General features: G+C 44.0%; 4 protein-coding genes and 1 pseudogene across 10 annotated transcripts in view; 3 read left to right on the top strand and 2 right to left on the bottom strand.

The window, feature by feature from the left end:
* SERINC2 (serine incorporator 2) overlaps positions 1–1,940 on the bottom strand; it is a 17,113-nt gene extending 15,173 nt beyond the window's left edge. The window contains exon 1 of the mRNA XM_067725216.1: positions 1,815–1,940. Coding sequence (XP_067581317.1) covers positions 1,815–1,853 — 39 coding nt within the window. The 5' untranslated portion in view covers positions 1,854–1,940. The remainder of the gene's footprint in view (positions 1–1,814) is intronic.
* Positions 1,941–10,497: 8,557 nt separating this feature from the next.
* Positions 10,498–11,615, top strand: LOC137212387 (methylosome protein WDR77 pseudogene; annotated as a pseudogene).
* A 22,692-nt stretch (positions 11,616–34,307) lies between these two features.
* Positions 34,308–41,831, top strand: FABP3 (fatty acid binding protein 3). Of its 2 annotated transcripts, none has more exons than XM_067725214.1 (4): positions 34,308–34,464; positions 37,778–37,950; positions 39,886–39,987; positions 41,514–41,831. In XM_067725214.1, exons 1-4 carry the CDS (start codon positions 34,392–34,394, stop codon positions 41,565–41,567), a joined length of 402 nt encoding a protein of 133 aa, XP_067581315.1. In that variant the 5' UTR covers positions 34,308–34,391; the 3' UTR covers positions 41,568–41,831. The 2 variants fall into 2 exon arrangements, with proteins under 2 accessions (XP_067581315.1, XP_067581316.1); XM_067725215.1 differs by lacking the exon at positions 41,514–41,831 and adding an exon at positions 38,796–38,926 and having other exon boundaries at positions 39,886–39,949.
* Positions 41,832–42,517: 686 nt separating this feature from the next.
* On the bottom strand, positions 42,518–98,043 carry ZCCHC17 (zinc finger CCHC-type containing 17). 4 transcript variants are annotated; one of them, XM_067725209.1, is made up of 8 exons: positions 97,921–98,043; positions 89,221–89,341; positions 82,502–82,559; positions 70,857–70,957; positions 69,101–69,192; positions 62,625–62,725; positions 60,680–60,825; positions 42,518–43,421 (listed from the first exon to the last, which is right to left on the bottom strand). In XM_067725209.1, the coding sequence occupies exons 2-8, from the start codon at positions 89,284–89,286 to the stop codon at positions 43,260–43,262; spliced, it is 726 nt and encodes a 241-aa protein (XP_067581310.1). In that variant the 5' UTR covers positions 89,287–89,341; positions 97,921–98,043; the 3' UTR covers positions 42,518–43,259. The 4 variants fall into 4 exon arrangements, with proteins under 4 accessions (XP_067581310.1, XP_067581312.1, XP_067581311.1 ...); XM_067725210.1 differs by lacking the exon at positions 42,518–43,421 and adding an exon at positions 59,957–60,349; XM_067725212.1 differs by lacking the exon at positions 42,518–43,421 and adding an exon at positions 59,957–60,303.
* A 141-nt stretch (positions 98,044–98,184) lies between these two features.
* Positions 98,185–135,661, top strand: SNRNP40 (small nuclear ribonucleoprotein U5 subunit 40). Of its 3 annotated transcripts, XM_067725206.1 has the most exons (10): positions 98,188–98,384; positions 101,140–101,269; positions 102,511–102,604; positions 104,241–104,406; positions 116,418–116,540; positions 125,322–125,442; positions 129,166–129,248; positions 130,297–130,358; positions 134,101–134,204; positions 135,139–135,661. In XM_067725206.1, the coding sequence occupies exons 1-10, from the start codon at positions 98,241–98,243 to the stop codon at positions 135,186–135,188; spliced, it is 1,077 nt and encodes a 358-aa protein (XP_067581307.1). In that variant the 5' UTR covers positions 98,188–98,240; the 3' UTR covers positions 135,189–135,661. The 3 variants fall into 3 exon arrangements, with proteins under 3 accessions (XP_067581308.1, XP_067581309.1, XP_067581307.1); XM_067725207.1 differs by lacking the exon at positions 134,101–134,204 and having other exon boundaries at positions 98,185–98,384; XM_067725208.1 differs by lacking the exon at positions 135,139–135,661 and having other exon boundaries at positions 98,185–98,384; positions 134,060–134,183.
* Positions 135,662–143,523: the final 7,862 nt, after the last annotated feature.

Below are 143,523 nucleotides of genomic sequence, written 5' to 3'. Positions count from 1 at the left end.
TCAGATTTTAATCCTGACTGTGCAGTTCCTCCTCCTTTCACTGTGCAACCTTAGGCAAGTCAGCTAACCTCTCTGGGCTGCAGCCTCCTCATCGGTAAACTGGGGGTTGGAGCAGGCCTGTCAGGTGCCTTCTGACTCAGCATTGTAGGCGTCTGACTCAGAGACCAGCAACTGGCTCCAGAGGGAAGTCTTCACCCACCTTTTTAAGATGATAATAACAATACCTCCTATTTGGAGCACTTACTCTAACAGGGCGGGGCACTTTTAAATCTTCCCAACAGCATTATGAGGGAGGTAGACAGGGAGACAGACGCACAGAGAAATGGCAGGTCTCCCTTCAACACTCCCCCCATCCCCAGGATAGCCCAGCCTGATGGAATTCTGGTCAACTCCAAGGAAACTCTCCCTCCCCCATCAGGAAGCAAACCCTTTCTGGCCAGAGCCCTAGCCCAAACCTTGGTTTCACTGGGCAGGCAGGGATCTCAGGGACCAGCTCTTGATTCCCCCTCCCGTAGGTGTGCGCGCACACACACACACACACACACACACACACACACACCCCTTCACAGATGGGGAAATAGAGGCCCAGGGAGGACAAGAGTTCAGGAACCCACTATGCAGCCTCTCTGTGCAGATATCTGTCCACTCCTACACCCCCATCCTAACACAGTCGCACAAATCAGGGACAAAGGAAACTGGGATTTCAGCAGCCACCAGACTCCCCCTCCTGCTTCTCTGCTCATCTTTTGTGTGGGGCAGAGGGGGAGGGGGCTGCCTGAATGAACCTCAGATTTCATGAAGGGAAGAGGGAAGGGAGAGGGGGCTGGGAAAGGAGAAAAGAGAAGGGGCCTCCCAGCCGGGGTCTGGCGGACGCTCCTCCCCTCTGCTGGCTGCTCCCCAGGTCCCCGAGCAGACGGCCAGGTAATCCCTCCCCCACACACCCCAACCTCCCTCAGTTCCCGGGTTTTCCCACCCAGAGCTGGGCCGATGGCGGTGGTAACCCGCACCCCTCACTCAAGACCGGCTTAGAAAAGCTAAGGAGGCCTCCTCCCCTCCCCCAACTTCGGCTCTGGGGCCCAGAGGGCAAGCGTCTGGGGTTCATTGGGGAAGTGCCCAGGAATTAGCCTGAGCCAGACTGAACGAAGCAAAGACAAGACACAGAGAGACTGACAGACTGAACGGGCAGACAGACCCCGGCGGACAGACACGGAGCCGTCTAGACAGACAATGACAGATGGAGAGGCTTCAGACGGACAAAGACAGTCGGACAAACGAACGGACAGATATCAGACACATACAAATGGACAAACTGAGGCAGACGGGTAGGGACAGAAAGACCAACTGACAGAATGCCAGAGAAACAGAGAAGGACACACGGCAGAGAGGGACAGGGACCGGCAGGCCACACAAAGAGAGCGTCCGGGAGGGAGACCAGAGGCGCACTGCCAGGACGACTCCAAGCTGAGCCAGCTGGGGCCGCAGCCGCCCCGGGCTCTGGGCCTCAGTCTCCCCAGTTCCCTGGAGGGGCGCCCGCCCAGGACACCCCCTCCCCCGCCCGAGCGCGCCCCACCCCCGCCCCCGCGGTAACCCGATCCCCGGACACCAGCTGTCCCCGGCGCCCGCGGGCCCGGGATGGGGGCGGGGGAAGTCGGTGAGAGGGGCGACCCGAGGGGCGAGGAGGCGGGATGCGGGCCCAGAAAGACAAGTTTGGAGGAAGGCAAAAGAAGAAACTATTTGGAGGAAGAAGACAGGACAAAAGTGCGAGGCCGAAGAAGGGGCAGGCGGCGGGGGCGGGCGCCGGGGGCGGGACTCACGCAGCTGAGCAGGGAGCAGGCGCCCAGACAGGCCCCCATGTCGGCGGCGGCGCGGGGCGCAGGGCGCGGGGCGCGGGCAGAAGGGCGCGGAATCCGGTCGGGCTCCTGGCGTCGCGGGCTGGCCCCGCCCTCAGCCCCGCCCCGGCCCCGCCCCGCCCTACCTGCCGGAACCGCTCGCCGCCTTCCGGCGGCGCTCGGGACCTCCCGGGACTCACCTGGGCCAGGTGCGGCAGGTGGGACCCTAGGGAAAGTGGAGGTACCGGGGATTCCAGCGGCCGCGCGAGCCGTGCAACGGGGCTTGTGTCCGGATCCAAAGTGATGGTTTGGAAACCTGGGTTCGAGTGCCGACGAGGTCGCAATGCGACCTCACAACACTTCCCCCGGACCCCCACCGCAGGGGACAGTAGCCAAGAGATGGTCACCCCTGACTCCTCGGCGCTTGGCACGGAGCCTCTGCCCAATACATAAGCGTTGAATGATGAATGACTGGACAAAGAAATGGGCAAGTCACTTCACCTCTCTGAGCCTCAGTTTCCCCATCTGTAAAGTGAGGGTACCTACCTCAAAGGGCTGGTACAACACATAGGAGATGCTTGCCAAGTGTGAGCTCCCTGTGCCTGTTACTCCTAAGACCCCGCCTCGCACTCTTTCGTCTGTCCTCCCTCTCTTTCATCTGTCCTCCCCTCCATCCACCTGTTCTTTAAGGTCTACTGACTCCTGTCTTGGGCCACATGCTCCCCAGAGCCACCCGGCTCATCGCTCCAGGGATGCCCGAACCTGACCCCCAGCTAAGGAGGTCAGAAGGGGTGGGTGGGTCACATTCCTGCCAGACCGTCCCCTAGAGGTAGGTGGGAGAGACCCAGAAGCAGGGCTCTGTAATCACTCTCGGTTCACCCTCCAGCCCGCTCCTCACTCAGCCGTAGATGGGATAATGTTAGGGAAGGAAATCTGCTTGCCTCAAAGCTGGCCCCGGGGCCAAAGATCCTACCTGACTGCATCCTTGGTGATTCATGGGGCGCCAGGCTTAGCCATTCATTGTACCAGGACTGTTCCGCAAACATACCCTACACTTTCCCTCCTCCACACTTTTGCACACAGGATACCCGACCCCTGGAAAGTCCTTCTCTTTATCCCCCTCTCTACCCTTCAAAGCCTTGCTCACAATCGCATATCTTTTTGGTGAAGAGAAACACCCTTCCCCCAAAACCACTACCTGGCTCCATTAGGAATAAATATCCTCCTGCTTCCCTGTGTTTCTACAACACGAGGCCCCTTTACAGCCCCACAAATAACTAAAGTTACCACACAGCTCAAGCTTATACCAAACTCTTTCACCTACATGGTCCCATTCAAGCCCTATAGTAACCCTGAGAAGTAGACTAACTCCTACTCCATTCCGTTTTACAGATGAGGAAACAGGTTCAAAGAAGTAAAGTGACGTGCTAGACGTAAACTGAGCACTGAATAAACATCAGCTATGACTATTGTGCTTAGTTATTATTGCTGCTCAAAGCCACACAGCTCAGAAGGGCAGAGCTAGAAGACCACCCAATCTGGCCCTGATCTCAGAACCCAAGGCCTGTCCCCGACATCTCACTGCCTCTGTTTGAAAGCAGAGGTGACAATACCCAGTCAGCCTCTTTTTCTGTCCAATGATGTCTTCAGTCCTAGTCAGAGACCCTCAGGAGACTTTGAGCCACCCAAGGACTGTCTGCTTCACCTCTGGCCGGTCCCTCCCTTGCCCTGGGCACAGCACAGGGCCTGGCACACTAAGGCAGTGGATGCTTCCTGAATGAATGAATGCCTGAACATTTACCACAAGGCCAGTGTCCTCAATCTGCCACCTAGCAGTCTGAAGTGAGCCCTTCTCACGGCCACCCACCCCAGGGTCAGTTCCTCTTGACACTGCTGCCCCAAGAGCCGAATTTTCCATCCCTCAACCCGTCCCTTTCCATGAACTGGTCCAGTAGAAAACACCCACGACTTCGCTGAGACTCTTGTTCTGTCACTGCCTCTCACACCCTCTGCCGCTCTGGAGATCAATTCTCTCTTACCCTGAAATGGGAGTGGTTATCTTACTTAACCTCACAGAGCAGTTCCAAGCATCCAGAAAGCGTTCTAAGAAACAGGCAATTATCCGAAAGGAGGGAGGGATTAATATACCTGCAAGTGTAGAGAAACAGCCCCCTCTGATTTTTTAGATTGAAGTTTTCCAGAGCAGGGTGATGTGCTGCCTTGTCCTGGCCTCACCCTGCCCAAGATGGAGGCGAGCTGGGCTCTCACATCCCCACATCGCCCTGCACGGAGGGGCAGACCCCCTGCAGACAACTCACTCTGTAGCCTTCTCCTGGTGCTTCCTCCTCTTCCAGCCTCATGCTTCTCATCTGTAAAATGGAGATAATTGTTTTTGCTCCATTTGTCTCACGGGAGTAGTGAGGAGATGAAATGAGGAAGTGGATAAAGAAGCTTCATTCCCTGGTATCCTGACAAGCCCACCCACTTTTCTCCCAGTCTTGAATCTCTTGCAAGGGACCAGAATCATTCTATCTCTCACACCTCCAAAGGCAAGATTACTGTCAGCAGCTGTGTGATCCTGGCAAGTCACCCATCCTCTTGGAGCCTCAGTGGAGGGTTGCGATTCAGGATCACCACAGCTCTTCCAACCATGTAATGCTGTAAACTACACCCATTGAGAGAAACCTACAGGGGTCAATTGGTCCAACCCTCTGTGCCCATCACCCAGCCCAGACAGATGCTCAACTCTCCAGATCCCAAAGGAAGCAGGACCTGGCTTCTTGGGCCACTCAGCCCAAGGGTTCTCTAATCTGATCTCATTGGGCCTCAGTTTTCAAATCTGTAATATGGGGACAATCCCCTGCTCAAACTCCCCCATGGCCCCCAGTATCCCCCACCCATCCTTGCCCATCCCTCTTACCATCCTCCGTCCGTGAGGACTCACATGCACTCTGGCTTTGAGCCTCCTGTCCCCTGAGCCTCACTCTCTGCCCTGACCTCCACTTCCTTCTTCTGACCCATTTACAGAGCAGGGCTGGAGCTATCCCTTATGAATATGCATGTGGGATAATAAGGGCTTGGGACTGGGGGAGCTTCTGGGGAGAGGCATTCACGAGACACCATCCACCCATACACAGCCCCCCACCAAGGCTGCCCTCCCTCCCAAAGGGTGCATGGGAGTTTGAGGCAAAGGCCTGAAGTAACAACAATAATGATATCCACAGCAACCATTTTTAAGTGCTTACAACATGCCAGGCACCCTGCTAAGAGCATCTCCTGTAAGACGCTTTTAAGATGGGAACTATTTTCCCATTTAACAGATAAGGAAATCCATGCTCCAAGAAGTAGCACTCACGTAAGTCATACGTGAAACATATAAAGTGATTACAAGCAGAGCAAGGATGGAACCCAGGTTTTGTCGGACTCCAGAGCTGGTACTCTTTTTTTTTTTTTGGCCACGCCATGCGGCTTGCGGGATCTTAGTTTCCCGACCAGGGATTGAACCAGGGCCCCGGCAGTGGAAGCGTGGAGTCCTAACCACTGGACCACCAGGGAATTCTCAGAGCTGGTACTCTTTTTTTGGCCTCTCCCGTTGCGGAGCACAGGCTCTGGACGCGCAGGCTCAGCAGCCATGGCTCACGGGCCCAGCCGCTCTGCGGCATGTGGGATCCTCGCGGACCGGGGCACGAACCTGTGTCCCCTGCATCGGCAGGCAGACTCTCAACCACTGCGCCACCAGGGAAGCCCAGAGCTGGTACTCTTAACCTCTGACATGCAGATGCACAGGGCCAAGCTCAGGAGCGCATGGTCATGGGGCCACATCTGGACCTCACACTCCAGCAGATGTGCTCACAGTGGTCTTAGGCGACCAAGGCTTTAGGAAAGGACTCAGGTCCTGGAATTGACTCCATCTGGAGAATATGGAGACAGGCAGACAGGTGTGTGCATGAACGCAGACACACACACGATGTACATGTGAGCACGGATGCATGCAGAATGTGTTGTGTGTGCATGGCGGTGAGCATGTGTGACGCGTATGCCCCTGAGGCTGCCCAGGGGATGCAAAGCTCTGCCGCTTTTGTTCCTTTTTCAACCGACCACAGGGCCTGCTGGGTGCCATGTGCCGGGGATGTGGTGTGAACAAGCCAACACTGTCCCTGCCCTCCTGGAGCGGCAGTCTGGTGGGCTTTGTACCCAGAGGTGGTTAACACTCCAGAAGGAACTTTTGTGGGAGGTTTTCTCTGTGGGATGTGGCTGGGAGGTGAGGGAGAAGACTGTGAGAAAAGTGGAAAAGGTGAGACATGTGGGGCGGGGAGCTGCAGGGGAGCCCCTGACACTTGCCGGAAGCGAAGGCTGGAGGAGTAAACCAGGGCCTGGCATGGGCTACCCGAGGGTCACAGGTCTGAGGATTCTAGGTCTCTGGATGCTCCTTTTACAGATATCAAAAGTCTGCCACAAATGCACATGTGGGCACTCACTGTGTGTGTGTGTGTGTGTCTTTATGTGTGTGTGTGCACAGGTGATTATGTGTGAGGTTTGCATATGTGAATTCATGTCAATATGTGTAAGGAGAGGACATGCATGAATTGGAGAACGTGGGTGGATCATGTGAGGTGTGTGCCGATGAGGGTTTTACATGTGGTTGTGTGTGTGTGTGAGTGTGAGTGTGAGTGCAGCAAGGCCTGTTACTGTCAGGGAGAAGGAGGAGGGAAAAGAGTGTCATTTGACTGAGTCCTCACATTCGTGAACCTCAAAAATGCATCAGAAAACAGCTGAACGGGTGGAGGGATAGAGAGATGAAAGGATGGATTTGGATGGAAGAATGGAAAAAGCGATGGATATGACTTAAAGCAAATATTGCAAGATGTTCCTCATAGATTCCAGATGATAAGGATGTGGGTGTTCAGTGTACAATTGTTTCAACCTTCCTGGATGCTTGACGTTTTTCATAATAAAATGTTAGAAAACAATGTACACTCAAAGGAGGCTGCGTGTCTAGTCCCAGGGAATCACGCGCAAGATGGAAAGAACAGGACGCTCATCATACAATTTTAAACTATATCCCGTCACCAGACCACACAGCACTGTGAACTCATATCATTTATAATTCCTGCAATGATCTTAGGAATCTCTCAATTGCATTGGATTTGTGAGTGTGTGTGGGCGCATGTTAAAGATGTTCATTTATTAAATAAAAGTATGTTAAACACACCACAGTTGTGGCCAGACTGATTCGGCATGTCTTCATTTTTAAATTACTGGGAGCCTCAAAATTAAGAACTGGTTTGGGCCTCTCTTGGCCTGTGAGAGTCCCTGCCGTGTGAGGCGTGCGTGTGGTTTGCACATACACGCACTGTAGGGATGCAAGCACACGTGGCTGGGTGAGGCTGACGCCCATGGGAGTGCCCACCCAGGAACTCAGCCTCCTCTAAGTCCTCATGAGGCCAGCACCGTCCTCAGGGCGAGGATTCAGGCTGAGGAAGGGAAGCCACCGGCCCCATGGCAGCCTTGGGGACCAAGAACTCTCTCATCCAAGGCTTGGACACTCTCAGGCCAAGTGGCATCCCCTAGCCAGCAGTGGAGTGTGGGCTGGGGTGTTTCCCCAGGACAGCAGGGCAAGGCAGGGTGTCCTGCGGCCCCGTGGCTCCTCCCTTTCTCTCCATACACTCCCTTCCTCTCCTCCCTTCCTCTCCTCCTGACTAACCACTCTTCCTCCCCTGCCCAGTGCCTGTTGGTCCAAACTGTCATCAACCCCCATTGTACAGAAGGGGAAACTGAGGCCTGGAGAGAGCAGAGCTACCCAGGCCACACAGCAAGGTAGCAGCAGGATCAGAACTGAGCTCCAGCCTGCATGCTATTCTCTGCACCACTGCCGGCCACCTCTGCATCTCCCTCCTTCTGTAAGGAAGGGTGGGGGTCCAGGCCCAGCAGACCCAGCAGGTGAGGCCCCAGAGTGCCCTCCTGCCTGTGTGGGTCACATACAAGATCTAGCAGGCCACGTGGGCACCAAAAACAGAGCACGGCTGGGAGGCTGGACTCAGGTTCTAGTCCCAGCTCTGCCATAGACCCTGTTGGAGTGAACCTGGACAGTTCCCTGTCCCTCCCAGGGCCTCAGTTTCTCCATCTGTAAAACAAATGAGGTGAACTACAGCAGTGGCTTTCACATGTTTGGAAGCAGAACCCCGAGCAGCTACAAGAGCTGCTGCCCTTTATTGGTGCAGGGAAGGCAAATAGACTCCATCCACTCAGCCCCCTCATCTGCCCTCCACCAAGGAACTCGCCAAAGAAATTTCCACCCAATTGCAGAAGCAGGGGATAAGAGATCAGGCTTCATCACCGAACAAGGCTGGGCTGCTTACCAGCTGTGTAAGGCTCCCCAAGCCTCAGCTTGCTCCTCTGTAAAATGGGGTTAACAGTACCAACCTCCTAGGGCTGTGTGAGATTAAATGAAATAATCCATGTCCAGTGCTCGGTACATGATGAACCTAGTAAAACTTCAGGCAACAGTGGCTGTTATTGCTAGTCACCCCCAGATGAGAACCACTGCATAAGCCTGCTGGCTTCACCATGCGTTGTATCTGTTGTTCTGGCCCCAAAGCTAGTGCATTTCGGCAGCTGCTACCCCAGATTCCTCAGCGGGCCTATCTCTGCAGCTGCTCCAGAGCAGCTGGGCGTGCAGAGGCTGCTTCGAGGCCAGGCGTGGCCCCGAGAAGGGGAAGAATAGGGCTCCCTGTAATCAGGCCGGTCTGGAAGCAGGGGCCCGGGAGCAGGGTCAGTTTCATCTGGATGACAAAGCCTCTGACAGGCCGTCATTAACTCCCCTCCCCTGCCCTGCACCAGGCCCTGACCTGGCTCCTGAAGCTCCAGAGAGAAGGCGGCAGGTATTTAGCCAAAGCCTTTCATCCCCCGGGGCCCTCCCCTGGCTGCCTGGTGACACAAGCAGGAGGGAAAGTCAGCTTGAAGCCAGGGTCCCCAACTCACCAGGCAGCAATCAGCCCCAGGGTGGACAGCCACTTGGAATTGAGAATCCTGCAATGTTGGAGCTGAAGGAAACTCACAACTACCTAACGTATATATATATGTACAGTGGAGTATTATTCAGTCTTAAAAGGGAAGGAGGGACTTCCCTGGTGGTGCAGTGGTTAAGAGTCTGCCTTTCAATGCAGGGGACAGGGGTTTGAGCCCTGGTCCAGGAAGATCCCACATGCCGCATAGCAACTAAGCCCGTGCGCCACAACTACTGAGCCCGTGCTCTAGAGCCCACGAGCCACAACTACTGAGCCCACGTGCCACAACTACTGAGACTGCTTGCCGAAACTACAGAAGCCCGCACGCCTAGAGCTCCGCAACAAGAGAAGCCACAGCAATGAGAAGCCTGCGCACCCCCAACGAAGTGTAGCCCCTGCTCATCGCAACTAAAAAGAAAGCCCGCGTGCAGCAATGAAGACCCAACGGAGCCATAAATAAATAAATAAATAAATAAATCTTTTAAAAACAAGAAACACCTCTAGTGTCTCCTCTTATTTAACAGATGGGGAAACTGAGGCTGAGAGAGGGGAAAGGACTTACACCCATGCACACAATGGATGACTGTTGAGAGATGCTCCCTGACTTTCTGTTCCTTCCCCAGCAAGCTCCGCTCTCACCCCGGGCTGCACAGCTGCTGCATCCAACTCCTAACCTGGACTCCAGATTCCAGCTGGCTCTTTGGCACACCTACCAGTGCAATTTCTTCAATCTTTTAAAAAAATAACGTTACTCCTTTATTCTGGGTTTTGTTTCTCCCAGTTATAAAATATACCTGTTCCATGAGAGCAGGGACTTCATTTGTCTGGTTCACCCCAGGATCCAATCCCCCAGATTTTTGCGTCAGGCAGGGCATTGGGGAAATACAAGAATGCTTTAAAAAAGTAAAAAGAAATCACCCGTGACTTCCCACCTTCAATGTGCTTTAATATATCTTATTCTTTTTTAAAAATTTATTTTATTGAATTATAGTGGATTTACAATGTCGTGTTAATTTCTGCTGTACAGCAGTGCTTCAGTTATACATATATATACATTCTTTTTCATATTCTTTTCCATTATAGTTTATCAAAGGATATTGAATATAGTTCCCTGTGCTGTACAGTAGGACCTTGTTGTGTATCTATTCTATATATAATAGTTTGCATCTGCTAGTCCCAAACTCCCACTCCATCCCTCCCCCACCCCTCTCCCCCTTGGCAACCACAAGTCTGTCCTCTATGTCTGTGAGTCTGTTTCTGTTTCATAGATAGGTTCATTTGTGCCATATTTTAGATTCCACATATAAGTGATAACATATGGTATTTGTCTTTCTCTTTCTGACCTCCTTTGCTTAGTATGATAATCTCTAGTTGAATCCATGTTGCTGCAAATGGCATTATTTCATACTTTTTATGGCTGAGTAGTATTCCATTGTATAGATGTACCACATCTTCTTTATTCATTCATCTGTTGATGGACATTTAGGTTGTTTCCATGTCTTGGCTACTGTGAATAGTGCTGCTATGAACATAAGGGTACCACTTCACCATGAACATTTTCCTGGCCATTAAGATGTTTTCCTGAGGAGGGACCACGTGGGGGTTGGCAGAGCTGAATCTCTGGCGGGCGTCCAGTTTGGGGCCAGGTTGGAGTTGGAACCATGGAGATTTGGAAGGAAACCCCACCCCCAACTTGTGCCCCTGGCAGCGGGGAGTGGAACCATCCCCCAAATGCGCCCACCTGTATGGGGCATCAGTTGGAGGCGGTGTGGTATCGGGGCATTCCTGCTAACGGTTTCCAGCTTGAGTGGCCTCTGCTGGGCTGGCTCCCTCTGGCTTTTTAGGGACCATTGTGCTGTCCGCAAGGAAGATTTCTGCTCCGCTGGAGTCCAGACGGAGGCTGGAGTGGCTGACCTCACTTGGGTAGGGGACAGAGGTATCCTAATGGCTTCCAATTCAGGTGCTGTTGAATTGTGGGAGCTGGATGAGAATGAGACGCTCATTGACAGCAAGTTCTGCAAGTATGAGCACGATGACATCGTGTCTGCAGTGCCCCAAGCTCTGGCGCACAAGCGGTTGGTGGTAGCAAAGACTTCTGCATCAAGGTTTGGGACCTTGCTCAGTAGATGATTCTGAATTCATACCGAGCTCACTCTGGGCAGGTCACCTGTGTTGCTGCCTCTCTACACAAGGACTCCGTGTTTCTTTCATGCACTGAGGACAGTAGAATTTCACTGTGGGATATCCACTGCCCCAAGCCAGCATCACAGATGGGCTGCAGTGCCTCTGACTACCTTCCTACCTCCCAGCCTTGGCATCCTCAGCGGAGTAAAGTCTGTCTTCGGTGATGAGAATGGACTGTCTCCCTTGTGGGCACAAAGAGTGCAAGCTATGCCCTCAGCTCAGCTGTGCACTCCCAGTGTGTCACTGGGCTGGTGTTCTCCCCACACAGCGCTCCCTTCCTGGCCTCTGTCAGTGAAGACGGCTCACTTGCTGTGCTGGACTCAGGCATTGCTGAGGAGTGTGGAAGCTGAGCCCACAGAGACTGTGAGAGATACTACTCTGTCCCTGCGAAACCACTCCCTTCTTACCCCAGTGGGCTGGGACCGTCAGGTCACCCACCATATCGTGCCCACAGAACCTCTCCCAGAGCCTGGTCCTAAGAGTGTTGCCAAGTAGGTTGGATTTCAGACAAAAAGCAAACCCCCCGTGAGTATCCACTCCCTTTGCCCCTGCGCTCTCAGTTTGTGAGACAACACAGGAGCCTTATACAGTACGTTGATACGTCAGACCTGTGCAGTTAATAGGCACTGTCTCTCAGCCTGGGGCAGGCTGGATTCTGGGGTCCCGTAGTCAGGGAAGAAAAACTTCCTTGAACGTGGATATGTATGTGTGTCTGAGTGTGTGTGTAGATACATAGCTGTTGCTGGCAGGGGGAATAAAAAAGCCATCCCACATCTTTCCCTAGACCCAATCCCCACCCCACAATGTTAATAAAAGATTTTTTTCTTTTAAAGAAAAAGGTTTTTTCCTTTTTTTTGAATTTTATTTTTTTAATGCAGCAGATTCTTATTAGTTCTCTATTTTATGCATATTAGTGCATATATGTCAATCCCAGTCTCCCAGTTCATCCCACCACCACTCCACCCCACCCCACCCCACCCCACCCCCGTTTTCCCCCCTTGGTGTCCATACGTTTGTTCTCTACATCTGTGTCTCTATTTCTGCCTTGCAAACTGGTTCAGCTGTACAGAAGATTTTTTTTAAAGCAAGACGTTATTTGAGAGATTTTGTTTTGTTTTGTTTTGGGGGGTTATTTGGCCATGCCCTGCAGCATGTGGGATCTTAGTTCCCCGTCCAGGGGTCAAACCCACGACCCCTGCATTGGAAGTGAGGCGTCTCAACCACTGGACCACCAGGGAAGTCCAACAAAAGGTTTTTATGCTTCCCATGTAGCTGTGCGTGAGGAATTGGCCTTGTCTGGATGAGGTATATGGGATGTGGGCATCCTGGTTTCTTGGAAGCAGCTCATAGACTGCTCATAGAGATAGGAGCAACTTAATTTTTTTATAGAGCTTAATTCACCTTTATCATGTGCTTCTGTTCACATCCAGCCCAGCTCACCTTGAGGAAGAGCCAGCACACTCACCACAGTTTTGCTCATCTCCTTGCTATTAAACTGAAGAAGTCCAGTTTCTGGCTGAATAAGAAGTTTGGCTGGCACCTGTGTAATGCCCACCCCACACCCCCATGGAGTTATGTATATGAGAGATGAGTGTATTTCTGCCACAGACGTCATAGAAAAAAGTTTCAGGATGGAGAGCTTAATGGCATTTCAGTTAAAAACTGACACAGGCTTGCATAGGAATGTCTGCCATTGTCCCACCTGAAAACAGCCTGGGGCCTGAGCTTTTTTGCCTCTGGGCCCCTGTCTCTGGATATAAGAAGACTGAATGCTGTTTTGGGGGACTCTGAAGATTTTAAATGCGGCATCAGATAGAGAATCAGAAGTATCGGTCAGTGAAATAAGAAGTTGATTCATTGTTGGAAAAAAAGATGTTTTCTTAACACCATTGAGAGTGGCTTGTCAGTGGGTGTCCCCCTCCTCAGAAGTCACCTTCTTAGCAAGGCTCCTGGGACCACTCAGCCTAAAGTGATCCACTTGATCACTTTATTCTCTTCATGACATATATCACTATCTGAAATTATCTTATTCCCTCATCTGTTCACTAGTGTCTTGTTTGTCTGCTTATTAAACTAGCCACGAGGCAGTTTAAGCCCTAGGACAGGAGGAACTAATGCACCACTGGCACCTAGCATACAGCTCTCCTCACCAAACATTCATGGACTGTGTGCCAGGCAGAGTCCTAGGCCCTCAGAGTACAGCAGTGAATAAAACAGACAAAAACCCTCGCCCCTGTGGAGCTTACATTCTAGTGGGGAATGAATGAATGAATGAATGAATTTAACTACCTCCTGTTGTTGGACATTTAGGTCATTGCTCCTTAAGCTTTCCCCCTGCTTTACCTCTCATATAACCAGGAAATTTCTTTAAATTCTCACATTTGATCATTCAAATAAATGTAAAGTTTGCATTCTATGCAGAGTGACCAACTTACCCTGTTTTGCCTGGGACTTTTCTGATTTTAGTCTTGGGCAAACTGGGACAGCTGGTCACCCTAATTCTTTGCTCGACTGTTTTCATGATTTCTTCTCAAAAAAAAAAAAAAAACAGCTTTATTGAAATATATTCCACATACCATAAAATCCATTTGTTTTAAAGTGTACATTTCACTGGGTTTTAGAACAATCACAAGGTTGTGTGATCACCACCACTATCTAATTCCAGAACATTTTCAGCACCCCAAAAAGAAATATTGTACCCGTTAAGCAGTCACTTCCCATTCCTCTCTCCCCACAGCCCCTGACAACTACTGATCTAATTTCTGTCTCTATAAATTTATCTGTTCTGGACATTTCAAATAACGGAATTATGTGGCCTTTTGTAACAGTCTTCTTTCACTTAACATAATGTTTTTAAGGTTCATCCGTATCATAGCATGTATCAGCACTTCATTCTCTTTTATTGCCAAATAACATTACATTATACGAATAAAGCATTTTTAAAAGATTCTATTTGTTCATCAGCTGACAGACATTTATATTGCTTCCACTTTGGGGCTATTACGAATAATGCTGCTATGAACATTGATAAACAAGTTTTTGTGTGGACATATGTTTTTATTTCTCTTGAGTACATACCTGGGAGTTGAATTGCTGGGTTATATGGTAACTCTGTTTAGCATTTTGAAAACTGCCAAACTGCCTTCCAAAGTTGCTGCACCCTTTTCCATTCCCATCAGCGATGGGTGAGGGTTCCAACTGCTTCACATCCTTGTCAACACTTGTCATTGTCTACATTTTTTATTGTGGCCATGTGGTGTGATTGTCATGTTTGTTTGAACACAAAAATTAGGTTTGAAATTACTTATCATCAAATAAAGCCGACCCCCTTGGAATGTCTCCCATGTCAATCATGTGCCCCGGAGAACCCCAAGACCTCTCGGGAGCTGTGAGGACAAGAGCACCAGCCTGATCTATGTGGGTTAAAGTCATTTCCAAAGTTTTGATATTGTAAACAACACTTTTTGATAATAAAAAAAAATTACTTTTGGGACTTCCCTGGTGGTCCAGTGGTTAAGACTCTGCACTCCCACTGCAGGGGGCACGGGTTTGATCCCCGGTCGGGGAACTAAGATCCCGCAAGATACACAGCGTGGCAAAAAAAAAAAAAAAAAGTTAAAAACATTACTTTCAATTTGTTTGATTACTAGTGAAGTGGAAATTTTTTCACATTTATTTTTTGTACCATTTATATGTATTATTATTTATATTTTTCATATATTTTTATTTGTATTTCTTATTTGGTCCCAGAATAATCTTTTCAGAAGAAGAATCTGATCACACCCTTGTTCAGAACTTCAGGTGGCTCTGCACTGCCCACAGAATAAAGACCCACTCCCTTACATCGGACCCTGCCTGCTCCTCTGGCCCCTTTTCATGTCCAGACAACATGCAGTTTCCAAAAAGAGTCCTTCCATCTCTCTCCTTCCGCTTTTGGCAATTTGTGGACATCCCCTCCCCCTGGATGACTCCCAGGCTCGCCACCACATGTCTGATGGAATCGTTTGTTCACGGGACCAGCTTCCTGGGGACACGAACTCTGCAGAAGGGCTCCCTAGTTAGGAAGCACCCTTTGATTGGTTTAATGCTCTGCTGTCACCGTTTTGAAATTCTTAATGATTTTTTAACAACGGGTCTCACATTTTTATTCTGCACTGGGACCCGTCCATTATGTATGTAACCTGTCCTGCTTGTTTACCTTCTGCCTCTCACACAGGTTAATACACTCCTTGACCTCAGAATCTGTCCTACCCCCTCTGTGCCCCCAGTGCCTGGTGGAAGCTGAATAAATGAATGCCTAAAATGTATGAATAAAATGAATGAATGAGGGCTTCCCTGGTGGTGCAGCGGTTGAGAATCTGCCTGCTAATGCAGGGGACACAGGTTCGATCCCTCGTCCGGGAAGATCCCACATGCCGCAGAGCAACTAAGCCCACGAGCCACAACTACTGAGCCTGTGTGCTGCAACTACTGAAGCCCGTGCACCTAGAGCCCATGCTCCGCAACAAGAGAAACCGCCGCAGTGAGAAGCCCGCGCACCACAATGAAGAGTAGCCCCCACTCGCCGCAGCTAGAGAAAGCCTGCGTGCAGCAACGAAGATCCATCGCAGCCAAAAATAAATAAATAAAAATAAATTTATTAAAAAAAATAAAATGAATGAATGATGGGAAGGAAGGGAGGGAGGGAGGGAGGAAAAGAGAAAGGAAGGAAGGAAGGAGGGAGGGAGGAAAGGAACACAGGAAGGAAGGAAGGGAGGAAGAAATTTACCTGTTATACCTTGAGGAATAAGGTAGGAGGAATTTTCAGTGTAAACAGAAGTTGAAAGAACATTCCCAGTAGAGGGAACATGGGTGAAAATTCCCCGTGGGCAGGAAGGACCAGGAGGCCCTGGGAAATGTGGTTGCACTGGCCTCAGCTGAACCCCCAGGATGCGGGGGAAAGTGCGTGTGGGGGGCAGAGGCAATGGCTGGTCTCCAAAAGGAGCTCTTTCCCTGACTGGGGGCAGGGAGAAAGCCCTGGAATCCAGAAGAGGGGGTGTCGGTTAGTGCCCCCAGAGGGGTCTCTCGTGTCATTGGGTGGTGGGAGAGGTCAGTCCAGGAAGTCAAGGGGAGCCAATGAGGACAGCTTGGCTCAAGTCCAGGCCATCAAGGCTGAGTGATCTTAATGACTCCAATCAAAATGCCTTTGCCACCATTGGGACAGACCTCAGGTCTCTGACCCAGGGGTCAGCACCTCCTGCCTCCTGCAAATGTCTTCCCTGGGCCCCAGGGCCTCCACCCCAGCCCACCCTTGGCCCCCTTCCCCTTGGCAGCTGGATAGTCCTCAGGGTCCCAGGACCAAAGAGAGGTTAGAATAGGCCCCAGGCATGGGTGCCCCAGCTGCCTCCAGGGGCAGGAGATAATGACCTCTTGGAGCTTATGGGCATAGGGCTTGGCCCTGCCCAGCGCAAGGGAAGCAGCCCAGATGTCTGCAACCTCCCTGCTCCACGGAGTTTAATGTTGCCAATCTGGGTCCGTCTACTTCGCCCCTCACCCCCTGCTACTTTCTCTCCTTTACTCCTGACCTCCCAGCCATAGTGGCTTTCCTTCCAGCCCTTGATAAGTCAAGTTCATTCTCACATCAGAGCCTTTGCACTTCTCTCTGCCTGGAATGTTCAATCCCCAGATCCAGGCATGTCTGCCTCTTATCATCAGGCGGCCCTCAGCTCAAACACCACCTCCTCACTCAGGAACGCTAGAAGTGTCCTCCCCAGCTGGATGCACGGCCAGCCCTTCTCCACCCCATGACCTTCTTTAATTTTCAGACTGCCTGGCTCAGAATCCTACCCCTATTATCTACTAGCTGGTGCAAGTTACTGAACCTCTCTGCCTCTATTTCCTCACCTATAAAATGGGGATAATAGTAACACATGTCATTATGTTGTTGGAAGGAGTAAATGAGATGACACAGGCACATAGTAAGGCTCCATAAAGGGTAGCCATTGTGACCATCACTGTCTGCCCACCCCAGCTCCCCTTGAGAGAAGAAACTGTCTGCTTGCTCATAGCTGCAACCCCAGGGCCTAGAACAGTGCTTGGTACATAAAAGCCACTCCAGAAATATGTACTGATCTGTTTGTTTTCTCCTAATATTTTGCCCTTTTCCTACTCTCCTGCTTCCCATGCAAGAGAAACTGTTAAGCAGACTAAAGCCCTCCCCAGGCTGGAACAGGAGAAAGGATGGAGACAGTGGTGAGAGCAGAGACATCATGGGCCCTGAGAGGGCCCTGCATGTTGCAGCCAGACCCCAAAGGGGGACCTACCAGAATGACCCCCAAACCACAGTGTGACCTCCCAGCTTGTAGGGGCTTATAGGAGGCCCCATAGCATTGAATATATATTCAGGTGTTTTTTTGTTTTTTTTTTTGCAGTACGCGGGCCTCTCACTGTTGTGGCCTCTCCCGTTGCGGAGCACAGGCTCCGGACGCGCAGGCTCAGTGCCCATGGCTCACGGGCCCAGCCGCTCCGCGGCATGTGGGATCTTCCCGGACCGGGGCACGAACCCGTGTCCCCTGCATCAGCAGGCGGACTCTCAACCACTGCGCCACCAGGGAAGCCCTATTCAGGTGTTTTAACTTGACATATTTAGTGAGAAAATCCTCAGTGCCAGATCCTGTACTGGCCACTGGCCGCACAATAGCATACAAGACAGACACAACCCTTGCCCTTGAGGAAAAATTCACAGCCTAGTCAAGGGCACTGATTAGTAAACAAACATTTACACTCTCGTCTGAACAAGTACAATTGGATTATGGACACGTCATAGCCATAGCAATGCTGGAAAATGAAATATCAGAAGGGAGGTGACATGTGAGTAGGGTTTCGAAAGGTGAGAATGAGTAAAACAGGTACTGAATTCTTCTAAAATTAAACAAATTTTCCTGTCACATTGGCTACGCAAAGATAGCGATCTTAGTGAAAGTTCCGCTTTTCCCTGGGAAAGAGGGACAAGCAAGTTGTGATGGAGACTGAAAAATCTCACAAACAAAAAGGGCTTCTCCTCTGGGTGCCTGGGTCGAAAACAGGCATCTACAGACTGTGATAAGTGGGGTGAGTCTCAGACACAGAGTGGGGGGCAGAGAGGGGCTGAGGTCAAGGGTCAAGGATGTCTGTTGAGCACTTAGTAATTAAAAAAAGAGATCTCATGTTTCGATATGAAGGAATCAAAATGGCCCTGCCAAACTGGCTGCGTCGATGTGTCCTTGAATTTGACAGAGTCATTGTTTCAAGTTTCCTCCTCTGCTCCAAGGCACAAACCAGGTCAAACTTTCCCACGGCAAACAGCTTCACCACAGACTCTCCAGTCACGGGGCCTCTTCTGTTGACAATGTCCCATAGGGTGCGTTTGGATGGAGACAAATCCAGCAGTGCGCCAGCGCTGGCTCACACCAGCTTTCAGGAGCCAGTTGCTACAGTTTGGGGAATTTTGCAATTTCAGGTTGTTGAACAGTCATTATTAAAAATTAAATTGTATAAATTTACAATTAAGAGATATTAAATCATGGATAAACAACGAGGTCCTACTGGATAGCATAGGGAACTATATTCAATATCCTGGTATAAATCATCATGGAAAAGAATATGAAAAAGAATGTATATATATGTATAACTGAATCACTTTGCTGTACAGCAGAAATTAACACAACTTTGTAAATCAACTATACTTCAATTAAAAAAGGAAATATTAAAATAAAGATAATACTCAAAACTCACGACTTCCTACTGATTTTACTACATTTTATTATTCTCTATTCTCTCGAGGTTATCTGCATCTATTGTAACTGAATAGGAGAACTTTGGCAATAATGAATGATGTGCTTCCACACACCTCTTCCCACCTCTGCTTTGTGATATCACGTTGGTAACTTGAAGTCGGCCAAGGTTGGAATTGGCAAAAGTCACAAATCGGGCCTTGATTTGCTGTTTTGTTGACTTTCTGGGTTAAAGAAAGTGATGGATGAAATATTAACAGTGTAAACTAAAATGCTGAAGCTGAAAGAGGTTTCTGTTTAATGAATATATTTATGGGAGAGTGAGTAGTGTAACAGTAGATCACATATCAGATTTAATGACAATAAATTTACGGGGAAAAGAGTTAGTACAGCAGACTGGAATGCAACTCCATTTCAAATTTGGATTGAATTGCAGCCATAGGTTGACTAGACATGCAAGAGTTCAGCAAAAATTAACAAAAGCCTTCTGGAGAATCAATTGACTATGTGGAATCTACAATCAAGAGTTCCTACATTGTGCAGTTATTTGTAAATTGTGTTCTACACATCCACTTTATCAGTAAAATTTATAATAAACATATATGTACATATGCATATAGTGTATATTTGCTGGCACACCATTGGACAGCCCAAGTTTGATAAAGTCCTTTGCAAAGCACATTTCTGAAACCAGGCAAAGGGCTCGTGTGCCAGCAGTGCAGAAAGATAAACTCCGACAGCGGGAGTCGGCAGCAAAGTAAGGGTTTATTGCAGGATGTCAAGCAAGGGAGTGGGAGATAAACCTCAGATCCACCCCAACTTGGTCTCTGAGTTACGGGGTTTTTTTTAAAGGGGAAGAACAAAGAGGCTGGGATTAATCATCGCCTAGTGACGGCGCTGTGACATCTCTTCATTAATTATAGTTTCAGAAGTCAGGATGTCTCTGGGTTACGATTATCTGGCCAGGTAGTCCATGGCTGGGGTGTGCGTGGGGTGGGGGTCTGTTAGCTCATCTGGCTAACAACCAGATGTTTCTGGAGAAGCCAGGTGTTTCTGGAGAAACAACCTGAATTTGTACATTGATGATATCTTACAGCAGCAATTTTAGTACATTAATGATGTTACTGACAGCAGCAAGTTTAGTCATCTGACTCTGGTTGATGAGTGTTCAGTTAGCACAGGATTGAGGTCAGAGCGGACAAGAAAGGGAAGAAAATTTCGGATAGAGAGATTAATCATAAACTTGGTAAGGGAACTCGGTGTCATTTCGTCTTGGGGAAGCCCTCTCCACTGTGGGAAGCATTTTCCAAACAAAGAGACAGATGACCTCGTGCTTCCATTGGGGACACTCCCAGGACACAGATAGCTCTGTGGCTTTGGGATCTGTCATTTTCAACAACGACAATAAAACCAACACATTCAGGGGCTTTGTGGTACTTTTCTTTGCCGTTTTCCAGTTTAAACTTAAATAAGGTTATTGGACTGCAAGGAACAGCAATTTCTCAGGCTAACTGACATGACAGCAGGAGTTATCCTAGGGATGCATGCCGGGGAGGAAGAGCAATTGTGGCCATCAGCGGGAGGGCCAGCTCCCCTATCCCCCCACATATCCCTTCGTCACTACTTCATTCGTCCCTTCCCCTGTACACAGCTTCCTTCTTCTTTTCTTTTGTGCAAACAGCAGTGAAGGTGAAGGCAGCTAGTTTACAGTCAACAAGTTTACCTGCTCTTAGGTCAGAGACCAGCCGCAGTGGGTTGACAGGCAGAGCCACCATCCCCAGACAAAAGATCTGATTGGCCGGCTTGGAGCAGGTAGACATTCCTGGACCAATCAGTCATGGCCAGGGGTGTGGAGGAGCGGGACCAAGGATTCAGACCGGGCCTCAAGGATCACATCGAGTGGGGAGGGGCAACTCTGAGAGAAGGAGAGTGGGCATGCGCTGGGCAGACTCTCCCGAAGGTCTAAGATTTTTTTTTTTTAACATTTAAAAAAAATTATTTATTTACTTATGGCTGCATTGGGTCTTCATTGCGGTGCGCGGGCTTCTCATTGCAGAGTCTTCTCTTGTTGTGGAGCACAGGCTCTAGGTGCGTGGGCTTCGGTAGTTGTGGCACACAGGCTCCTAGTTGTGGCATGCGGGCTTCAGTAGTTGTGGCTTGCGGGCTCTAGAGAGCAGGCTCAGTAGTTGTGGCTCACGGGCTTAGTTGCTCCGTGGCATGTGGGATCATCCCGGACCAGGGATCGAACCCATGTCCCCTGCGTTGGCAGGCAGATTCTTAACCACTGCGCCACCAGGGAAGTCTGGTCTATGATATTAAAGGAGGCCAGTTGGATGAACAGGACTTGCTGGCAGGGCAGGTTTCCCTTCATTCCAGTTCGTGAGAAAGTCTTCTAGATAACTGGCCACCATGTGGACTGTCCATGATCCAACCATGTACACAGTTGTCAGTGAAAATGCCTTCATTACATATATGACATTTTTGTTTCTGAAAAGATAAAAAATGAATATGTCTTTAGTTCATATATCTTCTAAATATTAAGACTGTAATAAAGACAATCTTCTGTGTTTCTGCGGCCTGGTGACCATCCTGGGGCTCCCGGGGCTGCCCATGGGTCCCAGTCAAGGTGAAGCTGCATCATAATCACCTTTTTTCTTCATTTCACAAGAGGCCCTGCGAGATCTGGGTCCACAGGGCCTGATACATTCCTGGTCCAGCACCATGGCAACAACCGACAGAGAAGGCTCTCTGGAGCAGACAGCCTGGGTTCAAATCCCAGTTCCCTTACTAGCTGTGTGATCTGACAGGTGACTCAACTTTTCTGTGCCTCAGTTTCCTTATCTGTAAAGTGGCGATAACTTACAATACCTCTCATAAAGTTGTGAGGATTAAATGAGTTAATATTTATAAAGTGTTAGAAGTGCCTAGCACATGGTAAATGTTCAACAAGTGTTAGGTATATTATTATTGGCATTTCACTGTCAGCTGCATCCCTGCAGGCTGGCACACATAATGGGTGGAGGAGTTGGCATCGCCCTCTCCTCTATCATTCACCCCCAAGCCAGCAGGCAGGGTGGTGTGTGTAAGGGGGCAGTTTTGTTGAGTAAGAGGGAGAGATCTCGCACCCCAGATGAGGGGCAGCTGGACCTGCCCAGCTGCGAGGGGCTCTGGCTGGGTGTGAGGCTCCAGGAACCCAGGGGCTGGTGTAGTTAGTTGTGTGTTTCTGGAGGGAAGGGAGCGTGTGCCTCGGTGGTGGTGGGTCTAGGGGTGTGGTCAGCTTCCCTGCACTCACAAGGGCCTCACTCTTGGTTTAATGCTTGCTGTCATCACCTTGAAATTCTTAATAATTTTTAAACAAGGGGCCCACTTTGCACTGGGCCCCACCAATTATGTCACCAGTCAAGGGGCGGGAATATGTGAGTAAGTGTCTGGGTGTGTATGTGAGGTCACATGCGGTTGTGTTACTGACCCAGGTTCCTGGACTGTTTCACCAATAGAAACTGATAAGAGGCCAGAGATAAGAGAAATTCAGGCAAGGCTTTATTGGGACTGAGTCCCAATAAAGCAAGAGGGAGCAAAGGGACATCCCTGGTGGCGTAGTGGTTAAGGATCCACCTGCCAACGCAGGGGACACAGGTTTGAGCCCTGGTCTGGGAAGATCCCACATGCCGCGGAGCAACTAAGCCAATGAGCCACAACTACTGAAGCCTGCGCTCTAGAGCCTGCAAGCCACAACTACTGAAGCCCACGCGCCTAGAGCCCATGCTCCGCAACAAGAGAAGCCACTGCAATGAGAAGCCCGCGCACCACAACAAACACCCAATGCAGCCAAAAATTAATTAATTAATTAATTTTAAAAAAAGCGGGAGAGAAAACAAGTAACAGGTTCCCTTGCTCGCTCCCTGGGGGCGGGGGGTGTGGGGTTGGGGGGGAAGGAGCTGGTCCTTTAAGCTGGGTGAGGGTATGGGGGGGTTCATGGGTCAGACCAGAGTGGGGCTTGAGTGGTCTCCCCACCCCCTTGGTGGCGCTGTGTGCAGGGATCATGCACAGCGCCCTGCTTTTGCTCCTGACACCTCAGAAGTAGCTGTTGAGTTTTTGGTCTTTTGGTGCCTTGCTGTTCATAATTTGCCCCAACTGCAAGCATGTACACTGTTATTTGTTTCTTTGTATTTTGTTGCTGCAGGAGACGTTTGTACAAGTGCAAGCGCTGCAGCAAAGGGTCCCAGGTCCCAGGTCCCAGCATGTGCATGCCTGGGATGTCTCTTCCTCTGGACTTGGGGACTAGAATGCTGGTCTTTGCAGGAATTCCAGAAATTACAAGGCAGTACCTGACCCCACCCCAGACATGGGGAATAGCCTCTGTCTTCAGTTCCTCCCTGCAACCCCCAGCCTAGCCTCACCTCCCCCCTAGTCAGGACCCCTCTGTCTCTGCAAAATCCCAATGCCCCACTGCACCCCTCACCCTGCAGGAAAATAGGAAAGGCCATGGAAACCTCCCAGACCACCAGCCCCAGGGAGAGAGGAGAGGAAGCCGTGCTAGCTGGGCTTAACACTGGGCGCCACAATGTCCACATGTGTCACCTCTGTCCTCCCTGACCCCAGGGATCAGGGAGGAGTCAATCTCCCCCCCTTCCCGGATTGCTCCTGTACCTCACAATCAGGGCTTCTTGTGAGGAGAAGAGGAAACGGGCAGTCAGGAGTCCTGGTTCTGGGCCTGGCTCTGCCCCCAACCCATTCTGGGACCTTGGGCAACTGGCTGCCCTTCTGTTGGGTGTTATGACCCCTAAGTTCCTTTCGGCACTTGCATCCTACCTGACTCTCAGGTTCCCATGGCTGATGACAGCCACTCCCAGCTCTGCAAAATGGAACCCTGGCCCTGGGCCTGCTCCAGACCCCTGTCCCAGTCTGACTCCAGAAAGTCACTGAATCCTGGATCTGGGAGCACCTGGTCCCCTTAGACAGATGGGGAAAGCGTGGCCCTGAGAGGGGACAACACACACACCAACTTAGTGGCAGAGCCCAGGCTCAGAGTCAGTCTTCCTGCCAGCCCACCTCACCCCCTCCATGCCTCCGATGCCACGCCCACCATCACTGCCTCTGAATTCCAAGCAGGATTCCATCTCTCTTGGGAAACTCAGCATGACAGCACAATCTCCAACCCCACCCCCATCTTTCCTCCAGTCACAAGTGACAAAGGGTTTGAAGATATCACTGCATTCATCCCTCATTGTACAGACAGGGAAACTGGGACCCAGAGAGGGGCAGTGGCTGCTCCAGGCCACTTAACCTGCTGGCAGGAGCCTCCTGACACCAAATCTTGCGGTTCCCCTTCATTTCCCCTCTCCTCATCCTCCTACTCAGGACTCCAAACCCTGTTAAGCACCCAGAGGCCCTGGAATCTGAGGGCTCTCTCTGGGGTCCCTCCCTCCAGCCCAGGGACCCCAGAGGGAACTACTGTGGGTGGGCAGGGCCAGTTCCCAGTGATCGAAGGGCAACCCGGGGGAGGGCTCTGCCTGCTCTTCGCCAAAGCTGCTTAGATACACATCTGCCCACCACCAACCCCGCCCCCCCCCCCCCCCAGGCTGCAGAAAGAACAGGCAGGCCTGCCAGGCCCAGAGATCCAAGTGTCCATCCTGGCACTCTTCACACTGGCCTTGCTGGCCCCCTGGAGCACACAAGTAGATTCCAGGCCCCTTCCTGGCTTCAGCAGTGCAGCTCCCTTTTGCTTGTTTCCTCTCCTGGACTTCCGCCTAAGAATTCGTGTGAAGACGGGATTCTCTGGTGTACAATGGCTCTCAAACCACAGTGCCCCCTCGTGCTATTCAGATGGGGAGACTGGCCCAGAGGGCATGTGGTTTGTCCCAGGTCACAGAGCGAGGCAACAAGCGCTCCTTGCCTGGGACCCAGTCTCCTGTCTCCCAGGGCACCTCTTTCCCCCCAGGGCTGCCTTTCAGATCTTCCCCGAAGCAGAGTCTGGTTGGAGGGAAGGGGGCTTCACGACGGCTTCGGGTGGGGCATGAGTCAACCAATGAGCTCTGATAGCTGACCTGTTTTTGGTGGGGGCCTATGCGGTGTCCTGGAAGGGGACAGAAGGATGAATGAGGCACAGTTCCTGCCCTCAGCAAGCTCCACATCTGGGCCTGAATATGGGGAGAACGGGTCCCTCCTAAGCTAACTCTAAACACCTCTCCACTCACGCTAAACTTCTCGTCCCTGCCCACGAGCCCTCAATCTTACCCCTCTTACCCCTTTTTCCTGCAGTTGCTATATCTTCTCCCCACTCCTCCCTCCCACCGCAATCTTTCTAGGCTCTTCTCCTCTCCCTCCCACATCAGCACTTATCTCACCCTGTTTCACAGCCAGTAGCCTGGGAAAGGGAGCACAGGCCAAACGAGGGAGAAGGTCGGTGGCAGAGCAGGACGGAACTGCAATGCTCCGCCTTCCCAGGAGGGGGCGCACTGTCGTCCGCAGCAACCCATCCCTCCAGGTGCTCAGCCTTGCAGGTGCAACCAATTCCAGAGCCAGGACTGACTTCTAATCTTCACAGTCACACGACAGGAAGGTAGGAATAAGTGATCCCCTGCTTCCAAATGGGAAGACCCAGGTCAGGAGAGGGGCAATAATGGCTGGAGGCCTGGGGTCACACAGCAGCTATGAGTCTGATCCCTTGAGCCCTGCTTCAAGGGCCCCTGACTCAAAACTAACCACCTCCTGGTCCTGGGAGATCTGCTCTCCTGAGAGTGGAAGGGGTTCCGGGCTGGGCTGCCTCCGAAGCTCCTGGGTCCAGGGGTATTTTTCCTTGGGCCACGTATTCTCGAATTCCCTCCAAAATTGACCTTTCTTTTCCCAGGACCCCCATGCCCTGCTCCCAGCATTCTCTGCCTCAGCTAAACCATGGGGCTTAAGGGAAGGGGCTAAATAATCCTGGGTGCCCTAGCCATACATAAGCTCCCATGGGTGCCTCAGTTCTGCCAGGGGACTCAGGCAGCACGTGTCCCCAAAACAACCCCTACGCTCAGAAGCCAAAGACAGTTCTGGGCCTCGCTATGTACCAGGCTCCACTCTAACACTTGGTGTGTTAGCTCATTGTACCCTCAGGTGAGGTGAATGAGGCACAGAGAGGGCACGTAACCTGCCCACACGGCTGGTAAGTGGTAAGGCAGGACTTGAACTCAGGAAGTCTGATTTCAGAGAGAGGCTTTTAACCACTGTGTCAGAGACCTCTGGTCCCCTGATATCCATTCTCTCCTTTTTCTACACCAACAGGCAGTCCAGAATAATGACCATGTTTCCCAGACTCGCTTGCATGTGGATGTGTGGCTAATTTCTGGCCGAGAGAGGAGACGTGTGCACCTGCCAGGTCATGCCTTTCATTAGGAGAGGTGTGTCACCTCCCCTTTTCCCCTTCCTGCTGGCTGCAGGCGTGGGTGAGCAGACTGGGACAGCTGCCACAGCCTCCTAACCAGTCTCCGGTCCAGCCTCCACGAGAGCCAGAAAACTCTTCCCTTAATACAAGTCACATCATGGTGCTGCCCTGCCCCAAACCTTCCGTGGCTCCCCATTCCTTCAGAAGAAAGGCCACCTCCTCCGTGATGGACAAGCCTTTTTCGTGTCTGGCCCTAAACTATACTCCCAATCTCATCACTTGCCACTTCTATCCTTTGCCCTCCTCCCAGATGAATCAGCAGGAAAATCTCATCTTTGCTTAACTATCCCCTCTTCCTCTGCCTTCCCAATTCCTCTCCCCACACACAGCAGACTCTGATGTGTTCTTCAAGACTCTGCCCAAAGGGTATCTTCTATGTGAAGCCTTCCCTGACCCTCCTGGCAGAATGAGCAGCTCCCTCCTCTGGTCTCCCACGGTCTGTGTACAGCCCCCTGGGACAGTGATAGCTGTTCTGTATTGTCATCATCTATAGATGCATCCACTTCTCCCATCTCTCAAAAGAGTGAGAGTCAAATGTGAGATATCTGTTGGTTGTCAGTACCCTGCACAGGGCCAGGCACCAAGTCAGTGGCGGTGAGTGAGAGAGAGAAAAGGACACTCTGTGTGTGTGTGTGTGTGTGTGTGTGTGCGCGCGCGTGCGTGTGTGTGTGTGTGTGTGTGTGGGGTCTATGTGGGTGACCTGAGCTGGCTGAAGGCCCAGGCAAAGCAGACAAGGAGAACATCTAGAAATAGCCCTATCTCAGGGCCCAGAGCAGGCCTGGTGCCCAGATAAACTGACCCTGAGTGAGGAGACGGGAGCCCAGGGTGGGTGGGTAGGAACGAAGAGGTGTGGCTCCAGCAGGCTGTGGCCCTGCTACCCTCTAGGCCCTGACCGCCTGTTGTCGGGTGTCCTGGCACTCAGATTTCAGTGACCCCCAGTGACCAGTGGGTATTTCAGGCTGGTGCTAAGCATCACCTGCTCCCTTGGCCCCATAATTGTAGGGCAAAGGGGAGCCTGCCAATCTACCCACTAAGGAGGGGCTGGGTTGGGGCAGAGATGCTGGAAAAATTTGTCCTCTCCTCGCTCTCGCCCCACCTCACCCTCTTCCCCACTTGGAAGTTCCCTTCGAGAACCACCAACTGCCAAAGCTTGAAGGATTAAAGAGCTCATCTGGCCCAACCCCCAACATGGAGTTGGGGACATTGAAGGGAAGAGACTGGCCCAAGGCCGCAGAACAAGACAGGGCGAAGATGGTCACGGGGAAAGGTAATGTAGAATAGTGCTTAAGCCATACAAACTCTAGAGCCAGTCTGCCCGGGTCCGAGTCTGCACTCTCACGTGTAAACGGGTGACGGGGACAGTAGGACCTGCATCACCGGGTTATTGTTAGGATTATAAGAGTTGAAAGACAGAAAACTGTGAAGTCCAGCACTTGGCACTTGGTAAGGGCGGCATCGATCTTAGCAATCATCTTCTGCACCACACTTTATAGCATACAAAGATTCTCAACACCCACAATCTTGTTTGTCCCTTCCAACAACCCCGGAACAGAGATGGACTGGCCAAGTTCACACAGCTGGTATCATCTCTCTCAACTGCCTGCCAGGGGTCTTTCCATATCAAGCCCCCTGCCCCCGACAGCTCATACACTGGTTCATCACATGGAGAAGGTGACATGAAGAGCCAGCCCTTGGTTCCTGATGCCATCCTGGGCTCATCTGACCCCTGCACTGGACAACCCCATTGCGGCGAAGACAACCTTGCTCATCCGACATCCTGCTGATTCTGTCTGATCCCAGCCTTCTAATTCTTGGTCTTGCCACCACTGAAGCCTAGAAGGGGAAATCTCTCACCATGGACTCCAGTCCTGGCTGTCCGCCAGCCAACCCAGTCCTTCCTGCAAATGACTCTCTCCTTTTCCTATCTAGTGTCTCTGTTTACTACAGAGCCTGGGGATGCTACCCCCCACTGACACCCAGCCAACACCAAGATCCCAGGCCCCTAAAAGAGCCCAAGCCAGGCTGACAGCCTTGGCTCTGTGTCTCCTTCCTGGAACACGCCTGGCCCCAGACGCTTCCGACCAACACCAGCTCCCTGCCAGGCCCCCTGCCATGGTTTGCCAGCTCTCCTCACCTAAGGAGACACAAGCGGTCACGTGTCCACACCAACAAGGTTCATTGAGCCTCCGAGTTACCTGAAACTTTCCAGAGTCTTAGGCAAGCTAGTCCTGAATGAAGTGTACTCGAGGGAGTGATCATTGAACCATCTGGTGCCAGATCACAAGGCACATGAACGTGACCCAGAACTCAGGGTGGTATGAGGTGCTGTTTTGTAAGCACAGGTTTACCTTTCCAATTATACCTTACTTAATTCCAATATCATCTGTAATTTTTCAGAGGCAAATTTTTCATTTGATAGAGGAGTGGTTTGGGGAAGGAGCCAGGGGCAGCCCCAAGTCTGGGATCTGGTCTGATTATTTCCTGGGAACCGCCCTGTCCCCAAAGAGACTCAGGCTACACCTACGTGCCCAGAGGGCGATTCTCCCCTGAGAGTACTTGGGTCCCCACTCTACACCGGAAAACGGCCCTCAGGGATGGAATGAGAAAGAGGACAGGAGATGGGATACTTTGGCAGGAAGAAAGTTGAGAGCAGTAGACAAGGGCAGGGGCGGGGGAGGGTACTTTTCAAACAGAGAGAACACTGATGAGGACAAGTGGCTTTCTTTGCTGAGAGAGACTATTTGTCGCCTCTACAAATCCATGCCCAGCCCTGCACCAGGCCCTGTGGGCACAGCGGGGAGCCCTCACAGGATTTCTTGTGTAATAGAAAGACAGACTCTGAAACTAATGGGCCCCATGAAAACAGGACAAGTGTTATGACAGGGAGATTCAGGGCTTCCTGTTGGAAGGGAGAGCTAAGCTTGAAAGCTGAAAAGTGAACAGGAGTTAATTAAAAGAGTAGGGCCGGGGAAGGAAGAATATTCTAGGCAGACAGCAAGCGAGAAACACGGCACCCCTTCAAGGCACAAAAAGGGCAGAGTGGCTGCAGCGTAGAGAGCTTGGAGAGGCAGGTGGGGGCCAGAGCATGGGGGCCGTGAGGCTGTGGTGAAAGGGGAGTGGGTCTTGCACTGAGGGTCAGGGGCAGCCAGGGAAGTAGGCTGAGAAGAGAGACAATTAACCTTTGTGCTGCATTCCCAAACTCACCCTGCTTCTTTATCTTCCCAGAGTCCTTGGGAGGTCGGCTGGGTGGGGACTGTGTTGTGTTTTTCTCAGATGGAGAAATGGAGACCCAGAGAGATCATGATTTGCCTGAGGTCACACAGCTAGAAGGTAAGTAACGGGGGCAGGACTGCAACCCAAGTGAGTCTCACTCCAGAGCCCCTAGAGCTGCGGAGGTATAGATAGATTCACTCACTCACTCACTCATTCATTTGCACATTCAATATGCTCATTCACTCCTTCAATATTCAGTAGTCATTCATTCATGCCTACTGTCTGCCAGGCACTCTTCCTGGAGCAGGATTTCAGTAATAAATTGGTCTAACGAAACAGATGAGACAAGGCTAAAGAGTTTGGGCTTGATTCCGTCAGCAACAGGGCGCACAGCCGGTTTCTGGGAAGGAGGGGTGACTGCCCTTCACTAGGAACTGCCCTCACCCACCCCACACCACACGCCTCCCTGTAAGGAGAGCCACTGTTCTCCTTCCAGGGAGCATTCCGCCACAGGCAGCCGTTTCGCAGAAGCAAACCGGTGTTGAGTAAGCCTCTATCTTTTGCCATCATTTGTTCTCTCAGACCCACAGTATCTAGAACTCTGGGGGAACGAGGAAGCGATTTCCTAGTGACAGAAAGAACACTCCATTTCACCCACTGTGGCTGCAATCCCCGCACACTGTGAGCTCAGGGGGCGCAGGGCTGTGTCTCTCCTGTTCTCTCAGTGGGTCTCCACTGAGCCCAGCACAGTGCTGGGCATAGGAATGCTCAATTTATTTGAAGAGAAAGGGAGAGATGAGGAAACTTCTCTGCAGCATCTGAAGGCACTCAGTGACGTCAGTGAGGAGGAGATATATTTGGATCCTCTTCTATTGGTTCAGGGTCTCAAAGGGCCTTGGCTCATTCTTGGGCACTGCTGGGTCAACTGCCCTGGGGAGGGGACCCAGAAGGGAGAAGGGAGTCACCATTCATTGAGTGTTAGTGTGTGTTAGGCTTTCCATATGTTATCTCTTTCAATCCTCATGACAACTCGGAGAAGTAGATGGCCTACCTCCATTTGGGAGGAAAGGCGACTCAGAAGGGGGAAGGCACTTGCTCTGGGTCTCTAGCTAGTAAGTGGCAGGCTTGGGATTGATTGATTGATTGATTGATTGATTTTTGCCTGTGTCGGGTCTCAGCTGCGGCACACGGGATCTTCGTTGAGGCACGCGGGCTCTTCACCATGGCACATGGACTTCTCTCTAGTTGTGGCGCATGAGCTCCAGAGCGTGCGGGCTCTCTAGTTGCTGGGCATGGGCTTAGTTGCCCCACCGCATGTGGGATCCTAGTTCCCCAACCAGGGATGGAACCTGAGTCCCCTGCATTGGAAGGTGGATTCTTAACCACTGGCCACCAGGGAAGTCCGGCTTGGGATTTAGAACCAGACCTCTTTCCAAAGATACTGCTTCTGAATAGAACATGCACCAAGGGAGGGGGGAGGGTGTGGCGAGAAGGGCTGTCTAAGACTTGATTCCCTGGCAGGCAGAGACAGAGAGCCCCACCCCCATAACTACCCAAAGAGAAAAACTCCCAGTTGCAGGTATTGGGAGTGGGGTGAGGGGGGTCAGCATCCACAGACTTAGCCCCTGAAGGGGTAAAGGGAGGTTTCCAAGTCCCTGGGTCAGTGGACCTCCAAGCTCAGTTTCTTTGGCCTCTATCTCTCATACCTCCCCTGCTCCAGCAGCACATCCCCTAGTGGAGGCGTCCAGATGGCAGGGAGGTCCAGGGAACAGCTGAAGATGCTGAGTAGGCCTCCCTCTCCCTGCCTCCCCATGGCCCCACGGATCATCCGGTGCTGCCAGCCCATCTCATTGGCTCTCTCCTGGTTACTCGTCTCTCCTCTATCTTTCCAGCCTGTGGTTGCCGTGGAAACATAGTACAGTGACATCACTATAGGGTGAGGGCTGGGGCGATACTGCTCTTGGCAGGGACTGGTCTTGCTGCTTGCTAGATGTTAAATCCACATCTGGATCTACCAAGGGCAAGAAAGGGGGGCAGGAAAAGGGACAGGGCTCACATTCCTTCCTCTTGCCCCTCTTTCCCCAAATGTAGTGAGCATAAAAGGGCAGGGAGGGTGCAGGTAATCAGAGGGATAAGGAAAAGGCTGCAAATACCTAGAAGGGATAAGGATAAAAGTCACATGGAAAGGAGATAGGGTGAGGCTAGGCGTCAACTTTGATGAGCCAGGTCTGAGCGCGGTGGGGAGATGGGGTTAGGGCAGCGAGAATAGTGGGTCTGGGGGTTGTCTAGAGTTCCTCAAAGCACCATGCTGCTCAACTTAGGCAGGGCCCAAGAGAGGAAGCAAAAGGACTTTCTGGCAGCGTCCCCCTCAGCCCACCCTGAAGATCTCTATACCACTTCCTCACAGCCACAGCAGTTTCTAATCCTGTCTTAGAAATAAGAAAGCTGATTAGAGAAGCAAAGCAATCTGCCTTGGCTGGCCCAGCAGGTGAGGGGCAGAGCTGATACCAGGTCTTAGGAGCCCTGCACTATCCGTGGAGATAATAACAGCAGCAGCAAGCAAATATTTATTCAATCTACCTTGCCCAGCATTAAAAAATTTTTTTTTAATTTATTTATTGTATTTATTTTTGGCTGCATTGGGTCTTCATTGCTGCGCGCGGGCTTTCTCTAGTTGCGGCGAGCAGGGGCTACTCTCTTTGTCGCGGTGTGAGGCTTCTCATTGCGGTGGCTTCTCTTGTTGCGGAGCACAGGCTCTAGGTGCAGGGGCTTCAATAGTTGTAGCATGCAGACTCAGTAGTTGTGGCTTGCAGGCTCTAGAGCGCAGGCTCAGCAGTTGTGGCGCACAGGCTTAGCTGCCCCGCGGCACGTGGGAATTTCCTGGACCAGGGCTTGAACATTGTGTCCCCTGCATTGGCAGGCGGATTCTTAACCACTGTACAGCATTTTAAATGCATTATCTCATTTGATCTCCCAACACCTCTATACGGTAAATATTGTCATTTCCTCCATTTTCGAGATGAAACTGAGACTCAGAGTGGTTTAAGTGAGCTGCCCACAGCCACGGCTAGTACCCACTGGAATCAGAACTGGAACCCACATCTATCTGCCAGCAGCTGTTAGCCCAGCCCCAGCTCTCCAGCACTGCTTTATAAAGACCATGTAGGGAGAGAGCTCTGGTCCCTGGCTCTCCAGCCACTCAGTGTTTGAAAGAGGAGGAGGCCCTGTGTCTAAAGGTTGTGCCCTTGAGTTAGAAACTATCCCATCCCCCTCCTCCCCCTGTACCTGCTCTGGCAGTGAGGTCACTAGGGCTCTGTGCCCAGCCCTGAGGCCTCTCCTGCAGCTTTGGCAGAAATAAGCCCCCTTGGTCTTCTGGCAAGTGGACCTGTCCAAAAGAACCAAGACCTTGGGAGAGAGAGGGCTCTTCCTCCCTGGCCTTCTTCCCAGAAAGTTAGGGAAAGGGAGCAGATGTTCTCTACTTCCACATGGAGAAACAGAGGTACAGGGAGGCAGCCCACCACTCTGTATTGATACATGTGTGGCAGAGCTGGCGGGCCCCTTCTGGGTCCCTCTGTGAGGACCTCTGCGGGCCCGAGTTCAGCTGGGCACCACTCCATTATGTTTTGTGTCTTCCTTCATGAGCGTGTGTCTTGTTCGTGGCTGTCTTTCCAGAGCCTAGCCCAGGGCCTGGCACAAAGTAAGTGCTTTAATAACTGCTGGATTAAGAAATGAATGGGTTCCTCTAAGCTTCAACTATGCTCATCTGTAAAAAGGATAATAATAACACCTGCTTCAGGGACTTTGTTTTAAAAGTTCAATAAGACAATGCACTGAAAGCCCTCAGCATGCAATAAACAGCAATACAAGGTGGATCTGATTGTTATTAAAAGTGCTTTGGAAACTGTAGTGTCAAACAAGGTAGGTGACTGCCGGTCTCTGAAAGTGCCGGTTGCCTGCCAGTGTGCAGAGGTCAGAGAAGGGCAGCAGGTGGGGGCCGCAGCAGTCAGGCAGAACGGGGAGCTGTCCTTGAGCCTTGAAGAGCTGGCTGGAAGGACAGAATTTCTGAAGGCGGGTGAGGAGGGAACGGCCGACCGGAGCAAACGCTCGGAGCTGTGCGTAGAGGTCAGAAAAGCCTGGCGCACTGGCACGGTGGAGGGGTAGTTGGACCGCAGGAGGGAAAAGCTAGCGCGGGAGACATTCCGTAGGCAGGGGCGAGCACGTGAGGAGCAGGCGCGGCGCGGCGCGACGGGAAGGGTCACGCTTTTGCCCGGAGCAGGCGGAGGGCATTCGCTGCCCGCGGTGACTCTCCCCTCCACCGGGCAGTGGGGAGTGGCGGCAGAGCGCAGGGTCTGGGGCCGGCTAGACCAGGCTCGCCATCTGGGCTCCAATTCACTCCTTATTTCCTGCGACCTTGTCACTCCCCCTCTGAGCCCTGGACACGTCACCTGTAAAATGAAGACCGAGATGCTTGCGCCGCGAAGAGTCGGCCAGAGCTTTCCCGGCGTGGGCATCAGCCCAAAAGTTTCCTTTCTCCTCTAGACTCTCATCTCTGTTCTGACCTCAAGCTCAGGGAGGGACCAGGGGAGGGAAGATGTCCCTGGCGTGCGCCCCAGCTCACGGGCACCGTGCCCCGAACTGTTTTCTTTTTAGATTCTGAAGAGCGCCTTGAGGCCAGGGAAGGGAGTAGATCCTACCAGCCCGGGACAGGGACTCGGACCCCCGGGACCCGCGCTGACGTAGGCGAGCCGGGCGCCACCGGGTGCCCCTTCCCCCTCCCCCCGGCGGGTTGGAGGATGGGCGGTCAGCCCCAGGCTAGCTAGCGCCTGCCTGGGGCTTCCTATTTCGGGAGCGGGGTGTGGGCCACGCCCCGTCACGTGATGCAAGGGCCTTTTAAAGCTGCGGCGCGGGCTGGGAGCCGCAGGTCCCGGAATCCTTGCACGCGTGCTCTATCGTCTCTTTCTCAGCCTAGCCCAGCCTCACCATGGTGGACGCCTTCGTGGGCACCTGGAAGTTAGTGGACAGCAAGAATTTCGATGACTACATGAAGTCAATCGGTGAGGGCGGCTTGGGATGCTGGGCTGGCCGCGTGCCGGGTCGGAGCAGCGCTCCAGCTGTGGCTACCTACCCTGCACGCCTGCTGCATCCCTCCTGGTAAAAGTTGGGGAACCCGGGGATGCGGAGAAGGTGGCAGCCTGCGCTAGGGCATGCGAGGCCTGTTGGGAGGGGTTTCTTCCAGTTCCGCGCTCGCCACGCGGCACGCGGCACGCGGGATCTTGGTTCCCCGACCAGGGATGGAACCCCTGCCGCCTTCAGTGGAAGCGCAGAGTCCTAACCACTGGACCGCCAGGGAATTCCGGGGAGGGGGCTTTCATGTTCTGAACTTGGCAAGAGGGATTCCCAGGCAAGGAGGCTCAAGGAGGCAGCTGTGTCGGTCGATGTGGGGGCAGGGAGGCGCTTTCGGGGAAGAAAGGCTTCTGATCTGGAGGTAGGGGGCGGGTTTGGATAAAACGGGAGGGGAGGGAGGAAAAGAAGAGGAGCATGGGTGGTCTAAGAACTGGAGCCTGAACAGTGAAAGGGGGCAGATTGATGGGAAGTGTCCTATGGCCTAAAGTAGGGGATCCCCAGGAGGAAGAACATGGAAGGGGGGAACAGCCCTGAACAGGATATGAGGAGCTGAGACAGGAGCCTGCACAGTTAGCAACAACCCCTCACCCTCTACGTTGGGTTAGTTAGGGTAAAGGATTGTCGCTGCAGGGTGCCCTCTTTCTCACTAACCAGCCTAGTGGTAGGGTAGGGCAAGAGGCCCCATCACCAGCTGCAACCCAAGGATAACTGCTCACTGGGGAGGTGTCTGGTGGAGGGGTACAGCAAAGGGGCCTGGAGCAAAGCCAAGACCTGGTAAAGCCAGGGAGGGTCTTCGGTCTAGGAGGCTGTGGTGCTGGGATGGGGGAGAATGAAGATTCAAAGAATCTTGCAGAGGAGGACTTTGGAGGTCTCTGTGCCTTGGTTCAACAGTCGAAGAAGCCAAGACCCAGAGAGAGTAGAAACTTGTCAAATCAATTCCACAGCAGAGCTGTTATGAAAGCCTAGATTTCTAGATCGGCAACCCAGAGAAGTTCCCATTATGGACCCCAGGGGTGGGAGTGGTAAGAACTGCTTAACTAAGCGTTGACCTCAGCCCTTCCCCTTCTAATATGGGCTAGGCAAAGAGGGTGATATCCTTTCTCTGGAATCCCCAGCTATGAGATTATCCTGGTCCCCCAGGCTAGGATAGGGAAAACTGGAATGTTATTCATGACTGAGCTAGGTTCCATGCCTTCCTTCCAGGGAAGGGGGGCTGGATAACCCAAAGAAGGGGTGGGGGGTCCACTCCAGGCACCTCCCACCTGTTCCTGACCCCTGAAATAAGGACCGCAACTGTTGGCTTTTAAGGCCAAAGTGCTCAACTGCCCCTACTCTATGCTGAGCATTATGCCCAATGATTCCAGGAAGGTAGTAATTCTTGGAGAAGTAGGGGACCCTGGGCAGCTGTTGGGGAAGGTGGAATGCCCATAGCTAGTTCCTCTCCCAAGTGTCTCCCAGCAGACATTAGGACTGAAGACCTGGGTCCCTGAAGTGAGTCATACCATCCGTACCACCCTTGCTCCCTTATTTTGCCCCAACCTGGGTTAGGGGGCTGAGAATCCAGCTAGCCTGCTGTTGTACAGATGGAAAAAATGAGATACCCATGGGGGAGAAAAGACCTTCCTTAGATGGAAAAAATGAGATACCCATGGGGGAGAAAAGACCTTCCTTAGCTCTCAGTAAATAGCTTCAGCTTCGTTTCTAAGTAGAACCCATCTCTTCGCAAGACTCCAAATGCTGTAACTTTCTCTTAGCTGAGTCTCTCACCCACTCCACAATGCCTTCCTTCCTCAAACGCTCCACACCTCTGGGTAGGTCCTAAGTAAACAGAGCTCCTTGTGCAGTGACAAGGCCCTGCTCTGTGCTGGGGTGTGGGACTGACCTGACTCACTCTGATAACAGGGGGCAAGGCCAAGTCCCTCAGTAGCCAGGCAGGGTGGGCCAGCAGCAGCACAGCTGCCTGTGCCCCTCTTGTTTTAAACCAAGAGTTCTCAGAGGACAAAGAGGCCCAGCCTAGTTAGTACCAGTGATCTCAGGCACACTTGGTGGCCATAGGCCACAGATGAAGTACATGCCGGGAAGCAGGATGGCCCAGGAGGAAAAGTGAACAGTTTTAGAGCCTAAATTCAAATCTAGGTCAACCACTTAACCCTTTGACTTTGGGCAAAAGTCACTTCACTCTCCAAGCCTTATTTGTAAATTGGGGATAATAAAATCCACCATTCAGGGCTGTAATAAACATTAAGTAAAACAACCCATGTAGCCAGGCACATCTGGAGACTTTCCACCCACCCCCTCACCACAGCCTCTGCCCTTGGAGGACAGCTCAGCAGAGGCTGCTCGGAGCAGAGGGGGAGGTTGGAGGCAAAAGGACAGATCTCGGGAAAGCCACAACCTGCAGGGCTCTTTGTTCCACACTCTCTTGCAGCACTCAGGGAAGCCGTGCTTGGGCCAGGAGGGGAGTTCCCACAGAGCCTTAGACCAGGAGACCTGGATTGGAGTCCTGACTGCCACCACTTCAGGCCTCTCCTAAATCTGCACACTGAGACAAACACTCCCTTTTGCCTCCTCCTAGGTCATGGTTAAGAGGCTTGGAAAATATCTTTGTTACCATACATGGGGCACAAGAGCACCAGTGCATCTCAGGGTAAAAACTTTCAAAGGTGGAAAATTCTTGTCCATAGGCTCTGGAAGGCAAAGTCCACATTTACTTCTTTCTCCCTCAGCCTGTGCCTTGAAAGCTGCTCAGGTGCCCTGGAAGGGAGCCTTGCGCTCCAGCCTTTATAGATGAGCAGTACAGTGAGCTCTGCAGTTGAACATTCTGGATTTGAATTCCAGATTTGTGACCCTGGGCTTCAACTCATTCTCAGTTTTTGCATCTGTAAAATAGAGATAATAGCATCAGTCCTTCGGGGAGACTGGAAGGACTGAATGAGATTACACGTGTAGTTTTTACCACACAGAAAGCACTTAATAGTAGCTTATTCTAATCTCAGCTCTGCCACTGACTTGCTGTGAGACATGCCTGTCCATTAAGTTTCTCATCTGTCTAATGGGATCAGTAATGTCTCTTCACCACACAGAGCTAACGGGAAGACTGAATTAACAGCCATGCAAAGTCTTTGAAAGTTCTCACCCTTCTTTTCCCCCTTCCCCACATCCAGGCCTAAGAGTTGGTCACTGAGCTCCTTGTACCCTGCCTCTCGCTCTAGCTCATACTCATACCCTTCCCTCTGCCCTCAGGTGTGGGTTTTGCTACCAGGCAGGTGGCCAACGTGACCAAGCCTACCACAGTCATCGAAGTGAACGGGGACACAATCACCATAAAAACACAAAGCACCTTTAAGAACACGGAGGTCAGCTTCAAGCTGGGAGTGGAGTTCGATGAGACAACAGCAGATGACAGGAAGGTCAAGGTGAGTCAAGGAAGGGTCCATGGGGAGTGGAAGGCCCTGAAGGGGATTACGGTGGCGCCCTATCATTGCACGTTGAGGGGTAGGCTATCATGGGGGATTGAAGTGGCAAATGAGGTCCATAACGCCTGTGCAGTGCTGGGATGTCCCAAGTGCTAAATGCATGTTAGTCCTATCTTGTTCTCCCTCCCATTTGGGAAGCATCTACCTGTTGCCTCTGGGAGTGGGAGTGGGCAGCACAGAGCCTGGATAGTCTGACCTCACTGTCTACGCCAGCTCCAGCTGGGTGACCTTGTGTATGGCATGCAACAGCTCTGGCTTTCTTTCCCCTTCCATAGATGGGGGCTTATGTGGACATGGCTGTGACCTCGGGTGCTTTAGGAACAATGCCCAGAAGTCAAGGTCCTCCACCGAAAGGTCATCCTGGCCTTCAGGAGCCAAGGAGACAGCTGGGGACAAGAGGTTGAGACCTACTCAGATGCTTCCTCTTCTCCAGCCTCCACTTCCAGGGCTTGGCCAGTGACCCTGAGAAACCATTTCCAATGCTGCCAGCCTACAGGCAGGAAAAACTATATTCTGGATAGAGCATTGTCTTTGGTGTGTTTATAGTGTCTTCTCACCAAGCCTTACCCCTCTCCTTCTGGGGAGGGAGAGTACATCTGCCCCCAGTCTTAGGACTTGTCACCCGGTGGTGGCTGTCTTGGCAGCTTGCCTCAGGCCTTCCAGCCACTGAGCCAGGCATGGAAGAGAGAACTAAGGGGTTTTGCCCTCAACAGGGTGTACCTATAGCAGTACCTTTCCACCAGACTGTTCCATTCAGCTCCTCAGCTGTTTCTTCTTCCTCACAGCTGCTCCCAAGGAGAGGAGAGGGTCTAATCTCCTCCCTGTGGAGGAAGCTGGAGCCCAGCCCAGGATCATACAGGAAGCTGGCAGCAGAGATGGGATGGTACCCAAAGATGGCAGCCTACCTTGGAGAGAGGTGCCTGCCCTACCACATGCCTTTGCCTCCTTGAACTAGCCTACCTTCCTGAAGGGCAAGAACCCCAGTTAAACACAACAGTAGTTCTCTGGGATGCCTAGGCTAAACATAACCTGCTCTGAATGGACAAAAAGCTAGGGGAATGAAAATGAGGAGGAAGGTGGTGGTAAGGGTGCACACCCACCGACCCACTGGCCCCAAAGCACATACACACAGCCTTTGCAGACTCTTCTACTGAACGCTGGTCAGTCAGGGTACCCTAGCCTGGCTTAGAGCCCCCAAATTTCTAGAGAAGAGAGACCTGGGAGAGTTGCCAAATGAGAGCCAGCTGATGCAGGCTGGCAGCACCCATCAGATTAAGTGGACATTTGACCAGGGCTGTGGAACACTCCAAGGGCCCGCAGTCCCAGGACCTGGCAGTTGCTGCCCACTCGTCACCTGAAGGGGGTCACTTGATATGGACCAAGAGGAGTAGGAATACAGGGCAGGGTCCAATTTTCCAATACCTCCCGCCCCCAAGGGTCTTTTAGACATTACGTGTGATCACCACTTGGCCGGAGAGTCTCAGGATTACTCCTCCTCACCAGTCTTTCACAGGCATTGGGCTGGTCCCCCCACTCTGTGTCTTAGTGAGACTGGGCTGTGGGCATCACCTAGAGTACGGGATAAGTGCCCATCCTGAAGGCTGGTGGCGCTTCTCAGAGCCAGGCTGTTCCTCTCCACTGTGCTATCTGCCTCTCCCTACTCGCCCAACAGCTGAAGGCCCCTCCCCCGGCCAAGCAGCAGTGGTGAACTAGACATCCTATGGGGCTAGGTTGGAGGTGGGCTGCCTGATCTCTGATCCTAGCATTGTCAATAGGGATAGAGGCTGGGTCCTTTGTGGCCCCAGTGACCAGACCCCTTCCTGCCCCTCAATCCTAGCTCAGATCTCAGCTCAGGCCTCTACCCTCTTTCCACAGTCCATTGTGACGCTGGATGGAGGCAAACTCGTCCACGTGCAGAAGTGGAACGGACAAGAGACAACACTTGTGCGGGAAGTAGTTGCTGGGAAACTCATCCTGGTAAGATGGATAACTCTGGGGCCTCACCCAATTCGTTTCTACTGCCCCTTCAGCCAAGCCTATTGTGAAAAGCCAAGGTCATCAGCGGGACCAATGGAAGCTGGAACAATGGAGGGTGGAGGCAGGCCTGGGTGGTATTAGGTAGGAATTTTCTATGTAGTGGCTTTGGACTTGGTTTAAATCTCAGCTTATAGGGTGCATGACTTTGGACAAGTCACCTTCTCCAAGTCCAACTGTAAAGTGGGTGTTAATAACACTAACCTTGTAGGGCTGCTGGGAAGTCTGAAGGAGGCAGTGGATGCAGAGCACAGAGCATCACTGGTGTGGGACCACAGTAGGCGCACTCCATGGCCTTAGTTTCATGCTCTGCATTGCCGCATTGCCTTGCCCCAGGGAGAGGTAGAAAGCTTGGCCAAATCTGATTCCAGGCCCATAGGAGAGGCTCCCATCTCCCAAGCCTTTGGGCAGGGACAGGCTGGTGATCGGTGGGGCCCCAACTGACAGCACAGTCATTTCTACTTCATTCCAGGCTCACCTCCTCTCAGAGCTTTCCATGCCTGGCCTACTACAAGTACCTAAGGCCTGGGCTGGAAATGACAAACAAGCTGGCAGATCTGTCTGTTTAGGGACAAACTTGGGGACTTCACTTGAAGAATGTAGCCTTGACTGAACACCCCCAGGGGTGGAGACAGCAGCCACCCGTGATCTCTGCCTCCTTATTCTGTAGGGCCTCAGGTTTTCGCCTTAGCATCTTCACTGCAGACCTTCTTGGGTCAGTGTAACCTGGTCACTGCATTCTTGCACTTACACAGGGCAGGGGGCCCTGCAGAGTTAATAATGAGTTACCTAGCTCTGGTGGGAATGTGATATACAGCACCAAATACTCACTGGGCAGTTAAGCTATGGTGAAACCATGGGCCTGGCTCTGTGATGCCAGGCAGGATGCTGGGGGTTCAGGCCTCTGGCCCTGGCACTACCCTAAGTTAGGGAAAGAATGGAGAGTTGGTGGCCTAGTAAAGTCCTTTCCCAAGAGCCTCTGGACATTTTTATTCACCTGTTTGTCTACTATGTGCCAGGCACCATCTTAGGCACTAAAGATGAAGGGAGAGGAGTGGTACAAGGGAAAGAGAAACACTCTGGGATCTTGACCAAGTTACTTCCTCCCTGAAAGCTCATTTCCCCAAATCTCTACAAGAGGAATTACAATGCCTAACTTAAAGACTTAGGGGAACTTCCTGGTGGTCCAGTGGTTAGGACTCGGCGCTGTCACTGCTGTGGCCCGGGTTCAATCCCTGGTTGGGGAACTAAGATCCCGCAAACCACATGACATGGCCAAAAAAAAAAAAAAAGACTTGGTGTAAGCATTAGGAAAAAATACATGTAAAGTACCTGGCACGTAGTAGGTAGGCAGTAAATGAAAATTTTTAGCATGAAGGTAGAGGGCTCTCCCCATCAGAGTGGAGAGTATTCCCAGTACCTTCTATGTGTACACCCCTGCCCTAACCTGACTCTGTGTTTTCTTCCAGACACTCACCCACTGCAATGCAGTTTGCACTCGCACTTACGAGAAAGGGGCATGACCTGCCCACTCCCTCAACAACTCCTCCTCTGCCAGTTGGCTACTCCTGGACTCAGCACCAGATTGACTCATTTTTTTTCCTTTGGCATTTTGTATAAATCCACCTTGATTGGGGAAATTCTCCTGGGGTCAGGTGGCACCAGCCTGGATCCAGTTCTGTTCTCATTGTGTATGTTTGTTTTTTTAACTGCACCCAAAGGGTGCTCTGAGGTCAATAAAGCAGCACCTAGGCCACCCAGTTGCCTTTTTGCTTTTGGTGACATGATTCTGGGAGTCTCAGTTTCTGTGTGTGTCAGAGAGTAGGCATAAACGACTGCCACTCAGGAAGAAGCACTGGATGAGAGACTGCAATGGACAGTCTCAGGGACAGTGATAGCTGATCACCTTACACGTACAAAAAATAAAACGGCTGTACCTACAACTTCCCTTTACACTGCCCCCTCCCTATGGCCAAATGAGCTAGTCCAACCTGGAATAATCACTCAGCGGTGGGGCTTCTGAACTGTCACCTCAGGTCCATCCTGCACTGAATGCCTTTGGGTCTGGACAGTTGCTCTTCTCTGTGGAATGCTGTGGTCTCTCTCTTTCCAGAACACAGGCTTAGGACACAGGATCCAGGCTTGTGCCAGTGGTAGTGGGAGAAAATGCCCACTGGCGAAGATGACTGCTGAGCATCTGCCTATGTGCTAGGCCATTACTCATGGTTCAAATTCTTACTGGTTCTCTAATCAGCCCTGGGGGAGAGGTCATCTGATCATTACAGAAGTGAGGGCTTATAAGTGATCTAAGAAGGCTGTGACTTGCTAGTGCCTCTGGCGCTGTACCTTAGCTGGGCCACTCTCTAAGGTCTAAGGTAACATGTTAAATGTTTTTCTGTCACCTAATGCAGCCTCAGTGACTTTTAAGTCTGTAAGTTACAGGAAGAGGGATTATACCAATAAGGACTCTCAATAAGTTTAAAACCAAGCACACTTCCATTTAGGGCCAGGAATTTAAGCAGAGACCTGAAATGGAACCAACTGATTCACATTGTAGTAAATAAAAGTAAAGCAATGATCTTGGCTTGAGCTGTCTGGTTCAGTGATCGGGCGGAACGTCACACACAAGCTCAGTCACTGCAAACAATGGTTTTCTGGCTGTGACCCCTGGCTGTCATTCTAACATAGTAGAATCATGTTAGGGGGAATGGAAAAAGTGAGCACCACTTCTTACCATGTTCTCCCTAGTACTGCCAGTCTCCCTCTGCCCCTGTGTTGGATGCAGCAGAGATCACCCACCAATCAGCCCAAGGAAGGCCAACAGGGAGGGGCCAATCACTCTGTTCTCCAACTACAGCCAGACTCACCTCCACAGCAGTACCTGTGGCTCTAGCCTGGACTCTGGCTCTGGTAGTGGCAGCTGGAAGAGGGTAATAGGACCTTCTGCTGAATGAAGGAAGTTGGGTGAATGAATGGGTCAGCTGCAGGGGTCACTTGCAAAGGGACTGGAGTGATAAGAAAACAACTCATTCAGGCAGATACTTTTGATATCTCCCAAACCTGCCTGTGGCAGGAGGGGAAGCCATCTCCCATGGGAGAGAAGTCAATGGGGTGGAAGGCCATATTCTCACTACTGAGTCTTTCCAGGAGCCAACGCTTCAAGGCACAAGGCTCCTGGTTCCTTCTCTCCACCACCCCCTCCACTCTTTCCACTCTCACTCCTTGTGCTTCTTCTTGTGCTTCTTCTTCTTTTTCTTCTTCTTTGCTGCCTTGCTGTCTTTTGACGTGTGCCTTGCCCTCTTGCCTGTATCACTCTCAGAGTCTGAGCTGTCAGAGTCAGATGACTTCCTGTCTCTATGTTTCTTTTTCTTCTTTTCCTAAAAAAAATAAATGAATAAAATAAAAACTCAACATTGTATGTATATATTTGCTTTAAAAAATCATGGCCTGTAATCATTAGGAGATAACTTAATAGATTAAAAAACATTAATTAGGGCTTCCCTGGGGGCGCCAGTGGTTGGGAATCCACCTGCCAATGCAGGGGACACGGGTTCAAGCCCTGGTCCGGGAAGATCCCACATGCCGCGGAGCAACGAAGCCTGTGCGCCACAACTACTGAAACCCGCGTGCCTACAGCCCACGAGCCGCAGCTGGAGAAAGCCTGCACGCAGCAACGGGGACACAATGCAGCCAAAAATAAATAATTAAAAAAAACATTAATTAAAAAAACAAATTATATCTTTAAGTACTAACAAGAAAAAGTGCTCAAAATGAGCGAAAAAGGATCAAGTCATAATGCAGTATGTATTCTAGGTTCCAGGGTATGTAACAATATATGTGTGTATGTTTATACACACACACACATATACATGCATACCATATGTATTATATATATTTACATATATAAATTATAATATTTAGTACATTAAATCATAATATAATATGTATATTTAACAGACCTGTATATATTTAAAATACACAGAAAACAATGGAAAGGACACAAACAGTTACAAGTGTTACCTCAGGAATGAACTGCATACAGGGAAGCTGAGGTCTTCCGCTGTCCTTTTTCATTTTTTTTTAAACAAGCATTTATTACTTTCTTTCTCTTTTTTCAGCCGTGCCACGCGGATTGAGGGATCTTAGTTCCCCGACCAGGGACTGAACCCGGGCCGTGGCAGTGAAAGCGTTGAGTCCTAACCACTGGACCACCAGAGAACTCCCTATCACTTTCATTTTTAAAAAGCACAGGATATTAAAGCTGAAAGGAGTCCTTAGAGATCACCTAGTCTGACTAGAGACAGTACTTCACATGCCCAAGAATATGAGAGTAATGGATTCAGGACTCCTGACTCCCAGTCTGGTTTCTATTAGACCCTGCTGCCAGGGAAAATAACCGCCATCAATTAATAAGGCCCCACCTGCTACCCTTGAATATTTACCATCTCTAAGTTTCGCAACCAACCTTACAAGAGTATACTGATAAAGAAAAAAGCTCAGAAAGAACTTTCTCAACACTTCCCACCACACTACGCCACCAAATTAACAGCACAAACGCACACAAAGGCTGAGACCCTGATTCCCAGGCTTCTGTAGGGTACTTGGAGCAGTTTGTAAGCACTGAATAAACCTTTTCATTGAATTGCAAATATGTATATTGCCTTGGTAAGGTTTCTAAGGAGAGACTATGGGGGGCGAAAGTGAGAGTAGAAGAGGGCAAGGCTCCTGCTCCTCCCATTAGGCTTCCATCCAGCATCCGGAGACTGTAAGTCTGCCTGATAGACTAGGTCTTGGGAGCTGGCTGTGAGAAATGGTGGACAAAACACAGAACCAGGTGTTAGACCCAGACATGAGTTCTGGCTCTGCCACTTACTATTACTCTTCCGTAACCCTGGGCAAGTCATTTCACCTCACTGAGGCCTAGTCTCCTCAAATGTAAAACGGAGATAAGAACAGCACCTGTGTCACATGGTGGTGAAGAGATAGTATCTGTGGTTGGAGAAGTTGAAAACCACTCGCCCCAGATCACACAGGCAGGGCTGGGATCTGCATGTAGATCATATGACTGGAAATCTCCTGAGTTTTCCTTGATTGCACATGGCCCCTCTTCCTGTATAGTGATGGGAGGCCTCACGGTATATGGTGGTCAGAACAACAGTTTTGGAATAAGATAGAATTAAGTACAGGGACTTTCCTTGTGGCACAGTGGTTAAGAATCCGCCTGCCAATGCAGGGGACATGGGTTCGATCCCTGGTCCAGGAAGATCCCACATGCTGCGGAGCAGCTAAGCCCATGTGCCGCAACTATTGAGCCTGTGCTCTAGAGCCCACAAGCCACAACTACTGAGCCCATGCGCCACAACTACTGAAGCCCGTGCACCTAGAGCCTGTGCTCTGCAACGAGAAGCCACCCCAGTGAGTAGCCCATGCACCGCAATGAAGAGTAGCCCCCGCTCGCCGCAACTAGAGAAAGCCCACACGCAGCAACAAAGACCCAACGCAGCCAAAAATAAATTTAAAAAATTAAAAAAAAAAAGAATTAAGTTCAAATTCCAACTCTGCCACTTACTAACTATGTGATTTAGAACAAAAGACCTAACTTTTTTTTTTTCTTTTTGGCCCGCGCTGGGTGGCATGTGGGATCTTACTTGTCCAACCAGGGATCAAACCGGCGCCCCCTGCATTGGAAGCACAGAGTCTTAACCACTGGACCACCAGGGAAGTCCCAAGACTTTACTTTTTTGAACCTCAGTTTTCCTTTCAGTAAATTACAAATAATAAATACCTACTTCAAAGGATGCTATGAGGACTAAACATGGTAAGTACTAACTATAGTGCCTGATACATGGTAGGAACTCAGTGGTAGCTAGAAGTATTGTATTATTCTCTTATTTCAGAGAACTCCCAGAATGTTCTGACAATCTGGCCAAGTATCTACAGCAGATGAGTCAAAGTTCTAAGAGAAGATTAAACCAAAATTCTTTCTTGGAGTCTCCAGTGGAGTAGAGAGAGGGGAAGCTTCCCAGGCCCAAGTTATCAAGCTGTAGGAACCATGGCTGGGAGAAGTTGAGAGTCGGCAAATCCATGGTTTGGCTTATGGTGTTGCAAGATAATGGAAGTCAATCACAGGCTACATGGGCTTGGCAGCCTCACCAGTCTCTGCCCCTTAGGTAGGACAGAGTCCTGGGAAAGTAAACAAGCAGATGCAGAGTCTGGCACCAATTCCCCTAAGACTGGCCCAGCCTGGATACATAAATGAGAAAGGAAAGTAATAATACTTCCTTACAAACAAATAGCACTTTAGTTTATCAAACTTTCTGCATCTCGTATCTTGTAATAATAATCTGGTAAGGTCAGAAGTCAGGAATTATTATTGCTATTTTACAGAGGTGAAAACTGCAACTCAAGGAAGTGACCAAAGACAAGACAAGAACGTCACACTTTCTAACTCAGAGTTTGGCATTATTTCCACTTTCTCAATGATACAGGCTCAGAAGGAGGAAAGAGAAAAGCAAATCACTAGAGAACCCTGGCAAGCTAGAACGTTGACTCTAGGTAGCAAGGAGGACTTGGGGAAATGGCTTTCTAGATCTCAATCTTGATGTAAAAGCTCTTTTGCAACCCGAATAAAGAAAATCTAGTTTTCCAGCAGGTGGCATCATTTTCATTTTGTCTCTAACCTTGAGCTAGAGAACAAAAATTACTTCGTATGTTGTAGTTCAAGAGGAAAGTTGGGAGTTGGAGTAGAGGTGAAGTTGGAAAGTCAGAGGTGAAGCTGGCTTCTGGTCCCTTGGCTACATTCTGGGGAAGAGGAGCATAAGGTAAAGGGTAATGACCCAGAAGTGGGAGCTCATGGTAGACAGGCCGGAGGGGCAGGGGAAAGAAGCCATTGCTCAAAACCTCTCTCTGAGAAGCACATATCCTGTGCTACAGCAGCTAGCCCATCCACTTTCTCTATAGTTCTAAAAAAAGGTTAGCAGCAGCCCAGCGTAAACTGAGAAAGGGGAGTAACAGCAGTTAACACTTATTGAGTACCTAATTTTCTAGATGCTGGGTCATACCCCATGACCTTCAAAACAAATCTATTAAGTGGGCATAATAATCTCTATATTTTCAGGAAAGAAAATTATAACTTCAGAGAGGTTTACTGAGATAAAGTAACTTGCCCAAATGGTAGAACCTGGATTTGACTCAGGCTGGGCCCCTCATTAGATGTTCTTTTTAGCTCTGTGTGTTAAAGCCAGCACCTAAGTTAGCATTTTCTAGCCCAAAGGCACTGATCTAGCCAGAAATCAAGCAAGCAAGCAAGCATTTATTCTGTTTTATTTATTCTTAAGAATTATTCTCGAGAAAGCACTGGTTATTTACTCTCTTATTCTTGAGAAATGATTGATTCTCAAACTGATTCTCTAGGGTTAATTCTTATAAAGTAGGATAGAGGGTGGCTCCTGGTTAGAATTTGCTCATAAGCATCAGTTTATCACAGCTTGGAAAGGGTAAGACCAGAGGGAGAAGGCTATTAATCAGCTCACAAGTATTTACTGAACTTTACTACCTATAAAGCATTTGAGAGAGCCATAGTTACATACAGTGTCGCTTAGGAGATAAGAACATATTTTTAATAGAATTCAGACAAATACAGAGTACCTACTAGTGCAAAGCCATAGCTGCATGCAAAGTAAACACATTCAGTAGCTCAGGAGTGGTGACTGGCACCATTCCTCCAAACCTGAGCCAACCTCATCAAACAAGGGAAAGAATAACTCCCAATAACCATACAGTACATTCATGCAACAAATATTTGTTGAGTACCTTCTAAGAGCCAGTAATATCTATTAACTAATTTGTCTCTTATAGTACTTGAATGACATTAGAAATCAGGGAACAGAAGCCTTCAAGGGATACACTAATCAAGGAGAAAGATTAATTAAGATACTAGGCAGTCCACGGAAGTGATGTAAGAAAAGTACAAACAACATGCCATGCACACACAAGGGAAAGAAAGCAATTATGTCTGAGGAATTTGAGGATGGCCTCATGAAGGATATGTAATGTGTTGTGCTTTTGAAGGATGAACATGGCTTTGGCAGGTGGAGTAGTGGTAGTAGTGCTGACGGAAGAAGGGAACTGAGGGCCTTCCAGCCAGATGGAAGACAGAATGAAGCAAATGCCTGAAAGATCCTGTGTGGCATACTTACCTTGTACTGGATCCCATACCTTCTTTCCTACTCAAAGACATAGGTCCAGGAATTGTCCCCTCTCTCCTGCATCAATTTGTCCTTCTTTAATGGCTCATTCCCCAAAATAAACAAATGTGCTATAATAGTTCCCATTTTGAAAAAAAAAACAACCCTCCTAAACAATTGTAACCAGGTTGTCAACCCACCACTCTACTGAAACAGCTCTTGTCAAAGTTACCAATGATCTCCACATGGCCAAATTTATGGTCAGTTCTTAGGCCTCATTTACTTGATCATGTGGATGACTAATACTATCTATTAACTAGCTTGCTACTTCCACTTTTGCCTTCTAACCATCTAATTTCCATACAGTAGCCAGAATAATTCTCTTAAAAGATAAGTCAGATCATGTCATCCCTCTAGTAAAATGCCTAATGACATCCATCTCACTCTAAGTGAAAGCTGAAGTCCTCAGATTCTCCTATAAGGCCCTGGTTTCCTCTAACTCATTCACTTCCTCCAGCTACACTGGCCTCCTTACTGTTCCTTAAACATGCCAAGCTCATTCCCAATCTCTAACTATTGTACTTGTTGAAATGTTCTCTCACCACTTATCTGAGTAGCTTGCTTTCTCACTTCTTTCAAAGATCCACTCTAATGATGCTTTATGAGAAAGGTCTGCCCTTACCATCCTATCTAGAATGGCAAGTCAGCTATCCCTTTACCCCTATTCTAGTACTCCCTAGCTCTCATTACCAAACTGATTTTTCTCCATCGCACTTTTCAGTACTTGAAATATTAGTATTATTTTATATTTATTTACTAGTTCGTTGTCTGTGACTCCCATTAGAAAGTAAGTACCATGAAGACTGGGATTTTCCTGTTTTGTTCCCTACTGTTGCTGCAACGACTAGAACAGAACCTGGCACACAACAGAAATTCTTTTAATGAATGAGGTTGGAGTACAGTGTGTGAGGGAAAGGACTGGTGAGAGATGATGCTGGGATGTTGGACAGATTGTGAAGAGTCTTAAAGGAACTCAGACTTTATTCCATAGAAGGAGAATCCTGAAGGCTTTCGAGCAGAATACACTGGACGACTCTCTGTGCTCCAGCAGAACAGGCCCAGGACTGGCAACCTCTCTCTCAGATAGGCACCAGAAGTTCTCTGGAGAACAGAACAGAGCCAGCACTGCAGCCAAGGGGATGACATTCCTATTCTGTTCTTCTAAATATAGTACAGCAGAGAGTAATTATAGTAGCCATATGAAAGGAAGAAAATTACATTCTGGATCAAATATAGCTAAACTTCATTATAATAAGTTAGCAGCCTGATGCCCAAAGCAGATGCTTCCTCATAATATAGCCTGATTCAGAAAGACCCATGATGGCATATGATAAGTGAAAGAGGCTAGCAAAGCACATACCACAGGTTCATGAAAGATTATCCAGGGCTTCACTACAAAAACCTTTATTCCTATTTTATCAACCTCTTCATAGCCCATTTCCATTTGCAACACAAAGCTTCCTCCTGTTCTAATTATGCCCAACAAAAATGACTTATAATTTTCAGACACTGGGATGAAAACCGTCATGGTACTGAATAGGTATTGCATAGAACTAAACCAATACGTACTAGATTTTTGGACAAGGACATGCATTCAATTCATGTATGTTCGATAAAAAGAAGTGGAGGGCTCAGGGCTAGAAAGATCCCTTACTCCTGCCCCTACTCACCAGCAGCAGCAGGAGTCAGTCCCTATTACTCTCCAAACTGAGGGTAGGCCTCACTGAGGGAAGGAACCTGAGGAGTTACACATGGCACATATGATGGAGTCTATCAATTCAAAGGTGCATGCCAATATGTGCCAGGCACTACTTGAAACAGGTGACACCCTTTCTTTATCCTGGCCATTTCCTGATTTCCCAACATGCCTAGCACCTTCTCCTGTCTTAGAGACTTTACATTAGACATTCTCTTCTACCAGACTGCAGAAAGAAGTGGGACAATGAAGCAGTCTCGTAAAGAAGCAGAGATGAGAACCCAGTAGACTGTTTTTGACTTTCTGGTTCTAATTCTGGATGGCCCAGAGCCAACTAGTGCTGGAACAGGTGTCCAAATCTGCCACTCTCGCACACTCCAAAATATCCATCTCAGGTAGAAGTTTTTACTGATAAGGAAAGCCAACCTCCTGTTGGAATCAAAGATTTAGATGGGGGAAAGAAACAGGAGGCCTGGAAACTTGATTTACGGTTATGAACAGAAACAGATCAATAGAGAGCACATTCCTACAGCACTTCACTTTATCAGCTCGGTGAAATACATTTAAGGAATACAAATTCACGTAAAACAAATAAATGAAACACATTTGAAAAATTAAAAAAAATCAATAGGTGACATCAGATGATTACTAAGGGTAGCGGGTAACAGAGCAAAATCTGGCCCAAAAGTGATCTTATAAGACCTGATAAGTCAATCACCTAACACAATGCACAATAGAAAAGTATGAGGCACTCAATACATAGTTGTTGAGTAAATAAGTAATTGAAGAGCTAAATGAATTAATGGTAGAAGTGTGGTATAGAAAAGAATATTGGGTTAGTAATCTGAAGAACTGGGTTCTTATTTCAGCACTATCCCTTATAGTTGTGTGACTTCAGGTGAGACAATTTCTCTTAATCTCCATTTTCCTAAGGTATAAAATGGTGGGATAATAATGCCTACTCTGGCTACCACACAGGATTGTGTAAGGATAAAACAAAATAAAAAATGAAGATATTTTGAGGTTTCCCTGGCGGTCCAGTGGTTAAGACTCCACGCTTCCACTGCAGGGGGCATGGGTTTGATCCCTGGTCGGGGAACTAAGAGCCTGCATGCTGTGCAGTGTGGCCAAAAAAGAAAAAAGAAGATATTTTATGAACTGTAAGTACTAAACAAATATAAGGCATAAAAGATAATAAAGCGATTAACGACAAGGTGAAAAGACAATAACGCTAGATGATATCTTGGTAGCAACAATGGGCATCAAGGGGGAAGTTTTTACAGTTTCAGCTCCCTGGAGCACTATTTTTTTTTTTTTTTTTTTTTCTATTTTGCGGTACGTGGGCCTCTCACTGCTGTGGCCTCTCCCGTTACTGAGCACAGGCTCCGGACGCGCAGGCTCAGCGGCCATGGCTCACGGGCCCAGCCGCTCCGTGGCATGTGGGATCTTCCCGGACCGGGGCACGAACCCGTGTCCCCTGCATCGGCAGGCAGACTCTCAACCACTGCGCCACCAGGGAAGCCCCCTGGAGCACTTTTTAATCAAAGAGGACTCATGAGTTAGAAGTTCATATACATAAAGATACTTTAAAAATAATAAGATATGATGATTATTACTGCCATTGTTCATCAGACCATTTCTCTACTAAGTGAAGAGCAACAGAGGGTAGGATAATGGGTTGACTAAGCAGGTCATAAAGCGCCTCATACCTAGCAGATCCTTAATAATTATTTTGGCGAACTGAAATACACATCTCAAAGCAGCTTTAGAAGCAAAGCAATAACTAGTTGTACCAGGTGTATTAAGCAATACAAAAACAACCAAAGACCCACAGAAGTGAGATATCCAGAGAACCACTTCAGGAATCTGGTAAATACCATTTAACCCCTAAAAGGTTAAAAGAGAATGAAAAACTCCTGGAACATACACATAGAATCACAGTTAAAAATCTAGCTCTACTAAACAAGTAAAATTGCCTGTTTGGAAACATGATCTTACATGTAGAAAATCTTAAAGATTCCACAAAAAAGCTGTTAGAACTAATCAGTGAATTCAGAAAAGTTGCAGGATACAAAATCAACACACAAGAATCAGTTGTATTTCTATATACTGACAATCAGCAATCTGAAAAGAAAATTAAGAAAACAATTCCATAGCATCAAAACAATTCCATAGCATCAAAGAGAATAAAATATTTCGGAATAAACTTAACCAAAGAGGCAAAAATACTTGTACACTGAAAACTACAAAACAATGCTGAAAGAAATTAAAGACAACACAAATATATGGAAAAACATCAATGTTCATGGATTGGGAGACTTAATATGGTTAAGACGTCAATACTACACAAAGTAATCTACAGATTTGATGCAACCCTTCCAAAATCCCAATGACATTTTTTGCAAAATTAGAAAATTTCATCCTAAAATTCATATGGAATCTCAAGGGACCCCCAAAGAGCCAAAATACCTTGAAAAAGAACAATGTTGGAGGACTCACATTTCTTGATTTCAAAACTTACTATGAAGTTAGAGCATTCAAAACAGTGTGGCTCTAGCAAAAAGACAGACATATGGACCAATGGAATGGAATGAAGAGTCAGAAATAAACCCTCACGTGTACAGTCAAATGGCTTTTGAAAAGGATGCCAAGACCATTCAATGGAGAAAGGACAGTCTTTTCAACAAATGGTGCTGGGGATACTGGATATCTGCATGCAAAAATATGAGGTTGGAACCTTCCTTTACACCATGTTAAAACAAACAAACAAACAGCAACAATAAAAAACCCTCAAAAAATGGATCAAAGATCTAAATGTAAGAGTTAAAGCTATAAAACTTTTAGAAGAAAACAGAAGGAAAAAGCTTCATGACGTTAGATTTGGCAATGATTTCTTGAACACAACACCAAAAGTAAAGGAAACAAAAGAAAAAAATACATAAGTTGGACTTCATCATGATGGAAAATGTTTGTACATTAAAAGACACTATCATATACTTAGTATGTGAACATACTTAGCACTCCTGAACTGTACTTAAAGATGGTTAAGATGATAAGTCTTATGTGTTTGTTCACCACAATTTTTTTAATGTAAATCTGAAAAATAAAAATAGAACACTACCAACAGAGTGAAAAGGCAATCCAAAGAATGGGAGAAAATATTTGCAAGTCATATATCTGATAAGAGATTGATATCTAGAATATATAAAGAACTTTTTGAACCCAGTGTCTGTACTTAAACCCAGTCTCTGACCACAAAGCCTCTTTCTTTTTTTTTAACATCTTTATTGGAGTATAATTGCTTTACAATGGTGTGTTCGTTTCTGCTTTATAACGAAGTGAATCAGCTATACATATACATATATCCCCATATCTCCTCCCTCTTGCATCTCCCTCCCATCTTCCCGATCCCACCCCTCTAGATGGGCACAAAGCACTGAGCTGATCTCCCTGTGCTATGCGGCTGCTTCCCACTAGCTATCTATTTTATATTTCATAGTGTATATATGTCCATGCCACTCTCTCACTTCAACACAGTTTACCCTTCCCCCTCCCCGTGTCCTCAAGTCCATTCTCTATGTCCGTGTCTTTATTCCTGTCCTGCCCCTAGGTTCTTCAGAAGCTTTTTTTTTTTTTTAGATTCCATATATATGTATTAGCATATGGTATTTGCTTTTCTCTTTCTGACTTACTTCACTCTGTATGACAGTCTCTCGGTCCATCTACCTCACTACAAATAACTCAATTTCGTTTCTTTTTATGGCTGAGTAATATTCCATTGTATATACGTGCCACATCTTCTTTATCCATTAATCTGTCGATGGACACTTAGTTGCTTCCACGTCCTGGCTATTGTAAATAGAGCTGCAATGAACATTGTGGTACATGACTCTTTATGACTTATGGTTTTCTCAGGGTATATGCCCAGCAGTGGGATTGCTGGGTCGTATGGTAGTTCTATTTTTAGTTTTTTAAGGAAACTCCATACTGTTCTCCATAGTGGCTGTATCAATTTACATTCCCACCAACAGTGCAAGAGGTGCACTGTGCACCTCTTGCACAGTGATGATAAAGCCTCTGTTTTTAAGCAACAGCTACCAGTAGCTGACACGCACTGGGCTTTGCTGTATGCAGGCACTGTGCTCAGAGTTTTATGTGCATCTCCGCATCCTAACAACCTTATGAAGTAGATGCTTATTGTTCCCATTTTATAAAGGAAACAGATTCAGAGAAGTTTAGTAATTAGCCTAAGTTCCACAGTGAGGAGGTGACCCAACTGAGATTAGAAGCTGGGCAGTCTGTCTCCACAGCCCAGGTTCTTAAGTACATCCTCCACTGCCCTCAGAAAAGCAATTCCTCAGCATCCACCTAATGTAATATGCATAGCCACTGCAAATGAACATTTTAAGACTATGTGGTGGGCTTTCCTGGTGGCACAGTGGTCGAGAATCCTCCTGCCAGTGCAGCGGACATGGGTTCGAGCCCTGGTCCCGGAAGATCCCATATGCCGTAGAGCAACTAAGCCCGTGCGCCACAACTACCGAGCCTGCACTCTAGAGCCTGCGCCACAACTACTGAAGCCCGCACGCCTAGAGCTCATGCTCCACAACAAGAGAAGCCACCGCAATGAGAAGCCTGCGCACCACAACGAAGAGTAGCCCCCGCTTGCCGCAACTAGAGAAAGCCTGTGTGCAGCAATGAAGACCCAACACAGCCAAAAATAATAAATAAATAAATAAATTTATTTCAAAAAAAGACTATGTGGCAAAAATGGAACGATGACATGACAAAGTAAAAAACAGGAAACAAAATTATACATACATTTTAATTACATCTAGGTAAAACATGCATTTGAAAACAGCTAGAAGAAAATATGTGCCACAATAATATAGATTCTGGTAAAGTAGTAAGATTATGGGTTGCCCTTCTTTTGTTTTATATTTAAATAATGAGGTAATATGGTGGAAGCTTCCCATTTCCCTCTTTAAATCAAGTCCTCAGACCTCTATGAAGAAGGCTAGCATCAAGAATAAAGATATGTAAAGCCAAACCCTGTGTTCAAAAATAAGCAATACTCAAACTATTATGCATAAAATAAGCTACAATGATACACCGTACCACAGCGGTCCCCTAACCTTTTTGGCACCAGGGAACGGTTTTGTGGAAGGCAATTTTTCCATGGAGGGTGGGGGGATGGTTCAGTTGGTAATGTGAGTGATGGGGAGCGGCAGATGAAGCTTCCCTCCCTCACTTCCTGCTGTGTGGCCCCGAGGGGCAGGTGGGGAGGACGGTTGGGGACCCCTGCTGTACAACACGAGGAAGAGAGCCAATATTTTATAATAACTATAAATGGAATACAACCTTAAAAATTGTAAATTACTATATTGCACACCTTTAATGTATATAATATTGTATATCAACCATTCTTCGATTAAAAAAAATTTTTTTTAAAAAGCAATACTGGGGCTTCCCTGGTGGCACAGTGGTTGAGAGTCCGCCTGCCGATGCAGGGGACACGGGTTTGTGCCCCGGTCCGGGAAGATCCCACATGCCACGGAGCGGCTGGGCCCGTGAGCCATGGCCGCTGAGCCTGCGTGTCCAGAGCCTGTGCTCCGCAACGGGAGAGGCCACAACAGTGAGAGGCCCCCGTACCGCAAAAAAATAAAAAATAAGAAAAAAGAAAGCAATACTGCTTGCAGGGTTGGGGACAGTTGCCTCTGTGAGGGAGTTAGGCTAAACACGGCAATGTTGAAGGTTTGCAGAAGGCTTCTGGAGGGCAGTACTTGAAGTAGGGGCCTTTGTTAATTTCTATTTCTTTGGTTCACAAGAGAACAGTACCAAATTAAAATAATATCCCCACTGCTCTAAATCAGTGTCTTCCAAGTGCCATTCATTCATATAATAGTGCCACAATTTTTATTCCGTGTGTTTATAAACTGCTATTTTTTTACTTAAATTTTTTCTTAATATCTGAATTTTTGCTTTAAAAAGTCCTACTTAAAAGGGAAACTTTATAACAGCACTGTAAATAGAAAACTTGCAGCCCCTGTCTTAAGCAGAAGATAACTGTAAAAATAGATACATAAAAAAGACACAACAGGGACTTCCCTGGTGGTGCAGCAGTTAACACTCCACCCTCCCAATGCAGGGGGCCCAGGTTTGATCCCTGGTCGGGGAACTAGATCCCACATGCATGCCGCAACTAAGAGTTCGCATGCCACAACTAAGGAGCCCACCTGCCGCAACTAAGACCCGGTGCAACCAAATAAATAAATTAAAAAAAAAAAGACACAACAATGTTTTAGCTAGATATAATTTACTGCCTGCTAAAGGCAGTACTTGAAGAGGACTAGGGTTAGACAGTTTGTTTTCACAGGAGGCAGTCTGGATTTTTTTTAAAGTACAATGGGAAATCACTGAAGGATCTTAAACAGGAAGAGACATGTTCTGATTGGATACGTTAACAATCCTTTCCTGGGAATTAAAAATAAATTTAAAAAAAAAAGAAAAAATGAGACGAGACAGAAGAAATGAACAACTGAACAACAACATCATCCACTTTTACCTAATTGACAGCAATAAAACACTATGCTGTATTGGAACCCTTGGGCACTGTTGGTAGGAATGTGAAATGGTGCAGCTGCCGTGAAAAACAGTATGGTGGTTCCACAAAAAAAATTAAAACAGAATTACCATATGGGACTTCCCTGTGGCTCAGTGGTTAAAGAATCTGCCTGCCAATGCAGGGGACACGGGTTTGAGCCCTGGTCTGGGAAGATCCCACATGCCATGGAGCAACTAAGCCCGTGCGCCACAACTACTGAGCCTGCACTCTAGAGCCCGCGAGCCACAACTACTGAGCCCACACACCTAGAGCCCGTGCTCTGCAACAAGAGAAGCCATTGCCATGAGAAGCCCGCACACTACAACGAAGAGTAGCCCCCACCTGCCGCAACTAGAGAAGGCCCGTGCACAGCAATGAAGACCCAACACACCCAAAAAATAAATAAAATAAATGAATAAATTAAAAAAAAATTACCATATGATCCAGCGACTCCACTTCTGGGTATATACCCCCCAAAATTGAAAGCAAGATCTCAAAGAAATATTTGTACAACTATGTTCACAGCAGCATTATTCACAAAAGCCAAAAGGTGGAAACAATCCTAGCATCAACAACGAATGAATGAATAAGCAAAATATGGAATATGCATACAATGGAATATTTTCAGTCTTAAAAAGGAAGGAAATTCTGACACATGCTATAACATGGATGAACCTTGAGGACATTATGCTAACTCAAGTAAGCCAGTCACAAAAAAACAAATACTATATAATTCCACTTTATAAGATACTTAGAGTAGTCTAAATCATACAGAAAGTAGAATGGTGGTTATCAGGTGCTGGGAGAAAAGGAGAATGAGGAGTTATTGTTTAATGGGTATAGAGTTTCAGTTTTACAAAATGAAAAGGGTACTAGAGGGACTTCCCTGGTGACACAGTAGTTAAGAATCCGCCTGCCAATGCAGGAGACACGGGTTCGATCCCTGGTCTGGAAAGATCCCACATGCTGCGGAGCAACTAAGCCCGTGAGCCACAACTACTGAAGCCCACGCGCCTAGAGCTTGTGCTCCCCAACAAGAGAAGCCACCGCAATGAGAAGCCCGCACACCACAACGAAGACCCAACGCAGCCAAAAAAAAAAAAGAGTATTAGAGATGGATGGTGGTGATGATTGCACAATAATATGAATTTACTTAATGCCAAAGAACTGTACACTTAAAAACGGTTAAGATGGGGTAATTCCCTGGTGGTCCAGTGGTTAGGACTCCACACTCTCACTGCCGAGGGGGCGAGTTCAATCCCTGGTTGGTGAACTAAAATCCACAAGCTGTGCAGCACAGCCTCCCGCCAAAAAAAAAAAAAAAAAAGATTAAGACAGTAAAATTTATGTTACATATCTTTTACTACAATTAGAACAATAACAACACTATACCCAAAGGCTGCAGATTTTGGTTTCAGCAACTGGTGACCCATTCATTGAGATAGGGAGGAATATGAAGGGAGCAGCCTTGGGTAGGAGGAACACTGAAGAGTTTTGGAGTGTGCTAAGCTTGATGTCAACTCGACAATCAGATGGAGATGTCAAATAGGCAGTTGAACATCTAAATCTGAAGTTCCAGAGAAAAAGTTAGAGATAGAATTACAGACTTGGAGAATTACAGACTTGGATTTAAAAAACGATACATATACTTAATTGGGGGATTATTAGCATATAAATGGTATTCAAAACCACTGGACAGGATGAGATCACTTAGGGAGAAGGTAGTTAGAGATGAGAAGGGAATAATAAAAACAGACACAGCCTCAAGCAGTCCACATTCAGAATTAAAGCAGAGGGCAAAAAAACATTAATGACGAGAATTGAGCAGTGAGATAAAGAAGGTGCTTTTTCAAAAAAATCAGATGCCCAGATGTGAACTTGGTACTCAAGAGGTAGAAGGCAAATATGTAGTTTTAAAATCTCCCTAGGCTAATTCAATAGTCTGAATATAAGTGAGAGAGGGAAGCAGGTGAAAGGCACAGTAGCAGTGGGAGTGGGAGGAAGGAGCAGAACTGGGATATTATAAGGCACCATGGACAGGACTTGGTGACTGACTAGGCATGGGGTAGTAAGGAGAAGAAAATTAATTACATATTGTTTCTTTCTTGGGAGACTGAGAGGTTACTGCTGTCATTAAAACTAGTAATACAAGGTACAAACAAGGGTTTTGGTTGTTCAAGGAGCACAATGATCCTACTTTGAGCCCAAAGTTATATAGCTGGTAAGTAGCACAGAAGGGCCTCAACCTACGTCTGATTGACTCCAAGCCAAAGTCTGAAGTACCAGTGGGCTATTACTTAGTGATGTGAAAGTGGTCAGGGCAGCTGAAGTCTTAGGAGGGATGTGATCACCCAGGGAAAGAATATACAGATCGATATATTATTATCCATATACTTGGGGCAATTCTTAATAATGGTGCAATGGACCTTCCTCCTCATCTAAAAAATGAAGATAATACTGAATTTGTAGATAATGCGCACTGAGGGCAAGAACCTTATCACAGTTTTTATATTCCTAGGTTTGCAATGCCTGGAATAAAATGACCACTCAATAAAAGTTTGCCAAAGCTTTGAAAAAACAAAACAAAACCAAAAAAAAAAAACCCAGAAGTTAATAACCAGCCACAATTAGAAAACCACTACACTAGGGACTTCCCCAGCAGTCCAGTGGTTAAGACTCTGCCTTCCAATGCAGGGTGCGCAGGTTCAATCCCTGGTCGGGGAACTAAGGTCCCACATGCTGTGGTGTGTGGCCAAAAAAAAAAAAAAGAAAAACACTATACTACATGAGAACAACTATTTCTGACCGAACTATAATATAGTTTTTTTTCATTTCCTCTCTATGTTGTATGCTACAAATGCACAGTTTTTTTCCTGCACCACAATAATGTCTGTTTTGTTTTTTTTCTTTGCGGTACGTGGGCCTCTCACTGTTGTGGCCTCTCCCGTTGTGGAGCGCAGGCTCAGTGGCCATGGCTCACGGGCCCAGCCGCTCCGCGGCATGTGGGATCTTCCCGGACCGAGGCACGAACCCATGTCCCCTGCATCGGCAGGCGGACTCTCAACCACTGCGCCACCAGGGAAGCCCTAATGTCTGTTTTATGAATTGTTTTGCTAGAAGTAGTAGATGGAAATACAACTCAGTGAGACAGGCACTCTTATCCTCTGCTGGGTGTAAAATAAGTACTTTCTGGAAAGACAATTTGATAACATGTATCAAGAGTCTTAAAGCCCTAACTCAGTAATCTTACTTAGGAATTTATCCGAAGAAAGCAATAAGAGATATGGCCAAAGATTTAGGTTGGAAGTAATCAAAAATATCCCACAATAGAAAAATTATTAAATAAACCATCATATAGCCATAGAGTAGAATATCATATGGTGCTCTTATATCAAGTTTTTGAAGAACACTTAAGGATACTAGAAAATGCTTTTGATAAATATAAATTGATATATTTTATTTATTTTATTCTTTTGGCTGCGTTGGGTCTTCGTTGCTGCACGCAGGTTTTCTCCAGTTGCGGCGAGTGGGGGCTACTCTTCATTGTGGTGCGCGGGCTTCTCATTGCAGTGGCTTCTCTTGTTGCGGAGCACAGGCTCTAGGTGCACAGGCTTCAGTAGTTGCAGCACGCGGGCTCAGTAGTTGTGGCGCACGGGCTTAGTTGCTCCGCGTCATGTGGGATCTTCCCAGGCCAGGGCTCGAACCCGTGTCCCCTGCATTGGCAGGTGGATTCTTAACCACTGCACTACCAGGGAAGCCCTGCTTTTGATAAATATAATGAAAAAAGTAGGATATAAACTATACCTAGTATGACCATGCTTGTGTGTTTATATGTAAACACATACATATACGAAAATTATATATACACTTCCCTAGAAAATTATATATATGTTTATATTATATGTATGTATATATTTACCTAGAAAAAATATTAGAATATACCAAAACTACTATAAGAGTCTCACTGGGTGGAAAGATTACAAGAGATCCTAATGTTCTTTATGTTTTTCAGTATTTCTAAAATATCTGCAGAAAGTATATTTTTATTTTAAAACTCAATATGATAAATAAAATAAAGACAGCACTCACCTTCTTTCTTTTTCTAGAAGAATTTCTCGTGGGGTCAGGCTTTTCAAACTCTGCTGCCTTTGCCTCTTCCTTCTCCTCTTCCTCATCAGGTATCAGAGAGTACTTGGTCCCACCTGGCTGCATGAAACAATCCTTTGCAAAGTGGCCTGCAGAAGAGAAGTAGAAAAGGTAGGGAGGGAAGAGGCAGTCTCTTACCTTAGCAGGTGGATCTTCCCTAGAAGTTCCTGAAGGGTTGGCTCGTTCAGGAGGTACTAATGAGTTCATTCAGAGCAGCTGTTGCCTTCAGAGCGGATTTTCTGTCACCTCAAGATGGCATTGCTCATTTAACCAGAGCCAGACAAGCATCTGGTCCTAGAGCTGTGGGAAACCCTGGCACCGCTTTGGAAATGGCAATGGACGTGAGGACACAGGCTTGTGCTGCCCTCCATTAGTAACTGGGCTCAGGAATTTTTAAAGGTCTATTTGGAACTTATTCCTGACAATGAAAGGCTGCTCCAGAGAGCAGAATACTTAGCAGAGGGAGCCGAGTGGCAGGCCAAGCCCCAAAGGAAGACAGCTCTTAGGCAGCAAGCAGGAAGGCAGCACTCAGATTCAAGCTAACACACAGAAAGACAGCAGTCACCTAGGGGCACTCAACATTCACAGACTGTCAGGTCTGGCAAGGGCCTGAGAGATCATCAAATCCAACACTGCATTTGCAGACGACATGAAGGCCCAGAGTAGAGAAGTACCTCAAGGTCACACAGACAGCAGCAGAGCTAAAACTTACCCCAGGTCTCATACCTCCCTGCCCTGTGCTCTTTCTGCTGCATCAAAACCAACCACCTTTGGCCTGCCTGGGCCAAATTCCATCTCTCATTATTCTTCTCTGCCTCATGTAACACCTGGTGGACACAAGTTGAAGGTAAGAGAACCCCACCCTCCCTGAGCCTACACTGCTATTAAGCGGCCCTTTAACAGATGCTACACAGCTGGTTTTGTCTGAGCTCTTTGTAGACCCTCTCTCAGGGCATAAAGAATTTGATGAAGTCATCAAAAAGCTATGTGTAAACTACTTTGCAACTCGGAGTTCAGAAGCGGGATGGTGCCTGGAAGGAGAATACAGCATAGAGTTTTCCAAATATCTATGCTGGAAATGGTCCCACAATACTCATGAGGAAGTATTCTTTCTATTTTATTTTTCCCTTCCTCCCTCTACATTAATGATAAATTGGAGCTTACACCCCACGACCTCAACCAGGGCACAAATCTGCTACCACTCATTGTAGAAAAATCAAGAGAGCTGGGTAGGTGAAAGGCTAGGGAGAAGGGGTGACAAATTGAGGTCACTCTGAAAACGAGAAGCTGGCAATACCTCTCATTATAGCTCCAACAAGGGAAGTCAGGCTGAAAGAGCTCTTTAATATTTGAGTAGGACTGGAGGAAACTTGAAGAAACAAAGCTAAAAGGAAGTGACTAGCCTGTATTCTTTATTACTAAAAAGATACTGTATTCAGAACTCTGAAGTTATAGAGATAAAGGTAATAAGCAAGAAAGAGCTTGACTTGGATCCTTAGAGGAATATATTTCCAAGTCACTTAATTTTTGCAGCAGAACAATAATCATCCTTCGAGATAAAAATTTAGAGTGTTAATCATAATCCAACACTCTTACCCCTCCTGGCATAGTACATGGGGACCTTGCCCAGGCAGGGCATCACCCGTAGAGAGAGGGGAGTAGTGGTGGTGGTGTAGTATCTGGCAGGGCCAGCATTCAGAAAAGGAAACAGAAAAAGCAACAAGCCATGAACTCTGATGTGAGTCTAGTAGGAACAGCAGATGAGCAGGTGAGGCCAGCATTTGGCTAAAAACCACAGTGAGCTAACACGCACCAGGGGGCCTCCCGCATCCCATAAAGGGTCCATCCACAAGAGAGAAAAACTAAAATGATAGAGACTTCGCCTTACCTTTACAGCCACACTTCTTGCAGGTAGTGTTCAGGACAGCCTCGAGGGTGATCTTCTGCCCAGTGTAATCCTGGAAGGACCGCCTCCGCCTCTCTTCTTGCCTGTAATGAAATGATACTGACTGTTGGCCCTTTTAAGAGATGGCCAGAGATACTACAAGTTAATACTCCATGTTGTTTTTTTGTTTTGTTCTGTCAGGTAGAAGGGAGAAAGGAAAAGCACTGGGCATAAGGAAACAGGCAGTGAAAGAAATGACATGAAATGACAATTTTTTTCATTCAGGACAAGGCTCTGAATTAATAATTATGAATGAGACTAGATTCCATCTCACTGATGCACAGGGGATGAATATATAATTACTCACCTTGCTAAGCCCCCTGCAATCCTTACAAGGTCACTCCTGGGTTTAAAAGACCTTCAAAAACTTCTTAGAAAATCAAGTCCAAGCTCCTTGGTATTCCAGGCCTTTCACAGTCTGTCTCTAACTTACTTTCCCAGCCTCATCTTGTACAATATGCTCAAGGCAAACCAGCCAGAATTAATCTCTGTTCACATTCGCATAACACTTTCTAAAAATTCTAAACATTTGACCAAAGTATAAAATACATACAGAAAAGTGTTCACAAGTATACAGCTTCACTGATTTTTACAATTTGAAATATCCCAGTAACCAGTACTCAGATAAAGATGCAGAATATCACCAGCACCTCCGAAGCCCCTCTAGTCACGGTGCTTCCCCCAAGGGTAGCTACTACTCTAGTTTCTAACAGCATAGATTAGTTTTACCTATTTTTGTAAATTATATCAACAGAATCAGAGAATGGGCCCTTCTGTGTCTGGCTCCTTTCGCTACTTTGTGAGATCCAACCAACTGTTGCGTGTAGTTGTGAATCAACTATTCTCATTGCTGCAAAGTATTTTGCTGTTGATGGGTACTTGAGTAATTTCCATTATGAAAGTGCTTCTGTGAACTTTCTAGCACACGTCTTTTGGTGAACATATATATGTATATGCATTCCTTTGGGAAATGCCTAGTTCCACGTAGGAGGGGAACTACTGGGTTGTAGGGCATCTGCCTTAGTAGACACTGCCAGACAGTGTGTTTACCAATTACACTCCTACAAGAAGAGCCAAAGTACCCTAGTTGTCATAGCTCTTATTTCTTATCTTTACTATAACACACAGTACCTGCAAAGAGTACTCTTAGAAAATGTTTAATTGAAGAGTATCACTCCTGATTATTCTTTCTTTCAAACTCTAACTGTATCCTATACACATGTCAATCCTAGCACATATCACACCACAGAGTTGTTTCTACTCTAGATCGTGGGCCTGTTTAAAAAATATCTTACTTGTGTTTGTTTCCCTGGCACCTCAGCCCAAGGCTTGGCAAGCAACAGCATCAATAAATGCTTGTTGGGGCTTCCCTGGTGGCACAGTGGTTAAGAATCTCCCTGTCAATGCCGGGGACATGGGTTCGATCCCTGGTCTGGGAAGATCCCACATGCCGCAGAGCAGCTGAGCCCGAGCGCCACAACTATTGAGCCTGTGCTCTAGAGCCCATGAGCCACAACTACTGAAGCCCGCATGCCTAGAGCCCGTGCTCCGCAACAAGAGAAGCCATGACAGTGAGAAGCCCGCGCACCGCAACGAAGAGTAGCCCCCGCTCGCCGCAACTAGAGAAAGCCCATGTGCAGCAACGAAGACCCAACACAGCCAAAAATAAATTAATTAATTAAATATATTTTTAAAATTAAAAAAAAAAAGCTTGTTGAAATTTCTTTGTTCTTCATCCAAAATGTTTTTCTTTACCTGAACATCTTTAACTTTGACCTCTGACTTCACCTAAGATTTTCCAACCAGGTCTCTGTAGAGTCCAGCAAAAACAGAAATATTCTGCCAAAAGAGCCACATTACCCAGAGAAATGCAGGATAACAATATCAAAGCAAAACAGAGCTACTCACTTCACAAATTTCAGCCAACAGTTTCATGGGATATGTGGGCTCAAGAGAAAAAACAGAGAGGGTGAAGATACTCCATATTCTGTCCCATTCATTCTTTAAAGTTCAGCTCAAATATCGTATCTTCTATAAACTCTACCACAAGCAGAGTTAAATACTCACTTTATTTTACTGATTTGTTTACATTTTGCCTCATCCTCTGTACCACAACCAGGACTTGAATAGTAAAGTCTATGTCATGTTCTTCTCTATATCTGAGCAGAAAGCACACCATCTAGCATACTGTTGTCCAAAAGAATGCGAAGATGGACAGTTCTATAAATTTATGTCTGTACTGCTGACTATTTATGTCTGAGTTTATGTCTATGGCTAATGAGCACTTCAAATGTGGTTAGTGATTGAGGAATTGGATACCAAATTTTATTTACTTTTTTTAAAAAATAAATTTATTTATTTTGTCTGCCACTGTCATTGTCATTGGCAGGCAGATTCTTAACCACTGCGCCACCAGGGAAGCCCCCAAATGTATTTACTTTTAATTACTTTACATTTAAATAGCCTATGTGACTAGTGGCTTCCCAGTTGGGACAGACCAGAAAAGCATATGGTTTAAGTTCTGAAAATGTCTGTTCAAATCCCTAGCTTTTGCCTTAGAAGAATCTTAGTCAAATGATAGGAGGTCTACTGTCTGGTATGGGTCATGCGAGAGGGTCAGTTCAAAGGGTGAAGCTTGAATAACAAAAACCAAGGCGAGGAGACTGGAGAAGTAAATGTGAGTGAGTTACTTAACAGGCATAAAGTTTTAGTTAAGGAAGATGAGTGAGTTCTGGAGATCTAATGTACAACATTGTATGTATAGTCAACAATACTATTATACACTTAAATATTTCTTAAGAGGGTAGATCTCATGTTAAATGTTCTCACCACAATAAAATAAAATTAAACAAACAAACAAACAGAAAATCCCACCAAGGCAGGATCTTGGGGACATAACTTGAACAGTCACGAAAACTCTATTGTTTTCGGATGTCCTTATTTGTAGAACTGAGTTTCAAGTGACTATGAGTTGCAGCTTAATCAAACCCTCATTATAATGAATTCCAATACACTGCAGATTCAAACATACTATAAGCCGAATCATACCTCCCACCTAACGCCCAATTCAACAAATGTGTCACTCACCACCTGTCTCCCTTTCTGTCCTTATTGCCATCACGCTAGTTTAGGCTTCATTACATTTCACCTAAACAGTAATAATTCATTTACTGGTCTCCCTGCCTCTAATCCATCCAGCACACATAGCTGGATTAATCTTTCTTTTTTTTTTTAAGTTTATTAAGTGGCAAGCACCAGTGCTAGTACAATGATATGAGTAAATACATTAAAATGATAGGACATGGTAGATAGTCTACCAGTGGAAAGAGATATATAAATGGATAATTACAGTGTGGCGAAACATAAATGCTCTTTCTAAAGACTATACTATGCCGGCTAAACCTAACTGGACACTGCATTTAACCCCTTTCCATTTAACCCCTTGCAGATTCACTTATTAGATGACCTCGTTAATACTTTGGGGCCTGAGGGAATGAAATATAAGACAGCTAGATTTTGATGAAAAATGAAAGGTAGTTGACAAACTCTGTGTAGCTGTGTAGCATGAAGATACTGAGCCTAACAGGGTGAGGCCAGAGAATGGGGTACCTGGAGAGAATAATCTGCTCAGGAGTCTCTCCCACTCAAAGGCTTTAAAAACCATTCATATTCTTTGACTGCTATTCAAAGCTGTTCACAATCTGACCCCAACGTATCTTTCAAGCCCTACATTCTAGCACCTGACCATACCCTCTTCTTTCCTTAAACAAGACTCCTGAATTGCCATGTGCTTTCCTGCCTCATTCCTTTCCTCAAGACTATTTCTTCTGCCTGGAATACTATTCTTTCCCCTGCTGCCTGACAAAATCTTATCCATTCTTCAAGACCTAGCTCAATTGCTATGTCTTCTCTGACCATCAGGGCCTAATATCAACTCTTCCTCTTCAAGCTAATTCCTAGAATCCTTCCTTTAAAACATTCTTTTAACATTTATTACATGTTGTCTTAAAATTAAAGTTATTTGCATAATTATCACATTACACTAGGCAGTAAGGTCCTTAGGCAGAAACCTTGGTATTGCCATTATACCTCACATAGAATATGAGCCCAGTAAATATATGTTGAATAATGAGTAAATGGATGCACTAACTTAACGACTACTATACATTAGGCACTATGGGAGATAAGATGTGGCCTCTGCCTCATGGGTTTTATATATCCTTTCAAAAGAAAGGGTATGATAATCTCAGATATTAGAGGAAAAACAAAGAAACATTTTAAAACAATAACTACAAGTAACCACTATGTGTTAAGTTTCTACTATAGATTAGACAATTAGGCTCTTTATAAACAAGATTTTATTTAAATCATACCATCATTTCTAAGATGTAGGTGTCATTACCTCCATTTTGAAGAAGTTGAGGTTCAAAGAGGCTAGCTAATCTGCTCAGGGTGGTATACTAGCTTGTGGCAGAACTAGGACTCTTTCCGATTCAAGTCTAACTCTAAAACCTGTCATCATTCCACTATGCCATGCTTCTTTCCTAGATGCAGTCTAGAAATAGTTTACAACAAAAGTTACTGTTCGGTCACTTAGTCATTACTAGAAGTAGTCCATACATAAAGACATATTCATCATAAAACCAGGGGGTCCTTTCCCTTCCCCTCCCTTGTTGTGAGAAAGAGAAGTAGCTCTTTTATCTTACTTGTTTTATATTTTATCCTTATAAGGGTGGCTTTGGGAAATTTCCCTGCTTTTAATGAGTCTGTATAGACAGGATTCTTTGGTGCAGAAGTAATTTATTACAATGCAATCAGTAAATGCTAGACTTAAATGACATTTCTGAGCTCAGAGTTATAAAAGATTTCTAATGTAAATGGAAAGTGTTATATAACCACAGGCAAATTATCACCAAGCATCAAGCTAAAACTAAGAAAATAAAGTAAAATGGAGATAACACCCACTTTGCAGGTTGTTATGAGAATTAGATGCACTGATGTACACAAACCACCTGGCATAATGCCTGGCACATAGTATGTATTCAATAAGTATCATTTCCCTTCCTTTTAGGTAAATTTCCTTCATATCCAAAATGATTTTGCTCAGAACTATAAACCTAAGGGTTTCCAAACATTGTGCCGCCAAGATCCCACTCAAACAACATTTCTTATTTTTTTCTTATTTAAAAAAAAAAATAACATGATGGCCATTAAGAGCACCCAATTAGCATGAGATAAAGAATGTGATATTTTATCATGAGAAGCAGTGAAATAATGTCATGGTTAACCTGAGGATAAATGTATGATTTTTTAGTTGGCTTTCTGAAATACTTGAAACAGTTCATAAACCCCCAAGACTCCTTCAAGGGATATTAGCGACCTAGGAACCCCTGGTTAGAAACCACTGGCATATACAGGTATACCCTCGTTTTATTGAGCTTCACAGATATTGCGATTTCTACAATTTGAAGGTCTGTGGCAACCCTGAGTTGAGCAAGTCTACTGGCACTATTTTTCCAACAGTATTTGCTCACTTTATGTCTCTGTATCAAATTTGGTAATTTTGCAATATTTCACACTTTTTCATTATTATTATTATTATATTTGTTATGGTGATCTCTGATCAGAGATCTTTGATGTTACTACTGTCATTGTTTGAGCATTTTTTAAGCAATGAAGTATTTTTTAATTAAGGTACATACACTGTTTTTTAGACATCATGCTATTGCACACTTAATAGACTACAATATAGTGTAAACATTATTTTATATGCACTGGGAAACCAAAAAATTCATGCGATTTACTTTATTAAGATATTTGCTTTATTGTGATGGTCCAGAACTGAACCCACAGTATCTCCAAAGTATGCCTGTATTCAAGAAAGATTTTGAGACAGCAAATTCCCTGTATCACCAGCCAGTATCCTACAGAGAAAATTTTCCATTCATAAATGAAAGGTCAGAAGAGCCAGTGAAAGTAAGGTGCTGTGTTCAGAACACAGCACATCCCAATATGCAGGAGTCTAAAACCCCACTGGAGTTATTCCTCCTACATGGTCTCTGCCTTTTTTCAGTCCCAGAGCTAGGAGAAAGGCAAATAACAAATATCTCATGATGAATGCTTGTTGGCTAACTGGTTCAAGGTCAGAAGCTGAAAAAGAATAAGGGGAAGGAAATGAAACCATTGACAGTGCACTTCTATGCTAGGAGGTGCATGTTAGCATTTCATCTTAGAACTCTATGCAGTAATGTGTTATCTTTAACACTTTATACCTCTAAAAACCAAAGCTCACAAAGGTCACATAACTCATCAATATCATAGCCTACAAACAGTAGAGTTCCCAAGTGGGCCTGATTCACTACAGCATTCTGTGGTTTGAGAAGTAGAAGGATTTTAGCCTTTCCAAACATTTTACCTACTCAATGATAACGTTGTTGGGGTCAAGGTCCTTCCCAGTCCCTTGGTTGACAACCTTCATGGAGAGGGATACTTTTATCCTATCATTTTTCATCTGAAAAAAACAAAAGCAAAGTCAGCAAAAGCTCAAAGTACATCATTTAGACTGCTGGTCTAAAATTATCAAAGAATTGAAGTTTTTATCATGTAACAAACACTGAGTTCCTCTTATGGCCAAGGTCCTGTGCTCTGAATATTGCGGGTACTAATAAGCATAACAGGCAGATCCTATGGCAAAAGCATTTTAGGAAATGGTTTTCTTATCATTCTTGACCCTCCTGGGGGGAAAGACAAAAATGGTTGCTCAGAAATCTGGGGCCTGTGGAAGTAACCAGGAAGAAAATGAAAGCTGTTTCTTTTAGATAGTTCAGCATAATAATCTGTTCAGAGATCCATGAGCACAGAATAGGTTTCAGAACATTCCAGTGGACTAGATCTCCTTTTGGACTTCGTCTAAAAGCTTTTTAAACATGAAAACAGGGGCTTCCCTGGTGGCGCAGTGGTTGAGAGTCCGCCTGCCGATGCAGGGGACACGGGTTCGTGCCCCGGTCCGGGAAGATCCCACATGCCGTGGAGCGGCTGGGCCCGTGAGCCATGGACGCTGAGCCTGCGCATCCGGAGCCTGTGCTCCGCAACGGGAGAGGCCGCAACAGTGAGAGGCCCGCGTACCGCAAAAAAACAAAACAAAACAAAACATGAAAACAATTAAGAGCATCTTTAAATGTGAAGACAGTTGTTAGCCACATTGGTCTTCTTTTGCTTCCTCCAGCATTTGAAGGCCCTCTTCACTTTGGGGTCTTTGTATTAGCTATTCTCTTTGCCTGGAATATTCTTTTCCTAACATTTCACATGACTAGTTCCTTTTCCTTTGGGTCTCAGCTCATATACCATCCCCGCAGAAAGCCCATTCCTGACCCCTTTATCTAAATCTACCTCCACATTGTTTGAACCTATTAGAGCACTTACTATAACTTATATTTTTAATTATTTTAGCTTGCTTACTTTTTATTTGTCTCCTCCAGTTATAATCTATATAAGTTCCATAACCACTGGAGTCATTTACATCTGATTCTTGTATCCCTCAGACCTAGTACATAATAAGCACTCAAATACTGTCGAATAATATTTCTTTCAGGCCTGTCTCCCCTGCAATTCTCTGGTAAAAGAGCAGGTATCAGCGTATGTGCACATTTCTCCTGTGGTTTGTCCATACCCGCAGACCCTCAAGTGAGTTGCTGTTAACAGGATCCTCCAGTGCTTTCTCATTTCCCTCATATTGCATGGTGCCAGGTATGAGGAAAAAATGACTGTAAACTCTATGCCCCTTTCTGCTTTGGTCCAAATTGAAGTCCATCTGGAAGATTTCTACTAAAAGATAGTCTCATAGATTAAGTTTTCTTCTCTCTTTTTGGTTCTTTACTTTTTTGGTATTTTCTTCACACCCACCATGTGGGTGAACTTCAGGGAAGGAAGTTTTATAAACATGTACTTATTGCACCACACTTATTACATACAGTTCACACCATTCCTTCTGAGTTTGCATGACAGACAGCCCAAAGGTTTAAATTCAAGTCAGATTATAGTGGCAGGATTCAAAAATAAGATTATCAGCCATGGTTAACAATGCATACACACTCATGAAATATCATCATGAAATACTAAGAAAATCCCAGCTTTTCCTAATCCTTTCTAATGAGTTAAAGTTGCACAGAACTTTACCTCTCGTCCAATAAGCTTCACCCACACTTTGTCTCCGACATCTACTATCTCAGAGGGCTTATCCACGCGACAGGATGACATATGAGTTCGATGGACCAGACCTGAGCACAAGAAGAAGAAATAAAATAAGGCACAGGGCATGTCTGGTATTCATACTCTAAATAACACAGTAAGGAGAAGAGCTGGAGATTCACTGAAAAAGGTTTCATTAATTTAAAACTGCAAATTAAAACAATTTGAGGACTTCCCTGGTGGCGCAGTGGTTAAGAATCCACCTGCCACTGCAGGGATCGAACATGGTTTCGATACCCGGTCCGGGAAGATCCCACATGCCACGGAGCAACTAAGCCCGCATGTCACAACTACTGAAGCCCGCGCGTCTAGAGCCCAGGCTCCACAACAAGAGTAGCCCCTGCTCGCTGCAACTAGAGAAAGCCCATGCGCAGCAACGAAGACCCAACACAGCCAAAAATAAATAAATAAACTTATTTAAAAAAACAATTTGAGATCACTTTTTATACCTAATCAACTAACAAATATTCTTTAAAATAGTGTTTAATGTTAGTAGAGATGTAATACAACAACTACATTTATATAATACTGGTAAAAATACAAGTTGTTAAAATTCTTTGAAAACAAAGGGCATAGAGATGTTTATACCTTTGATGCAAGAATATCACCATTGGAATTTTTCCAAAAGAAAAACTCAGTAGAGGCAAAAATCTATGGCATATAAAAATACTTGCAGAAACTAACACACCATTGTAAAGCAATTATACTCCAATAAAGATGTAAAAAAAAAATACTTGCAGTATTATTACCTACCAAGGTTAAAAATAAAAATTACGAAACAATCTAAACGACGAATAATTGGAAAACAGCTTGGTAAATTATGATCAATCTTTCAAAAAAGAGTCAACAGGGACTTCCCTGGTGGCGCAGTAGTTAAGAATCCACCTGCCAATGCCGGGGACATGGGTTCGAGCCCTGGTGCGGGAAGCTCCCACGTGCCGCAGAGCAACTAAGCCCGTGCGCCACAACTACTGAAGCCCGCGCGCCTAGAGCCCGTGCTCCGCAACAACAGAAGCACCGCAATGAGAAGCCCACGCACTGCAACGAAGAGTAGCCCCTGCTCGTCCCAACTAGAGAAAGCCTGCGCGCAGCAACGAAGACCCAATGCAGCCAAAGCAAAAAAGAAAGGAGTAAGCAGCCATTTAAATGACAGTTACAGAAAATAATTATGATAAGTGAAAAAAGTAAATATAAACAAGGTGACATTTTTAATCTATTAAATTAGCAAAATATTTAGAAGATAATATCCAATGTTGATATGAGTATAGTAAAATAAGAAATATTTCTGAGGCTAATATAAATCTTTAGAAACCATTTAGCAATGGCTATCAAGAGTGATAAAAATATTTAATAAAATTAAATCCTTTTCCTTGTCTGTCCAAGGTCCTTTTCTGGGAGAACCACCTTCCCTACATTCTAAAATAATCTGGTCAGTCCTTGTAATTTGGTTGGAGCTGATCTGACCCCCAGCTGTGGGCACAGGACACAGGCGTGGTCAATCAAGTTACTTCATTCCCCAGGCCACAACAATTGATTGGTTCAGGGACAGACACAAGATGCTAGCTAAATCAAATCCACTTTCTCAAGCCTTTTGTCAGGATTATAAACTACAGAAAGTTACCAATGCTCATCTTTACCACCAGGTGGCAAGAGTAAGCCAGAGGGAAGCAAAAGAAGAGGCTGCATAAAGAAGCGACCAAAGCCCTGAAGGCATAAACTGAGCACCTGATCCAGCCCCGGTGGAAGCTAAATTTACTCCCCAACTAAACTAGACAAAACGTTTCTCCTGTATTTTTGTCCCTTGCAACCAAGAGTTCTAATAATTAACTTGACCCATAATCACTTCTGAGACTAAAAAAATAATCTTATACACAGAAAAATCTATATGCACCTAGAAAAGTGATCTATATCAAAATATTCAATGTATTTTTAAGACAGAAAAAAATTAGAAACAACCTAATATCTAGCAATAGAGTAATGGTTAAGTCAACTATGGTACAGCTACTTGGCCCATTAAAAACAACGTTCAAAAGATTATGTAAAAATACATCAATAATTCACTCTTTTGCAAATATTTATTGAGTGCCTACTATGTGCCAAACATTGTAGGCAACTAGCATTTTCTCATTTAAATAATAAAAATGCTTAACACAGATTCTAAAAATTAGAAAGAAATAATCTAAACTGCTATGGATCGCAGGTTAATGTTTTATTTTCAGATGTTTTAATAATAGAGAAAACTATATTGAGGGAAATGAATATAATAAACAATTATTTTGAATGAAAATAAACCAGGAATCTAAAGAAAAAACTTGACAAGTCAAACAAAGATTTATGTCCAAAAAACCTGCCTTACCTGAAGTTTCCTGAGAGAATTACTAACCTTTATTCTCAGTCTCTCTCTCACACACATGCATACGCAAAGTTGTCAGCACATGCCTGTAACTCAAAATATCTACCCTCTGTGTTTGGAGCTCCTGTGGGAAGCCACTGCTTTCTCTGATCATGGTTATTGGGTCTCTCAGACCTACTTCAGCTGATTCTGGAGGTTGATAGTCTATCGTTCAATACCCCAGGAACCAAAATATTCTATATACATTATATAACCCATGTTTAAAATTTTAGATCATCACATAATCTCTAAATTGGATAAAATTCATGGAGCTGGGCTTTTTTCTTTTTCATGATCATGTAATGAGCAGAGTAACCTAAATGGAAAATCCAGAGAGGAAATTCAGATGCCCTAAAGGAATGGGTAACGTTTCATTTTGACATTTTTCCGCTACAACTGTCCTCTAATTCTCAAATTCACTTCTTTCCTGAACTGCTAATGGAAGTTGGGAAAGAAATTACTGTTGAACCTAATATAGTTGAGAGAACTTTTTTTTTTTTCTCAAACAGGTCTATTTATTGGAGTACCACAAAGAAAGAGTGAGTTAACCATTTGTCCTTCTCCCATGTGATCCCAAAGCAGGATATTTTCTGGCCCAGTCATCTCTCTTAGTTAAATATGGCACTTTTGTAAAGCATTAATAATGAAAAACTACAAACAACTTAAAAAGATTATGTGGTACATCTGAATGATAGAATAATGCTTTTAGATGTTTACAAAAAGTATTTTAAAAGACAAAGAAATGTTTAACATTCATTAAGTGTAAAAGCTGCAAAATGTATATATAGAATATAATCTTAATCTCAATGTTAATTTTTATGCACATATGTGACCATAAAGAAATACACTGGGCTTCCCTGGTGGCGCAGTGGTTGAGAATCTACCTGCCAATGCAGGGGACACGGGTTCGGGCCCTGGTCTGGGAAGATCCCACATGCCACGGAGCAACTAGGCCCGTGAGCCGCAACTACTGAGCCTGCGCATCTGGAGCCTGTGCTCCACAAGAGAGGCTGCAACAGTGAGAGGCCCGCGCACCGCGATGAAGAGTGGCCCCTGCTTGCCGCAACTAGAGAAAGCCCTCGCACAGAAACGAAGACCAAACACAGCCAAAGTAAATAAATAAAAAAAATAAAAATTAAAAAAAAAAAATACACTGACATGTTAACAGTGCCTATCTCTGTGTGGTAGTAATATCACACAACGATCATTTGCTTTGGTAGTTTTTTCCCTTATTTTTCTATAAGCATGCAATAGTTTTAACCATAAAAATTTTAACCATAAAAACCTATATATATATATATATATATAAGCAAAATGTAAAATTATATGTACACTATGATTGAAATTATGTAAAATTATGTCTCATATGCACACAGATGAAAAGGGAACATAAAAATTGCTATGCTGGGGTGTAGGATTTTTATAGTTGAAACGTTAATGGCTTATCTCCTTAGTTTATTGGGTGAATTAAACAAGAGAAATGGTCTAGCCCACAGTGTTGAATGCAAATGTCACGTAGGCAGTTGGATATGTAAGTCTGTAGCTCAGACAAGGGGTGTAAGCTGAAGATACAAACGTAGGAGCCTTCAGCATGCAGATGCTTACATGCCAAAATACATTAATCAACTGTCAATTTAGTGATTGGTTCGGTGATAGACACAATTCACCAATTTATTAATTTACAACAGAGGATACACTTTTCTTATACTTGGAAGGTTCCAAGTCCTTATCTAGGTAAACTACCCACTGACCCCAGTATCAAATACCGAAAAATTAGATTAGTGATCAAAAATTGCTTCAACACGGAATCAGAACAAAAGGGAGACAAACGTTTTGAGAGATGTTTCCAGTCCATGAAGGTTTAACGGACCCCCTCATAAAAGAATCCATCTCTCTAGTTCCTACCATCAGATTCATTTTTTCCTTATTAAGGCAAAATAAACACTGCCAACTTCAGGCTCTCAGGCTTTCTTTTACTATGTTCCAGAGATTGATATCTGCTCATATAATCTCTCCCTAGTAGAATGATACAATCAATTAGCCTTCAGCCTACTAAAGTGCAATTTCATTCCAATCCCTTTTTCCCTAGAATTAAACCCAGATTATCTTGTTGAAGTCTTGAATGCTCCCAACTCCTCAGTCACAGATTTATAGGCAATTACCTGGTATATTTCTGTCTATGGCTAATCCTATACTCTGTGTAGGATTCATCATTAGTTTCATTCTCAGAAGACAGCCTGAATTCTTGGGAGGTACTTCATTGTTACCCAGATACACCACCAACAGTTGGATTAAATGCATATGGTAGAAGGCACCATATAAAACATGAGGCTCCCTCCTTGGTACTGGATACTTCACTAGATACAGAACATCCACACATTCATTTAAACCTTACATCAGCCCTGTGACATTAGGTTCACATGAGGAAATAGTCTAGAAGTTAAGTAAATTGTCCATGGTCACAAAGCTGATAAAGAAAGAACTGCGATTCAAATATGAGTCTGTCAGGTCTTCTACAACACAGTAGGTATTTCTCCATTTTTTTCTTTATTATCAATCTGTTATCTTTTCAATTAAAAAGAGAAAGATCTCATCTACAACAGTAGAAACACATCTAATTCTGTTCTAGCAAACGCTCCAGAACAGAAACCAACAAAAATGCTTTGCTCATCACGTCACATGGAAGGGGGGAGTGTGTGTCTGGATCTCTGACATTAAGCCGTAAATGCCCAAAGGGCATATCAAATCCATCATCTTTCAGTAAACCTAACATAACACTTAAACAGAATGAGTCCCATCTGAGTGTATGCTGGTAAAAGAAAGAAAAAAAATTCTGACAACTTGGAAAGAGCTAGCATCTAAATCGCCATATGAGAAAAACAGACAGCCTATTACAGTCCCCTTAAAAATATTCTCCCAACTGTGTTAGGTTCACCATTAATTTCACAAATTCCATTGACAATAAAGGAAAGAGGTTAAAACTTACAAACTATTAGGGGACAGCTGCAGCCCAAAAATGTCAAAATAAAAGGTCTCCTTTATCTTTGGGGCATCTGCATTCCCTCTCTAGACTTGTCAAATAAGTTATCTCCAATCAGCAGTATATGACAATAATGTAAGCACATAAATTAAAGTGCTTGCACATCCTTTATCTTGTTGAGATTATGAATTCCTTCAAACATTTACTAAATATCCACTATATTATAAGCAAAAGTGGATCCAAGGATGAGTAAGACATCATCCTGCTTGTCAAGAAACTGAAGTATACACATCATCCCATTTCACAGATAAGGAAACTAAGGCTCAAGGACTAAGCAACCTGCTATAGTCAAGAAGCTAGTAAATGGGGGAGCTGGGACTAGGATTCATGTATTCATTTAATAAAATTCAATGAACACCCACTATATCTCAGGCACTGTAGTAGGCCCCGACTCATCCCAACAGCCTAACTATTCCACAGTTCAGTGGATTAACGGCAACTTCACTTATTTTATTACACCACATTGTAATTTGTTTACATCTCTAGACTGTGAACAATCTGAGAGCAGCAGGGACTATGTTTTCTTATCTCTGTGTTCCCACATAACATACTGACCAGAAAATAGAACTCAATAATTATTTGTTAAACCTGAATTCTTTGCTAAAAATATTTGTGCTACTACCACAAGCAAGCCACTTTAAAAGTGTTTAACACTGAACAATCTCTACTCTCAAAATTTCATAGTTTAGTGCTGGTGGGCAGAGGATAGTAGAGAAAAAAAGAACTTCATAAATATATAAGGCTGCATTGTCCACTACAATAGTCACTAGCTACAGATGTTTTACACTGAAGTTTAATCAAAATAAACAAAATTTAAAAGTTGCTGGGCTACTGTATTAGACAGCACAGATGTGGTATAATACAAAAATATATTCGGTCTTTGTCCCTGGTCCCTGCACAGAACTCTTAAAACTCTTGGAATTTCCCCAGTGATAGGGGTGTCTTTGTAATTCATAGTAAGCCCCTTTTGATCATACTAGAGTTTATGCTAATGAGGTGACTTAGTTGTGGGGCCCCTTGATAGTTTCTGGATGGAGCTGTCACCAGAAAGACCAAGTGATTAAAGGATTGGAACTTTCAGCTCCACTGACCTCCTGGGGGAGGGGCTGGAGATAGAACTCTATAAAAACTGAACAATGAGAGTCAGAGAGCTTCTGGGTTGGTAAACACCTCAGCTTGCTGGAGGGTCGTATGCCAGAGGACATGGAAGCTCTGTGTACCCCTCCTCCCGTATCTTAACCTATACATCTCTTCCGTTTGGCTGTTCCTGTTTGTATCCTTTATAATAAACCAGCAAACAAAAAGAAAGTGTTTTCCTGAGTTCTGTGAGCCATTTTAGCAAATTATCAAATTTGTGGAGGGGGTCAATGGAACTCCTGATTCATAGTGGGTCAGCTAGAAATAAGGGTGGCTCAGGACTTGCGACTAGCATCTCAAGTGGGGGCATTCTTGTGGGAATGAGCCCCGTTAACTTATGGGACCTGACACTAACTCCCGGTAGTGTCAAAATTGAATTGAATTGTTAGACACCCCGTTGGTGCGCAGAGAATTGGAGAACTGGTTGGTGTTAGAAAACACATCAGAACAAATACAGAACATTTCCATCACTGTAGAAAGTTCTATTGGACAACACCATGAGAGGGGAAGGAAAATCTAGTTTAGACTTCAATACTAGGAAGGGGTCTTTAACTCAGTAGTGATTAAAAAATTCTGAAAACAGAAATCTGAGAAAAATGACTCAAATTACAGTCTACCTTCCTGAATGAGAGATGTTAAAATCTACACACCAGTTGTTTCATAGCTCAGTCCTTTCAGGGTGGGACTTAATAATCTTCCTCCATGCAAGGGTGGAGAAGCTAAAATACACTGTAACTGCTCCAGTTACCCAATGAACCTACAGAAGTGCCCAGGATTAGAACTCACAGACTTTCCATCTAATTATTTGGCTCCCTGAGCTCCCCTTCCAAGGCTTGTCTTAGCACAGCTGTCAGACTGACAGATTGACTTGTAAACTGGCAGTCACAATCAGAGGCATCACCTGACAGGCTATGGACACAAGTGAGTTGAAGACTAACTGCTGGAAGATGGCAGGCCTTTAATTGCCACACAGTCCCCAAAGTGTCACATAAATATTCAAGTAAGGATGGGACTTTCAGGTACTGGCAGCTATGGCAAGTACACTGACAAGAAAAGCTGTCCTCGGATCAAAAGAGGTGCATACCCTATAGGGATGAGGATGAGTTACACCTCATTACATCCCAGTGAACGTAAAACGAGAAACTTTATTACAGATTGCTTATTGCAAGCTTGGAAACTACTGGTGAGCCATTTCTAATTCGCCAAGATGCAATTTGCAGCAGAGTACATAGTCTCCAAGGCTAGAGGTATGGCTTTATTAGCAAAATCAGCTGTTGGACTTCTGTAAAAGAAAAATTTTGTTTTAAAGAACTGCAAATAGTGAAAGTCCCTTTTCCATGTACATCTCTCCCTTAGCAAACCAAGATCCCCAGAGGTGACCACTGTTAATAATTTGTTGCCTATTCTTCCAGACTTTCTTCTAAATATATGCAGTAATGTTTAAAATACTAGGCATATGTAAACATGCTTTAAAAGGGGGAAGGGTCATGCTATACAAATTGTTGTGCAACATGCTTTTTCATTTTGTTAGCTTAGACACCTTTCCATTTCAGTAAATTGAGACTTACCCTGTTTTACTGATGCACTTTTCCCCCTCACTTTAACATCTCTGAAATTGGAATGCTTCTTATAACCAATGGTGTCTTACAACTGCTATCAGTCAGGTATCGGTGTGGTGGAATTGTATAAAAACTTTCCATTGGGGCTTCCCTGGTGGCGCAGTGGTTGAGAGTCCACCTGCCGATGCAGGGGACACGGGTTCGTGCCCTGGTCCGGGAAGATCCCACATGCCACGGAGCAGCTGGGCCTGTGAGCCATGGCCGCTGAGCCTGCGCGTCCGGAGCCTGTGCTCCGCGATGGGAGAGGCCACAACAGTGAGGGGCCCGCGTACCGCAAAAAAAAAAACAAAAAACTTTCCATTGACCCTTATGGTAAAAGGAAGACAGTACCAGCACCAAAGTATCTTAGAAATACAGTTATCATTCTTTTTATCATCTGCATAGTTCACTGCATAGATGTACATAATTTACATAATTCCATAAAGCAAACTATATTCCCTAAAGAACTGCTGGATCAAAAGAGTAAGCACATTAAAAACATTAACAGATATTACCAAAGTATGTAACAATTTACGTTCTCAATAGTAAATGGAACTATTGTTGGAAATAGCCAACACTTTAAAAAATATTTTAAAAATAATTTTAGATTCACATGTAGTTGAAAGAAATAATTCAGAAAGATCTTATGAACCCTTTACCCAGTTTTCTCCAATGGTAACATTTGGCAAAACTAGGATATCACAAAACTATCACAACTAGGATATCGGCACTGATACTGTGGTATAATAAGAAATATGTATTTGGTCTTTGTCCCTGGTTCCTGGCACAGAGCTCCTAAACTCTCGGAATTTCCTGATAGGAGCATCTAGTGATTTATAACAAGACCCTTCCAATCTTACCCAAGTTTATGCTAATGAGGTGACTATTGGTCAGCCGCTAGAGAGCTTCAAGATGGGAGATGGTAACGACCAGAGGAATCATTGTGTGATTAGAAGGTTGGAAGTTTCAGCCCCATTCCAACTTCCAGGGAGGGAAGAGGGGCTGGAGATGGAGTTAAATGATCAGTGGTCAATGATTTAATCAATTATGGCCATGTAATGGGGTCTCCACAAAAACCCTTAAGTGATAAGGTTTGGAGAGCTTCTGAGTTGGCAAGTATATCCACACACCATGAAGGTGATGAACTTCAATTCTACAGAGACAGAGGTTCTTGCACTCAGGGTCCTTTTGGACCCTACCCAATGTACCTCCTCACCTGGCTGTTCATTTGTATCTTTTATAATAAACTGTAACTGTTAAGTATGGCATTTTCCTGAGTTCTGTGAGTTGTTCTAACAAGTTATCCAATCTTGGGAAGGTGGTGTGGGAACCTTCAAATTCATAGCCAGGTCAGACAGAAGTGTGTGTAACACAGGGACAGGATACTTGCAAGTGGTGTCTGAAATGAGGGCAGTCTTGTGAGACTGAGACCTTAAACCTGTAGAGTCTGACAGTACCTCTAGGTAGTTAGTGTCAGAATTAACTGAATTGTTGGACGCCCACTTGCTATCAAAGAATCAGAGAACCGGAGAACTGGCTGTTGATTCCACACATTTTGGAATGGCAATAAAAGGAATGAAGTACTGATACATGCTACAAAACAGGTAAACCTTGAAAACATGCTAAGTGAATGAAAGACGCCCACCACAAAAGACCACATGTTGTATGATTCCGTTTATAAGAAATGTCCAGAATAAGCAAATACATAAAGACAAAAAGTAGATAGCTGGTTGTCTAAGGCTGGGGGCAGAGGAGAGAGGGAGACAGGGAATTTGGAGTGACTGCTAATAGGTACAGAGTTTCTTTTTTCTGACGAAAATGTTCTCAAACTGTGGTGATAGTTGCAAAATTCTGTGAATATGTTAGAATATATTAGAAACTACTGAATTGTACACTTTGGATGAAATGTAGGTATGTGAATTATGTCTCAAAAAAGCTGTTAAAAAATGTTACATAAATGGAATCATAACATATGTAAACTTTTGGGATTAGCTTTTTTCACTCAGCAAAATTTTCTGGAAACGGATCCAGGTTGTCACATGTATCAATACTTCATTCTCATTCATTTGTACTGACGAACCGTATTCCATTGTATGGATATATCACAGTTTATATTATATTTTTAATCAATATTGAGAATGAGCATCTTTTAAGATATTTACTGCTCAACTGCTATTTTTTTCTCCTATGAATTATCCTTTCATATCCTTGGCCCCTTTTCCTACTTTCCTCTTTTTTATTAGTCCTGTGTGATATGGACTGAAAATTCTTTTTCCTAACTTAACTTTGCATATGATGATTTTTGCAATTACGTTTTTGACTTTTACGTAGTTAAATATACTTCTGTATTGACTTTTTTCTTTTTGTTTATTTTTGGCTGCGTTGGGTCTTCATTGCTGTGCGTGGGCTTCTCATTGCGGTGGCTTCTCTTGTTGCGAAGCACGGGCTCTAGGTGCGTGGGCTTCAGTAGCTGTGGCTCGAAGGCTCTAGAGCACAGGCTCAGTAGTTGTGGCACACAGGCTTAGTTGCTCCGCGGCATGTGGAATCTTCCCGGACCAGGGCTCGAACCCGTGTCTCCTGCATTGGCAGGTGGATTCTTAACCACTGCGCCACCAGGGAAGCCCTATATTGACTTTTATATAGTCAAATATTCTTCTTTATTTTCTTCTAATAAAACACTTATGGTTACATCTTTTACATTAAAATCTTTAATAAATCTTTCATTTATTTTAGCACAAGGAATTAGCAAGTTGAGTCTTTTGATTCACTAGCAGTATAACAGAGCAGAAAGCCCACTGGGCTAGGCATCAGGAGGCCTGGGTTCTAGTCCTGGCCATGCCACGACCTAGCTCAATCATTCTGAGCAGGCCACCAGTCTGTGGAACCTACCTTTTCTACTTAACACAATTGTTTTGAGAAACAAATTAGATTACAGATGTGAAAAGGATACTCCAAAAATGTTCAATAGATACCTCTCAATTGTGAACAAAAGTAAAGCATTATGTATATTTGTATTGGTTACAATACTATTTCCTTTCCACATGCCATATACCAGAAAACTCACAATGTTGTCCTCAGAGAATAAGTAGCTTGCCCTCCCCAAAACCCTAAGCCAAAGGAGGTCAAGTGACTCGCCCTAGGATCACAGGTGAAATTTAGGGAAGAGTCAGTTCTAGAAGTGAACACAAGTGGTTACGCCCCAGCCCTCCCCACAAGTCAGAGAGCACCCTTCTTCTGAGTTAAGACTTGCTAAAAACGAACTGTCATCAACTGTCCGTATTCGTATCTTTACACTAAAAACACAAACTACTCTCTGAAAAAAGTAGAGCCTATAATTAAACTGTGGTGGGGGTGACAGTAAAGAGGGTGAAATGAGAGCACTGAATTTCAAGTTATAGTTTCCCACCTTGCTTCCGACAGCCTGGGATTTTGATAAAGGCTCCATAGTCTGTCACCATAGCAACCTATACAGACAAAAAAAAAAAAATCTTTGTCACACAAATAAGAATCTCTCTCCCATAGCATTTAACCTTGTCTCCCTGAATTTCTACTTGGTACTGACTGCCTCTGTCTGCTGCAAAACTGCCTAAAAGTGATGTTCTGTCAAACATTATGTTCCTTCTGAAGTTTTTTTTTTTTTGGTCGTACCGCACAGCTTGTGGGATCTTAGTTTCCTGACCAGGGATTGAGTCTGGGCCCTCAGCAGTAAGAGTGCAGAGTCCTAACCACTGGACTGTCAGGGAATTCCCCAATTTAAATTTTTTTTTAATTTTTATTGTGGTATAGCTGATTTACAATGTTGTGTCACTTACAGGTGTACAGCAAAGTGAATCTGTTATACATATATATATATATCCACTCTTGTTTAGATTCTTTTCCCATATAGGCCATTACAGAGTATTGAGTAGAGTTCCCTGTGCTACACAGTAAGTCCTTATTATCTACTTTATATATAGTAGTGTGTATGCATCAGTCCCAGTCTTCCAATTTATCCCCGCTCCCCGGTAACTATAAGTTTATTTTCTATATCTATAACTCTATTTCTGTTTTATAGGTAAGTTCATTTGCAGCTTTTTTTTAGATTCCACATGTAAGTGATATCATATGGTATTTGTCTTTCTTTGACTTACTTCACTCAGTATGACAATCTCTAGGTCCATCTGTATTGCTGAAAATGGCATTATTTCATTCTTTTTTATGGCTGAATAATATTCCATTGTATATATGTAACACATCTTCTTTATCCATTCCTCTGTTTATGGACATTTAGGTTGCTTCCATGACCTGGCTATTGTTAAATAGTACTGCAATGCTTTTTTTTTTTTTTTGGTTTTTTGAAGTTTAGACTGACAGGTATGTGTGATCATATTAAAAACATTGGTGAGATTGGTGTGTTTGTCAGATGGTATGACAGTACTTAGGAATGCCCAAATCCCACATGTACTGAAATCCCTCAAAAAGACATAGGAACAAACAGCAGAAAATTAGGTAATAAAGTTACACTTTATATTATCTGGAACTGAGGCCTCCAATCCAAATGGAGAAGTTTAATAATTTGAAATGGATCATGTAGAACATCTCTTTTTCCTAACCTTCAAACCAACCAGACCATACAGCTTGCTCCACTTCACTCCAAACAAGAGTCTTGGGTTTTATCAAGACAATTAGAGAAAAAGCCAATACACAGACATCTGACAGAACCTGAAAAGATGTAATCAGAGAGAAAAAGAGTTGTCTTTTGCAGAGTTGACCTAAAATGGAGAAGTTAGAGGCTTGATGGATCTATGTAATATGCAATATGTAATAGAAACAAAAGGCCCAAAAGCCTTGCCAGATAAATCATTATCCCAGCCTCTACCTCTATTGCTCTCCTCCAGCCCACCCCACCCCCCAATTGTGGATTGGGATTAAAGTTGTCACTATATACTATATTCATCACTAAATTCATTATTATTTATAAAATATTCAATACGATCTTACACATATAAACTTTGTCCTTTCCAGTGACTTTAAAATTAGTTATCTCATATTGGGCAATCACTGTTTTGGCTTAAACATAACTAAAACAAGGGGAAGGAAGAAGGAGAAGGGGGGGCTTCCCTGGTGGCGCAGTGGTTAAGAATCTGCCTGCCAATGCGGGGGACACGGGTTCGAGCCCTGGTCTGGGAAGATCCCACATGCCGTGGAGCAACTAAGCCCGTGCGCCATAACTACTGAGCCTGCACTCTAGAGCCCGTGAGCCACAACTAGTGAAGCCCACGCGCCTAGAGCCCATGCTCCGCAACAAGAGGAGCAATGAGAGCAATGAGAAGCCCGTGCACTGCAACGAAGAGTAGCCCCCACTTGCCTCAACCAGAGAAAGCCCACGCGCAGCAATGAAGACCCAACAACGACAAAAATAAATAAATAAATAAATAAATTTATTTAAAAAAAAGAATGGGTTAAGAACCAAAATTCCTAAACTCTTGTTTTACAATGATGAATATGCTACACCGGGTTAGGGACCAGATATTCCCAAAGAAACAGTACAACCAGGCAGATACTAGTACTTAAAATCAAGGCAAGGTGGACTTTAGAGATTAGCTGATCTAATCCTGTCATTTTTCAAATAAGGAAAGTGAAGACCAGAGACATGAAGTACTTATCCAAGTTCACAAAGCGAGTTGTTCTCTGTAAAACAGGGCCGCATGGATAAAGAAGACTTATTATTTTTAACTGCCATAAAAGAAAATCCCTTCTTTCTGGACCAACTAAAGGCACTTTGGCTTTTGCTCCAGGGTTCTAGAAAGAGGGCTAAAATGCTTCATACTGTCTAACATCATTAGTTAAGGGCATAATTATCTAAACAACTTAAAAGCAGCACCTGGAAGTTGGAGCCCAAATCACCTTGCTGCTATAAATTAAAACAACCTCACTTTTCAATACTGAAGCTCCAGTGTCACATTATTATCTTTTGAGGAAATATCATAATAGACCTAAATTTGGCCTCTCCCCAAAGGAAAGGTTAATGCACTCAACTGTTCAGTTGGGAAAACACATTCTTGCCTATTTCCAGCAGCAGGTGTTTCCATCACTGTGTCTCCTAGGGAGCAGTCAGACTTGAAATTAACAGAATGGCACCTGCCTTAGATGTTCACACAGTCTGCCTGATGTTCCAGGAACAATTAATCAAATAGCTCAGGGGAGAAAATTCAGTGATTATCTCAACTGAACTCAGGGCTTGGGTAAAATGAATTTACCATCTTCAGATTAGAGGTTGCACTGGCCTTGAAACTTGTTATCCCCATAACGTAAATGAGGAATTTGAGGCTCAGAGATATGTTACTTGTCTGAAGTCACAAAGTTGGAAAGTATCAAGACCAAGTACAGAAAAGAAGTTTTCTGACTTCTAGTCCAATGCTATTTCCAACTTACCAACACCAGTCTCGCCTCAGCATTTCTTTGGCTATGGCTGGGCTAAGCCAAATCCCAAATCTCAATGCTATGCCTGGGCTCCCTACCATGCTTAATGGACTCTGGCACCAAGAAGTCCCTCAGAGGACAAGAGAAGGATGAATACTAGCTTCTCGGCTATTCTGTCACTGGGCCCCCCAACCCTGCTGAGCCTGCTAAGAGAAGAGCTGCTAGGATATGGGCTGCACCACCAGTTTCTTCAAAGGCAACTGGTCCTAAGAGACTTGGATTCAATTTAATTCAAACATTTTCTGAGCACCTGCATGCAAGATACCATGTCAAGCACTGTGAAATAAAAACAACGTATAAAAAGAGATGCCCAGGGCTTCCCCTGACGTCCAGTGGTTAAGACTGCATGCTTCCACTGCAGGGGGCACGGGTTCAACCCCTGGTCAGGGAACTAAGACCCTGCATGCCACTTGGTGCAGCCAAAACAAAAAACAAAAAAAAAAAAAGAGAGATGTCCAGTCTGTTTTTAAATGAATTTGAATAAGTTACCAAGATACATGGGATAAACATGGCCTCTGCTCTCTAGTAACACCCAATCTAATGGAGGAGACAGACACATATACAAGTAACAATAGTACAAGACAGACTATAAATGTCGTGATAGAGGTACAAACAAATGACTGTGGAACAACCAGATTTACCATCTACCTTCCTCCTATACTACCCCAATTCAGTCAAAAGAGTTCTCTTATGGGTCTTTTGGTTCCTCCATGCATTTATGAACAGTTGAACAACCCCAGCTGCAGACTTGGAGAACCTGATTTAGAACTTGCCATTTATTAATCATTTGGGCAATTACTTAACTTCTAAAAAGTTTCCTTACCATAAAATGGGGTTAACAATTTCTTTGGAGAAAGTCAATTGACACGTAACGTGTCAAAGTGCTAACATACATTAGGCCTACAAAATTTCTTTTGAATTTTAATGTAAATTCTTCTATTTAAATATTAGGCACTCAGTGTTTGTTGGATGAATATTCTGAAAAATAGTTTCCTGTTTCCAATTTACCATGAAATTTCTCTTTCCCTAATTCCAGTCACTCCTAGGCGTTTTTCAAAATGTGTTCCTGAAATAGTAAAACTATAGTTCTAGTATTAGAACTATAAACTTCTTTCTGAACATCACCCTAGCCCATCCATCCTTGACAGTAAAATATAAAACCTACACAAATTCAAGCCCCATCTCATGTAAGAAAAAGACATAGATCAGGAGCCACTTTACTAGAAATCTGAGTCAGTTTGTGGAGGGCAGAGAGCTCTTCTTTCTTTTGTGCAACACCTGACAAGTGAGGGCTTTATGATCAGAAAAATCAATTTCATCTCCAGAGCTACCGTTTCCGTTTTCTAAGCCCTGGTACCTCACTGATCTCTGGGGATACTATGGGCCCTAAAGAATGAGGACAGAGGCTCTGAAGAGCAGAGTTGTTTGCTATTTGTTAGAATGTTATCATCCTTTGTATCCTGTCTATTACATTACAAGTTGGGATACACTTAACGGAAGTCTAGAGCCACATTTATCTATAACCAACCAACAGTCACAAAGTCTGTCTTCAAAGGCCTCATGTTATTAGGTGGTAAAACTTTTGTCAACCATAAAGCAAGTATGAATGCCATAAGAATGATAGTTAAAATACTACAGGCACTCATAAGACGCTGAAAACAATTTTTTGGCTTTACTTTTGCTTCAAGAGAAGGGCGATTGGCGACTTCCCTGGTGGCACAGTGGTTAAGAATCCGCCTGCCAACGCAGGGGACACGGGTTCGATCCCTGGTCTCAGAAGATCCCACGTGCCATGGAGCAACTAAGCCCGTGTGCCACAACTACTGAGCCTGCGCTCTAGAGCCCGCGAGCCACAACTACTGAGCTCGAGTGCCACAACTACTGAAGCCCGCGCGCCTAGAGCCCATGCTCCGCAACAAGAGAAGCCACTACAATGAAAAGCCTGCACACCGCAACGAAGAGTAGCCCCCACTGGCCGCAACTAGAGAAAGCCTGCACGCAGCAACGAAGACCCAACACAGCCAAAAATAAATAAATAAATAAATAATTTTTTTAAAAAAAGGGTGATAACGTTAATGAATTCCTACTTCGTCTCAGGCATTGTGTTTTTATAGATGATAGCTTATTTAACCATCATCACAATCCTATGAAAGTTGTTTTTATCTCCATCTAACAAAAGAGAAAACTGAGGCTCAAAGAAATTAAGTGACGATCTCAAGGATCACACAGTTAGTAAGTAAAAGAGCTAGGACGGAATCCAGGTTTTGCCTGGTTCCAAAGCCTCTGCTCTCTAAACAAATACAATGTCTCCTCCCTCAAAGACTGATCATTCACTCAGTTATGAAGGTGTATTGAGCACCTACTATTTTCTACCCACCTACCTGGGACTGAGATATACCACAGTAAACAAAACAGACAGGGCTCTGTCTTCATGGAGCTTAGTGTCCTCTGAGAAAGAAAGACTTTAAACAAGTACAAAATAAATATAACATGAGCCTATTTATTTATGGTGGGAAAAAGATCTGAGGAGATGACATTAGGGCTGAGACCTAAAAGATGAAAAGAAGTTGGTGAGAAAATGGGACAGTTAGAAACAACAGCATGTGTAAAAGTCCTGAGAAGGAAGCAGGCTTAGATGTTTGGAGCTATAAGGAGGCCAGAGTGGCTACAGCATGAGTAGAGTGGAACTAAACAACATTGCCAGAGTAAGCAGAAGCCAAGTCAGGTAAGGGTCATGAAAACAAGTTTGGATACATTCAAGTACAATGAGAAGCCTAGGAGAACTTCAAGAAAGCAACTTGGTCCAATCTGTTTTTAAAATGTTATTCTGGGGAATTCCCTGGCGGTCCACTGGTTAGGACTCAGGGCTTTAACTGCCAAGGGCCTGGGTTCAATCCCTGGTCAGAGAACTAAGATCCCACAAGCTGTGCAGGGAGCCAAATCAATCAATCAATCAATCAAGTGTTATTCTGGTTGCAATGTGGAAAAACTGATTGGAAGTGGACTACAAAAGAAGTAGGGAGCCCAGGAGGGCCAGGCAAGAGATGAAAACTTAAACTAATGGGGTGCCAAAGGGATAAAGAAGTATAGACACCAGAGACATATTTGGGAGGCAGAAAGACAGTACTTGATAATGGACTGGAGAGGGAAGGAAACAAGATCAAATCAAGGGAAGAAATCAAAGATGATGCCCAGATTTCTAGCGTGGGTACCTGAATGAATAATGGGTTCGTTTGCTGAGATGGGAAAGACCGGAAGAACAGATTTGGTGAGAAAACCAAAAATACAGTTTAAAACATAAATTAGAGGGAGTTCCCTGATGGCCTTGTGGTTAGGATTATGGGCTTTCACTACTGTGGCCCGGGTTCAATCCCTGGCAAGGAACTGAGATTCCTGCAAGCCATGCAGCACAGCCGAAAAAAAAAGAAAAAAGCATAAATTAGAGATGCTGTGAAGTATCCAAATGAAGATGCCAAGTATGTAGTTAGAAGTCTGGAGCTCAGAGGAGGTACATGTGGGAGCCAGATGTTCTGCTAGCCCTTCCCGTTTAAATTGTAATGTTCAAGACATTCTCAAGTGGACAGAAACTCCAAACCCAGCTGCTTTTCACCTTCAATCTACGCTTAATATAAATGGGAAGTTTTCAAAGCCAAAAGAATATACCTCTCCTTGGAAAATAGTGTAGAGAGCAGGCAAGTTCTCCATGGTCTCGGGTCTTCCTGAATTCATCCTTAATGTTCTATGGTTCCTCCATTTCTCTTCTGCTAAAGCTAATTCAAGTGTCCTGTCACAAAGAAACAGAACAGGTAACAAAGAAACATTTGCAACAAAAAAAAAAAATGTGCTGCCGATCCACAGGTTGTCCCTACAGGATTAGATTAGATTTAATAGCATGTACTTTTAAATTTACTTATTTACTTATTTATTTTTGGCTGCGTTGGGTCTTCGTTGCTGTGTGCGGGCTTTCTCTAGTTGCAGCGAGCAGGGGCTACTCTTCTTTCCGGTACAGGGGCTTCTCATTGCAGTGGCTTCTCTTGTTGCAGAGCATGGGCTCTAGGCGCACGGGCTTCAGTAGTTGTGGCACACGGGCTCAGTAGTTGTGGTGCGCGGGCTTAGTTGCTCCGCAGCATGTGGGTTCTTCTCAGACCAGGGCTCGAACCCGTGTCCCCTGCATTGGCAGGTGGATTATTCTTAACCACTGTGACACCAGGGAAGTCCCCACCACGTACTTTTATCCAAACCTCTTTTGTCCACTATAACTGTGGGGAGTTTTGGAAACCTTGATCTTATTTCTTTTCAATTTGATACTTTACCAAGGCCATTAGCCTACTGTTTTGTTTTTATTGTTATTATTGCTATTCTTTTGCCAAGGGAAAGCTTTTGGTGGGGGAGGGTGTGAACGGATCTGTAAAAAAGGAATAATAATAGTAATAAGAGCTAACATTTATCAAGCACTTACTATGTCCAGGCACTGTGCTAAGCACTGGACATCCAATATCTCATTTGATCCTCAAAACTCTCAAGATGTAGGTTCTATTAATTATCACATTATGTAGATGAGAAAACCAAGACTTCCAGAGGCCAACTTATTAGGCCTATGTCAAAAAGCCAGAAAATGGTAGAGTCAAACTCTGGCTGACATCAGAGTCCACGCTTTTAACCACTATTCTAGGCGTTAAATCTGAAGTGACTTCGAAAAGAGAGCATAGGGAAATTCCCTGGTGGTCTGGTGGTTAGGATTCTGTGCTCTCACGGCCAAGGGCACAGGTTCGATCCCTGTTCGGGGAACTAAATCCCACAAGCCATGCACGGCGCAGCCAAACAAAGCAGAAAGAAAGCATAGCTTACTTTTTTCTCCAATGAAATTAAAATCACACATGCTCATTTTAAAAGTTCAGATAACACATTAATTTGAAGAAAAGAAAATCATCTATAATTCAATTTGGTTTATATCCTTTCATGCTTTTTTACATGTACAAGTAGGTTTTTTAATGGAATCATGAAACCATTAATTAATATTAATAGTCATTTTATATTATTTTTTAGCAATTCATACACAAACACATCTTTTTTTAATGCCTATATAATAATCCATTGCTGGATGCATCAAACTTATTTAACTATTTATGAATCATATTAAAATGCAGATTGCAACTCAGTAGGTCTAGGGTGGTGCCTGAGATTGGGCATTTCTTTCTTTTTTTAAAAAATTTATTTATTTATTTATTTTAATTAATTTATTTATTTCAGCACGTGGGATCTTTCGTTGAGGTGAGCGGGCTTCTCTCTATTTGTGGTGTGTGGGCTCAGTAGTTCTGACACATGGACTTAGTTGTCCCAAGGCATGTGGGATCTTAGTTCCCCTACCAGGGATCGAACCCGAGTCCCCTGCATTGGAAGGCAGATTCTTAACCACTGGACCACTAGGGAATTCCGTGGGCATTTCTAACAAGCTCGCAGGTGATGCTGATGCTGCCAGAGTACCAAGTCTTAGAGCTTTGAAGTTGGAAGGGATCTTAGAGGTACTCTTGCTCAGCCTTCTGGCTTTAAACAGGGAGGAAACCAGCAATCTAGTGGCTCTTAACCATGCCCCTTTACTCGCTGCATAAATCACTGCTACATAAAGATAAAGTTAATGCTACAGTCCTCAGTTCTCTTTTTCCTCCTAATTACTTGACATCAATAAGACCTGAAACTCTATTTTCCTTGGGTTTTCGTGTGCAAATACCTCCTTCTCTCCTCAACCCTGAGCACACCCCTACACTTTCAGATGATTACTTCAGGTCTTACTTTTGGAAAGTCTTCCTGATTTACAATAACCATCCATTAACTGAACTGCCTCACTTAAAACAGAAATGAAAGAAAATTCTGTCAGGTTCCAGACCCTAGTTCTAGTATCATCCCAAAGCCCAGGAACATCCCTGTCCTTGAGTTCCATAAGACAACCTGTATCTGTATAATAAACTTGCCCTTTTCTGTTTACGTCAGCCAGAAGTGGGTTTTATTACATTATTAAAAGCACACAGATAGAATGAAGGCAGATTTGTCCGTTCTTGAGAAATGGCTGACAAACAGCTTAAATCCAAGTATCACAGTCTGGGGCTTCCCTGGTGGCGCAGTGGTTGAGAGTCCGCCTGCCCCGCGTTCGTCCCCAGTCCGGAGGATCCCACATGCCGCGGAGCGGCTGGGCCCGTGAGCCATGGCCGCTGAGCCTGCGCATCCAGAGCCTGTGCTCCGCAACGGGAGAGGCCACAACAGTGAGAGGCCCCCGTACCGCAAAAACAAAAAACAAAAAACAAAAACCAAGTATCACAGTCTGGTTGGATCCTGCCTCTTCCACTTCCCAGCTATGCAGTCTCACCTCTAGTCCTTCCCTTCCCTCTGCCCAGCATCCTCACCTCATATCCTAGAACAAAGGTTATTAACCTGAGGCCAATGACTCTAACAAGAAACCTTAATTATCCCTCCAAATTTTGGAGCACTAGTGAGGTACAGAATCCATAGAGGCATCGGCAGCTAGGACATCTAAATTAAGCTCAAACAACTTAGTCTATTAACTGTTCTTCTTTAAACAAAGGTCACAGAAAGAGCAATACAATCTTAAGTTATTTCGTACAGATTTTTGCGGTGATAAGAGTATGAACAGCTAAGTTTAAAGCTCCCCTATTTGCTCCTTTGGTAGAACAGTAGCCTGAGAAACCCTATGCAATTCTTCAAGCAGGAAATTGGCATGCATTTTTGAGAGAAATCCTGTTATACGACAGTAACAGGCTTACGATTTCAGAATTGTAAAGGGTTGCCAGGGACACAGTTATTTATTAGCCACCTCCTTCCCAAATGGTATTTTAAATTTTTTTTGAATTATATTCTGTAGAAACCTAGGGTTGTTCTATGGTCGTTATTCAAAAGGAATCACAATTGGAAAGGAAGATGTAGAACTGTCTCTATTTGCAGATCACATGATACTATACATAGAAAATCCTAAAGATGCACCAAAAAACTGCTAGAGCTCATCAATGAATTTGTTAAAGTTGAAGGATACGAAATTAATATAAATACAAATTAATATACAAAAATCTGTTGCATTTCTATACACTAACAACAAAGTACGAGAAAGGGAAATTAAGGAAACAATTCCATTTACAATCGCATCAAAAATAATAAAATACCTAGGAAAAAACCTACCTAAGGAGGTACGGTGGTTATGCAGAAGCTTCTCAGTTAACTCAAGTTTATTTTAAAAAGTCAGTTCTGAAATATCTAGGGACAACAGGATCAGGAAGGCCAAAGAAGAAGGGCCCTAGGTCAACCAACCAGAGGACAGCCTCCATACCAAAGGGGGGGGAGAACAACCTCAAAGAAATCTGAGTTACGGGAGGTCCCACACAGAGCAGTTGCAAAGCTAGGAGCCTCTCCTCAGTCATTAGGCAGAGGTTGATTATTGCTGATTCCCACTTGCCCTCCCAGCTTTGGGGTGGGTCATGGTAGCAAGGGGGAAGGGAGGTTATGTGAGGAAGGTCTACTTTTAACAGCATATTCTGCTTTGATCTGGTTTACCTATTAAGCTTCTATGTAACATTTCATTTGGAAAAAATAGTTCTGCTGCTTTTAAAAAGTTTATAAAACATTGAGACAGATATAGTGTAGTTCAATAGGACCACATCTGTAGACTTAAAAGAGCAGGTAAATTGACAAGGATTGAGGTACACCATTTGAAGTTGCCTTGCAATAGTTCTAGAAACAAAAAATTCCTTATGCATTTCATTTTACTTGAATGTTTTAAACAATTGTGATATGGAGGGAAGCAATAAGGACCCAGTTATTTATTAGCCACCTCCTTCCCAAAACAAAGGGCAGAGCAAGGAAAAGTATAGCGTGGGAAGGGGAATGGGAGCTGTGGCAGGGGAATGGTAGCCTAGAGTGAGGTCAGAGCTTATGCTGGGCGAGGAGTAAATCTACAAAGAGCAACCCAGTATGGGGAGAAGCAGGATTATAAGGGTGTCTGCACACTGGGGCAATCCAGAATGGGGAGTCAGTGCCCAAACATGGAAGAGCGGGGCCTGAGGATTAGAGGTAATTATGTAATGTTAATTTCCTGACTATAGAAGTTATATTATGGTTATATAGAAGAATGTCCATGATTATAGGAAAACTAAAGTATTCATGGGTGATGGGGCATCAAGTCAGCAACTTAACTCTCAAATGATTCATTAAGAAGTGTTATTTGGGGCTTCCCTGGTGGCACAGTGGTTGAGAGTCTGCCTGCCGATGCAGGAGACACGGGTTCATGTCCCGGTCTGGGAAGATTCCACGTGCCGCGGAGCGGCTGGGCCCGTGAGCCATGGCCGCTGAGCCTGCGCATCCGGAGCCTGTGCTCTGCAACAGGAGAGGCCACAACAGTGAGAGGCCCGCGTACCGCAAGAAGTGTTATTTGTACTGTACCTCCATAATTTTGTGATTTTTCAGCTTTTTTTTTTAATGTGCCTGCAATTAGGAAAAAAAATAACCACGTCCTCTCCACCTTCCCCTCAAACAATGAGCAATTCATAGAATAATATTAAATTGGAAAGATAATATGTAGCCCCTTTGAAACTTCATTTCATATGTCACCTCACTGATCTGGCCAAGATTTCTGTTGTTGTTTTTAAGTTTAAGATTTAGATTTACTGTTGTTACTTAACAGTACCAATTAGATAGACCTCTGAGAGTTAAAGTGATTTTAATTTATTTTTAAGTTATGTGTAAGAATTGAGGCGAATCAATTGATAAGTCAAAATACTGGGACACATCAAAGACAGAATAATGACAGAGCCTTCATTCTCAGCCACTATTCCACACTGCCTCAGAAAGAATTCACCGTCCACATCTAAATTTTGAAGAGTATGTAGTTCTTTTTTTTTTTTAATATTTATTTGGCTGCACCAGGTCTTAGTTGCGGCACACAGGATCTTCGCTGCACCATGCAGGATCTAGTTCCCTGACCAGGGATCGAACTTGGACCCCCTGCATTGGGAGCGAGGAGTCTTAACCACTGGACCACCAGGAAGTCCCTGAAGAGTAGTATATAGTTCTAACACTAACTAGGTCCCAAATTAGTAAGGAGTAATTAGAAGGGCATCATTCCTGGAGGCTAGGATGAGCAGGGTCTGGATTTATTCATTCATGTAACCAAGGACCATTTCTCATTTGATTTTGTCTTCCCAGTGCCTGTATACAGTAGGTACTCAAAGTTTTCTTGAATGAGTGAATAGAGCCTTACTATGTGGCAAACACAGGTAAAGAAAGAAGAAAGCATTCTGGTCTAAAGAATGTAGCAGAAGGAACTGAGTTCCACACAATTCGCTGGGTAGGTCAAAAGATGGAAGACTTTCAAATATCAAACTGGTGGCCCAATCCTCCTCCTTCCCATCAAATTTCTAGAGTAACTATCTTAGACAGATGCTTTTCCCATTTTGCACTCTGGTCATGGATCTGTTGACAAAATGGTCAAAGGCAGGAAAGAGGAAAAATAGTAAGAAACAAGGAAAAACAAAAAGGGACCATAAAAAGTGAAAGCTGAAAGCAATTATTAAGGTCATTCAGTCCACTACTCTTATTTAATTGAAGATGAGGCTAACAGAGGTCAAATGTCTTGACAAGGGCTGCTCAGAGTTAGCCATTTTGGTACTGGACCCCAGGACCAGTCAACAATCCCTAAGGTCCCTTCCAAGTCTTCAAATAATAATAGCTAATATTTGAGTGCTCCCTATTTGCCTTTAACCTAGAAGCTTTACTTGTCTTAACTAAGTTAATTCCCTTTCGACCTCCCTAACAAGATAGGCAATTATCGTTCTGTTTGGTAAGGTATTTTACAGATGAAGAAACTAAGACACAGGAGAAGCTAAATTACCTTGTTCAAGATTACAAAACTATGAATGATGGAGATGGGATTCAAATCCTATTTACGAATATTTTTTCTTTCCTTTATGGATTGTGAAATTCTTCCAAGCATGCCCTTGTCTTGCACTCCATCATATCCTTCAACTCTCCAGTGCTTACCACAGTATAGAGCACACAGGAATTTGTAACTGTCTACTGAAATACTGAAGTACTTAATTTTACTCTATTTTAAATTGTTAGTTAATTTATCAGTTCAGCACCTTTATTGATGTTTATATGTCAGGCTCTGTGCTAGGCACTTCATAAACCTCCTTTCTTTCTTTTTTTAAAAAATATTTATTTATTTATTTATTTGGCTGTGCCGGGTCTTAGTTGCAGCACACGGCATTTTCGTTGCAGCATGTGGGCTCTTAGTTGCAGCACGCGGGATCCAGTTCCCTGACCAGGGACTGAACCCAGGCCCCCTGCATTGACAGCACAGAGCCTTAACCGCTGGACCACCAGGGAAGTCCCCATAAACCTCCTTTCAATCCTTAAAACAACTCTACAAAATAGCTATCTCTGTTTTACAGGAATGAAGTAACTTGTCGAAAATTCATAGCTAGAAAGAGATAAATCTTAGGCCATTCCAAGAGCCACACACACTTGCCACTAAACCATTCTTTTCAACACAGTCCCTGTCATCAAAGGCTTCCTAGTCGGGTAAGGATAATGGTTACCAATTACAATGCAGCATGATCAGGGCTAGTGATTAGGTTCAAAGTATTAAGAAAACAAGAAAGAGAAGAAGGGCCTGGGGGAAGCAAGAAGTTTAAAAGGTGACAACTGAGTAGGCCTTTAAGGATAAAGGGAAGTCCTCTAGCAGATTGACCTCATCAGAATCCTGATATACTGACCTCTATTTTCTTCCAATCTATCAGCCCTCTTTTTTTCTTCACTTTCCTCCCTATCCAGCTTAGATTCCATAGTCCATCATTCAAACAACAGCTTAACTTCCCTTTAACTCTGTCTTTATAGCTCACCTAACTGGCAGTACCGCTACCCTGATGGAGTTCAGTTGCACATATTGGAACACATTCTAGCTAGGTTAAACAGAAACTGGGATTTATTGCCAGGTATTATGTGACTTACAAAACTACTGCAAGGGCTATAGGAAGTACTGGTAGAACTTCCCAGGAATACCTCCTAACCCACAAAACAACAGTCTTTGCCATGATCAAGAAAGTCATGGCTATCATTGCAGAAAGTCATGAAACCAAAAAGTGGATGACTAAGAAACTCACTGCCTCTGCTGTGGTATTTGCCAGCAAAACGGCATGCCTCTCACTCTCCTCCTCCTCTCACTTCCAAATTCAATTCTCATCTTAGGTGCAGAGGAGTCTAGGAAATATCTAGCTCTCAGTTCCACCAATACCCCAGTCTTCATTGCCAACAACTCTCACCAAAGTGGTCTATCTGCATCTATCTCCCCTCCAATCTGTTCACACTACTAAGGCCTGAGGGATCAAGCTGCTTCCCTCACCCCACCACCTGCAAAAAAAAAAAAAAACCCTCAGGGATTTCCCATCAGTCTTAAAGCAAAAGCTACAAAGTCTGGCCTCTGCCCACCTCCAGCTTCATGTACCACATTCCCCTCTGTTCCCTTTGTCCTGGCCACACTGGCCTCTTTGTGCCTGTTAGTCACTTTCCTCACATTTGCCACAGGACCTCTGCACATGCTGTTCTGTATGGAATACGCTGCCTTCCTCTCTTCCCCCAACTAATTAGCACTGTTCCTTCAGGTAACAGTTCAGGCATCTTTTCCTTAGAGAAACCTTCCTGCTTATTCCAGGCACTCATAACACCAGCTTCCTCTCGTAGGCAGCACTTACTTTGCATTTCTTAGTGAGATCATTGGTGAGCATCTGTTTCCCCCACCGGACTAACAACAGCCCTGAAGTCAGAGACCATGTTTGGTTCACAATGTCTCCCCAGTGCTTTGCACAATAAATATCAGTTGCATGATTAAGGAGAAGGCCTAGTTCACAGGTATGAATCCGAATTTCTCAACAAGACTGTGCTCTGGAAGCCGAGAGTCGGACATTTCCTTCATCTCCGTCTCTCTCAGGAGCACTGAGCAGGCGCTAAAAAAAAGGCTGCAGAATCATGGCAGAAACAAGTCGGCCTCCTCAGTCAGAGAGGACCCTAGTGGAGGCTGGGAGACAGGCCTCTTCTCCCTGGGAGCGCCTGGCACGGGGCTCGACAAGGAAGGCTCTTGTTGAAAAAGTCAGTCGTCGAGGGCCCCAGGCAGGCGCAGAGACCCCAAAGCTCTGCTCCAGCCCTAGAAAGGGAACCCAGGCTACTACACACAAGAGCTAGGAACTCGGGGCCACCCCTGCCCCTTGCAATCAAACCTGCAGCTGAGAAGGGCCAGCCTCAGACCACATAACGGAGGCGCCGCCTCCAGATTCCACTGCCCCCACCCACGATCTTCCTTACACTTACTCGGTATCAGCGTCCGGTCTCCTCGCCGCAGCATTGCGCGCAACACCGAAACCCAGTCAGCGAGCTTCCACCCACAGGACACAGCGCGCCTAGGTGGGACTCCAGCTCTATTCACCAATCCTGGAATAGTACTCTCGTAAGGGCAGAAAGAACTGACCAATAACAGGAGACTCTCCAGGGGGCGGTGCAGAGGGGAGTATTGGAAGATGATTGGGTTCTCCAAGCCGGAAGTTCCGGGGGAAGACTAAGTTGGAGCCAATCGTGTGGTGCCTGAGGGTGTCGGCGCGGTCAGTGGCGGCTTGAGGAGAGTGGCTGCCGCCATGATAGAACAGCAGAAGCGAAAGGGCCCAGAGTTGCCGCTGGTCCCAGTCAAGCGGCCGCGGCATGAATTGCTTTTGGGAGCGGCGGGGTCGGGCCCCGGAGCCGGGCAGCAGCAGGCGGCGCCGGGAGCTTTGCTGCAAGCGGTGAGTAAGGGAGCAGGCGGCCTTCGGCCCTCAGCTCTTCCTCTCGCCTCAGCGCTGTACCTGGTGATGCCGCACCGGCCCTTTCCCCACACTGCGGGGACGGAACGGGACTCTCTCACCCTGGTGTTAAAGCAGAAAAGCACTGTAAGAGCAGCCAACACTCTGCGATGCTCCATATATTTCCCCGTTTGACGCCCGTTTTCGGCATCTCGACCGCCCTGTGAGGAGGCGTTAGAATTAGGCTTAAGGACCTTGAGCTCAAAACAGGGGCCGGGGCTTTGGAATCTTAAATGTTCCAGGGATCCGGTATAGAATAAACGTTCAGGAAAGTTGGAAGAGTGGATGGATGAATGAATGAATGAGGGAACGAAGGAAGGAAGGAAATGAAAGATACTGGCTCGCTTTGGAACTTGGGGCAACTTGCTTTTCACTCTGTTTCTCTTGACTAGTATTAGTAACAACCGTGGAATAGTTACCATCCATTGAGCTCTTGTACTAAGTGCTTTCTTTGTATATGAAAAGTCCATTAATCTTGGTAACTGCCTGAAAGTTAGGAATTGCTATTATCCCATTTTGTAGATGGGGAAACAAAGTTATGTAGTAACTGATAGGAACAGATTTTAAATTCAGAATCCATGCTCTTAACTACATTTCTTGTACGATAGAGGTGGTGATCACACCTCTCCCTCGGTCCTGTTAGGCTCAGCGGAAGAAATATATGTACCCCCCTCCCCAACTCCTCAACCAGCTGGTCAATAAATCCTGCTGGCACTGTCCTCAAAATATATCCAGACTTGCTACTACTTCTGCCAGCTCCATCACTAGCTCCTGGTCTAAACCATCATTATCTCAGCTGGCATTATTGCTGTAGGATCCTAATGGTATTCCTGTTTCTGTTCACGGATGCTCAGTCTAGTCTCAATCCAGCAGCCAGAGGAATCCTTCTAAACTTCAGATCGTATTACCCCCTGCTGAAAACTTTCCCTGGCTTTTCAATTCACTCAGAGTAAAACTAAAATCCTGACAGTCTTTTGCCCTCTTTCCCTTGACCTCTCTGAACTACCAATTTTCCATTGCTCACCCTGCTCCAGGCACACTGGCTTCCATGCTCCTGCCACAAAGCCTTTGCATTTGCTGCTCCCCCTACGGATTTACTCTTCTTCCAAATGTCCACATGGTTTACACACTCAACTCCTCCCAACCTCTGCTCAAGTATCACTTTTTCCGTGAAAGCTTTCTTGACGAGCCTGTTTTAAATTGCAATACCCTGTGCTCACTAGCCCACATTGCTGCTTTGTTTTTCTCCATAGCACATACCACCATCTATATGTTTTACTTGTTTCTAACTTCCCTCCCTCCTTTCTGCCCCTCCTTCCCACTAGAACACAAGCTCCATTGTTTATTTTGTTCAATCCTGTTTTATCAGTGCATAGAACAGTGCCTGGCACATAGTATTTTTTGAGTAAATGAATAAGCTGGAAAACTGAAGAGATTTGGGGATTATTAATAGTGAACTTGTTCTTCTGTCTGACAAGTAAGAATATCAGCCCAGGTTTCTTTGAATTGCCCAAGCCTAGGCTTAATGTCCAAGACCATAATCAAAACTACTTTGCTTAATAACTGTACCCTGCAGGGTTTTGGGAAAGCTTAGTTCAATCATTCATTCATCAAACTAGAAACTGGGAAAACAGTGTAGAATTACACTGGTAAGATTCCAGCACTCACAGAGCTTTTCTAGTGGCAGGCCAGGGGAAACAAAATGTAAACAAACACATAAGGAAGGTAATTTCAGATAGTGATAGGTGCTGTGAGAGAATACAGCAGGGTTGATAGAATGCAGAGGGAGGTAGGGTGCTGCTTGAGCTTGAGTGTTCCAGGAAAGACTTTCTGGAGAGGAAACATTTGAAAGGAGCCACACATAGGAAGATCTAGGGGAAGGGGGTTCCTGTCAGGGGCAACAACAAGTGTAAAAGATCCTGAGGCAGACATTAGTTTAATGTGTTTGAACAGTTAAAAGTTGGGTATAGGGCTTCCCTGGTGATGCAGTGGTTGAGAATCTACCTGCCAATGCAGGGGACACAGGTTTGAGCCCTGGTCCAGGAAGATCCCATATGCTGCGGAGCAACTAAGCGCACGCGCCACAACTGCTGAGCCTGCGCTCTAGAGCCCATGAGCCACAACTACTGAGCCCGCATGCCACAAGTACTGAAGCCCACGCGCCTAGAGCTCGTGCTCCACAACGAGAAAAGCCACTGCAATGAGAAGTCGCGTACCGCAACAAAAAGTAGCCCCTGCTCACGGCAACTAGAGAAAGCCCGCACGCAGCAACGAAGACCTAACGCAGCCAAAAATAAATAATTTAATTAATTAATTAATTTTTAAAAAATGATGTAGGACAATGATAAGACAAAAATATGGGCACTCAGCCTAAGAAATGAGGTCAAACTTGAAAGGAGGCAAGCAGGCAACTGAGCGCTCGAATTTAAAAACTAACTAACTAAATAAAAGTTGGGTATGGGATGGGAGCACAGTGAGGGAGGAAGAGAGTTAGTATAACAGATAGACGCTGGAAACTTCAGCAGGAGAGTATAAAATTGGAGACATAAGTTATGTGCGAAGAGTTGTCATTCTCTAAATCAGGAGAAATACACTCAATCAGTTTCCCTTGTCTTCTCCTTATACTCCCCATTCCCTGACCTTTCAGTCTCCTTTGCCTGTATGTAGTGACTACTCTGTACTTCTCTCTTTTGTTTAGGGGCCTCCAAGATGTTCCTCCCTTCAAGCCCCAATCATGCTTCTCTCAGGACATGAAGGGGAAGTGTATTGCTGCAAGTTTCACCCCAATGGATCCACTTTAGCATCTGCAGGATTTGACCGACTGATATGTAAGGCATAGTTTTTGAATCTGGAGTAATTGCTGTCTGCCAAATAGTGATTACTTTTTAAAACCTTCAGTGCCATAGAGAGTATAAGTCTAAGTTGGTCACATAACAAACTATGTGGCTAATATGCTAAAATAGGGTCATGAAAATGCTGAATGATTTTGGGTGGAGAACTCAGGGTCCATGTGGTAAATACAGAAGGAATTACGTTACCAGTTGGAAAGTGAGTCGCTCTAGTTTGAGAACATTGTCCTCATGGAGGCAAATCTCGAGCTGATTTAGCAAGACTGGAGATCTAGGCTTAACAGGCTAATGGGAGTAAAGAGGAGAGAGAGAACTTTTTCCCAAAGGTATTGAGGCTCTCCTCTTGATCCATTCCCTCAGAATCTTAGCATTTGGAAAGGAAGGAGGGAGTCCTGACGTGGCAACTCACTTGGATAATCTACCTGTCCGTCAATAGGATCTGCTACCTGATTCTCAGCTACTAGTCAAGAAGAGTCTTTTGGCTCTTTGCTTATAACTGTGCCTCAGGGTGGATGATGTCTGCTTTGATTTTGGTGTTCTGGTTCTGTGTTCCTTAAACTTACTAGTGGCCAAGTCTCTGGAAGGCTTAAGGATCTTTGCAGAACATACTTGAACTACTGATTTGCTTAATTTCATTGAACAAACTAGAAACAGTTTTATCAGCAGGAAAATAACTCTAAATACCTTATTGTGTATAGAGTGTTCCTTAATAACACTCATCAAACTTCACTCTGTGCTGGACCAAGCTCCCTAAGGATTGGAACTGTGTCTATTCATTTACCTTATTTAACTCCAGCACCTGGCATAGGTATTTAGTACATTTGCAATGAGTGAATGTAGTATAAAGTCGTTCTCCTATGACCTTCAAGTCAGTTGCAGCTTCCAGAGTTTCCCATAAGTACCATCATTTTGCAGTCTGCTTCTACTCATAGCAGACAGTAGCTGTGAGTGCCAACTTTTTAAAAGTACAGGAGAAACACTTAAGATTTAAAAAATTATAGCCATTAACTAAAATGTTTTTATTTTATGCAATGTGAAAATATTGCATTATTTTTGTTTTAATGTGAAGAAAATTGATCTAGCTAATAGAACCAATAGTGTTCCAAAGGAGTATAATTTCAGAACTGTTGTTCTAGTGAATTCATAAGTACCCTTTCCATGGCCAATAGTGAGTTTTCTTTTGCCTAGTAATGCTCACAGAACCCCTGTCGCCCTAACAGTGTTGTGGAATGTCTATGGTGACTGCGATAACTATGCTACATTGAAGGGACACAGTGGAGCAGTGATGGAACTGCATTATAACACAGACGGCAGGTGAGTATTCTGCATAGTGGGTGACAACTGCTTCTTATAGTAATTCTTGGCATCCTTTCACATTTCATCCCTGAGTTTTCTCTCAGGAGACTGTGCTGTCAAAAACTACTGCGTTTTATGGACTTGAAGACACGGGGAAGAGGAAGGGTAAGCTGGGACAAAGTGAGAGAGTGGCATGGACACATATACACTACCAAATGTAAAATAGATGGCTAGTGGGAAGCAGCCACATAGCACAGGGACATCAGCTCGGTGCTTTGTGTCCACCTAGAGGGGTGGGATAGGGAGGGTGGGAGGGAGACGCAAGAGGGAGTAGATATGGGGATATATGTTTATGTATAGCTTATTCACTTTGTTATACAGCAGAAACTAACACACCATTGTAAAGCAACTATACTCCAATAAAGATGTTTAAAAAGAAAAAAATCTGCGTTTTGGACAACCACTTTATTATCCTATCGCTGTAACCCAAGTAAGGTGTTATTGTTCCATGTAGGCATTTATAGACATATCACCTCTATCTAACATATCAACATCGCAGAAAAAAAAATTTTAAGACATAAAATGTAATTTACATATATAAAAATTAGTGACTTTTATTATAAAAGTAATAATAAAATAATCTATTTCAAGAAAACTCGAAAAAAAAGCAGGAAAATGACCAAATAGCCCACGTTTTTACCACTCCAAAGATAATCACTGTTAATATTATGATATGTTTTTCTCAAGCCTTTTTCCTATTCAAAACAGTTTGGTTTTTTTGTATATATTAGAACTACTTGTGGGAGTTCCCTGGCAGTCCAGTGGTTAGGACTCAGCGCTTTCACTGCCGTGGCCTGGGTTCAGTCCTGGTCGGGGAACTAAGATCCCACAAGCCACGCAGCGCAGCCAAATTTAAAAAAAAAGAACTACTTGTACAATCTTGTCTGCTGCTTTTTACCCTTAACGTTATTCACCTGTCATATCTGTTTACTATAACATACTATTTATTATAAATATTTTAACAATTGCATAACTTCAGAATAACTACAGATAATATAAAAATGTGGTTATACAAAGTTAATTAATCCCATTCAGTATTTCAGTAAACATTTATTGTTTTACAGCTCTGACCCCTAAAAATTTTAGGGTTCCCTGAACAACTGGGTGCATAGCCTTGTATAAATTTTTCCTATTTGAGTAAAGAAAGCATTGTAAATTCAATCATAACTTAGAAATCAGCCTCAGATACAAAACCTTTTGAGTTTTAGAGAAAGAGAGTTACCAAGCCATTGGGTCAGGAATTACTACAGTGTGTCTCACCTCTACAGCAGGGAGTGATTAAACATTTCCAAGTGGAAGGATGTGTAAAGTGTTGTATATCAAAAAGGAGGGAAAGATTGAGAAGACTGCTGTATTAGATGTATAATGTGGGGACTGACAGGGAAATTTTTTTTACATTTCGTAGAGCAGACCTTATAACTGGGTCTAGAGCATGATTAGGATTTTGTTATGTAAGGTGAGGCATTCCAGCATCAGGTGCCAAGCTGTCAGAGCACATGTTAGTGATCTTGAAAACTGGCACGTTTTGGCAAGTGGAGAAGATAGATTGCTATTCCTTGTCTTCACTTATTTTGTTCTTCCTCTCACCTTCTAGTATGCTCTTCTCAGCATCCACAGATAAAACTGTGGCGGTGTGGGATAGTGAAACAGGCGAGAGAGTTAAAAGACTGAAGGGGCACACTTCCTTTGTGAATTCCTGTTATCCGGCCAGGAGGGGTCCCCAGCTTGTCTGCACTGGCAGTGACGACGGTACAGTCAAGGTGGGTGTTGTCTGTCTGTGTGTTGAGGGTTTCTGAGGTGACATAATGTGAACCTTATCTTGTCTTCCCACCTGTGCTTTACCCTCCTCTCCACAACTTTGTTTCATCAGACATTTCCCAAAACAGACACTATTTAAAATATGTTTAAAATAATAAGCAGTTAAGGGTTTTTTCTTTTTTTAGGTATCATATAGAATAATATTACAACTGTTGAACCATTGTGACTTGGAATAAAGTGGACCACCATCCAAGAATAATTGGATTCTTGACTTAGCTGTTTACTTAATTGTGTGACCATAGGCAGTTCACTTTTCTGATCCTCAGCTTATCAGTCTTCAGAACACTGACAATAATATACATGTCTTACAAGACTGTTGTGTAATTATAGTCAGTATAATAAAAAGGTTTTATATACTGACTATACAGTACGTGGTTTTAGTAACAGGATGGGGTATTAAAAGTCATTTAGTCCAATGATTGCTGACCTGTATGCATATCAGAATTACGTGAAGAACGTGCTAAAAATACCCAGATTCTGGTTTAGTAGGTCTGGAATGGGATTTTTTTTGTTTTGTTACTGCGTATTTGTTGCTGCAGGTGGGCTTTCTCTAGTTGCGGGGAGCAGGGGCTACTGTTCATTGCAGTGCGTGGGCTTCTCATTGCGGTGGCTTCTCTTGTTGTGGAGCATGGGTTCTAGGTGTGTGGGCTTCAGTAGTTGTGGCACGTGGGCTCAGTAGTTGTGGCGCACCGGCTTAGTTGCTCCGCAGCATGTGGGATCCTCCCGGACCAGGGCTCGAACCCGTGTCCCCTGCATTGGCAGGCGGATTCTTAACCACTCTGCCACCAGGGAAGTCCCAAGACTTTATTTTTTTTAGAGCAGTTTTAGGTTCACTGCAAAGTTGAGGGAAAGGTACAGAGATTTCCTGTATATCCACTGCCCCCACCATGGATAGCTTCCCCCACCAGAGTGGTACCTTTGTTACAACTGATGAACCTACATTGACATGTCATTATCACCCAAAGTCCATAGTTTACATTAGGGTTCACTTTTAGTGGTGTACATTCTGTGGGTTTGGACAGATGTGTAATGACATGTATCTGGCACTATGGTATCATACAGAGTATTTCAACTGCCCTAAAAATCCTTTATGTTCCACCTATTCATTCCTCTCAACCCCAGGGAACCACTGATCTTTTTGCTGTCTCCTTAGTTTTGCCTTTTCCAGAATGTCATATATAGGTAGACTCGTAAAGTGTATAGACTTTAAAGATTGGCGTTTTTCACCTAGTAATATGCATTTAAGATTCCTCCGTGTTTTTTCATGGCTTAATAGTGCATTTCTTTTCAGTGCTGAATAATATTCCATTGTTGGATGTACCACAGTTTATTTATCCATTCACCTACTGAAGGACATCTTGGTTGCTTCCAAGTTTTGGCAATTATGAATAAAGCTGCTCTAAACATCTGTGTGTAGGTTTTTGTGTGGACCTAAGGTTTTAACACTTTGGGTAAATACTAAGAAGCACAATTGCTGGATTGTGCAGTAAAGGTTTTGTAAGAAACTGCCAAACTGTCTTCCAAGGTGGCTGCACCATTTTTTCTTCCTACCAGCAATGAATGAGTGTTCCTTTGTTCCCCATCCTTGTCTGCATTTGGTGTTGTTAGTGTTTCAGATTTTGGCCTTTCTAATAGGTGTGTAGTAGTATCTTACTTTTTGTTTTACTTTGCATTTTCCCAATGATATATGATGTAGAACATCTTCTTTTTTCCAGTTTTATTGAGAATAATTGACATACATCACTGTACAAATTTAAGGCATGCAGCAAGATGGTTCAATTTACATATATTGTGAAATGATTATCAGTAGATTTGACCAACATCCATCTTCTCATATAGATACAACAAAAAGGAAAAAAACGGGAAAATTTTTTTCTTGTGATGAGAGCCCTTAAGATATACTGGCTTAACTTTTCTATATATCGTATAGCAGTGTTAGCTATAGTCATCATATTGTACGTTACATCCCTAGTACTTATGTATCTTATAACTAGAAATTTGTACTTTTTACCACCTTCCTCCAATTCCCACTTCTTCTACCCTCCTCCTCTGGTAACACAATGTTGAGCATCTTTGCATATGCTCATTTGCCATCTGTGTACTTCTTTGGTGAGGTATCTGTTAAGTTCTTTAGCTCAATTTTTGATCTGGTTGTTTGTTATTGTTTTGTTTTTTTAATAAATTTATTTATTTATTTATTTTTGGCTGCATTGGGTCTTCATTGCTGCATGCGGGCCTTCTCTAGTTACGGAGAGCGGGGGCTACTCTTCGTTGCGGTGCGTGGGCTTCTCATTGTGGTGGCTTCTCATTGCAGAACACAGGCTCTAGGCACGCGGGCTTCGGTAGTTATGGTATGCAGGCTCAGTAGTTGTGGCTCATGGGCTCTAGAGCGCAGGCTCAGTAGTTGTGGCACACGGGCTTAGTTGCTTCGCGGCATGTGGGATCTTCCCAGACCAGGGCTCGAACCTGTGTCCCCTGCATTGGCAGGCGGATTCTTAACCACTGTACCACCAGGGAAGTCCGTGTTTGTTATTGTTGAATTTAAGAGTTCTTTACTGTGTTTTGGATAATAGTCCTTTAACAGATGTGTCTTTTGCAAATATTTTCTCAACAGTCTGTAGCTTGTCCTCTAATTTTCTTGACATTTTCTTTCACAGGGAAGTTTTTAATGTTAATGAAGTTCAGCTTATCAATGATTTCTTTCATAGATTGTGCCTTTGGTGTTATATCTAAAAGTCATCACCATACCCTAGGTCACCTAAGTTTTCTTCTGTGTTACTTTCTAGGAGTTTAATATTTTACATATAGGTCTGTGATCTATTTTGAGTTAATTTTTGTGAAAGGTGCAAAAAAATATTCATTTTTTTTTAACATGTGGACATACAGTTGTTCCAGCACCATTTGTTGAAGAAACTGTCTTTGCTCCATTGTATTGCCTTTGCTCCTTTGTCAAAGATCAATTGACTGTATTTATGGGGGTCTATTTCTAGGCCTTTTATTCTCTTCCATTGATCTATTTGTCAGTTCTTTTGCCAATATCACACTGTCTTGATTACTAGCTTTATAGTAAATCCTGAAGTTGGGTAGTGTCAGTCCTCCAGCTTTGTTGTCCAATATTGTATTGGCAAGTTGGGGTCTTTTGCCTTTCCAGATAAACTCCAATTTGTTGATATCCGTGAAGTAACTTACTGGAATTTTGGTTGACATTGCATTGATCAGTATGATTGATCTATAGATCAAATTGGGAAGAACTGACATCTTGACAATGCTGAGTCTTCCTACCTGTGAACATGGAATATCTCTCCATTTATTTCGTTCTACTTTTATTTCATTCATTAGAGTTTTTAAGTTTTCCGCATAGAGATCGTGTACAGATTTTGTTACATTTACACCTAAGTATTTCTCTTTTTTTGGATGCTAATGTCAATGGTATTGTGTTTTTTAGAATCAGAATGTTAAATGTGTTCCTCAAGTGATTTGATGTAGCAGGTATGACATTTTGGGAGCCACTGATCTCCTCCAGCATCCTCACTTTACAGATGAGGAAAATGAGGCCTAGAAATAGTAACCTACTTCAGGGGCACACAGGACACGCTGCTTTGTAGTACCATTTTATTCTTTCTTTGGCACTAGTTTTTGACTCTGGATTTTTTTTTTTAATGATTAAACAGGGAGGGATTTCAAAGGAGAACATCTGAGAAATCACACTCAACTTGTGATTGTTTGTTGCTTTTTTAAATGAATTTGCTTTTTTTCATAATTAAAGGTGGTGACACTCACCTACTGGATTATCTGCTTTGAGATGTTTTCTACTAAATGGTCTTGTAATAAACAATCACTTGGGCCCCTTGATGCTTGGCTGAGAGTCTGTGGCTTAGGAATAACTACCAGAGGTCTTTTTGTTTTGTTTTGTTTTTGTTTTTTAATAGGTTTATTTTCCTTTTTGTTGAGAGAATTATAGATTCTCATGCTGTTCTAAGAGATAATACAGAGATCCCATTTACTCTTCACCCAGTTTTCAGCAACGTTAACTTGTCTCATAACTATAAAAGGTGACATTGCTATGATCCCTCAATCTTGTTCAGATTTCACAAGTTTCGCATGAAATTCCCAGAGATCTTAACGTAGGTGTACTATAGTTGGAGAGACCTAACAGCTGATTTGCTAATTGGCATTTGAAAAGGCAGAGGCAAGAGTGCCCTAATGAATTTTGTTAACAAACATTTATTGAGGGCTTGCTATGGTAACCATCTAGGAACTTATTGTTTTCTCTTTTTTTGGCTGTGGTGGGTCTTAGTTGTGGCACGTGGGATCTTTGTTGCGGCATGCAGCATCTTTTAGTTGCAGCATGCAGGATCTAGTTCCCTGACCAGGGATCAAATGTGGGCCCCCCTGCATTGGGAGCGTGAAGTCTTAACCCTGGACCACTAGGGAAGTCCTTAGGAACTTATTCTTGTTTAGTTTCACCTTTTCTTCTTTTATCTTTTCTCTGACTTTGTTTCATTTTGTCTTTGTGCTCATATTTATCTTTCCATCTCTCCTTAGCTTTTTCTTTTTCTACTACCTTCCATTGTATACGTTCTTTTCTTTTCTACTCTTTCCTTCTTTCAGTTTCTTGCTTCTCTTCTCCCTTAATTAAACATGGTTTGAAATAATCATACTCAAGGCAGTATTTATTTTCAAGGCAGTATTTTTTAAATGTGCAATATATCACATTACTTAAAGTGACTTTTTAACCAGTTCTTTATTTTTAATTTCAATATATTATTTATATAATTATTGCTTCATTGAACAGCCTTTTACATATGCCTTTTAGTTACTTGCCAAGTTGGAATGCTTTATTGTTGCTTTCTGTTGCTAGGTTTATAACTATAGGAGTTTAATAACTTGTGCTTATCTAAGAAGGAATATGTCATGTTTCTTATTTGTCAGAGTTCTCAACAGAAAGCAGAGGTTTCAATAACTCTTGTATTTTTCAGTCTAGAAGTGGTATCCTCAGCATTGTCCATACCAGTCTTTTCAAACCATTTTCAGCAATCCATTCTTTCTTCTAATGAAGCAATTAAGTGAAATCATATATGTTATTCCCTTTTACAAACAATTCAAGTCCTGGTACCATTACATAGACCGAAGTAGGAAAGGTGTTTGGGTTAGAGGTGGGGATAGGCCAAAGTGTCCCAGAGTGGTGTGTCAGAACCCAAGTGAGATGAAAGGAGAGCATCCACACTGGATGGGGGAGTATCCGCATCCAGTGTAGGGAGATGGAAACTGCATAGGGTAAGGAGGGCATCCACACGGCACGAGATAGATGGCCCAATGTGGGGAACTGGAGGGAGGAGCCCAGCATGGAGAGTCAGTGCCGTAGCAGGGTCAAAGAGTCATCTACACGTTGGTGTGGGGGAGACAGTGGGTGTCAGAGCCTGAGTTGAGGGTGCCCACACAGGGTGGGAGCAGTTCAGGTAGGGAGTCTGAGTCTGAGCAGACTCAGACAAGGATGGAGTCCCTGAGGAAGGGCAGCCTGGAAAGTGGTATTAGAGCCAGAGCAGAGTGAAGAGAGCGTTCACACAGAGGGGTCACCCAAATGGGGTGAGGAGGGGTTTCACATAGAATCAGCCCAGAATGGGAGTCACATTCAAACAGGGAAAGAGGACATCCATGCAGGAGACAGCTGGAAGAGGATGTAGGAGATTGGTTACATACAGGAAGCCTGATCAAATAAGTAAATATAATAAGTATAATGGGGGGCAGATTTCTCACTGTCAGAGAAAGGATTTACCAATACAGAAAGAGAAAACTAAAATGCATCTTGTGTTGTCAGTATCGAATTCAGAGTATCAGTGTGAGCTCACGACATTCAATATATAAACAGATAAGTGTAGGAAAAAAAATTAGATGTAAATGTGTGTTTGCAGATGTATGTGTGTGCACCTATGTATGCATATATTGCTTAACTGTCCACTTAGAGGGTCTAGGAACAACAACACCCCAAAACCAATGAGCACATCTACTATATAGGTCTTGGCCTTTAAATACCATTTTCCACTAAAAGGGCTCCTTATTTCAGGTCTGGGCAGGGAAAGTACACGGTGGGCCTAGAATGTCTTATGCAAAAAAGCTTGCCAGAGGAATCTCTTAAATGATCAAATTGAATGTTATGGGAGTTCCCTGGTAGTCTAGTGGTTAGGATTCAGCACTTTCACTGCCATGGCCTGGGTTCAATCCCTGGTCGGGGAACTGAAATACTGCAAGCCATGTGGTGCAGCCAAAATTTAAAAGAAAAAAAAATGTTTTGAATGTTTTTAGTAATGGGACAAATGAAAATTGTGAGCCACTCGATAGGATACAATGAAAATACAACATCACTTCAGTATAGTCCTGCCAAATAACTTGAATCTAATCATGAGAAAACATCCGACACACAAATTGAGGAACATTACTGTCCTATAATTTTGCGAAACGTCAAGGTTATGAAACTCCAGGAAAGTCTAAGAAACTCTTCCTGGCTGAAGGAGACTAAAGAAACATGACAGCTAAATTTAACATATGGGGACTTCCCTGGTGGTCCAGTGGCCAAGACTCTGCACTCCCAATGCAGGGGGCCCGGGTTCGATCCCTGGTCAGGGAACTAGATCCCACATTCTGCAACTAAGAGTTCGCGTGCTGCAACTAAAGATCCCGCGTGCCGCAACTAAGACCCGGCGCAGCCAAATAAATACATAAGTATTTACAAATAAATAAATAAATAAATTCAACATATGATTCTGAACTGAATCCTTTTGCAATAAAAGACCCTATTGGGACAAGTGGTAAAACTTGAATGAGATCTGAGGATGATAGTAATGTATGGGTGTTAGTTTCTTGATTCTGATGGTTGTGTTGAGATTACGTAGGAGAACATCTTGTGAGACAAGCGCACTAAATATACTAAAGTATTTAGGAGTGTCAGGGCATTAGGTCAGCAACTCAAATGATCTAGGCAAAAAAATGTTCTCGTTTACAATTTTTTTGGTAAGTGAATATTTCAGAATAAAATAATCTTTTAAAAATTTTGGTTGTCTGGAACTAAAATTCTGAAATATTTGAATCAAGCTTTAAGTGGCTACCGTAGCTTTTACGATAAAGACAGATTGATTTGACCTGAGTAGAGAATATTTGTTAAAACAGAGATTGTAGTAAGTCTGGTAAGATGTGAGAGCTAGATTATCAAGACCTTGAATTCCAAGCTAAGAGGTTTGGACTTCATTCTATAGCCAGAGAGTTTGATGGGTAAGGATTGGCTGTTGGGTCTCTAGAAGAGGAGTGAAGCAGTCTTTTTGCATCATCGATCTGAGTAACACTAAGCCTTTTTTAGTTCATGTTTCCATCAATGAAGTAGAAACTACTTTTCATCCTAAACCATGAGAATTGGAAAGAAGAGGTATCTTGGCACAGGGACAACTCATATTCTACTTGTTTACCACAGGATTGAATTTAAACCCCTGGCCTTTACTATGATTCCATGGTTGATTTCTTTTTTTTTATGACAACCCTTTAAAACCTAGAACAGGGGCTTTCCTGGTGGCGCAGTGGTTGAGAGTCCACCTGCCAATGCAGGGGACACGGGTTCGTGCCCCGGTCCGGGAAGATCCCACATGCCGTGGAGCGGCTAGGCCCATGAGCCATGGCCGCTGAGCCTGCGCGTCCGGAGCCTGTGCTCCGCAGCAGGAGAGGCCACAGCAGTGAGAGGCCCGCGTACCGTAAAAAAAAAAAAAAATTAAAACCTAAAACATAGTCACCCCAAAGTCTTTCTCTTCTGAATGAAATGACCCATACTCTTAAGACATTTCCTCATGGTTCTTCTCAAGTCTGTCAGTCATTTACTGAACCATATTTAAGGACCTACTATCCACACTTTAAAAATGTAGACCCATGTTGTATTGTAAGTTTATTATTTAAAAAAAAATAGAAACCAATTGGTTAGTTGGAGTATGAGAATCTAGAGTTGTTATACCTAATCTTCATCTTTCTTCCTCTTCTATTATTAATGAATCAAGCCCCCATTAAAAGTAAGTGTTGGGAATTCCCTGGTGGTCCAGTGGTTAGGACTCTACGCTCTCACTGCGGAGGGCCCGGTTGCAATCCCTGGTCAGGGAACTAAGTTCCCAGGAGCTGCGAGGGATGGCCAAAAAAAAAAACAGAACTAAAAAAAAATGTTAATTTTTTTAAACAAGCGTATATTACTTTAGTTATTATAAGGAATGAGCGCACGTTTTGGTACTTTTAAATTAATGCAATGTTAACGTAATAGAATCAAACGGTACTAAAATCTAGTCCTCATTTTGCTGTTGAGTTCCTAGGTATTCTTCATCAAGTCATTTCCTTCTTTGAGCTTTAGTTTCCTCATCTAGGTAGTTTATGCACAGTAACTTAAATATTTTTATCACAACCAACATTAAGGAATACATTTTATACTATGGTCTAGTATATATTCCTTTCAGTATGTCTTATATGTGAATGAACCAACCCATTCTATATGTGACATTCTCTGATATCTCCCATAATTTTTTTAATTGAGGTAAAATTCACATGAAATCCACTGTTTTAACCTTTAAAAAGTGTACAATTCAGTGGCTTTTAGTACATTCACAGTGTTGTGTGACCATCACCACAATCCCATACCAGAACATTTCCATCATCCCCCAAAAGAATCCCCATACCCATTACGCAAGTCATTACTTTTCCTCTGCCTTCCAGCTCCTGGCAACTACTAATCTATTTCTGTCTCTATGGGTTTGCCTATTCTGGACATTTCATATAAATAGAATCATACGGTATGCGGCCTTTTGTGTCTGGTTTCTTTCACTCAGTGTATGGTTTCAGGGTTCATCCATGTTGTATTGTTATCAGTACTTCATTCCTTTTTATGGCTAAATAATATTCCACTGTATAGCTATACCATCTTTTGCTTATCCATTCCTCGGTTGATGGATATTGAGTTGTTTCTACTTTTTTACCTATCATGAACAATTCTGCTACAAACATTCATGTACAAGTTTTTGTTTGAACAACTGTTTTCGTTTCTCTTGGGTATATATCTCGGAGTGGGACTGCTGAGTCATATGGTAACTCTTTGTTTAATAAGGAACGTCCAGACTTTTCCATAGCAGCCACATCATTTTATATTCCCAACAGCAATGTGTAAGGGTTCTAATTTCTCCACATTGTCACCAATACTTGTTATTTTCTGTGTTTGTGTGTTTTAATTATAACCATCCTAGTGAGTGTGAAGTGATACCTAATTATTGTTTTGACTTGCATTTCCCAAATAATTTGTGATATTGAGCATCTTTCTATGTGCTTATATCTTCTAAAGAGAAATGTTTACTCGGGTCCTTTTGCCCATTTATTAATTGGGCTCTTTGTGGTTTTGATGCTAAATTATAAGATTATTTATATTTATTTATAAATCTTATAAATTATAAGATTTATTTATTCTGGATACTAGACCTTTATCAGATATATGTTTTGCAAATATTTTCTCCCACTGTTGTTGTCTTCTCATTTTCTTGATAAATATCCTTTAATGTACAAAAGTCTTTAATTTTTATGAAGTCTGATTTATCTGTTTTCTTTTGTCACTTGTGCTTTTGGTGTCATATCTAATAATTCATTGCCAAATTCAGGGTCATGAAGATTTACCCCTATGTTTCCCTCTAAGAATTTTATGATTTTAGCTTTTACATTTAGGTCTTTGATCCATGTCAAGTTAATTTTTGCATGTGTGAGGTAAGGGTCTACTTCATTCTTTTGCATGTAGTTATCCACTTGTCCCAGCACCATTTGTTGAAAGACTGTTTTTTTCTTCTGTACGGGCAATACTTTTTTGCTTCTTTTCATGCCTCATAATTTTTTGTTGAAAACTGAACGTTTGAATATTATAGTGTGGCAACTCTGGAAATTAGATGCTCTCCAGAGTCTGTTGTTGCTCTTTTTTTTTTTTAATAAATTTATTTATTTTATTTTTGGCTGCGTTAGGTCTTCGTTGCGGTTCGCGGGCTTCTCGCGGCGACTTCTCTTGTTGGGGAGCACAGGCTCTAGGTGCGTGGGCTTCAGTAGTTGTGGTGCGAGGGCTCAGTAGTTGTGGCGCATGGGCTTAGTTGCTCCGCAGCATGTGAGATCTTCCCGGGCCAGGGATTGAACCCATTTTCCTGCATTGGCAGGTGGATTCTTAACCACTGTAACACCAGGGAAGTCCCTGTTGTTGCTCCTTTTTTTTTTTTTTAATAAATTTATTTATTTTATTTATTTTATTTTTGGCTGCGTTGGGTCTTTGCTGCTGCACGCAGGCTTTTCTCTAGTTGCGGTGAGTGGGGGCTACTCTTTGTTGCAATGTGCGGGCTTCTTATTGTGGTGGCTTCTCTTGTTGCAGAGCACAGGCTCTAGGCGTGCGGGCTTCAGTAGTTGCAGCACATGGGCTCAGTAGTTGTGGCTCGCGGGCTCTAGAGTGCAGGCTCAGTAGATGTGGCACACGGGTTTAGTTGCTCCGTGGCATGTGGGATCTTCCCGGACCAGGTATCGAACCCATGTCCCCTGCATTGGCAGGCGGATTCTTAACCACTGCGCCGCCGGGGAAGCCCTGTTGCTCCTTTTTGAAGCTGTTGTTTATTTAGTGAATTTTATGAACTAGTTTTGTAAACTCTGTATTCTTTGTCATGTATAGACACTGAAATCTCTGTTTCATCAGCTTAGTGGTTCACTGACGATTCAGCAGAGATTTCCCTAAACACCTGGGGGGGCAGGGAGGACTCTTCCAGTCTTTGTAGATTGGCTCTGTGGGTGTGTTGGGGCCTGCTATCACCTCTCAGCCAGGCAGTTTACAACTCTGTATTAGCCTTCACTTCCTGCTTGTGGTCAGCAAGAGGTTGAGAGCTTAGGGCCTTCTCAGGTCTTTCCTAAGCATGTGCCCAGCCATGGCATGCAAGTGGCCTTCTAGAGTTGCAAAAATATGTCAAAGCTTTTCAAAGCCCTTATTCTCCAAACTGTCTCATTCCCCAGCCTTTCCTGTTTGCTGTTTATCCCTTGCCCCATTCAGCAGAGGCTCATGCATTTGTCTTTAAATGTTTTGGACAATTGCTTCTGCCCTGGGAGAGTTCCAAGTTAGGCAAAATAAAGTCAAACCCTTTGAGCTCAGCCATCAGGGAGCCACCAAACAGGTCCAAAAAAAAAATTTTTTTTTTTTTTTTTTTTTTTTTTTTTTTTATATTTAAACCTACAATTCTTTGAAAATGAGAAATAAGGTCCATTCTTCCTTGGATACTTAGGAACCTATACTAGGAATGTAGGCTGTTGTCTTCAAAACTATTGCCGAGTAGGGATGGAGCCTGGATAAGTTAAAATACTACAAAACTGTCTTACTAGGACCCAGGTGGTTTTTGTCCTCAATAAGTATTCACCTAGTTGCTGTAAACTTTAGTTTCTAGAATTCTGATAAAGTTGGTTCTGTCAGGTTTTTTTGCTGGGTATTTCTCTGCTTTTGTAGAGGGATAACCTTTGAGCATTCCCTACTCTGCCATTTTCACTGATGTAACCTCCTCTCCATATATATTTTTTAAACGTAAGTTGTAGCCCACTAATGAATTAAGATCTGCAGTTCGAAAACACTGGTCTAATATCGTTGGTGTACTAAGAACACATGAACTAATAAGCGAGGTGAAGATTTCCACTCTGAGGGCATGTTAATTATGTTTATTCAAACTTTAACAAAGGAGACTGAAAATATAACCAAAGTGATTTGTTCCACCAGCCTTCAGATATGTTGGCAAAATTATAGTCACTTCTCACCATATTAATGGGATATTCAGACAAGTTTCTGAACAGGGTCCCCATTACAGATGTTTTCATCTCCACAGTCCTTGGATTTAGGGGTATACTGTGCAATTGCTGTTACTATAGACTCTCTTGCCCTCTTTTTCAGCTTTGGGACATCCGTAAGAAAGCAGCGATCCAGACATTTCAGAACACCTACCAAGTGTTAGCTGTGACCTTCAATGACACAAGTGATCAGATTATTTCTGGTGGAATAGACAACGATATCAAGGTATGTTAGATGTTTATCTTACATTTACCTTTCACTTATCTCCACTCACAGAGGTAAATCTTTCCAAACTTCTTAGCTTTGCACTTTATGCCAACTAAATGGAAGATAAATTAGAACTTATTTTCCTTCTGTCCTGTCTTCATTGACTTCCTCAGTCAGGATTGCATTATAGCTCATGTAAATGCCATTAGGGAGTAGGCAGTTAATGTGAAGTGGGAAGTCCCTGTGTGGGAACTCCGAAAAATGAAGGGTGCATTCCCTGCCTAGAGGCATTTGAAACTTTTTTTTAAAATGTGCATTGGCCTCATGAGATAGCAGTAAATCAATTTGTGATTCTGTACCCTAATCTCTCAGTGTGTCTTTCTTTTTGAGACTATGGAAAGGAAGTTTTGGGGGGTCCATAGCTAAGAATGTGAGATGGTAATGATGTTGGAGAAAGAGGCAATAGACTACAGTGTCTAGAGGCAGTACAGTGTAGCTCAGGCTTTCAAGTAATTGACTTGGGGGTCTGTTCTCAGTTCCACTATTTTCTAGTTTTTTGTGACTTCACACTAGTTCTTTCAGCCTCTGTTTCATCATGTGTGCACCAGGAGTAATAATAATATCTATCTCATAGGGTTGTCATGGGGATTGAATGAGCCAAATTCATTGGAGCACCTCGCAGAGTTTTTGGACATAGCAAGTGCCAGTAAATATGAAATGTGTGGGGGTGGGGAGAGGCCACTCAGTTTGTGTCTGCTTTTACTTATTGGCTTCCTTAGGTATTTCAAAGACTTTGACTTACCTTCTGCTTACCTTCTGAGACTAGTAACTGTTGGGTAAATACTCAACTTATGTTGTCTCTACCTAGAAATTGTACTGTATTCCCATCTCTTCTTGCCTCCTTTGCTGTTACTATGGATGGAATGTCCTTTTGTCTAAAGGTAGTCCCTTAAATGGAAGGATTTCAACCTTTTTTTCCTGTCTCTGGGATCTCATGCCATCAATTTTCCCAGATCCTATATATATATATATTTTTTTAATATTATTTATTTGGCTGTGCTGGGTCTTAGTTGCAGCACTCGGGATCTTCCTTGCAGCACTCGGGATCTTTAGTTGCAGCATGTGGGATCTAGTTCTCTGACCAGGGATCAAACCCGGGCCCCCTGCATTGGGAGCGCAGAGTCTTAGCCACTGGACCACCAGGGAAGTCCCCCAGATCCTATATTTTTAAACAACTGTATTGCTTCTCATTAGCATTTCATTATGCTCAGGTCTTCTCTTGGTGGGGTAGGGAGTCTTCCTTCAGTTCCACATTCTCTTGTTATTGCCCTGTCAATCTTCCCCTTTACAGCCAAACTTCTTTTTTTTTTTTTTTTTTTTTTTTTGGCGGTACGTGGGCCTCTCACTGTTGTGGAGCACAGGCTCAGCGGCCATGGCTCACGGGCCTAGCTGCTCCGCAACGTATGGGATCTTCCTGGACCGGGGCACAAACCCGTGTCCCCTGCGTCGGCAGGCGGACTCTCAACCACTGCACCACCAGGGAAGCCCCAGCCAGACTTCTTGAAAGATGGTGTTAGTGGTTATGATAATAGTGTTATCATTATCCTCTAATACTTAACTGTGTCGGACATTGTTCTTGGAGCTTTACTTCATTAATTCATTTAAGCCTCACAACAATCCTTTGACATAAGTACTACTAATGCCGTTTTACCAGCGAAGAAACTGAGCTAAGAGAGGCACAATAACCCGGGGCTGTACAGCTAATAAGCAATGAGACCTCAGTTCAAAATGCAGAGTTTGGTTCCAGAGTCCTGCTCTTATTTAATACCTGTGAGAAATCCCCTGAATATTTCCCACACTCACTGTCTCTAATGCCTTATCTCCATTCCGTTCCTCAGTTCCCTATCTTCTGACCACTCCTCAGCAGTCTGGCTTCTGCCTCCACTGTTTTATTGGCACTGTTCTTTTCAAGGCCACCAGTGATCTCTCTGTTACTAAACCCAGTAGATCCTTTTAGTCCTTTTTTGTTTGTTTTTTAAACTGGCTCTAACAATATGCTTTCCTACCCCTTCCATCAGGCATATCCTTCCTCAGATACCTCTACAAGCTATTCTCTCTATGCATTCTTTAAATGTCATTATTCCCCCAGGTTCTTAACTAGATGCTCTTCTTATATATACCTTTCCCTGGACAAGTCTCATCTAATTCTGTGACTTTAATTGTCATTTCTGTTCAGATGAGTCTGTTCTCAACCCAGATCTTCAGCTTCAGGCCCATGTGTACAACCAGCTACTCAGCATCCCCCACTTGGATGTCTCATAAGTACTTCAAAATTCACCATTTCCAAAATTCAGCTTCACATCCCTTTTCCACCCTATAACTATTTGGAGAATGTACAGGCAGAACATGGGGGCTTAATTAGATCATCTTAATAGCTAATGCATTATTTCCCTGAGTGAAGTTTGGGAGCCCACTATCATTAGAATCACTAGAGGGCTCTAATACACATAAAAGTGGATTAGTGTCATCTAGCTATGATAATTTTCATACTTTTAAGTTATTATTATTAAATTTACATACTATGAAATTAACCTTTTTTTAGTGTACAGTTCTATGAATTTTAATGCTTGTGCAGATTCATGTAACTACCACAAACAGTACAGAACAATTTCCATTACCCCAAAAATCTTCATAATACTCCTCTGTGTCAAACTCTCTGCCCATCCCTAACCCCTACCAACCATTGATAATGTTCCTTGTCCTATACTTCCTATTCTAGAATTTCATATGAATGGAATCATACAATATGTAACCTTTTGAGACTGGTTTTTTAAATTTAAACTATGAGAATTTGATCTTTTCATATCTACTGTGGGGATAGACTAGCCTAATACTCTTGTGTCAGTAATGTCTTCTTACCACAAGTAGTGTGGCTTATTCCGGGCTCTTTGTGTAGACTGTTCCAGGGCGTTTTATAAACAAATATATTCAGTTGTACTATAGTCCTGAAGGGAACTGAGTCCCTTTTCAGGTTTTGAAGGTTTTCCATGTCTTCTCAGACACACGTTATATGTTATACCTTCTCTTAGGATCAGCTTTTTTTCAGATAGCTAATCTCAGTCTTTGTCTTTTGATATATACCAATTTTTTTCTGAAATCCAAATATATCTCAAATATGAGTAATATATAAATATAGTCCCATGAGTACGGCAACTGATAACTCTACATCATAGCTTTGTAACTTTTTTTTTTTTAATTGAAATATAGTTGATTTACAGTGTTGTGCTAGTTTCTGGTATACAGCAAAGTAATTCAGTTGTACATATATATTCTTTCTCATTCTTTTATATTATGGCTTATTACAGGATATTGAGTATAGTTCCCTGTGCTGTACAGTAGGACCTTTGTTGTTTATTTTATATATAGTAGTTTATATCTGCTAATCCCAAACTCCTAATTTATCCCTCCCCAACTCCCTGTCCCCTTTGGTAACCATAAATTTGTTTTCTATGTCTGTGAGTCTGTTTTGTAAATAAGGTCATTTGTGTCATATTTTAGATTCCACATGTAAGTGATGTATCATATGGTATTTGTCTTTCCCTTTCTGACTTACTTCACTTAGTATGATAATATCTAGGTCCATCCATGTTACTGCAAATGGCATTATTTCATTCTTTTTATGGTTGAGTAATATTACATTATATAATATACCACATTTTCTTTATCCATTCATCTGTTGATGGACATTTAGGTTGCTTCCATGTCTTGGCTGTTGTAAATGGTGCTGCTGTGAACATTGGGTGCATGTATCTTTTCAAATTAGAGTTTTCTCCTGATGTATGCCCAGGAGTGGGGTTGTTGGATCATATCATAGCTTTGTAGTCTTTATCTTTCTAAACTAAAAAGTCATTATTCTGTCCACAAACGTTCAAGTTTTTCTGCCAGTGCTCATTTTCAGGGATTTTTTTTTTTTTATTAGAAATGCACACAGTATTCTAAAAACTCAAGCATTCTTATCATGTACCTGCTCTGGATCATTACGTTCTCTTGTCAGCATTGGGAACTCCGTGTTTGTGTGCTGTTTACAGTATGTCTTATTTTCCAAGCTAAAAATCAGGGTAGGCTTTCCTTAAAAGTTTTGCAGAGATGTAAAAATGCATTTAAATGTATGGTTAATAAATCAACTTTATTGGGAATAAAATTATTAAAAATTGAGATAAAATTATTTATTACAATTTAAATGTTTTTAGTAGTAAAAATGATCATTTGTTCATTGAAGAAAGTTTAGAAAAAATAAAAATAGAAAAAAAGTCACTCGTAGTCTCATCATTCAGATTTAGTCACTCTTGATATTTCAGTTTATTTCCTCTCAGTCTCTTTCTGTGCCATAGTGTTCTGTATGTAAATGTCTTAATGTTCAGATAAAATTTTATATGATGCTCTTTTCACTTAGTAACATATAGCTACTACTTTGTCTGGAACCCCCGACACTAGATATTGCCATGGCTGGCTTAGTCTTGTCTTCAAATGTCAGCTCAGACATATCTGTAGAGAGGATTTCTTAGATGAAACTAGGCCCTCCTTCTAGTTGCTCTCCATCACATCACTCTTATCTTATTTTCTTCTTAGCGTTGTAGTTAGGATCATTTTTCTGTTTCTTTTTTTCTCTAGTTTTATTGAGATATAATTGACTTATAACACTGTATTAGTTTTCAGTATACAGCATAATGACTTATATAACACAAAATGAGTAACTTTAGAAGTCTAGTTAACATCCATCACTTCACATTGTTAGAATATTTTTTCTTGTGATAAGAACTTTTTTCTTAGCACTTTTTCTTAGTGATAAGATCTATTTTCTTAGCAACTTTCAAATATACAATGCAGTATTGTTAACTTCAGTCACCATGATGTACATAACATCCCCAGAACTTAGGATCATTTTTCTGATTCTGCCACTTAATTCCTAGCTATGTTATCTTAAGAAAGTTATTTAACCTCTCTGAGTTTCCATTTCTTATCTCTAAATGGGAATAATCAGCCTACCTCATACAGTTGTTACATGGATTAAATGAGGTAAAAAATATAATATTCTTAGCAACATGGCAGTTACATAGTAAGTGTTCAGCACATGTCAGCTACCATCATCTAGAATATTAGAATATTCTAGATATTTTATTTTTAGAATATTCCATAATGTAGTAAGCAGCAATCAATATACTGAACATTTAGTCTGTTTCATATGTATCACTATCACAAATTATGCTGCTGTATCCAACATATTTGTGTGTGAAACTTTTTCCATATTTAGTTACTTTCTCAGAATAGATTTCTAGATGAAAATTAATGTGTTAACAAATATAAGGATGTTTCACATTTTGGATACAGGTCGCCAGATTGTTTTTTGGCGACAGTAGTTAATAATTTGAAATCAGGTTGCTATAGCTATTTGGCTTCATTTTGCTCTTGTATAACTAAGGGGTGTGCTTGAGAGATGTGAGACCATAGAATTTCAGTCTTCTCCCTATTTAACAACATCCTGTTCTGACATGCTTAGGAGTGAGTAACTGCCCTTGGACCCAGAAAGACTCTTTTTAAAAATATTTATGTATGTATGCATGCATGCATGCATGCGTTGGGTCTTCGCTGCTCCGTGCGGGCTTTCTCTAGTTGTGGCGAGCGGGGGCTACTCTTCGTTGTGGTGCGCAGGCTTCTCGTTGCGGAGTGTGGGCTTCAGTAGCTATGGCCCGGGCTTGAACCCAACCCATGTCCCTTGCAAATTGCCTCTATCAAATTGCCTCTAGTCAGTTAACAAGTACCCTTTAAGCAGTCAGGGGCTTACCAGCCTTGAGCATTTGCTTGACAAATCCCTACTGCCTTACTACATTAGGAAGTACTCCTGACTAGCCTGGTTTTTGTTTGCTTCTGTCTCTCAGATACACTGCCTATTCTGAGAAAGGGGGGGAGCAAACAGGGAATGGAAGCCCCTTTTAAAATCTGGAGTGAGCAAATTCTCTATATGTTTGTGAGCAAATATACTGTTCCTGCCAACCTCTTGGGATTTTCTTCCTGGGCATAGAATTGTGGAGTCAGAGGAAAATGAATAAAAGAAGAAAATGCGCTTCTTCTTAATGACTTGAAGATCTGATTGGCAATTCTTTGGCACTGCTTGTAATCCTGAGCTCTAGTCAGAATGGGAGTTTAGTTGATGATTTTTTTTAAAGTAGTGGGTAAAGATAGATTTTCCCACCTCTGCTCTCATCCTTTCCGATTATCTGGGCCAGAAGGATCTTTCTGGAATCTGGCCAACTCATTCCACTTCTCTGAACCCTTCTGTGGCTCCCCAGTGAGGGAGATCAAATCCAAGCCAGTCATTCAGAACCTTTCATGAGCTGCCCTTTGCCTGCCTCAAGCATCACTCAAGCATTGTCTGCTGCCTCTCTTTGCCTAATTCCCTACAACCCAGTAATTTTTTCATGCCTCTCTGCTTTCATGCATTATCTTTGCCTGGGAATACCCTTCTGTTTTGTCTAAATAAAAAATACCTCTTAGGGGCTTCCCTGGTGGCGCTGTGGTTCAGGAATCCGCTTGCCAGTGCAGGAGACACGGGTTCGATCCCTCGTCCGGGAAGATCCCACATGCAGCTGAGCACCTAAACCTGTGCACCACAACTACTGAGCCTGCGCTCTAGCGCCCGTGCTCCACAACAAGAGAAGCCACCGCAATGAGAAGCCCACGCACCGTACAAAGAGTGGCCCCCGCTCACCGCCACTGGAGTGAGCCCATGCGCAACGAGGACCCAACGCAGCCAAAAATAAATAAATTAAATAAATAATTTTTTTTTAAAAACCCAACAACCTCTTGGGAATTCCCTGGTGGTCCAGTGGTTAGGACTCTGCGCTCTCACTGCCATGCGCCCAGGTTCCAACCCTGACTAGGGAACTAAGATCCCACAAGCTGCGTGGTACGGCAAACAAATAAACAAACAAAAATCTCCTTTTTCCATATCCTGCTCAAGTCTGTGAAACCTTCCCTTTCTCCCTCCCATCCATGTACCATGGGAACATTAATCCCTCTGCTGTCTTGGCTACTGCCCCCTTTCCAGGCCTCTCATCACTTTTTTAGCTCCTTGAGAACAGGGACAACATCTCTTTTATCTCCAGCAGCGCCTGCCACTAATCAGATGCCCAAACATTCACTGAACAGCTGATTAGGACATCTGCAAAATATTTTGCTTAAATTAGTGCCCTACTCACTCTTCTTTGGCAAATCCCAGATACGTTTTGGCTCTGCAAAACAGCATGTGCAGGCCTCAAAGAGGAAAGTCTGGAAGGAGCACCCAGGTGTTGTGAGGGATGATGAATTACATTCTCTCCTAAAAAGCTAAAGATTTCAACAATGCCTTCTCTGAAGAGAAGGAACAATAGCTTGAACAAAAAAATGTCAGCCACTTCAAGCTTCCCTAATTATTGAGGCAACAAACATCCTGACACAAAAATGGTTGTATATGAAGTGTGTTGGGTTCCACACATGAATTATTGATGGGGAAAGTGGAGTTGTCTGCCTTATGTATTGCTTTGACATACAACATCAAACTCATTTCTAGATGAGGAAGGTGCCTTGCTTAAAGGGACAGCAGAAAATTGTTTCATTTAGAAAAACTATGTGTCAGTACTGAATCGAATTTGGATGAAATTTTATATAATAACAATGACCTTAACAAAATTGCTGTTCTTTTTCCATATGACATTCCAGACTATTTCTATTGCCTTTAATATATTTTTTACATAGTTTCAGTCTATGTAAATATACTGTTTTGTATTTTCCTTCTTTGCTTAATAATAGATTATTTTATAAACATTTTTACATTTGATCTTCAGAATATTTGTATGAGTTGCTTAATAATAGCTACCAATTATTATTGGGCCTGCTGTGTACTAGGCATTCTATTTGTAATCCTCACAACAGCCATAAGTAAATGTTATCCCCATCTTACAGACCAGAAACAGGCTCAGAGAGGGTTAGTGGCCCAGTGATACATAACTCTTAAGTTGCAAAGACTGGTTCGGTCTGACCCTAAATGCTCACTCCTTCCACTCTGCTCTTCGAATGCTAGCATGAGAGCTCATAGTGTTACAGTGTGTTTATGAGCCATAACTTAATGAACAATTTATTTTTTCTGTCTGACATTAGGTTATTTTCAGCTGAACTGTTTCTCTTACCTTTCCTACACAGGGAACAGTGAACCTACAATTTATTTTTCTTTTAATAAATATGCTTTTCCATTGTATACATGTTATGACGTTAAATGAAAAATTTTAAGCCTCTGTATTTTTGCATATTACCTTGTTATATGCATTTTACATGCAATCATAATGCCTTTTTCAAATGACTTGTTTACTTGTTTTTATATAGTTATAATAGTTTATTTTTAGTTGCTAAGAATCATAGTTTAAGTGTTTTAAATGCTATTTTGTTTTTTAATTCCGAATATATTTTGTTATGAATTGAAAATAACCTCTTTAAATTCTATTATTTTTTGTTAAACTTGATCTTAATATTTGACATTCATTAGTTCATATTTTTCTAGTCAAACTTAGTAACTTTGACTCTGTGTTAGAAAGGCAAGAGTTTTTTCTTCTTTGGTAGAAATCCTATATTTTGTGGTAAAGTAATGCTTGGCCCAGAGGCAGATTAAGAAGGCATACTAATTTTCCCAGGCAGTTGACTCTTTAATAACTATTTCTTTGCTGTTCACAATTTGATTTTCTGGGAGCGCTGCCTTGTTTTGTTTTGCAGGTCTGGGACCTGCGCCAAAATAAGCTGACCTACACGATGAGAGGCCATGCAGATTCAGTGACTGGCCTGAGTTTAAGCTCTGAAGGCTCTTACCTCTTGTCCAATGCAATGGACAATACAGGTAACTTTGGAAAGGAAAGCTCTCCCAGTGCCCAGTCACTGTAGACCCTAAAGAAAGTGGGCATTAGAAACTAGAAATGTGTGCTGGGTAAATGAGGGTCCAAGGAAAGAGTCCAGGATGGCTTGCAGGTGTGCACCAGGACAATTAGGAAAACAGGTTGTAATAGAAAAAACTTTAGGCCCAGAGGGCTGGGTGCGCGGGAAGGCAGCCTGGCCTCCACGCCACATGCCACCATGTCGATGCTTTGCCGCCTCGGCGTTGTGAGGCAGATGTCTCTTCTTTGCCTGTGACAAATAGGTTTTAGAAAAAGTTGCCTATGATGACCCTGAACTTGCACCTTTATGAGACTCAGCAGAAGAGAAGTCCAAACCCATCAGCCGTTGCCCGATTCACTACAAAGAGGACCTGCCTTTTGATATTGTAGAGCTCATGGAGGAGATAGAAAAGAAGACAGGATTTTTAACAAATGTATTTAAGTGTTGTGTCACCGGCCATTGGAATTCAGAGCCTTCTTTGCTTACTACAGTGCCATCTGTAACAAGGAAACAGGCCAGCTCAGCAAAGCTGACAAGGAACTCATCATTGTGGTAACCAGCCTGGCTGACAGGTGCTCTTATAGCGTGGTTGTCCACAGTGCCCGGTACAGGGTCTTCTCAGAGAACCCAGTGCTCTCTGACCAGGTCTGTGTGAACTGGAGAAAGTCTGACCTCCCTGCCCAGGAAAAGGCAATGCTGGAATTTGCTCTTGCTATTTTCCTGAGCTGATGACATAACAGATGACCATTTCAAAAAGCTCGAGGTGCATGTCTTCAACCAAGAAAATGCCTGGGATATAGCTGCAATTTCAGCCTTTTTATGCCATGTCCAGCCACCTTGCTCATTTTGTCAGTCTTGTTCCCAACAAAGAATTTTATCTGATGGGCCGAAACAATGATGTCAAAGACATCAGGAGTGAACCTGCTGCTCCCAAAGTATAAAAGCCTGAACAGAAAGACCAATGTTTACATGTCCAGCATACTGCATTATAAGACACCAGTTGGGAAGTAATTTTTTTAAATGTTTAGTCAGTGGATAGGGAAGAAAGTAAATAAATTTGTTCCCTGCCTGCTTGGTGAGATAGATCCTAAGGGACATGTGATATCTGGGCCTAGGGGAAACCTTTTACTTTTTTACTTCTGTTGTGATCAGGGACAAAGGAGTTCAGAGGATGCTTTAGGCATTTCTGATGAACTGATATCTCTGAATTTCAGCAGTTGAAGTTGAACATTTTTTAGCTTTTAAAAATAGTGTTACGTAGAAATTGGTCTGTATAGACTGTAGTTTGAAATCAGTTCCTTGTTAACACGGTGGTATATAAAGACTCTGAAAGGCAGTGGGTAAATAGAAGCAGGCACCATGTTGTTCTTTCTTTAGTGCCTTCCCCATTAACCTCCAGTGATTTTTGTTTAAATCATCGTCATCTCAGTAGAATTTTAGTCCTTATGTAGTTTATTCTTATTTTAGGTTTTAGTAAAAATTATTTGGAACAAGAAAGTGCTCATATTTTAAGCAGAAGCGTAAGAAAAAACCGACCCTGACATTACTAAGCGACTCGTTCTGCGTGTCACAACCACCACTGCCTTATGTGTGCGGCTGTCTTAACTTTGCAGGAGTCATTTTCATTATCTAACTGATAGAGGTACATGCAAACCTACAAAATGCTTTTGTTTCCATATGACTTCTTTAGATTCTCTAAATTGCCAGTGAACAGTCAGTTTGGGGGCAATAGTGAGTTAATTTTGAATTGCCTGAACTGTGAAACCTGATTATCTTGAGACAGCACAACTCTTGCTGCAGAGCTTGTGTTTTTCTGTTGGAACTATATCTTAAATACCTTGGAATATGTAACCTTTTAAAATTGACTTTTGAGGGGAGGAGGCAGGGGCATAAAAAAGAAAAGAAAAAAAAATAAAAGGAAGAAAAGGAAAAAACTTTAGAAGAGATGGTCAAGAGGCCAGGATTCTAGTCCCCAATCTGCCATCTAATCCCTGAGCAACTTTGCACATAGCATTTGTCCTCTCTGGGCATCAGTTTCTATACTGATAATATAAGAGACCTGGACTTTACTTTTAAGGCCCATTTCAGCTCTGGTATGTTATGAATCCAAGGCTATGGATTCAAGCGGTGTACAAAAAACTAATAGTGATTAGTTTACTGAGGAAGATGAGTCTGGAGATCCATCCAAGGCAGTTCTCAAGCATTTTCAAAGAGTACCAAGCTCAGATGATCAGTAGACCTATTGATATCTCAGTTGTGCTCTTTCTGCCAGTCTATCTTCCCTTCCCTATGTGACAAGAGGTCCTCATTAAAACACCTCAATATTCTGGATTTACACAGACACTTGTCCTTTCTTTGCTTATTTTTGAATTGTTGGATGGGAGGGTGGGTTTACTATAGCAAAAAAGAAAGATGACCTGTTGGATTATATGCTTAATATTGGGAGAGTTTGGAACTGCCCCTCTGATAGATGAAAATGTTTTCACTGACATTTTGTAATGAAAACTGTGCCTAGCACTCAATGGGTGCTCAATTAATACTTGAATGAATGAACATCCTTACCTTCTGACTGTATTCTCAGTTGAATAGCAAACTTTCATGCATAGCCTCACCTTTTTATACCTGTTTGACTTCAAGGATTGTTGTTTTTTCACAGTCAAATAAAATGACATCACTCAAATTCCACTGTAGGTTTAGCTTTAGTTAACAATGGCTGTGGCCACTGCTTACTGTGGGTGTTTATATCCTATTTCAATAGATTTGCCATTGTCTAATTCTTGCTTTGTTCATAGTAAGGAAAGATGAGATTCTTAGCTTTAGTTAACAATGGCTGTGGCCACTGCTTACTGTGGGTGTTTATATCCTATTTCAATAGATTTGCCATTGTCTAATTCTAGCTTTGTGCATAGTAAGGAAAGATGAGATTCCCTAAATGGTTATTAAAATAAAAATAAGAATCTCTTGTTATAGCTATACAATAAAATAACAAATTTTTTGTTTATTTTTATTGTTTTGTTTATTACTGCCAATCTTTTAGAGCTCTTTCACATGTATCATTTTATTTGACCCTTAAAATATTCTTATTTTTTAAAAAAGAGCAAGTGGTATTCTCGTTTTATAAAGGCGACCAAAACACAAAGAACCTCACTATTTTCCTGATATCCCCCATATATACAGCAGAGCTAGAATTGGAATCAAAGTTCACTTTTTCTAATTCTTGGTAGTTTGGTAGTTGTCAGTTTCTCCTATGAGCAAAATTAGAAAAGGTTAGTCCTGAGTTTGATTTTTATAGATTGATTGTCACAGTAGTCAGTGGTATTTAGATTGTCATATTGAAACTTTGCTAGGTGTGACTCTTGGGGTTGGCAGAGGAATCATTTGCAGAATGTTTTGTTGAAATCAGTATCACACCCAACTACTTTCTGTTGCAGATCCCCAGCAATGTGTTTGACATTTTCCCTTCCTACCTTCTCAGTTTTCCTCTGTGTCCTTAGTCCCTGTTAATAGAACTTGGATGCATTTCGTTCCCATTAGAAAAATAAAAAAGCCTTGTCAGGTAGCAGTGTATCATGTTGGTCTTTCTCCACCCAGGAAACAGCATCTATCATTGACATGATACTGATTTCAGCTGGGTTCTCAGGAGGCCCCTGGCTGATAGCTGTTTTGCTTTGTTTGTTTGAATTTGCAGTGCGGGTCTGGGATGTCCGGCCATTTGCTCCCAAAGAAAGGTGTGTGAAGATATTTCAAGGAAATGTGCACAACTTTGAAAAGGTGAGTTCTTCATGGCAGAGGAGTTTTACTGTCCATTTGATTCAAAGAAACATTTAGGATGGTGCTAAGGATAAGGAACAACAGCTCTACTGAGAAGGGGCTGCATTCTAGTAACACTGTTCTGCATCAAAACTGTTCTTGCCAGAAATAAAACTAACAGAAGCATAGGCAAGAAGGCAATCACATAGATAGATAGTGATGGGGCCCCCCTCAAATTTAGGACTTCGGGCTTCAACAAGACACTCCTATCTTTTTAATTCCTTGGGAACTTTGACCCTCATAGATCAGTGTTCCATATGGGACTCAGATTCCCATGGCTATTACCCAGATGGCCTCCCTCACCCTCCCAGTGACCAGCTATTAGAGCCCTGAGAATACATCCCTTCCCTCAGTAAGCACCACAGGCCAAGTTCTGAGAGACAGAAATTTTTTCTAAACTCTCAAATCCCAGGTCAGCTCTTCAAAAAAGCTTTTCCTCCAGATAGTTTGTTAATATAGACTAATATTTTTCTTTTGAGAACCCATTAAAATTCATTTTCACTTTATAAATCAAATTTTATCTTTTGTTAGAATTGGTTTTATTTTTATTTTCCTATAATATAAACAAAAAATTTAATGAGGATCAAGATAAAGGAGCAAGGGGAGCCTCCATGTGTAGGCAGAATAAAATTTTGTTGCCAGGTCCACTCTTAATTTAGTGTAAATTAAGCAGTTTCTACAGCTGGTTTTTATATGGTTTGAAATATATCAAATTAGGCTGTCTTGGGCCACAGAATATAAGATAATTATTGATTATATGCTGAGGAGAATAATTAAAACTCTATTTAAGAGGGGGAATCCCCTGGCGGTCTAGTGGTTAGGACTCCATGTCTCCACTGTAGGGGCACAGGTTCGATCCCTGGTCGGGGAACTAAGATCCCACAAGCCGTCTGGCACAGCCAAGAAAAAACTCAGGAAATTTAAAGTCTCTTAGTGATGCTGTAGTCTAATAAAGAGGGGTTTGGGGCATTATTATATTCATTGGATTCCTGCTTATTCATCATTATAGAATCTTCTGAGATGTTCTTGGTCACCTGATGGAAGCAAGATAGCAGCTGGCTCAGCCGACAGGTAAGGATTACTGGGCATGAGGTAAAGAATGATGTAGCCGTGCAGGTATCTTCTCATGTTTAATACATTAAGTGCAGATACTGAGCTATAGCAGACAGAGTTATAGCTGTACTCAGAGATGAAGTCATGTGCGGTCTGAAGAGTTTAAGGATCATGTGAACAAACACATCATTTCTGCCCTCTCTGGATACATTTTACACCTGGAGTGTGAACAGTTTCTTTGGTTATTGGATTCCCTTTGCCATCAAAGTAAAATTCAAACTCCTAATCTGGCTCCAGTTTCCCTCATGAGATTCTTCTGCCGTGCTTCAGTTCATTCAGATACATATTGTGTACTCCTCCCCCACCATCACCACAATGCTTCACTCACATGGAACTTTCCCTGTTCTTACATCCCTTATGCCTCCAGGCTTCTCTCTTATATCTCCTCTTCTCCATTATCCAAACTCCTATCTCTCTCCAGTAATCACCTATGTTATATCTATAAACTTTCCTGGCTCTCTCCTTCCCTTACCTCTCAAGTATTACTAATTGCTCTTTGTTCTGGCTTGTAGTCACACTGTATACATCTAACCTTTATTAACGTTTATTACATCTTACAGTAAGACAAACATAGTGGGGCACCCCTACTAAATTATATGCTCCTAGAGGTCAGGAAATGAGTCTTACTCATCTCTGAATGAGTAAGCAGCTAGTGAATATTACATGAATAAATTCCTAGCTCAAGGATGGTAGTCAAATTTTGCCCTGCATATCAACTCATCTATTGGTAATGGCTGCCTATGTTGGGGATGATTCAGAGCTGGGTCTGGGTTCAATGGGAAAAGTGTCAAGATTGCTAAGTGAGGGGTATGGCAGCATGTGGGCTAGGTATTTTCCAACCCTGAGCTGAATTAAGAGACTGTGAAGCTTTAACTATCAATTTAAACTGCCTGAGGAATTAGGTGATGAATGAGAAACAGAAGGGAGAGAATTCTTCATTCCGATGCTGTTGTATTTGACATGTCTGTGGTGACCTATAATTGGGAGTCAGAGGTTGAGTAGGGGTGTTCAAGTGCCTAGGGCTGCAAATGTGGAATGGTAAAGAATGATGAGGCCCTCTGATGGCAGACTCTAGGTTTAGCTCCCAATGGGAGGTGTCTTAACCCTTTTTAGCTTAACCCCATCTTTCTCCCCCCCTTAGAGATTTTCCTGCTACCTGACTAAAACAGGCACCATCCTATAAGCATGAAGCCTTTCCTAGGCTAGCTTGGGCTTTCAGCATGTGCCAGAGTTTTCTCCTATTTGGGGCTCTAGCACAAGCATAAAGAAACCTCACTTTGGTCTGTCCCACCCTTTCTGACTTGTGAACAATGCTGGACATACCTGAAGATTCCAGAGTCCACTTTTTTTCCCTGGCATGTTTAATGCCAGGAAAAATGGACAAGTATTTGAGTATTTTATGGGGGGAAAAGGGCACAGGTAAAACCATGCCACATTGCTGGTTTGAGTCCTGGTGGTTTAGCAAGCTGCCCTGAAGAGGGAATCTAAGGGATTTTCAGTTGCTAGGTTTCTAAAGACCTTGAAAAACAGGCCCACAGCCTAAGATGTCTTACATTCTGACAGAGTAAGAACCATTCTAAGTATTTTTACATGATTTTCAGCAGAGATATATCTTTCCTATGTAATTAAGCTTTTAAATGATATCTGCCTAGCTTTTCTTCTGAGCAGTTTGTTTCTGACATTGGTCCTTTCTAACTTTCAGTGTCCTCTCTTCCCTCTTTCCCTCCCCACTGTTCCTTTAAACCTTACATGTGGAAGCATGGCTCTGGTCTAGGAAGAGCCTGTATGTCTACCTGCTGAGGGTTGGCCACATTTCACCGGCCACCTCACCAATTAGCCCCAAGTCAACAAGCAGCGCTGTTACGTAAGGAGCCTGGTTCCTCCCAAATGTTGCCATGCCAGAGTAAGGAGAGGATAAGGAACCCCTCTAAATTTAGCATCTAATCGGCAGCCATGCAGAGTGAGGCCTCAAAGTAAACCCTTGGAGCGCTGGGGTTTTGCTGGCTTTTATGTGCCTGGAAAATGTATTGTTCCTTCTCAGAAAACTGCTTTTCAGCTTGGCCTGAATTTGGCAAATTTCTCCTCCCTACTTGCAATTCACCTACCTCCTCATGTTCAGATTTGAAACCCTTCAACAGTTCCTATCAAGGACTACGAGAAGAGTGGTCAGTCTCTCTGTTGTGAGTGATTTATTCATATTCAGCCTGTTGATTTCATGTGATTCTGTTTTGCTCGTTTATTTATTCATCATAACAATAGCTATCATTAATTCTCTGTGCCAGGCACTTTGCATACATTATTTCATTATTTCTCTCAACAAAGCTGTGAGATCAACATTGTCTCCATCATTACTCCATCATTTGACTAAGGAAAGAGAAGCTCAGAGAAGTTGAATGAATGTCTAAGGTTATTTAACTATTAAATAGTTGCATTGAGACTTGAACCCAGAACTTATACACTTTTTCAGTAGGCCACATAGCTGTAGATGGATTAATGAGGACAGTTATGGCAAGAAAGAAGACACTGAGGAAAATATGAGCATGAGAGCCAGGGAGTCTGTAGACAGATGGGGTTCCTTCTCTTCCACCTTGCATGGAACTTTTATTTAGTTCCTACAGAGCCTAGCCCTTGTGAGCTGAACAGTGTAATTAATAAGCTCTTGTTTGTTTGCATTTTAGACCAAAAGTGTAATGTTGTTCAGAAGTAGGTATTTTATAATCAAGTGCTGATGAGTGTACCCTTTTAGGTGTTGATTGAACAAAACAAATACGTAAATAATTGGTATAACCTGTTTGAAAACAACCAGCCTTTTAAATTTACCAACAGATTGTCTTTGCATGGTCATATGAAGATAATATCTATTTATTTTACCTTCAGTTTAAAATGACCCAAGCAAGGCTGAGGGTCAAAGGAACTTCTTTTGGCAGGGGTGGGGGAGAATGGAGGATGGCAAGGGACACAAGGTATTTGAGGGTGGTAAGAGAAAGAATACCAGAATATATTAAGAGTTCTCATTTTAATTCTGCCACTGAGCCACTAATGAACTGTGTAACCTTGGAAAAGTCACTGTACCTTAGTTTTCTTTTCTGTAAAATGAGTTTAGACTAGCTGGTTTCTGTTGGCCCCTTCCCATGCTAGAATTCAGTTTTCTTTCTGTCCATGAATTCAATGCAAGATTTGGATCAAGTGTATGTTTGGGTTTTGTTTATATCGCAGAAATGTCCTGTCCCGCCTCTGGGCTCTGTGATTTGAATACAGTACGAAGAAATTCAGGTGGATCTACAGCCTAGTCTCGCAACCTGCCATGAGTTGGGTTACCTTTAAGATATTCCTAGGTGCATATGAAGTTAACTACACCCTAATTATATTGGGTGCTCTTTAAAGAAGATTTCTGTGTGGGATCTGTAGGAAAAACGTTTGTCTTTCTTCTCCATGATCTTTCCTATTTCAGAAGCTTGTGTTTGAAAATACCAGTAATGCTGATATTTTTAGCTATTCCTATTTTTTCACTTAGTTGCTCAAGAGCAGGATCCATGCCTTATTTAAAATCTATATTCCTAGTTTCTAAACGTCAGAGCACAGTTCAATAAATAAGGATTGAATAAATAAAGGGTTGCTTCCATTTCCCTGAAAAAGCCATGCTTCTCCTCTATCCTCAGTTCTGGGAGGCCTTAGCCTTGCTCTTCATGATACCTTGCAGGTTTGTGTATGTGTGGGATACCACAAGCAGGAGGATCTTGTATAAGCTACCCGGCCACGCTGGCTCCATCAATGAAGTGGCTTTCCACCCCGACGAACCCATCAGTAAGTCTGTCCTGACTGTGGGGAAAGGGAAAGTGAGGGAATCTCCCTAAAGAGCCCTAAGAATACAGAGGCAGAGGTGGGCATCTGTTTTATGTGAATTTCCTTTTAAACAGTCTTTATGGGTATCGTTGACAGTCTCACCATTGTTCTAAGTGGTGAGGGTAAGAGCAATGATCCATTTTCTTAACCTCAAAGCGGGGTTGGTTAGTCTGTTTATTTCTAGTTCTTTTGAGTTTACTTGCTTCAGGTCTATGATTCAGTGATGTAGTTGGATAAAACAATGATGTTTCGGGGCTTCCCTGGTGGCGCAGTGGTTGAGAGTCCGCCTGCTGATGCAGGGGACATGGGTTCGTGCCCCGGTCCGGGAAGATCCCACACGCCGCAGAGCGGCTGAGCCTGCGTGTCCGGAGCCTGTGCTCCGCAGCAGGAGAGACCACAACAGTGAGAGGCCCGCGTACCGCAAAAAAAAAAAAAAAAAAAAATGATGTTTCTTAATGTTCAGATATAAATTTCAACTTAACATTTTATTGGCTAGCTAAACTAGATAATGAGCTTTGAATTTAAGGAGAAAACGTAACTTTCTCCAAGCGGACGCACGTTTACAAAATGACTGACAAAAACATTGATTCTTCTCTTCTATAATGACTGAGAAGGTCTTTTTCTTAAGGTTTGAGTGACAAGGGACATCAGGATTTAGACCCTGATAATGTATTTCCCATAGCACAGTCCACCCTCATGGTTTTGAGAGGACTTGGATTGAAAAGTCAGACTATACTGTAGTTTCCTGTGAATGGTGTTTAAGAGGAGAGGAACTTAAGCTAAATCCAATTGCTCTTTTATACCAAAATTGCCTCTTAACGTAAGAGCCCTTGAGCACCAGGTCTCCTTTAGCCTTCATTATTTCCAGTTATCTTCTCTGTTGTTTGCACCTCAGTTCTCTCAGCATCCAGTGACAAGAGACTATATATGGGAGAGATTCAGTGAAGATATGGAATGGAAGACTCCACAAGGCTGCTTGACCCTGAGACCTCAGACAGCATAAGTGGCATCAAATGATGCCCAGCGAGCATCCTCCCTTCAGATGAAGATCATTACTAGCAAGAAACAAGGAGGAGGTGGCCATATTCCAGCAACCACAAGTATCCCAGTATCCTATTTCATCAGGATCATTAAGGCAACCTTACAGTGGCCTCTTAAAAACCACCTGCCAGATTTCAGGGATTGACTTTTTTTTTTCCTTTTTTTTTTTTTTTTTTAAGTAAGGTTTCCTCAAAGGGACACACATTGGTTGGTGCATAGTCTCCTGTTTCCTAATTTAGGCTGAAGACAGGGAATGTGACCGAAATTTATTCGTTGGGGATTTTTTTTTTTTAACTCAATAACTTGTATGATATTTTCTTTCTTTGTTTCTCTGACTCATTTTGTATTAAAAGCCAAATTGATGCCTTTTTACAAGAGCCATGTGGATTGGATTTATTGCTGTCTTTTCTTTGAGGCTTGACCACTGTAAATCTTAGCAGAGCATGATATGGCCAGGGGATACATACAGTCCATTTAAACTTCCAAGAAGCTGAACATAGTCTGTGTCTACTCTGCCTCCTGCCAAAAGCACTTTTCTGAGCAGCAATCCCTACCCTCTGGTTTCCTAAAGTGGGCAGATTTGGGGCATTCTCAGCTGGTAGCAATAGCATTGGCTGGAATGCTGTATCAAACTCAACTCAAAAAGAATATGAGAAAGTTTTGGTGCTGCTGGGCCATGACATTGTCTAAGACTTTTTTTTATCATTGTGCTTGTCTTTCTTAAACTGACAGGCATTAAGAAATGCTATTAGTTGCCTTCTACCCCCACGACAGGTACTGTCTCTGGCTTGCGGGGTGACTCTGCCCGGCACACAGATCAGCACTGATGAATGTCATCTGGCACTGGGGAGCGCAGTGTGTCTTTTCTGAATCTCCTACCTCAACACAGAGGTCTTCACACCTCCAACCTGTTCTGAACGTGTTTGGTTTTATACTTTTAGCTCACAAACCGAATCACCTACTTAAGTTATAAAAGAAAGAGGATAGTTTTAAGTGAGCACATGTCCAAGATTTAACTCATTAATGAAGGAACCAGCAGGGTGATAAACCTGTCAAACCAATTACTTTTAGTACAGTGAATAAAGTATAAAGTTTATTCACTTTACACTGGAAATGGAAAGCACTTTATTGTTCCTGGGAGTTAAGGAAGTTTCACAGATTGATTATGCTTAGATTGGGACTTAGAGAATGAGTAGGACTTTGCCAGTAGGCAAAAAACATGTGCATTCTAACAAACAGCAGGCACAAGCTTGAAAGCTTGGTGTGTTTTCATGAACCAAAAGAACTTCAGCATGGTTAGTGATGGGGCCAAATTAAGTAGGAGCCAAGTGCTGGAGAGCTTGTACTATAATTTATCTTACAGGTTGAGGTTTCCTAAAGTGTATTCCACAGAACACTGTTTCCCAGGTGTCTTAGGTACTTTGGGCATAAAGATCCCATGCTCGCATAAGTTCAGGAAAGACTGGGTTAAATAAAGGGAAATAGCATTCCTTTACTGCAGGAACGCTTAGAACCTTTACTAAGTAGAGTGAGATCTTCAAAAGGAATGGTGACTCAGATTTCAGACCTAAGCAATAATTATAGATATGGTTATGCCTTTAACCAGAAGAGACTTGGCCAAAGATAGTTTGCAAGCCACTTTTCACACCTCTATCACAATCACAGTTCACTCCCTAATCCCTTATAAATACCCGGGCTACATACCTCACAATTAGTCCAGTCCCTTCCACACACCCTCATCTTTCTTGGCTTGGGGTAAAACAAGGCTTGAACTTTGACGCTGCACTTTTAAAAGCCTACCAATCCCTTGAGAAGTTGGCAATGATTGGGAAGAACCAAGGTCCTGGAGGCTGCAAGGGCTTTCCTCTAACCTCAGCCTCTTCACTCCTCCCAAGTGCCTTCTTCGAAGGCTGGGTAGAAACCCATTAGCAGGAAATAGCAGCACCACTTAGAATTTGTAGGGAATAGAGGCCCTAGCCTGGGGGATAAAGATTTGAGTATAAAACATCCCTAGAGGGTGCAAATCGTATTCTCACTTTGGGAGAGATAGATTGCTCCCGAATGAGTAATGCCATCTCTGGTTTTCAGTTAATTTCCCTTTATGACTTCCAGTCTCTAGCACTTAATACCATTGGCACTTAAAGAGCCAAATCTTTTTTTCACTGGGTGGTTAAGTTTTGTGAGCTGAACTGTCAGGGAGGTGGATTTGGACAGGGCAGAGCTCTTAACAGAGTTGCTTCTTCACAGCAAAACTACAGAGTAATTTGTTTCTCCTGATAGACCTGAAGTCTGCTGCTGGTTAACATCTCAAGGTGTGGATGGGAAATAGAGGTAAGAGAGAGAGCTCTGAACAATTTGGGGCTGCAGGCATTTGAGCCTTAGGGGAAGGCCATTTGAGTTAGGACAGGATTTCTTCCAAGAGATTTTAGAGCTTGACAGCTGTGTCCCAGGACGGAAGGAGGGGCCAGACTTAAAAGACAGCTACTATTCCTGTGGAACCAAATAAAGCCAAGTCTGACCTCTGAGCCTGCCCTCTGCCCTCTGGTCAATTGTCTCTATACCCCAGACACATAATGATCCTTCGAAAAACCCCTGAGTGGGCGCCCACCCTTTCCACGTCAAGCCCTGAGCTATCCCAAATTCCTCCTTTCTTCTAGGTTTCAATTTCTTTTGCTCACTTGCCTCTGCAACTCACCTACACTCTTAGATTCTTCTTTAATTTATATCCTCTAGAGCAGTAGTTCTCAACTCTGCACAATTTTGCTGCCTAAGGGACATTTGACAATGTCTGGAGACATTTTCAATGGTCACAACTCGAGGGATGCTAGCACATCTAGTGAGTAGAGGCCAGGGATGCTCAAAGAAGTAGGTGCTCCAAAATGTCCCTAGTGTTGCTGTTGAGAAACTCTGCTCTAGAGCAGTGATTCTCAAAGTGTGGTCTCTGGAACTGCAGCATCATTAACATCTGAGAACATGCTAGAAATGCAAACTCAAGAGCTCTGCCTGAGACCTACTGAATCAGAAACTTTGGGGGAAAGAGTGTTCAGCCGTCCGGTGTAACAAGTCCTCCACGTGATTCTGAGGCAAGTTTGAGAACCACTGCTCTATAGACTCAAAGTTTTAATCTTTCCTGGGAGAGCCACAGAGGCTTCTCCTGTTTATTCAGTGACAGTTGTCCTTAACTATTTAACTGTTCTTTTTGGCTTACATGCTTTATCTCACTTGTCACATTTGGGGCAACATGTCCAAAGAGATGTAACATCTAAGATCAACCAGCTAGTAAGTGGCAAAGCCAGGACATAAAACCCAGCTAGAGATCTTACCCCATCACCACAGTGTAGGCCTTCGTGACTTTTAACCTTGAATGCACATTAGAAGCACCTGAGGAGCCTTTAAAAATCCAGATGCTTAGATCATACCCCAAACCAATTAAATCAGAATCTCCAGGGTAAACATCAGTATTTTTTAAAGCTTTCATTTTTGATTGCAATGTGCAGTGTAAAGTTGACACTAGTGTGAGCCATGACTATAACTATAGACAGGAGGGTAGCATAAAGCCAAGTTGACTTCTCCTGGCACCCCTTGGCTCTCAGGGAAACCACTGCTCTGACATGTGGTCTGTGTGAACTTAAGAACACTTCTCCCAGTGCCCATGGCTGAGCTGCAACTTAGGAGTTTGGCCAGGAAGCAGAGGTTGATCTACTGTGGTCATCTCTGCCTGACTGACTGTGGGGCTTTGTGCAGAAAAATGACCTCTGATCTTCCTTCAAAGTATAGCATCCAAAGATACTAGAGCCAGAAAGGACATTACAGGTACTTAGGTCATCTAGTCCAACCTCATTTTACAGAAGGGGAAACTGAAAAGAGGTACTGTTTAACCAAGGTCACATGCATATTAAGTTAGAGGTTTTGCTCATTCAGGAAACATTAATTCAACAGGCCTCTGTGGTGGGCCCTGTGCTGTGCTCCGAGAATACAGAAATTACCGAGTTATAGCCTTATCTATTTTTTTTGTGGTACGTGGGCCTCTCACTGTTGTGGCCTCTCCCGTTGCGGAGCACAGGCTGTGGACGCGCAGGCTCAGAGGCCATGGCTCACGGGCCTAGCCGCTCCACGGCATATGGGATCTTCCCGGACCGGGGCACGAACCCGCGTCCCCTGCATTGGCAGGCGGACTCTCAACCACTGCGCCACCAGGGAAGCGCATAGCCTCATCTTTGAAGGCTCACAGGGCAGAATAGTGGGGAGGGAAACAAAAATCAGGGCTTCTCAAACTTTTCCCCGTAAGTGCCTTAATGGCAGAGGAGAATGAACTGGAGCAGGAGGGACTCCTGAAATTAATAACTTTGAAATCTCACCTTGAATCTATAAAATGTATGATTCCCCCCTCTCAACTTTCTGAAAAGTTTCAAACATAAAAATTGAAAGATTAACATAGTGAATATCTGTATATGTTCCATCTAGATTCAATAATCTCTCCTCTGTCTCTCTCACACACACATTGTATATGTACAACTTTCAATGACTATTGAAAGTAAGATGCAGACATCATAATTCCTTACTCCCAAATATTCCTAAATACTCCAGCAGGTATCTATCTCCTAAGAACATTCTCTTTCATAGCCACAATCCATTACCGCATCTAAGAAAATTAACAGCAATTCCATAATACCATCTTATGTTCATATTAAAATTTCCCCAGTATTAAAAATGTCTTTATAGCTAATTTTTCAATCTAGATTCAAGTTTTATGCTTTGGGGTATTCGCTCTAGTGTCTCTTAATCTAGAACATTCCCCCATACCTTCTTCCCCAGTGAAATTGACTACTTAAATGTATGTGGTTTTGTATGCTGCTTCATAATATAGCTGTGCTTGTTTTACATTAATAAATGTTTTAAATGACTGAGCACCAAGTAAAACTGACACTCCAGGAAGATGTACCTTATTTATCTGTGCTCTGTGTCTTCTTATATCCTTGTTTTAGAAACAGATAAGAATAAGCAATTCAAATTCAATCTAATACATACTGTCCGAGGTATACCTACAAACTAGGAGGAAGTGCCTCAGGAGAAATTAGAAAAAGTTTTACTGAGGAAATGACACTTTAACTGAATCTTAAAGGAAGATTGGAAATTGGGGAGCAGAGGGATCTGGGAGGGGAGTAAGTACAGTCTGAATAGTGGACAACTTCACAGATCACCAGAACTCCTGGTGCGATCAAAAATGACACACAGCACATGGTGGTGGTAACAGCATGTTGGGGGAGTGACAGATGAGTAGGAACCTTGGAAAGTGTTGGAGCCAGATTGCAAAGAGTCTAAAAGCCAGGTGGGGCAGCTCTGGGCTTTGTTCCATGGGAAGGAAGCCAGCAAAGTTCTCTCAGTACTCTGCCCAGGAGCTCAACCACACCTGAGGATGCTTTTGATTCTGGGTACCCTCCCAGAAAATCATTATAGGGAACTGTTGTTAGGAACCAGGGGAGATAGATGAGATCAGTATCTTCAAACATCAAAAGACTACCTTGGAAAAGAGAAAATGCTCTTATTCTGGGAAGCCTCAAAGTGCAAGGCCAAGACAAGTGGATTATAAGAAGACAGACTTAACTCAACAAAGAAAGCAGCTGAGTCAGAGCTGTCCAAACACAGAATGGTCAAGAGGTGCTCCTCTCTGGAATGTACAAGCAGAAGCTGGGTGACCATTTGACAGGAATGCCTGTGTTATAATTGATTTAGAGGGTTAGAGCTGCTCAGCAGAATCCCTGGGGAGTATATTTTTAAAATACCTGTAACCAGGTCCCACCTCCAGAGATTTTGCTGAAGTTGAACTGGTGTGGGGCCCTGATTCAGATGCAAGTGGTCTGCACACTAATATTTGGGAGCCACTCAATTAGAGGACCTCTGTGGTCTTTTCCAACACCATTGTTCTATGATTTTACATGCCATTTACCTCAGACTCTAAGATGGTAATTCTAGGATTCAGTGAATTGTTGGCTGTGAAAGGATGTCTGGGTCAGTCAAGGCTTATGGAAAATGATAACGGGGTGGGGAGCCAGCAGGGGGTTGAGAATCCTATCAGGGCATTTGGGACCTGCTGGAGTGGCCAGGCCTGAGCTGACCCCATCTGTCTTCCTATCCCCAGCTGGCCCTTGGGCAAGCCCGGTGCAGCATAATAAAGGTCCAGCGAAGTATGGGGCCTATTGGAGAGGGCCTCCTGCCATCTCTCAAAGTCCCCAGCTCAGCTGGCCTTAGGGCAGACTTTAACTGAAAGCCCAGGCAGCTGCTAAGGGCTAGTGAAAAGGGAGATTTGTCTTGGCTGTCAGCAGATTCTGTGCTAGGGATTCTGGAACGAGACAAGGAAAGTCAACTTTCTACAAGCTCTACTGCCTGCCATCAGAGCTGTTTAGGGTTTCCCGACCTAGACCCTGCCCATTCACATACACCCTGTTCTTCCTATTCCTTTATTCTCAATCATTTTTTTTTAAGATTTATTTATTATTTATTTATTTTATTTATTTTTGGCTGCATCGGGTCTTAATTGCGGCATGTGGGATCTTTGTTGAGGCATGCAGGATCTTTCGTTGCAGCGCGTGGGCTTCTCTCTAGTGGCGAGCGGGTTTTCTCTCTAGTTGTGGCGCGCAGGCTCCAGGGTGCGTGGGCTCTGTAGTTTGCGGCACTCAGGGTCTCTAGTTGAGGCGCGCGAGCTCGGTAGTTGTGGCGTTGTGGGCTTGGTTGCCCCATGGCATGTGGGATCTTAGTTCCCTGTCCAGGGATCGAACCCGTGTCCCTGCATTGTAAGGAGGATTCTTTACCACTGGACCACCAGGGAAGTCCCTCAACTATTCTTTCTTAGAAATTTTTTTCCTTTTAAGATTTGAAGGAAGTTGGCTGGACAGGGGTGGTGGCAGGAAGGAGGTGACAAGCAGTAAAAAGTATGCGCAGAAATTAAAGAGAAGGGGTCATAGCTCCTGAACACAGCTTGCTGTTAAATACTTCTGTGTCTGCACTTCTTTTTCTTTTATTTATTTATTTTTAATTTTTCTTGCACTTCTTTTTCTGTCTGGCAGCCTATATTTCAGGCATCATCCTTTCTCTGAAGTTTTCCATCACTGCCTATTCCCAAGCAGAGTTAGCCATTCTTTCCACCATTTGATTTCTGTACCTCATAGGCACTATGCCCTTCCGTGTATCACTCATAACTGTCTGTTTATATATCTGCCTCTCCCACAGGCCCAAGTGTCACAAACTCAGATGCCATCACGGCCCAGAGAGGAAAAGCAAATGGGTGAAATTGCTGGGTTTAGGGAAACAAGCAGTGGACGATGTCACACTGCTGGCCAGTATGCTAACCCTCAGGCTTTTAGCCCAAGGACTGTCAGGGGCACCTATCCTTTTCATCTTTGGTTCCAAAGCTCCTAGCTCAGTGCCTGACACAGTAATGGAACTTACCCGGAGGTCTTGAGAACCAGCTCTGCCCTAACGTGCTGTGTGACATTACGGAACTCACTCAACCTCTCTGCCATTCAGGTTCTCCCTTTCTTTATCTCACGCCTCTTCAGAAAAGGCACTTTGCAGATCATCTAGGCCAGTGGCTTTTTCACTTTGTTCCTGAGGGACTTTGGCTTGAGGCGCTGATCTTCACAGGATGCAGGGGCAGACTGAGACAGCAGGTTCCCAGTCCTCTTGCTCCACAAAACCAGAGTGGTCCAACATTTTTTCAGTTTTAGAAATATATGATTTCTTTTGAAGAGAAGCGTTTGCTGCTAAAAAAATTAAAGTTCAAAAACCGTAAGGAATGCAGTAGGAATGGTATAGGTAGTTCTGCCTGGATTCAAATCCTGATTCTGCTCCTTCCTTGTTGTATGACCCCAGGCACATGATCTAACCTCTCTGAGCCTCAGTTCCCTCTCCTAGAAACTGCTGGTGGTGATAATAGTACCCACCTCAGAGGGCTCCTGTGAGATTTAACGCGTTAATGCATAGAAGTTGCTCAGAACAGTGCCTGGCACAGAATGCTTAAGAGGTGTTAGCTACTGTGATATAATGAGGTCTTTGTCCCTAGTCTTGGCACAGAGCTCCTAAAACTCTGGGAGCGTCCTCAGTGACAGGTGTGTCTCTTGTTATTCATGAGTCCCTTTTGATCACACCTGAGTTTATTCTAATGAGATGACTTAGGAAGAGACCCCTCAACAGACTCAGGATGGGACTGGTCACCAGAAAGACCAAGTGATTAGAGATGAAC

This window comes from Pseudorca crassidens, chromosome 2 (genome assembly GCF_039906515.1).
Source record: "Pseudorca crassidens isolate mPseCra1 chromosome 2, mPseCra1.hap1, whole genome shotgun sequence".
In the NCBI taxonomy this organism is placed as follows: domain Eukaryota; kingdom Metazoa; phylum Chordata; class Mammalia; order Artiodactyla; family Delphinidae; genus Pseudorca; species Pseudorca crassidens.
This window is presented reverse-complemented; position numbering and strand designations above follow the sequence as displayed.

Coding starts and splice junctions, on each gene's coding strand:
- FABP3 (XM_067725214.1), top strand. CDS start 34,392: ATGGTGGACGCCTTCGTGGGCACCTGGAAGTTAGTGGACAGCAAGAAT. Junction 37,951..39,885: donor CAGATGACAGGAAGGTCAAG/GTGAGTCAAGGA, acceptor CTCTTTCCACAG/TCCATTGTGACGCTGGATGG. Junction 39,988..41,513: donor TTGCTGGGAAACTCATCCTG/GTAAGATGGATA, acceptor GTTTTCTTCCAG/ACACTCACCCACTGCAATGC.
- ZCCHC17 (XM_067725209.1), bottom strand. CDS start 89,286: ATGAATTCAGGAAGACCCGAGACCATGGAGAACTTGCCTGCTCTCTAC. Junction 62,726..69,100: donor CCCAACAACGTTATCATTGA/GTAGGTAAAATG, acceptor ATTTCATTACAG/GCAAGAAGAGAGGCGGAGGC. Junction 60,826..62,624: donor CAAGAAGTGTGGCTGTAAAG/GTAAGGCGAAGT, acceptor TCTCTTCTGCAG/GCCACTTTGCAAAGGATTGT.
- SNRNP40 (XM_067725206.1), top strand. CDS start 98,241: ATGATAGAACAGCAGAAGCGAAAGGGCCCAGAGTTGCCGCTGGTCCCA. Junction 125,443..129,165: donor CAATGCAATGGACAATACAG/GTAACTTTGGAA, acceptor TTGAATTTGCAG/TGCGGGTCTGGGATGTCCGG. Junction 134,205..135,138: donor CCACCCCGACGAACCCATCA/GTAAGTCTGTCC, acceptor TTTGCACCTCAG/TTCTCTCAGCATCCAGTGAC.